The 144,179-nt window shown below is 39.2% G+C and overlaps 2 protein-coding genes across 2 annotated transcripts in view; one reads left to right on the plus strand and one right to left on the minus strand.

Moving 5' to 3' along the window:
• Positions 1–24,725: 24,725 nt before the first annotated feature.
• On the plus strand, positions 24,726–80,006 carry ATP6V0D2 (ATPase H+ transporting V0 subunit d2). The gene is made up of 8 exons (XM_009455597.5): positions 24,726–25,001; positions 39,610–39,781; positions 65,306–65,484; positions 67,300–67,379; positions 68,727–68,804; positions 75,888–76,064; positions 77,239–77,313; positions 78,583–80,006. The coding sequence occupies exons 1-8, from the start codon at positions 24,872–24,874 to the stop codon at positions 78,742–78,744; spliced, it is 1,053 nt and encodes a 350-aa protein (XP_009453872.1). The 5' UTR covers positions 24,726–24,871; the 3' UTR covers positions 78,745–80,006.
• Positions 80,007–135,283: 55,277 nt separating this feature from the next.
• SLC7A13 (solute carrier family 7 member 13) overlaps positions 135,284–144,179 on the minus strand; it is a 16,129-nt gene continuing 7,233 nt past the window's right edge. Inside the window, exons 2-4 of the mRNA XM_001135095.5 lie at positions 143,993–144,124; positions 138,689–139,050; positions 135,284–135,867 (exon numbers count right to left, since the gene is read on the minus strand). Coding sequence (XP_001135095.3) covers positions 135,634–135,867; positions 138,689–139,050; positions 143,993–144,124 — 728 coding nt within the window. The 3' untranslated portion in view covers positions 135,284–135,633. The remainder of the gene's footprint in view (positions 135,868–138,688; positions 139,051–143,992; positions 144,125–144,179) is intronic.

Genomic DNA, 144,179 nt, shown 5'->3' on the forward strand with positions numbered 1-144,179 from the left:
AGTTACAATATGTTGCAAGGTAAAAAAAAAAAAAAAGCCTACATGGCATGATCTCATTTTTAAAATCACAGATAAAATAAGTTCCTATGGTGAGGAATGGAGGCCTCCAGCTGACAGAGAGCAAAGAACTGAGGCCTGCGACAACTATAGGCGTGATCCTGGGAACCGATTCTCAACCTCATCTGAGCCTTGAGACGACTGCAGCTCTGGCCGACAGCCTGACGGCAACCTCCTGAGACAGCTCTGAGAGGAGACTTTCCAGATTCAAGTCCCGGTACACCACTTACCAGTTCTGTGACCTTAGGAAAGATATTTAACCTCTCTGTCTTCTCAGTTTTCTTATCTGTGAAATTGAAATAATAATAACACAAATGTTATAGGGTTGCTGGGAATCATTTAATTCTTTTACTTTTTATTTGTTATTTTTTACAGACTAGGTCTCTTTCTGTCAGCCAGGCTGGAGTGCAATGATATGATCACAGCTCACCACAGCCTGATCACAGCTCACCACAGCCTTGACCTCTGGGTTCAGGGCTCAAGCAATTCGCCCACCTCAGCCTCCTGAGTACCTGGGACTACAAGTGCACACCTCTACACCTAGCTAATTTTTTTTTTTTTTTTTTGTACAGACAATGTCTTGCTATGTTGCCCAGGCTGGAAATAATTTAATTCATGTGAAGCACTTACATCAGCACCTGGAATATTATAAATGCTCATAAATATTATCTTGTACAAGTGAATGGTCCTAGGTGTGGTGGCTCACACCTGTAATCCCAACACTTTAGGAGGCTGAGACAGGGGGATCAGTTGATACTAAGAGTTTGAGACCAGACTAAGCATATAGTGAGACTCTGTCTACACAAAAAATTATCCTGGCATGGTGGTGTGCACCTGTAGTCACAGCTTAAGCAAGAGGATCCCTCGAACCCAGGAATTTGAGGTAGCAGTGAGCTACGGATCACACCACTTCAGTCCAGCCTGGATGACACAGCAAGACCCTGTCTCAAAAATAAATAAATAAATGGTGTCAAGGGGTTGCATTAGTTATCTATTGCTGCATAACAAATTTCCCCAAAATTTTACAGTTTTAAAACAACAAGCATTTATTTTCTGAAGATTGAGTATCTGAGAGGGTAGATCTGGCTCAGGATTTGAGGAGGAAGGTTGCGGCCAAGCTGTCTGATGAGGCTACAGTCATCACAAGCCTTGACAGGAACTGAATCCCCTTCCAAGTGCATGCACATGACTGTCAGCAGGCCTCAGTTCCCAGCTGGCTGTTGGCAGAAGGCCTCCACTCCTCACCACGTGGGTTTCTCCATAGGCTGCCTGAGTGTCCTTGCAGCATGGCAGCTGGCATCCTCCACAGCCAGTGAGGAGTGTGAGTGTGCCTGAGCAGATGAGCAGGAGAACACACAAACAGAAGCTTCGGTCTCTCATAACTCAATCTCAGAAGTGGCATGCCATCACTTTTGCCACATGTTGTTAGTCATGCAGAGCAACTCTTGTCAATGTGGGAGGAAACTCCACAGGGATGTGGCTACCAGGAGGTGGGGATTTGGAGAAGCCATCATGGAGGCTGGCTTCTACTGTCATGGAACTGGGACTGATGAGTGAAATTTCACTACAAAGAGAATTTTTTTTTTGAGACAGGATCATACTACGTTGGTCAGGCTAGTCTCCAATTCCTGGGCTCAAGTGATCCTCCTGCCTCAGCCTCCCAAATTGCTGGGATTATAGGTGTGAGCCACCACACCCAAAGGGGAATTTTGAAACTCAAAGATAAATCTAGAGATGAACACTATGCTTAGGAAGTTACAGGCTGTCGATCACCAGAGCGGTTTAAGCAGCCTGGGCACCCCTTGGCCTTGCTGAGGAAAAGGATACTCAAGCACAGGAGTGATTGGACTTGAACCTTCAGATCCCTTCCAAGTCTGGGCTTCTGTGACTTTTTCTTTCATGTGGTCAACTCTAATCATAACTAGGTAGTAAACCTCTTGAAAACCTAAGTCTTTGTGTCCAGCCTAGTATTCTAAACAAAGAATGATCTCTATAAATTTTTTTATTATACTTTAAGTTCTGGGGTACATGAACAGAATGTGCAGTTTGTTACATAGGTATATACATGCCATGGTGGTTTGCTGTACCCATCAACCCATCACCTACGTTAGGTATTTCTCCTAATGTTTTCCCACTCCTAGCCTTCCAACCCATGACAGGTCCCAGTTCGTGATGTTCCCCTCCCTGTGCCCATATGTTTTCATTGTCCAACTCCCACTTGTGAGTGAGAACATGTGCTGTTTGGTTTTCTGTTCCTGTGTTAGTTTGCTGAAAATGATGGTTTCCACTTTCACCCATGTCCCTGCAAGGGACATGAACTCATCCTTTTTCCTGGCAGCATAGTATTCCATGGTGTATATGTGCCACATTTTCTTTATCCAGTCTATTATTGATGGACATTTGGGTTGGTTCCAAGTCTTTGTTATTGTGAATAGTGCCACAATAAACACATGTGTGCATGTGTCTTTATAGTAGCATGATTTATAATCCTTTGGGTATATACCCAGTAATGGGATGGCTGGGGTCAAATGGTATTTCTAGTTCTAGATCCTTGAGGAATCACCACACTATCTTCCACAATGGTTAAACTAATTTATACTCCCACCAACAATGTAAAAGTGTCCCTATTTCTCCACATCCTCTCCAGCATCTGTTGTTTCCTGACTTTTTAACAATCGCCATTCTAACTGGCGTGAGTTGGTATCTCATTGTGGTTTTGATTTGCATTTCTCTAATGACCAGTGATGATGAGCATTTTTTCTATGTCTGTTGCCTGCATAAATGTCTTCTTTTGAAAAGTGTCTGTTCATATCCTTTGCCCACTTTTTGATGGAGTTATTTGATTTTTTCTTGTAAATTCATTTAAGTTCCTTGTAGATTCTGGATATTAGCCCTTTGTCCAATGGATAGATTGAAAAAATTTTCTCCCATTCTGTAGGCTGCCTATTCACTCTGATGATAGTTTCTTTTACTGTGCAGAAGCTCTTTAGTTTAATTGGATCCCATTTGTCAATTTTGGCTTTTGTTGCCATTGCTTTTGGTGTTTTAGTCATGAAGACTTTGCCCATGCCTATGTCCTGAATGGTATTGCCCAGGTTTTCTTCTAGGACTTTTATGGTCCTAGGGCTTACGTTTAAGTCTTTGATCCATCTTGAGTTGATTTTTGTATAAGGTGTAAGGAAGGGGTCCAGTTTCAGTTTTCAGCATATGGCTAGCCACTTTTCCCAACACCATTTATTAAATAGGGAATCTTTTCCCCATTGCTTGTTTGTGTCAGGTTTGTCAAAGATCAGATGGTTGTAGATGTGTGGTGTTATTTCTGAGGCCTCTGTTCTGTTCCATTGGTCTATATATCTGTTTTGGTACCAGTACCATGCTGTTTTGGCTACTGTAGCCTTGTAGTATAGTTTGAAGGAAAATTTATAGCACTAAATGCCCATAAGAGAAAGCAGGAAAGATCTAAAATTTACACCCTAATATCAAAATTAAAATAACTAGAGAAGCAACAGCAAACAAATTCAAAATCTAGCAGAAGACAAGAAATAACTAAGATCAAGCAGAACTGAAGGAGGCAGAGATACGAAAAAAAACTCAAAAAATCAATGAATCCAGGAACTGGTTTTTTGAAAAGATCAACAAGTAGATAGACCACTAGAAAAGATCAACAAGTAGATAGACCACTAGCCAGACTAATAAAGAAGAAAAAGGAGAAGAATCAAATAGACACAATAAAAAATGATATAGGGGAGATCACCACTGATCCCACAGAAATACAAACTACCATCAGAGAATACTATAAAAACCTCTATGCAAATAAACTAGAAAATCTAGAAGAAATGGATAAATTCCTGGACACATACACCCTCCCAAGTCTAAACCAGGAAGAAGTCAAATCACTGAATAAACCAATAACAAGTTCTGAAACTGAGGCAGTAATTAATAGCCTACCAACCAAAGAAAGTCCAGGACCAGATGGACTCACAGCTGAATTCTACCAGAGGTACAAAGAGGAGCTGGTACCATTCCTTCTGAAACTATTCCAATCAATAGAAAAAGAGGGAATCCTCCCCAACTCATTTTATGAGGCCAGCATCATCCTGATACCAAAGCCTGGCAGAGACACACACACAAAAAAAGAAAATTTCAGGCCAATATCCCTGATGAACACTGATGCAAAAATCCTCAACAAAATACTGGCAAACCAAATCCAGCAGCACATCAAAAAGCTTATCCACCACGATCAAGTTGGCTTCATCCCTGGGATGCAAGGCTGATTCAACATATGCAAATCAATAAATGTCATCCATCACATAAACAGAACCAATGACAAAAACCACATGATTATCTCAATAGATGCAGAAAAGGCCTTCAACAAAATTCAACACCTCTTCATGCAAAAAACTCTCAATAAATTAGGTATCGATGGAACTTATCTCAAAATAATAAGAGATATTTATGACAAACCCACAGCCAATATCATACTGAATTGGCAAAAACTGGAAGCATTTCCTTCAAAAACCGACACAAGACAAGGATGCCCCCTCCCACCACTCCTATTCAAGATAGTATTGGAAGTTCTGGCCAGGGCAATCAGGCAAGAGAAAGAAATAAAGGATATTCAATTAGGAAGAGAAGAAGTCAAATTGTCTCTGTTTGCAGATGACATGATTGTATATTTAGAAAACCCCGTCATCTCAGCCCAAAATCTCCTTAAGCTGATAAGCAACCTCTCAGGAATTTGTAGCAAAGTCTCAGAATACAAAATCAATGTGCAAAAATCACAAGCATTCCTATATACCAATAACAGATAAACAGAGAGCCAAATCATGAGTGAACTCCCATTCACAATTGCTACAAAGAGAATAAAATACCTAGGAATACAACTTACAAGGGATGTGAAAGACCTCTTCAAGGAGAACTACAAACCACTGCTGAAGGAAATAAGGAGGACACAAACAAATGGAAAAACATTCCATGCTCATGGATAGGAAGAATTAATATCCTGAAAGTGGCCATAGTGCCCAAAGTAACTTATAGATTCAAAGCCATCCCAATCAAGCTATCACTGACTTTCTTCACAGATTTGGAAAAAACTACTGTAAGCTTCATGTGGAACCAAAAAAGAGCCCTCATAGCCAAAACAATCCTGGGCAAGAAGAACAAAGCTGGAGGCATCATGCTACCTGACTTCAATCTATACATTTTTATTAATTGTCTGTAGCCCATATGATATATAGATATATTTAGATATCTATAGACATAGATATATTTAGATATCTATAGACATAGATATATTTAGATATCTATAGATATAGATATCTAGATAGATAGATAGATGATAGATGATGGATAGATAGATAGATAGATATTTTTTAATTGAGAGGGAGTCTCGCTCTGTCTTCCAGGCTGGAATGCAGTGGTGCAATCTCAGATCACTGCAACCTCTGCCTCCCAGGTTCAGGGGATCCTCTCGCCTCAGCCTCCCGAGTAGCTGGGACTACAGGTGCATGCCACCACACCCAGCTAATTTTTGTATTTTTGGTAGAGTCAGGGTTTCCCCATGTTGGACAGGCTGGTCTTGAACTCCTGACCTCAAGTGACTGCCCTCCTCAGCTTCCCAAAGTGCTGGAATTACAGGAGCTAGCCACCACACCCAGCCCTCATATGACATTAAAACTATTATCAGACTTGCTGGGCATGGTGGCTCACACTTGTAATCCCAACAATTTGGGAGGTTGAAGCGAGAGGATCGCTTGAGCCCAGGAGTTTGAGACCAGCTTAGGCAACATAGAAAGACCCATTTCTAAAAATAAATTAATAATATTTAAATTTTAAAAGTTTAAAAAAACTATTATGAGACTGTATCTGTATGCTCATTTATTTTTAAATATATTTATATCTATGCTTTTTAAATCAAGTTCTTTGACTTTGCCATAATAAGTTATTTATATTTATTGGTTTCATTTCTTCAGGGATGTTCCCTCCACTTCATAAACTTTTTAAACGTCTAAGATAACTATTAATTCATGCAATTTCAAGTAAAACATCGTGAAAGGAAAACGTGCAGTTGCTAGGTGATAGAGAAATAAATATGAAAAGGAGGACCAAATCATCCAAAATATTTAGGAGGATAATGGAAATAAAAAGAAACCAAATAAATATCAGTGGCATGTCAGCAGTTAAACATTTTTAAACTTTCCATCACTGCACTCTAGATTCCAGTTTCACAGTCTTTTTTTTTTTTTACCAAAAACTGCATTTTTATTCCTGCACCTCAAATTCAACCACTGTAACCTCCAATCAGAATACAATTCTGAGGGAAGAAGCTACCAAAGAGATACTGTTATTCTAGATCTTCCAAGAAGCAGATGCCAAGACAGAACTAAATGTGCAAGGATTTTATTAGGTGTAATATCCATGTAAAAAAAATAAAGAGAGTGATGGGAAAGACTAGGAAAACCACTGAAGAGGGTTGAGAGAAAGTGTCTCAGAGTGATATGCAGGTCATCGGGGAGTCCTTGAGTCAAAGTCAACTGAGAAAGGAGTCCCCTGTCTGTCAGAAAATGATCACCTTTAGCATCCTCACCACACCACACTCAGTCAGCTGATGAGGAGCTGCTCATCGGCGGTGTGGCCGCTGTGCAAACTCAAAGATGGATTTCAAAGCTGGGACCCTGGGGCCCCCGATCAACTGTGTTCCCCATAGTAGGAGGTTTGCAAGACACAATTCTCATGGATGCCATAGATACAAAGCATTCAATGCAACTATTATTTTAAAAAGTAACACTGAATATCTAGATAAACTATTTTCAAATGAACATTTCAACAAATAAAAATCAATTCTGCATTTTTATTTGAAGAATTTTTGCATAGTTTTCACAAACATTTCAAAACTGATTTCTAATTTAAATAAATCAAAGTTTCTTAACTATTTACTGAAACATACTCTGGCTTTCCTTGCTGCAATGTTTAAGATAAACAAGGCTTTAAAAAGTTAATAGGGAAAAAGAACCTTGGTTCTTGTTTGATTTGTAGATTCTATGCATTTTCACAACCTATATAAGATACTTCTCATATATCTACAATTTCCACACAATTCTTTCTCTCCGGGGAAATAGCTTTTTCTTCCTAGAACACCATCAATTGCACCTTTGACCATACTTTTCTCCCCAGCTGTTAGTCTGTGACCAATTTTCTTTCTGCAACATTTTGGAGAACCCTGCTGTGGATTGAAATTGGAGGTCACAGTTTCCTTCCAAACATGAGTTCAGAATGCAGGACACAGCCCCACTGCCCAAGAGAAGACTGTGGTCAAGCTGAAGCCAATTGTGAAAGCTTTCAAGACCTAATTATCTTCACCCTACTATCAACTTGTTTGGTGTCCAAATTTCTCAGGAGTCATTTAGTTTCAGGAATACCAGAGGATGTTTAGTTCCAGAATTTGTTCCCCCATTATGTGAAGTGTTCTTTCTGAAATGCTATTTCGTGTTTTCTTTGTTTTGTTTAAGACATTGCTTCTTGGTTTATTTACTTCAGTTTCTAACTACATGTTGGATACCTTAATGAAACAGTAAATTCCTGAGAGAAAAAGAGCTCTCAGGTTATTAAAATTGCATCATTGATTGTCTCTATCTGTTTGGGCCTTTTAAAATGTTGATTATATAATCACGTGCTAGGAAAATAGCTCAGATAAGGAGTCAAATAAAATTCAGAATTTAAAAGCATTCACAGGTTGGGTGCCATGGCTCACGCCGATAATTCCAACATGTTCGGAGGCCAAAGCAGGAGGATCACTTGCATCCAGGAGTTCAAGACCAGCCTGGGAAACATAGCGAGACCCTGTCTCTACAAAAAATTTAAAAATTAGCTGGGCATGGTGGTTGATGCCTGTAGTCCCAGCTACTCGGGAGGCTGAGGTGGGAGGATCGTTTGAGCCCAGGAGGTCAAGGCTGCAGTGAGCCATGGTTGCACCAGTGCACTCCAGCCTGGGTGACAAAGCAAGACCCTGTCTCAAATAAATAAATAAATAAAATTTAAAAATAAAAGTATTCAGGGCCCGGACACAGTGGCTCATGCCTGTAATCCCAGTACTATGGGAGGCCGAAGCAGGACGATCACTTGAGCTCAGGAGTTTGAGGCCAGCCTGGGCAACATGGCGAAACCTCATCTCTATAAAAAATACAAAATAAAATTAGCCGGGCGTGGTGGCATGAGCCTGGAGTCCGAGCTACTCAGGAGGCTGCAGTGGGAGGATCACTTGAGCCCAGGATGGGGAGGACACAGTGAGCCAAGATTGCACCACTGCACTCCAGCCTGGGTGACAGTGCCAAATGCTGTTTCAAAAAAAAAAGCATTCACTAGTTCAATATGTATATTGTCATTTTTGTCACCCTTGATCCCAGCCATTATCAACAGTTCTCCAACTTTAATGTGCATAAATCAAGGTCTGGGCACAGTGTCTCATGCCTATAATCCCAGCACTTTGGCAGGCTAAAGTGGGAGGATTGCTTGAGCCCAGGAGTTCAAGACCAGCCTGGGCAACATAGTGAGACCCCATTTCTAAAAATAATAATAATCATAATTCATTTTAATGTAAAAATAACCCAGGGAGCTAGTTAAATGGAAATTCTAAGCCTGGGCAACATAAGGAGACCTCGTTTCTACAAAAAATAAATAAATAAATAAATAAATAAATAAATAGCCAGGCATGGTGGTGTACACCTATGGCTCCAGTGACTGGGAAGGCTGAAAGGCAGGAGGATGGTTTGAGCCCAGTAGGTCAAGGCTGTATTGATCTGTGATTGTACCACTGGACTCCAGCCTGGGCAACAGAGCAAGACCCTGTCTTAAAAAAAAAAAAAAAAAAAAAAAAAGCACAAATTCAAGAACACTGTTCTCAAAATACCAGCCTGCGAAAGCCAAAAAGCTGTGTTTTTCACAAGCACCCAATGAACTGAAAGTTCCACCCCTCTAATCACATGGTTGGTTCCCCTGGCAACAGCCCACGTCCTGAGGCTCTTGAGGAACCTCCAAGATTTGCCTCATTAGGACAAAAAAAGATCCTGTCACCCAGGAAATTTCAAGGGATTTAAGAGCTCTGTGTCAGAAACTGGGGTCAGAGACCAAATACTATTAGAACAAATATTAGAACAAAAAATACTTATAGCACCCCCATCTATGAGGGTTTTAGGAGGTCTATGCCAGGAACTGGGGGCAGGGACCAATATTTCTATATCTGTAAATATATCTATACAGATGTTCCTCAACTATAGCTATATCTATCTATATCTGTACATATAGACAGATATAGTTATAGATATAGACATATATAGTTGAGAAGCATATCTACATATCTGCCCCCAGTTCCTGGCAATAAATATATATAGTTATTCATATCAATAGATATAGATACATAGCAGATATAGACATAGATTGATATAGATAGATATAGATATAAATATAGATAGATATAGCTAGATAAAATCTGTATCTATTGATATAGATATAGATAGCAAAATAGATATAAAGAGATAGCAGATATAGATAAACTATAGATATACAGATAGATATTTCTTCTTATATCACTGTATCACAGATGACTAATAAAAGTGTGCAAATGTGAAACTTACATACATATTATTAAATTCCACAGTAATTTCAATTATTTTGACCTAAGACCAACAAAAGTTTGGAGAGAGAGTATTTTATCACTGACATTGTTTAGACTTGGTGGTGTATGGTGGTATTAAAAAGAAGGCCTACTTTGTAGGCAGTTCGTTATTGTTTTTAAATTCTCTACAGGCATCGCTCTTCTTTCTTACCTGCACCCAGAGGTGGCTGCTCCCACTGCCCCACCCTCTGTAAGCCCCTGGCTGGTTCCTCTTTGGGAATGCCTCAGCTAAAGAAAATTGCCTCGCCCAAGGTCATGCCTAAGCTCATGTCTAAGGACCAATATACAGAAGGTATAAAGGCCCAGCTCTTTGTTTCCAATCACTCTGAAGGTCATCACAACTCCAGAGCTCCCTGCGGGGTGGACTGAGGACTTCTTTGAGTCTGCATCAGAGCTCAAGTTCTCCCTCTGCCCAATCTTACTTCCACTCCTTTCCACAGGTATTGATTCCAGGACCCCTCCCTAATAAAAGTCCTACACACTAAAATTAAAGTTAAAAATTAACTAGAAATCCTGCTTCCTGAGGAACTCAACGGGTAATACGAATTTTTCAATTTTTTGAAGAATTCAATAAAACCTGATAGTTAGAATTTACATTTCTTTGATTATTAGAAAGTTTCAGTTTTGCTCCTGACATCTTTCGGCCACTTATACTTCTGTTTGTGAATTGTCTCTTTTTTGTCAATTTTTCTTTTGAATTGCTCTCCTCTCCACCCTCACAATAAAACTATCTGCCCTTTGTCAATTTTTCTTTCCTTTATTAATGGGCTCTTTATAAATTAAAGATATTAACTCTTTGGCATATTCAGTTCTGCCCAAGGGAATACTCCCTTCTTAGCAGATGGTTCAGTCTATGGGACTGAAAAATAAATGTCCGTCTTGTCTTTCAGTTTTGTTTATGATATTTTTAAACATATATATTTTTTAAATATTTATGCAGAAATTTTTCCATTTTTTTCCTTTGTCGTTTTGCCTTTTGCATATACCCAGAAAAGCCTTCTATATTGGATACATTATGACATTGAAATGCACTGTATGATCAATCTCAGTGCTTTTGATTAAATTTTCTCATTTTCTACTCACATGTGTGAGATCACCAAAGCAAGTTACATCTTAGGGTTCAGGAGACATTAGACCGGATCTCACTGCTTTAGCGGTAGAGTGGAGTGAGAAGGTGATGACCTCATTCTCCCCAAGTTAATTCCACTCACCCAAATCTTATAACCTCCTATCTTTGCTGACTTTGCAATTCACCACTCTTTTCATTGATACCTGTATCTGAGATCCTGTATTGTGTACTATTCAGTAGCCTGCCATCTCATGGTGGAAATAGAGAAGTAGAAGTTTTTCCCCAGAAGAATAACCCCATTTCAGAATAGAGCTCTAAGGTAAATTAATAGTTAACTAATAATTGTAAAAAATTATGTATCATTTATAAATCAATTTTAAAATAAAACATAAATGTATCATAAACCTGGTATTGTAATATCTTTGTTTTATCCCCAGTTCTGCCATTATTGATTTGTGATGTCTGTTTTTTTTAAAAAAATTCTTACACCATTCTGGAAGTTAGCCTTAAGGAAGAATTTATGACCAAGTCCTCAAAAGCAATTGCAACAAAAACAAAAATTTACAAGTGGAGCCTAATTAAAGAGCTTCCGTATGACAAAAGAAACTGTCAATAGAGTAAACAGACAACCTACAGAATGAGAGAAAATATTTACAAACTGTGCATCCAACAAAGGTCTAATATCCACAATCTATAAGGAACTAAGCAAATCAACAAGTGAAAAATAAGTAACCCCATTAAAAAGTAGGCAAAAGACATGAACTGGTACTTCTCAAAAGAAGACATATAAGCAGCCAACAAATATAAGAAAAAAAAATGCTCTTGATCACTAATCATCAGATAAATGAAAATCAAAACCACAACGAGATACTATCTCACACCTGTCAGAATGGCTATTATTAAAAAACAAACAAAAATAACAGATGTGAGTGAGGCTTCAGAGAAAAGAAAATGCTTATACACTGTTGATGACAACGTAAATTACTTCAGCCACTTTGGAAAACAATTTGGAGATTTCTCAAAGGACTTAAAACAGAACTACCATTCACCCCAGCAATCCCATTACTGGGTATATACCTGAAAGAAAATAAATTATTTTACCAAAAAGACACAGGGAGTCACATGTTTATCACAGCACTATTCACAAGAGCAAAGGCGCTGAATCAACCTAGGTGGGCATCAGCCCTGGGCAACGTAGGTGCCCATCAATGGTGGGTTAAATAAAGAAAATGTGGTACATATATACACCATGGAACACTATGCAGCCATCAAAATAATGAAATCATGTCATCTGCAACAATATGGATGCAGCTGGAGGTCGTTATCCTAAGCAACTTAACACAGGAACAGAAAACCAAATACCGCATGTTCCATTTGTAAGCGGAAGCTAAACATTGAGTACACATGGACATAAAGATGGGAACAATAGACACTGGGGACTGCTAGAGCAGAAAGAGAGGGAGGAGGGCATGGGCTGACAAACTGCTTATCAGGTATTATGCTCACTACTTGAGTGACAGGATCATCTGTACCCCAAACCTCAGCATCATGCAATAAACCTATGTAGCAAATCTGCACATGTACCCCCGAATCTAAAATAAAAGTTGAAATTATTTTTAAAAAAGATTTGAGACAGAAAAAAAAAGAAAGGAATATTATTTGGCAATAAAAAGGAGTAAAGTACTTGTATATGCTACAACACGGATGAATCTTGAAATCTTGCTGAGCAAAGGAAGCCAAACACAAAAGAACACAAATTATATTGTTCCGTGTATATGAAATGCCCAGAATAGGTAAATCTATAAAGACAGTAGATTAGTGGTTGTGTAGAGGTGGGGGAAAGTAGGAGGGAGAAAATGGGAAATGAGTAGTAATGGGTATGAGATTTCTCTTTTCAGTTATAAAAATGTTCTAAACTTAAATTTTGAGAGTGATTGCACAATTCTGAATATAAGAAACCACTGAATTGCACACTTTAAATGGTTGGCTTTTATGGCATTGAATCATATTTCAATAAAGATGTTTACAATTTTAAATTTAACTTAATTTAACATTTAAAAAATTTTCTTAATCTTTTAGAAGTTGAGTTTCTCTTTCTTTAAGGTAAGAAGGCTGTTGTTGTTGTCCTAAATTCTCTGTCATTGCCAATATGTCCTATTATTCTATTCCATGTGATCTTTGGAGAACTCTCACATCAAGAAATTTATTTTCCAGAAAATAAAAAAGTCATTTCAATAAAAGAAAACCTATATATTGCAGAAATAGGACCTGCAGATTAGTTTCATGGGAACACGTTTTGCTTTGCTAGGAAACAGATATTTCTACTACTTGAAGATATCTGAAAATTTAATGATCAGCCTCAAACAGTCATGAGTTCTTCCCAATTTCTGCAGGTGATATGACATTATATCAAATGATACTGAGGTCTCTTTGTACACTAAGATTGCAAGGTTTGTTAGTATAAAACCTTTTCTGATTACGAATCTTTCTTCTGTGACATTTTTGTGGCCTTATAATAATTTAAAATAATGACCTTTCTGCCTATAATTCACTTTTCTTTGTTCATTATTTCTCATGAAAATAGTATTCTCATCATAATAATGCCATTTACAAGTCCAGCTGGTAAATTTTCCATCATTAGTTTATGTAATTACTATACAAGTTACTGCTGTAGCAAGACAGCTCCTGGGATCATTGCCATCAAAATACAAAAAAAAAAAAAATTAAAAATAGGAAATATTTGGAAGACAGAAGAAAATACTGTCATGCTTTAAAAATACATATTTTAAAATACAAATTTTTAAATTCATGTGAATTCAAAATATATAATTTATTCAAGTTAAAAATGAAGTGGATATGTATAGAATACTGATATATGAGTTTTGTAACACTTTTAAAATAATTAATGTTATAAATCAGAATTTCCCAGATAATGGTCAAAAGAATATCACTTCTTCAGGTTGCTAAAGGTATTAAATAGTCATATGGTTTGGCTTTGTATCCCCACCCAAATCTCATGTTGAATTGTAATCCCCTGTGTGAAAAATGGGGCCTGGTGGGAAGTGATTGGATCATGGGGTTGGTTTCTAATGGTTTAGCACCATTCCCGTAGTACTGTCTCCTGATAGAGTTCTCACAAGATCTGGTTGTTTTTAAGTGTGTGTGTGGCATCTTCCTCCTCTCTCTCTTGCTCCTTCTCTGGCCATGTAAGACGTTTCTCCTTCCGCTACACCTTCTGCCATGATTGTAAGTTTCCTGAGGCCTCCCCAGCCATGCTTCCTGTATAATCTGTGGAACCATGAGCCAATTAAACCTCTTGTTTATAAATTACTCAGTCTCAGCTCTTGGGAGGCCAAGGCAAGAGGATCATTTGAGTCCAGGAGTTTGAGACCAGCCTATGCAGCATAGGGAGACCCTGTCTCTTTAAAATAAAACAAAATATAAAATAAAATAAAATAAAATAAAATATCAAATAAAATAAAATAAAATACCCAGGCTCAGGTAGTTATTTATACCAGTGTGAAAAAAGACTAATACAATTATCTAAACAAAGGAAGGCATTGTCCAATCAATTGTTTGGAAAGCACTGGGTTAAAGTTAAACACCTTTAATTACAAAGGGCTTCTCGGAGACTTTACTATGCTAATGCGCACGCTGACTGTCCAAGATGATACATTGATTATCAACTGCATTTCCCAAACCTGTTTGTTCACAGAGCTCTCTTTTTTTTTTTTTACAGAGCATCTCTCAGGGATTCTTAAAATAAAATAAGTCACTGTGAATACACAAAGGAAATGAAAACATATACAGAGTGTGAAATAACAGCCAAAAAGGTAAAAAGTCACTTACTGTTTAGGAAAGAGGAGAAGGGCTCGACATTTGTGATGAAGACAAACAGTGGTTTGGGGAGTGAGTAGGAGCTAGGGAGTAGCAGAACTTCTTGACACTTAGTGAGATGTCTAAAGAATCTCTTAACATAAACAACCCGAAGCCACCTGTTAAAACTTTGACATGACATATTTCAAATTAAAAATTTGCAGATGGGAGGAACCAAATGTAGACGCTTGCTATAATGTTATGGCGACCTCTTGTGGTTCAAAATCAAAATGACTTTGAAAAATTAATTCGGCCACCCGAAGCAAATACTTTGGTGCTTCAATAAGCAACTTTAGTGTTCCCCCAAATTGTTATCAGAGGTTCTCTTTAAGAGTGGTATTAAGTAGCTTTAATCTCATATATTTTTGTAATGGTTCAATTTTTATAAAAAGTATGCATTGCTCTGATAAGCAGAAAAGAAAATAAGGACAATAAAATATAGACAAAAATTATCATCTTTCCCAGGTAGTTACTCATTTCACTGCAATCAGAATATAGAATTTGGATTAAAGTACTAAGTAATTCTTTTAAGCATTTGAAATATATAGCTATTCCATGATTTTGAACTTCTTACTTTTGCTTTTAGTTATACCTACATTAAATATTTTATCCAAATATTAAAAAATGATGATTGATTTTCCCATTTTTCTAATTCAAACAAAAATTCTTGCCACTAGACAGATTTTGTAATAAGAGATGAAATAAGGTCCCTGAAGAACAGTGAGATACTATGAAGGAAGATGTACTAAATCAGGTCCAGGTTTAATTAATATATAATAGCAAAAATATTATTTTGTTAAAATACAAAAGGTAAACCATTTGGGCAAATAACACATTACAAATTACTGCCAAGGAAGATTTAATAGCCAACCAACACCTGAAATTCTTTTAGTCTTCTCTTCAGGAAGAAGAAAATATTAAAATACTCATAACTTTAAATTGCCAAAATCAACAAAGCATAAATGGCCCCACTTCCAACTCCAAATATAAGAGATCCTTCTAGGTGAAGTAGTCCAGAAAGTCAATGACTCTGGCGACAGTTCACAAATTCTTCTCTGTTTATCAAAAGCAAATTAAACCAGGAGTGTGCTCTGGCTGAGGAGCATAGTATCTGTTCAGAATCAGTCAAGTGAGCAATCAGGTTTGCCTGCAGTGTTCTGATACTGAAGACAGGCACATGCTAAGTTTTCTCACTGTAATCTGCCTTAGTCAAGTTAGAATTCTTGAAGAACGTACACAGGCATCAAGTTCATACGACCTTATAATTCACTTTTTCCAGGATAATGTTTTTCTTGGACTGATATGGAAGGTTTGTTTTGTTTTGACATGTTCTAATTAGAAAAACTTCAGTAGTGGAGGGAAAGTTAAGAAAAGGTAACCACATAGCCATCTACAAAAGCACTGTTCCCTACTGAGCACATCTGCTCTTAGAATCTGCCTCCTGGGCTCTCACTTTAGATTCCAGAGAGAAGTGTGGGGCCATCACACCACGTATTGTACCGTCCACGCACTGCAGGGGCTTTGCATTTTTCTGAACATGCATTAAGAATTGCAATCTTCCTGGATCTCAGCACTTTGGTAGGCCAAGGTAGGAGGATCACTTGAGCCCAGGTGAGCAGACTGGGCAACATAGTGAGATCCCATATCTTTTTTTTTAATTTCCTTTTTTTTAACAAAAGAACTGCCGTCTTCTCAAAGCTACTCAACGTTGCTGCAAATGGATTTACTTCTCTTTTAGGACTAAATAAATAATAATAAATAATACATACACCATTTTATATATATACACACAGACACACATATGTATATACACATATACATATAAATCCATTTGCTTTATCAATTTTCTTTATCCATTCATCCATTGAATGGACACTGTGTTTCCATGTCTTGGCTATCGTGAATAATGCTGCAATGAACATGGGAGTGTAAATATCTCTTTGAGATACTGACTTTGTTTCCTTTGGACATATGCCCAGAAGTGGGATTAAGAAGACAAAAACTGTATGATCTCACTTATATGAGGCATCTGAAAAAGCTGAACTCACAGAAACAGAGAACAGAAGTAGAATGCTGATTGCCAGGGGCTGGAGGACGGGGGAAATTGGGAGATGTTTGTCCAGGAGTACTAATGTTCAGTTACAAGGTGAGTAAATCTGGGGACCTAATGTGCAGCATGGCGAGTACAGGTGACAATACTGTATGGTACACTTAAAATTTAAGAGACTAGATCTTAAATTTTTTTCTTTATACACATACAAAAAAGATAATCATTTCACAATGTATACATGTATCAAAAATTCACATTCTATACAATAAATATATTCAAATTTTGTCAATTATATTTTAATAAAGCAGCAGGAATAAGAACTGCAATGTTAAACCAGAGCTTCTCAGAGAACAGCTCATTCCAGGTCTGGGCAAAAAATTGTACAAAATGAGCTTGGAAGATCCAGTCATTACAGAAAGCAAGGAAGCTATCAAAAACAGTCCCAGTTGGCTGGGTGTGGTGGCTCATGCCTGTAATCCCAGCACTTTGGGAGGCTGAGGTGGGTGGATCATTAGTGGTCAGGAGTTCGAGACGAGCCTGGCCAACATGGTGAAACCCTATCGCTACTAAAAATACAAAAATTAGCTGGGTGCAGTGGCGGGCACCTGTAATCCTAGCTACTCAGGAGGCTGAGGCAGGAGAATCACTTGAACCCGGGAGGTGGAGGTTGCAGTGAGCCGAGGTTGCAGTGAGCCAAGGTTGCACCACTGTAATCCAGCCTGGGCAACAGAGCAAGACTCTGTATGAAAAAGAAAGAAAGAAGGAAGGAAGGAAGGAAGGAAGGAAGGAAGGAAGGAAGGAAGGAAGGAAGGAAGGAAGGAAGGAGAAAGAAAGAAAGAAGGAAGGAAGGAAGGAAGGAAAGAAAGAAAGAGAGAGAGAAAGAAAGGAAGGAAGGAAGGAAAGTAGGAAGGAAGGAAGGAAAGGGGAGGGAGGGAGGGAAGGAAGGAAGGAAGGAAACACAAAAAAATCCTGCCAGAGTTATATCAAAAGAACATGTTAATCATGTTTAAATATGTACCATAATAATATCTTTATTTGTTAGAAACCCTGGCCTTTATCCTGCCTGTTCTTTTTTTTTTTTTTTTTTTGAGACAAAGTCTTGCTCTGTCACCCAGGCTGGAGTGCAGTGGTGTGATCTCGGCTCACTGCAAACTCTGCCTCCTTGTTCAAGCGATTCTCCTGCCTCAGCCTCAGCTGGGACCACAGGCACCCGCCACCACACCCGGCTAATTTTTGTATTTTTAGTAGACACAGGGTTTCACCATCTAGGCCAGGCTGGTCTTGAACTCCTGACCTCATGATCCATCTGCCTTGGCCTCCCAAAGTGCTGGGATTACAAGCATGAGCCACTGCCCCTGGCCTATCCTGCCTTTTCTGTACAAACTATATACTAGGGTAACCAATAGTTGATGTAGTTTCTTTTTTAGAGTATTTCAGCTAATGAGTGGAGTAATAAACTAAAAATATAATTATTTTGTTATTCCTAATGAAATAGTGGATCTAGGTGGTGATCATAAATGGGCGGCTTTGAAAAAAAAAAGTGAGAGACAAATGTTACATGCATTCTGATGCAAGTATTCGGTACTGTTGTGAGTGTTCTTGCAAAAGAAAAATCTAACATAAGTGTGATCTAGCCTCCAGATCTAACTACCAATTTATAGGAATTACAGGGGACACCACAACATGTTAAATGACACCACACGATGCAATCAGCAAATTCCAAATGTGCAAAACTCTACAGGGTACATGACCCACCAGTTTCTTAAAAAGAAGGGTTAGAGGAGGGAAGGCATATCTAAAAGAATATAAAAACACATAAACCAATTGTAGTGTCTCCTATTCAAATAAACCAACGGCAAAAAAAAAATAAAATAAAAATTATAAAACAATTGGGAAAATTTGAACATTGACTAGATTTTGGGTTTTTGTTGTTGTTTGTTTGTTTGTTTGTTTGTTTGAAACAGTCTCACCCTGTCTCCCAGGCTGGAGTGCAGTGGAGTGATCTCGGCTCACTGTAAACTCTGCCTCCTGGGTTCAAGCTATTCTCCTGCCTCAGCCTTAGCTGGGACAACAGGCACCCACCACCATGCCCGGCTAATTTTTTTATTTTTAGTAAAGATGGGGTTTTGCCATGTTGGCCAGGTTAGTCTCAAACTCCTGACCTCAGGTAAGCCACCTGCCTTGGCCTTCCAAAGTGTTGGGATTACAGGCGTAAGCCACCGTGTCCAGCCTAGATTTTGTTGATATTAAGGAATAACTTTAAGTATGCTAATAGAATTGTGATTATATTGCAAAAGGATCTTTATCTTTTAGAGATATTGAAATGTTTATGGATAAAATAATACATCTTGGTTTTACTTGAAAATAATTCAGGGTGGGAAGAAAGCAAGCAAGGTTATATATAGATCAGGGTTTGGCAAATTATACCCTAGAAGTCAAATCTGACCCACGAACTGTTTTTGTAAATAAAGTTTTACCGGAACACAGTCACATTTGTTCATTTATGTGTGATATGCGGCTGCTTCTCCACTACGATAGCAAAGTTGAGTCGTTTCAATAGAGATGAAATGGCCCACAATTCCTAAAATATTTACTATTTGACCTATATAAAAAATACTTTACTGATCCTTTGTATAACTGACACAAGGTTGCCCATGAGTCCATAATTATTGAAGGTAGGTGATGGATACGTGGGGGTTAATTATAGTAGTGTTTCTTTCCTGTATGTTTAAAATTTCCCATCATAAAAAGCTTAAAAGTTTGGTTTGGTTTTGGTTTGTTTGTTTGTTTGGGGATTTTTTTGGGGGTTTTGTTTCTGTTTTTTTGAGACAGGTTCTCATTCTGTTGCCCAGGCTGGATTGCAGTGGCGTGATCAAGGTTCACTGAAGCCTCAACCTCTGGGGGCTCAATTGATTCTTCCACCTCAGCCTCCCAAGTAGCTGAGACTACAGGCACGTGCCCACCAAGCCCGGTCAATTTTTGTTTGTTTGTATTTTTTGTAAGGACGTGATTTTTTCATGTTGCCCAGGCTGGTCTTGGACTCCTAGGCTCAAGTGATCCACCTGCCTCCGCCTCGCAAAGTGCTGGGATCACAGGCATGAGCCACTGTACCCAACCTAAAAAGTTTAAAAGTTTTGTTTTGTTTTTTTAAAGTGCTGATAGTCCTAGGAGAGAGCTTTGACCTGGCCTTTGATTGGCTATTAACGATGGCATCATAGGTCTGCTCTGAGGGGCAATGTGTACCACACACTTCCTCTAAAGATGCTTTCAGGGGCTGAGGGTGAATACAACTCTCCACCCTGACAACTACTTTAGAGTTGGCAAAGCCTTGGGCTGCCTTAGCTGCATTGAAGACATCAGAGGACTGTGTGCTGTGTGGGAAGCAGCCTTCTTCTCCTTTGCTTTTGCATTGTGCTTTGAAGAACCTACTACATCTAGAAAGAAACTTTTTATGCTCAGAATAACAGACACTTTACCTCTTCAAGGAATATCTCCTTTCCTTGCAGAATAAATTGATCCTCTAATGCTATGAAGATAATGACTCTTGGGAGCTCCAGAAGTTGACAAAAAGTCACAATAATTCCTATACATCCTATACAGGTATACACGCATCCACAATTATATATGTATGTGCGTTATGCTACAAAACCACAAAATACCCTCAATCTTCAGATACACTTGCCAAGTATAGTGTTTCCTAGAGAAACAGGGAATTAAAGATTCTGTAAAAGTAATTTTAGTCATTTTAAAACTCTGACTCTGGTTAATTCACGAAATGAGTATTGAATTCTCTGCCCCCACAAGGCATGCTACTAAGCACTGGAGAGATGGAAAAATGAGCCAGGACTGTTGGTGTGCATCTGTAGTATCAGCTGCTCAGGAGCCTGAGGTGGGAAGATGGCTTGAACCCAAGAGTTCAAGACTGCAGTGAGCCATGATCACACCACTGCACTCCAGCCTGGGTGACAGTGAGTCCCTGTCTCTTTAAAAAAAAAAAGAAAATAAAAAGAAAAGAAAAATGAAAAATGAATAAGGCACTGTTCCTGGATTTAAGAAATTCAATCTAAAAGTGATTACAGGCCAGCCTCAGTGACTCACGCCTGTAATCCCAGCACTTTGGGAAGCCGGGGTGGGCAGATCACTTGAGGCCAGGAGTTTGAGACTAGCCTGGCCAACATGGTGAAATCCCGTCTCTACTAAAAATACAAAAATTAGCTGGGCATGGTGGCACGTGCCTATAATCCCAGCTACACAGGAGGCTGAGGCAGGAGAATCGCTTGAACCCGGGAGTGAGAGGTTGCAGTGAGCTGAGATCGCACCACTGCACTCCAGCCTAGGGGACAGAGTGAGACTCCTTCTTAAATAAATAAATAAATAAATAAATGTGATTACAGTGGTTTTTGTACAATAGTCCCTCCTAATCCACCCCAACGGATGCCAAACTCTTTATATACTATGTTTTTTTCCTGTACATACATACCAGTGTAATTTAAAGTTTATCTATAAATTAGATGCACTACTCTTGCACGTTGGGTCCATTATTAAGTAAAATAAATGTTATTTGAACACAAAACAACTGCCTTGACAGTTGGTTTGATAATTGAGATGGCTACTAAGTGACTCACAAGCAGGGGGTGCCTACAGCCTGGAGGACAAAGGGAGGATTCATGTTCTGGCTGGGGCATAGGGGGCTGGCGAGAGGAAGATTTCATCACACTATTCAGAATGACACAAAATTTAAAGTGTATGAATTATTTATTTCTAGAATTTTCCATTTAATATTTTCAGACTGTCATTGACCATAGATAACTAAAACTGTAGCTTCCTTTCACCAAGTACTTAGCACACACGCCCACCTGTGCTAAGCATGTTAAAGATCTTATCTTATTTAATTTTTGCAACAACCTATGAGGCAGGTGTTATTATTTCTATTTTATGCTTGAAAACACTGGCCATTAGAGAGATGGAGCCACAAACCCATGCCTGCCACATTCCAAAGCCCACTCTCCTGAACATCATTGGTAGTTTAAACACTGGAATGACAATTTTATTATGTTTTCACCATAAGGACCCATTTATAAAGAAACTCCAGATCTTGTCATTCTATTGGGTTTCCTCTCATCTCTTGTGAGCTTGATGGCATTTATGACAAGTACCTTTAGCAGGAGTGAGACATTTTTGCTTCTGCCAGGCGAGAAGGACAATGTGAAGGGAAGGGGAACACTTTGCTGCCTTACCCATCAATTTCATAATAACAAAAGATGTGGGTGACTATTATTTTAAAGATGCATTGAAATTGTCTCTACATATAAATGTAAAATATGGCAAATTGGAAAGTTGTTTTGCACACACAACAACAAAATTCCTTTTGTTTTTTTTGTTTTTTTTTGAGCATGTTGACCTCCAGGACTGGCTCTAGGCAAGACTGTGAAGAAGCTATGGTGTGCACATTTAACAACTGGCTGTCCATAAAAATGTATGGCATGTTCATTTTAAATTTTACTGATGCAAAGAATGTGTCTCAACCAATTTATAAGCAACAGTAAAATAATACTTTTTTTTGAGATGTGCTTTCACTGTGTCACCCAGGCTGGAATGCAATGGTGTGATCTCGACTCACTGCAAGGTGTGCCTAGCCAGCTCAAGTGATACTCCCACCTCAGCCTCCCAAGTAGCTGGGACCACAAGTGCACACCGTTATGCCTGGTTAATTTTTAAAAATTTTTTGTGGACACTGGGTCTCACTATGTTGCCTAGGCTGGTCTCAAACTCCTGGCCTTAAGCAATCCACCTGCCTCAGTCTCCCAAAGTGATGAGATTACAGGCGTGAGCCAGCCAAAAAAATACTCATTATTGTAAATTCCAATTCAATAGTCAATTGATTTTCACAGAATGCTTTCATTGATTTTTTTGTTTGTTCAATTCTTCTATCTGTACCCAACCTATACTTGGAATTGACAAATAAGTGAATATCCAACATAAATGTTGGCTAATATTTCTATTTACATTAATGAATAATATGAAAGTGAAACAACGAAGACATATGTAAAACTTCTCTTGATCTTCATAAAGGGAGTGGCTTCCTTGCTGAATCAGATAACAGTTTTTAAATACTGAAAGAACATTTCTTCAAATTTTTTTGCAATTTACAATATAATGGCTATAAACATTACATACTTTTACTTTGTTTTATTAACATTTTCTCCATCTTTTTCTCAAGTCCAGACAATTAACCAAACAGTGAATCAAGCCCTGATTTGTAGCATTTGCCCATTTTCATGGTATAAATACTTCATTCCTGCCATGGTCTGCTGCAAGCTACCATCATTATGTCATTAAACCCGGAGTTGAGAAGAGATGCATGACAGCATGTCATTATATAGAATATCTACCTTACAAATACGGTAGACATAATAACCTCAAGTGCATAAATAATAGTAAAGCATAGTAAAATAATTAGGAAAAGATAAGTGTGGTGTTTATAATTTATTTAAGTTGTATTAGTTTGAACTCTATAAAACTGTGGGTATGTAACCATCTTTAGACTACAGAAGTGATAAATAAGTGACTGATTCAACATAAAACACACTCAGGATGTTTAAGGATTGTGGTGGGTGGATAGAGAATGATAACAATAATGGCAGCCTCTACTATTTATTGAATACTTTCAAAGTCTGGGCACTGTGAAAAGCTAGGTTTGATTCTCTGTGATTTTCAACAATCAAAGCAGAATTTACATTGATTCCTTTTTATCTAGCTTCTCCCAAACAGTTTGGAAAAACCCTGATAGAGACTGGAGAATTTCTGGGACTTTAGTTCCGATTAAAGATTTGACACAATATATATGAAACACTCTATATGCAAATAGCATTCATGATATTTTACATAATTTTTTAACTAAATACAATATATAGCAGAACAAGCACTCCTTTTGGAGTATGAAACTCAACACAAGTCCCAGCTTCATTAAATACTTACTGTATTGCCAGCTGTGCATTTTGAGCTGCCTCACAGCTTCTGAGGGCTGGTTCCTTATTTGTGATTTTAGTAATAATACTGTCTGTGCAGATTCACACTGCAGAATAAACAGGAGATTCAAGTAGGAAAAAGAAAATAGAGTGCCTTCTAAACAGTCCAATTTTGCAGAGGTAGTGGCTTATTATTATAGAATCATAGCCTTCTGTATCTGTTTCCAAGATTGTTTCCTGGGCTATGCCCTTCGACTGGCTGGGAAGCAACTACCAGCCTTCGGCAATTTTAGGACATTTCTGACCATTTGTCTTACAAATGAACTGTGTGGTAGAATTAGGTTCTCATGACTCTTCAAACTGCCTAGTCACATTTGATTTACTTATATTATAATAATAATGATAATAATAATTATCATTATTATTTTGAGACAGAGTCTCACTCTGTCCTCCAGGCTGGAGTGCAGTGGCACAATCTTAGCTTACTGCAACTTCCGCCTTCCACGTTTAATCGATTGTCGTGCCTCAGCCTCCCGAGCAGCTGGGATTACAGGCATGCACCACAAAGCCTGGCTAATTTTTGTATTTTTGGTAGAGACGAGGTTTCACCGTGCTGGCCAAGCTGGTCTCCACCTCAGGTGATCTGCCCCACTAAGCCTCCCAAAGTGCTGGGATTACAGGTAAGCCATCATGCCAGCCTAAATTAAATTATTTTTATTAAAAACCCTCTCTTTGTTCATATCGATAGTCCTCAAAGAATTTTGGATTAGTGTAAATTACAGTTGAAAGCTCAGCTGCTGGTAGGAATGTTTACAAAACATTCAGGAGTTTGAAGCCTCCCAATAGTAAAGCTGGGAAGGGTCCCATCTGTGGGAGAGTAAGAATTGAGCCTGGATCCTCCCCTGACTCTCATATCTCTTTTTCCCAATCGTGGTTTGTTGCCTGGGTTTACTTGGGTCATCTGGCTGATTCATTGTTGCTGTATAAACAGGGCTGAGTGTGCTGTGTTGAAAGCCACTGAAACCGGAGGAAACTAGTCACAAAAACCCTGACTATCACCTGATAGATTGCTTGTGCTGCCTGATAATTACTCGCACTTTTCCCAGGCTAGTGCAAATCTTCAGGGGCCGTCCAGGACTACAGAGCTGTTTCACCCTACCTTGGCTTCGATCTCTTCCCCCATGCTCGAAGGTGCAGAGCTGTACTTCAACGTGGACCATGGCTACCTGGAGGGCCTGGTTCGAGGATGCAAGGCCAGCCTCCTGACCCAGCAAGACTATATCAACCTGGTCCAGTGTGAGACCCTAGAAGGTAAGTGTAGCTCTTCTCACCCTTTAAAAAGAAAAAAAAAAATGAAATGAAATGATGTCACTCTCCAGAAGCGTGGAGAAAAAAAGCCCATAATCGTATGGTTTGAGAGTTCTGAGCAGATCCTTATTCCTGCAGTCCAGATTTCTGGGGTCCATAAACTTGAATGAGGAAAAAAAAATACATCTCTATTTTTAATCTCTAAGTGAAATATAACATCTTTCATTAATAATGTAGGCAACAAATCACAGTAGTTGAGATAAGTAGTATCTGTGACACTGTCACCAACAAAAATTCAATGTTTTCATATCCCTTTAAAGTTCTTGCAGATACCTTGAAATGTCATGTATGTTTTCTCTATTTTGAAGTAAGATATCACACTCATCCTTTATTATTTATTTATTTATTGAGATGGAGTTTCACTCTTGTTGCATAGGCTGAAGTATAGTGGCGTGATCTTGGCTCACCACAACCTCCGCCTCCCGGGTTCAAGCAATTCTCCTGCCTCAGCCTCCCGAGTAACTGGAATTACAAGTGCCCACCACCTGGCCCGACTAATTTTTGTACTTTTTGGAGAGACGGGTTTTCACCATGTTGGCCAGGCTGGTCTTGAACTCCTGACCTCAGGTGATCCGACTGCCTTGGCCTCCCAAAGTGCTGGAATTACAGGCGTGAGCCATCATGCCCGCCAGATTCTTATACATTTTAAAGACATTTTGACAACTATATCTAAAAATATTTGGTTTCCTTTATAATCCTGTGTATTTTCATTCTACATATTTATAAACATTTGGAGAAGGGCTTCACCAAACTGCCAAGGGATCTATGACAAAGAAAAAATATATATATTTAAAACCTTGTTCTACAGAATTTTATTCTATCACATTTCTCAGTATCTATTGATTTGAGAGTTTGAAGTTTACCTTTAACTGAAGTTAAAAAAAAAAAAATCAAGAGCTGTTACTGCTGGGGCCAGCCCTGGATTCAAAAGTCCTGGATTTGACTTCTGTCATGTCACCAGTAGGTGACCTGTGGCTCCAAGCCTCTGAGTCTCAGTGTTCTCAGTTATAATAAACAAATACTCAACAGGTGGAAATTGTCTCTAAACCACATTTTTTTTTCAAAACCTTACCAAAGATTCCACGTCTGTAACAGTATTTTTATTATTAAAAACAGCTACACTCACTGATTTTGAGACATACTTATAAAACCCATATAGGTCAATAATAAGGTGGTTTAAAGCTTCCAGATTATTCTAGAAAAGGCAAGAAAGCACTAAGAATAAAGCCTCCTAGGAAGGTATTAAAAGGCAAAAACGAACCAATGAACCTTCTAAAGGTGACTTTGCAGTCTCCTCAATTAGGGCTGAAGGGTCCTGAGGCCACTTGTTTATAGTTCTGACCAGTTAAAGCCAGAGTTCAGACAGAACCACCCAAGTTACGATAAACCCTGCACTTCCATTAGCATTGGAAACAGCAAGAACCTTTCAGATAACTAATTCTGTTGGCTACAAATAATTACAGTAAAACCCCAAATCCTAAGTCACTTCAGCATATTAAAATAAGAGTTTGGTGACTGGAGAACGTTGGTCACGTATAGAAAATCTACATAAAATAAAGAGCACAGGGCTGACTAAGTGTTTCTGAGAGGAGACATTTTAATGAATTCTATTTAGTTTTCAGCCAAGCTCTTAAATGAGCTAAGGAATGCAAATTTAAATGCAAGGAATACATAAAATATCTTTGTGATACCAAAAAAAAAAAAAAAAAAAAAGAAGGAAAGAAAAAAAGAATTCAGAGATAAATCAAGGGAAGCCATATCTAAAGCCATATAAAGAATTCTAGGCCTGGAGAGGTGGCTCATGCCTGTAAAACCCCGTGTCTACTAGAAATAGAAAAAGTTAGTTGGGTGTGGTGGCAGACACCTGTAATCCCAGCTACTCAGGAGGTTGAGGCAGGAGAATTTCTCAAACCTGGGAGGCAGAGGTTGCAGTGAGCTGAGATCATGCCACTGCACTCCAGCCTGGGTGACACAGTGAAATTCTGTCTCAAAAAAAAAAAAAAGAATTCTAGAAAATAGGTCGGGTGCAGTGGCTCATGCCTGTGATCCTAGCATTTTGAAAGGCCTAGGTGTGAGGACTGCTTGAGGCCAGGAGTTCAAGACCAGCCTGAGCAACATAGCAAGACCTCGTCTCTACTAAAAATTTTGAAAATTGGCTGGGCATGGTGGTGCATGCCTGTAGTCCCAGCTACTTGGGAGGCTGTGGCAGGAGGATGGCTTGAGCCCAAAAGGTTGAACCTGCAGTGAGCTGTAACTGCACCTCTGTGCTCCAGCCTGGGCGACAGAGTGAGACCCTGTCTCAGGAAAAAAAAAAAAAAAAAGAATTCTAGAAAGTAAAAAGATAAAAATCAGGAATTTAAAAATTGCACCCTATATTTTCTGCCAAGGTCCCTTTTAATCAAAAGACTTGTCGAGGGAAGGGGATAGATAGAAGGAGGAAGAAATGAGATTAACAGATCTATCCTCTACATAGACAGTTAGCTGAATCTGGTATCTTCATTTTCAGTTTGGGAGAGAAGAAAAGGTTTCAAACCTTCTCAAAGACCTCAAGAATAAAGCTTGTGTTTAGAAAAACATACATAAGCAGGCATATGCAGAATTTTCCATACAACATCAGGGGATGAGAAACCACCTGAAGCCACCCCACCTGTGCTCTACTGCTTTATTGTCATTGTGTCTCATGATTTCTAACTCTCTCTCTTCCCAGTTCTTAACTACATTTGAATCTGTGTGCCAATCTACTGTTCAGAGACTCCCAGAAATATCAAGCATGAATCATCAAACCATGTTTAGGTTATCATGACTGCTGAGAAAACAAATCTAAACAAGAATTTCATGTCCTCTGTTAGTTGAGGACACTGGGGCTTAGAATGGTTGTGACCACCTAACAGGCTGTCGGTGATGGAGGATGGATAGAGCTATCTGTGTCTCCTTTTCCACAAAAATATGCCATTGCCTCCTGAGTATAAATTGAAGATATATGAATAGGTCTGTGTGGAGTTGATGTCCACTCCATTTTGAAACAGAAAATAATGACTGCTCTACCTGATTATTTTATAGGATGTTGAGAAATAAATAGTGTGTAAACAGCAGTTCAACTGTTGCATCTGTGAATGTACTTAGGGAGACTCAGTCTGCCCCAAGCTAGATTCAGAGCTGAGAAGAAATCAAGGGCACTTGTTGGAATAGAATCCTAAAGGCTTAAGGATTTTAGTTTACTTTTGCACAAAATATACACCATACAAACTATGGATAAACAACAGGTTACACTGTGCCATTCCAATACTATATGTTGAAGCAGGGACTTTCTGTAAAAGAAAAACTAACTTGGCCAAGATTAAATTTGCTTTCAGTCTTTTTAAGTCATCTGGTCTTTAAAAGGAAAGTGTTCTGATAGCAACAAATTGTTTTAGAACAACTTGCAAGGAACATAATAAGGTTTTGGGTAAATTTAGAAGAGAGAAAATAAAGATCATCCAGCAAAGCTTTGAAAAGTGTTAGTATTCATAATTGTGCTTAATTGTGTGCATAATTGGGTTAAGTGTAGTAAGAAATACCCATGTATTCTGAGGCCTGCCCCTGACTAATTGTGACTTGATTCAGATCTCTGGATCCACTGTGACTCAGTCTTTCCTAGGTACAGAAGAAGGAAATTAGTTCCCATTGCCTTTGTCACGGGTATTGCTTTAAAGTCGTATCCATAAAGAAACTTTAGGGTCTTTAAAAGTGACTTTGAACCAAAACAATAACTTTAAAAGAGCGTATTTTAAAAAATAACACTACTGCTTGTATCAGAATTTTTAAAAATTACAAATAAGACTTTTGGAAATATTCTTCCCTCCTCAAAAAAGACAAAATAGTAAATCAATAAAGTTTAGTAGTAAATAATCTTTTCTAAAACATATGATAACAGTGTCCACTGGCTCTCAAGATGTGGGAGGTCATTCTGGATTAAGTCTTTTTTTTTCCTTTTTGAGACGGAGTTTACCTCCTGTCACCCAGGCTGGTGTCCAATGGCACGATCTTGGCTCACTGCAACCTCTGCCTCCCAAGTTCAAGAGATTCTCCTGCCTCAGCCTCTCAAGTAGCTAGAATTACAGGCATGTGCCACCATGCCTGGCTAGTTTTGTATTTTTTTTTTTTTTTTTAGTAGAGAGGGGATTTCACCATGTTGGCCAGGCTGGTCTCAAACTCCTGACCCCAGGTGATCCGCCTGCCTTGGCCTCCTAAAGTGCTGGGATTACAGACATGAACTGCTGGCCTGGATTAAGTCTTTACTTTGTCCTTGACACAGTTTGTTTAGAAGGGAATTAGGGAAGCTGATTATATCTCACTAACAATGGTGCCCCCCTGTCAAGGGGCTTGAGCTTCAGAGCTTCTCCAGCAGTGTCTTCAGGTAGGAATTAATTCAACACCATCTAGTAAGTACTTTCTAGCTAGGGCCAAGAAAGTAAAGATGAACAAGATAGAGTCCCTGCCCTAAAAAGGATCCTACCTGGAGAATAAAAATATTAGAAAAATGAGAACCCCTTAAGGATGGCAATTGGGTAGTACCTACTGAAATTCCAAATGCTTATACACTTTGTCCAGGAATTCCAAGTCTCATAGACAAACTTACACACATGTGAGATGACAGCTATACAAGGCTCTTTATGTGGCATAGTTTTTTGTTGTTGTTTTTGAGACAGAGTCTCACTCTGTCACCCTGGCTGGCGTGTAATGGCACAATCTCGGCTCACTGCAACCTCTGCCTCCTGGGTTCAAGTGATTCTTGTGCCTCTGTCTCCCGAGTAGCTGGGACTACAGGCGTGCACCACCATGCCTGGCTAATTTTTTGTATTTTTAGTAGAGATGGGGTCTCACCATGTTGGCCATGACAGGTCTCAAACACCTAACCTCAAGTGATCCACCCATCTCAGCCTCCCAAAGTGCTGGGATTACAGGCATGACCCACCGCGGCTGGCGTTTTATGTGGCATAGTTTGGAGTAGCAAAAGATGGAAACAAATCAAGTGTCCCTCTGCAGGAAATAAGTTTTCATTTTTTAAAATTTATTTTTTTAATAGAGACAGGGTCTTATGTTGCCCAGGCTACTCTCAAACTCCTGGGCTCAAGCAATCCTCCCACCTTGGCCTTCCAACATTCTGGGATTACAGGCCTGAGCCATCACAACCAGCCAGGAATAAGTTAAATAAGTTATGGAACATTCACATAATGGAATATTCTGCATTTAAAAGGAAAAACACATGAGGAAGCACTCTAAAAGGAGAAATATGGAAAGATTACCAAGATACATTAAGTCAGAAAAGCAAGGGGAAGAACCAGGTGTGGCATGGCACTCTTTAGTAAAAAGCGGGATAAATTTTAAAAATATACTTCCTATATGATTGCCTAGCTACAAAGAAACTGTGAAAGGATTAAAAAGAAACTAAAAATAGAGGTTACATGAAGCTAGGAACGAGTGGCAGGGGGTGATGGGTAGGTGAGTAACAAGCATAAGGACCTGTCACTGTTTACCCGTATATATACCTATTACTTATTTTTAATTTCAAAATAACATATGGGAGGATGACTGATTTCAAAGAGCTTTCTCTTTGCTTCCTTAGACATTATTTGTACCTCTAATTATAGCACTTTTTCTGCCTTATATTAAAAAGACATATCCAATTCTCTCTTTCCTGTTTAAAACACATACACACACACACACACACACACACACACACACACACACACACATCAAGAGCTTCCATCAGGCAAGATAAATGACACTATGCTTAAAAGGCTGATCTACCTTGTAAGCCCTTCGTCAGAATGTTTTGCCTTTTCTAGAGCTGCACCTTCAATCACAAATTCCATCCCTTATCCCATGTTCCTGGAAAGCGACTATCTCCCTGTAAAGTCTTCATTTAAGTCACTTCCTCTGTAAGCCCCTTCCTACAGAATCTATCATGGGATGGAATTGACAAGCTTCAACTTTATGCTCCATGGTACCTTGTAATGAACCTAATCCTGTATAACATCTGTGACATTTGCATAGATGTGTCATCCTGAGGCAGAACATTTGCCTCGTTTGTCTATCTAGCTCCAGAGGCTGCTGCAGTTACAGGCTTAACTGATAAATAAATATATAGCTCTATCTGCTTTATTGCAAGCTTTTTTATTTTTATTTTTTTAAGACAGGGTCTGGCTCTGACACCCAGGCTGGAGTGCAGTGGCATGATCTCAGTTACTGCAACCTCTACCTCTCCCGGACTTAAGCGACCCTCCCACCTCAGCCTCCTGAGTAGCTGGAACTACAGGCCTAGGCCACTGTTCCTGACTAATTTTTGTATTTTTGTAGAGACAGGGTTTCTTCATGTTGCACAAGCTGGTCTTGAACTCCTGAGCTCAAGTGATCTGCCCACCTCAGCCTCCCAAAGTACTGAGATTACAGGTGTAAGCCAGCGAGTGCCCAGCCTGTAAACTTCTTTTTTCTTTTTTTTTTTTTTTGAGATGGATTCTCTGTTGCCCAGGCTGGAGTGCAGTGGCGCGATCTCGGCTCACTGCAAGCTCCGCCTCCCAGGTTCATGCCATTCTCCTGCCTCAGTCTCCCGAGTAGCTGGGACTACAGTCACCCACCACCACGCCTGGCTAATTTTTTATATTTTTAGTAGAGATGGGGTTTCACCATGTTAGCTTGGATAGTCTCGATCTCCTGACCTCGTGATCCGCCCATCTCGGCCTCCCAAAGTGCTGGGATTATAGACGTGAGCCACTGTGCCCAGCTGCCTGTAAACTTCTTGAAGGTAGAAACTACACCTTAAATTTTCTCTCTCCTACCTCCCTAAGCCTAAGAGTGTATTTTGCATGTAGTAAGAATCTGAAAATACACGCTGGAAATATCTGCATATTGGGTTCAAGTCCTGGATCTTCTGCTTTATGGTTCTGGGATTCTAAGCAAGCTGCTTAACCTTTAACATGGTGCTTTTATTTTTATTTTTATTTTTTTATTTTGAGACAGGGTCTCATTCTGTTGTCCAAGCCAGGGAATGCAGTAGTGGGTAGCGTGATCATGGCTCAATGCAGCCTCAATCTCCTAGGCTCAAGTGATCCTCCCACCTTAGCCTTTCAAGTACCTGGGACCACAGGTGCATGTCACCAAGCCTGGCTAACTTTTTTGTCATTTGCAAAGACAAGGTCTCACTTTGTTGCCCAGGCTGGTCTTGAACTCCTGGCCTCAAGCAATCCTCCTGCTTCAGCCTCCCAAAATGCTGGGATTACAAGCGTGAGCACTGATAAGTGCTTTCTTATCTCATCTTTAGATGGTATCTCCCTGGCCTAACTCCCAGTTCACTGGGAGGATCCAAAATATCTGAAGATGTTTTGTAAATTGTAAATCTTAACAATACACCCCTGCACTGTAGTTTACATACAACAAGAATTTGTTTTCCCTCTTCTGCTAGACTTTGGAATTCCTGAAATAGTTCTTTCCATTTTATGGTTTTGGATAGTGGCATTTGGATATGAATCCATTTAGTTTATTCTGTTCTTCAGAGAGCACCAGTTTTGAAAATATTTATTTTGGTAAGTAAAAATTAAAATGAAGATTTTCAACCCTAGTAAGATTTACTGGACTGTATAATGAAGTTCTGTGGGGCCACTGCTACATGGATCTTAAGTTTTCATCACAAATTAATATTTGAGGCTCATTTATGTGGCAAAAAAATGCATTTGGAGCCATGGAGAGTACAAAAAAGAACAGGCTGGATGCAGTGGCTCATGTTTGTAATCCTAGCATTTTGGGAGGCCGAGGCAAGAGGATTGCTAGAGGCCAGGAGTTCAAGGTTGCAGTGAGCTATGATTATGCCACTGTACTTTAGCCTGGGTGACACAGCAAGAATCTGTCTAAAAAAAAAAAAAATGACACCATTTACTACCTAGACAACTGTGTAGTTGATAGGATGTCACAAATAAGTAAAATGAGATAAAAATTCAGAATCCAAAAATGGTTCAAACCTATTGATAGCAGATATACTTGAAGGTGATCCAAATCTTGAATAATAGGTTGATAAAAGGCCATGAAATGGGGTTTCAGGAGGAGAAGAATTGAGATGTCAGGACATTCTAGCAAGCAGATAAAACAAATGAATTTAAAAAGGGAAAAAATAAAAGCCTGTGGATGGGGAGTAAATCAGTTAGGCTGCAATACTAGAATACTTGTAGAGAAGGCTGGAATTCAGGCTGGGAAAACTCTGAAAAACCTTGAAGGTTTGATTTGAAGTTTCAAGATCCTGACGCTAACACTGAATGAGGACAAGAGTCAGGTATGATTCTCAGTTAACTACTTGCCAGCGTGGAAAACAGGAATAAGTTACTTCTCTGAGCCTCAGTTTCTTCATCTATGAAATAGGATTATTGTTAAAGTTAAGAGATTATGTATACTAAAACGATTCTGGCAATGGTAAAACGCTCTACAAATTTTATAAAAGTTGTTTTTAATCTGCCTAAAACTTTTCAGTGGCTCCAAGCTATTTTTAGGATCATTACAGTACCAAAACAATTCTTAGGAAAGATTAAACTTGAGGCGGGGAGCACATGAGGAGAAATGAGCCTGGGAAAATCGATTCAAAGATCGCTGCAGTAATCGAAGTGCCAGATGTCATTCAAAACGGGAGTAAGCAGCAGAAATCAGGGAAGAAATGCAGGGCATTTGGAGTAATAAAGCACCAAAGAGGACTTTGAAGTTTCAACACCCTGAGAACGGCAATATATTAGCAAAAATGGAGAAAGAAGTGTCTGGTCGTACATCTTCCGGTGTTCTGAGTAATTACCAGATTTGATGGTTGATTCCAATATGTTAGTTGGAAAAATTCTGGTTTAGAGGATAAAAGCTGAATTCCTTAGCAATTTATTTTGGAGATAGGTGGGTACAATTGAAAAAACAATATTTTGTGGTGGATTCTCTATGCTGGCTCTTTACCTACCTGAATCATCTTTTTTTGTTTGTTTGTTTCTTTTCTTTTTTGAGACAGGATCTCACTCTATTGCCTGAGCCAGAGTGCAGTAGCTTGAACACGGCTCACTCCAGCCTCCACCTCCCAGGCTCAAGCAATTCTCCCACCTCAGCTTCCTGAGTACGGGGACCACAGGCATGTGCCACCACACCCAGCTAACTTTTTTTTTTCTTTTGTAGAGTTGGGGTTTTGCCATGTTGCCCAGTCTAGTCTGAAACTCCTGGCCTCAAGCAATCCTCCCACCTTGGCCTCCCAAACCCCTGGGATTAGAGGCGTGAGCCACTGTACCAGACAACCTTGTTTAATCCCCAAAACAACCTGAAAGCTAGACTATATCCATTTTGTAGAGGAGGAAACTGAGTTCAGAAAATTCAGATAATTTCCCTAAGTTCAGCAGCAGCAGAGTGTGGGGAAAGGCAGGGGGCTGCTTGGATAGAACAGTAGATAGTCACTTCTCTTTATTTTTAGTAGAGACGGGGTCTCCCTATGTTACCCAGACTGGTCTCAAACTCCTGGGCTCAGCAACCCTCCCACCTCGGCCTCCAGAGTAGCTGGGGTTACAAGCATCAGCCACCACACCCAGCCAGAAAGGAATTTTCTAAAAATAGTCTGCCAACAAATTAGTAGACAATAACCATGAAGTCTAACTTCCCTATAGCCAAGTGATCTCAGATAATTCCCTTCATGCAGTGACCACAACCCACAGAAAACGCATGTTTATATTATGACTCAGTGCATACATGCAGGCACACATTCACACAATGTGATAGACTCTATTTGTTAAAATGGTGTAATCTATTTTTTTTATTCTATTGCTGTGTGGCACCTATTAAAGTGATTTAGTTGGTAGTGATCCTACAGTTTGGAATATATTCTATTTTCCTTATTTTAATAAAAAGGAAAAAACACCATTTGCCACTCTACCTTTCTAGATAAAAAGTAGTGTAATTTTCCCAAGTGTGCTCTGTGGACGGCCCATTGTTTTTTAGTGGCTTGGGAGGTTCTGTCCCTTACTGTTTTCAAAGAAATCACTTTCATGTAGTAAAGGCTTTTAATTCCTACAGTAAAGAAGCTGTGCCTTCCAAATTTATTTTACCATAAAGTCTTATTACTCACACACCTATTTAGATAAGCATTTAGGGAAATGTAGGAAAAAAAATTCAGTGAACTCATTTTGAAAGGTATAAAACTATGAGTACTGTTGTTATTATTGACAGTCTATCATCATCCCAGAGTGCATTTCAGACCCTCAGATTCTCTTGGAATCTGAAAGCAAGCATCCCTTGGATCATTTTAGTGCTGGGGAAGAGAGGTTCCTTCTATTCCACTTTTCACTGATTACAGTATTATAAGATTCCTACAGGGTATGAAACACTGAGACATTTAATTTCAGGATGTCCCTGGCAGCTGAAAGGTTTGAAAGTTATTTAGCTTGAAAGAAACATATGTCACATGAGCAAAATATCATGGTTTTGAAAGAAATACCATTTGTGTCACTTCTGTTGGCAAATATTCCTTGGTGCTGAGAATTCAAACTGTCAAGTTGCATAAAAATCTGAAATGCCAAAATGAAAGCTAAATAAGGCATGGCAACAAAGTAGAATTGTTTTAAGTTAATTAAATAGGTAATTGAGCAAATAAATTCTGCTGTCAGATGAACAGCATTTACGATGCAAAATCTACTCCAGACACTGAGGAAGACTGCAAGAACCACATTGTCCCTAATTGCAGGTGCACCCTCCCCCAGCTACCAGAGCAATCCATTCATAGCTCACAGTGGCTTCCTGTTATCTCAGGATAAACATGGCATACCAAACCCTCCCTAGGACAGTTCTGCTTATTTCTTTGCCTTCAATTCTCACCTCCCCTTCTCTACCACTCCTTTAAAATTGACACATAAAAATTGCATATATTTATCATATGCAACATGATGTTTTATTTTATTTTATATTTTATTTTTTGAGACAGAGTCTGTCATTCCTTTGCCCAGGCTGGGGTGCAGTGGTGCATTCTCAGCTCACTGCAACTTCTGCCTCCCAGCTTCAAGCAATTCTCATGCCTCAGCCTTCTGAGTAGCTGGGATTACAGGCGCACACCACCACACCCAGCTAATTTTTGTCTTTTTAGTAGAGACGGGGTTTCACCATGTTGGCCAGGTTGGTCTTGAACTCCTTACCTCAGGTGATCCACCCGCCTCAGCCTTCCAAAGTGCTGGGATTACAGGCGTGGGCCACCACGCCCAGCCTATGGTGTTTTAATATATGTATTAATTGTGGTATCAACCAAAATTAAGTTTGTTGAGGCAGAAATAGTTCAGTAAAGGTTTATTGGAAGCCAAATGTGAGGACTGATCAAGGAAGACACAGCAACAAAGCTGCGTGTGTCCCAGAGTCTGCTGCGAGTTGGAAGGCTTTTAAGGGAAAGTTTGGAAGAACAGAGGAGGACTCTTCATACTAGAGTTGTCCTTTTCATTGCAGGTCACAATACAGAGGTTACAATCACTGGCTACAGATGATATACAGGCTAAAATGTCTACGTGCAAGACAATCAGTAAACTTCATGATGCAGAAACCAATCACCAAAACTTGATGATTTGGAAACAAATCAGTGTCCTTTTCAGTGCCAGTAGGTTATGTATTAATCAGTACATTAACAATTTGAGGGACTCACGGTAAGATTCTTTACTCTGGGATAGGACAGGACAGGACAGGACAGGCATCATAAGACCTCCGCCAGGCAGGTAAATTTGGAAGCCTGCCCAATGTGACCTGCATGTTATCAATCAAGTGAATTAACAAGTATGTGAATTCACATACTTATTTTTTGTGGGGAGAACACAAAATCTACTCTTTACATGATTTTAAAAATACAATACATTGTTATTTACTATAGTCACCATTTTGTACCATAGGTATCTTGAAGTTATTCCTCCTATCTAACTGAATCTAACTGAGTTTTGTATCCTTTGACATCTTTCCAACCCCTCACCCTCTCACTTGTCCCCCACTAAGTCGTTTTTTTCTTTTTCTTTCTTTCTTTTTTTTTTTAAATGTAGAGACAAGGTCTTGCTTTGTCACCCAGGCTAGAGTACAGTGGCGAGATCATAGCTCACTGAAGCCTCGAGCCCCTGGGTTCAAGGGATCTTCCCACCTCTGCCTCCCAAAGTGTTGGGATTACAGGCATGAGCCACCACTGCTGGCCCACTCCTTGCCCTTTGATGACCACTACTTTACTCTCTACTTCTGAGTTATCAAAATGAAAGATTTCTTTCTTTTTGAAGGCCGAGCAGTATCCTATGGTATATTTATACCACCTTTCCTTTGTCCATTCATCCATCGATGGGCACTTAGCTTGATTCTATGTCTTAGCTATTGTGAGCAATGTTATAATGAATGTAGGAGTACAGCTATCTCTTCAACATACTGATTTCATTTCCTTTGGATATATACCCAGTAGTGAGATTGCTAGATCATATGGGAGTTCTATTTTTAATTTATTTCTCTCCCACTTAATACTTCGGCAACACTGAACTGCTTTGAGCTCCTTGCACACAGCATACCTGTACTAAGTCATCGAATGCCTGCCTCTGTTCTTACTCTTTCTCCCCTCTTCCTCCACTCTTACATAATATTCTAAGGCTCATCTCCTTCAAGACACTTTCCTAGGCTTCTTGCTCCTATCTTTATGGATCTGGGTCTCATTTTCTATGTTCCCATAAATCAAGGACCTTATCTTTATCACTAAATTAACACATTGTTTGAATCATTTGTGACTGCCTCTTTCTTTACCAAACAGTGGGTTTCCTTGGGAATGAGGAATATTTCTGGTCTATCTTTGGGTCTCCTGTAGTTGGCAGCACATAATAGATGCTTAATAAATGTTTGAATGGAAGATCCAATAAGCTCCATATGTGTGCTGGATGTTGCCAAGGACATTTTAGATACTCAGATATGCAATAACACTTACATGTTGGGTTCTGCATAAGGAGTCACAGGTAAAAGATATAACTAAGATAGTGTAACTGCCTTCTGGGTTAACATGCTTAAGACTATATAATATCCTATAATAGGTGTTATGCTAGAGGTTTTATCAGAGTACTTTCAAATTCAGATGCATGAAGTGAATAATTCTGCCTGAGATAATTAAATCTTTACAGAACAAGTGATAATCTAATTGAATTAGTTGGCAATAAAATAAAGTTTTAAGTGACTTTGAAGTCAGGAATACCTGGCTTGGAATCACAGTTTATCTACGTGAGATTTTTAAATTTTTTAATCTATGTGATCTTGAACAAGTTACTAACCTCTCTGAGCTTCAGTGTTCTTATCTGTACAAAGGCATAGAAATCATTTTTACCTCATAAAATTGCCATGAGTATTAAATGAGATAATACAAGTTCAGTACAATACCTGGTACCTAATAAGCACTCAATCACTGGTAACTATTATTTTAATGTTACCAGTAGGGTAACATTGAAGTGTAGATTATAATAAGCCAATCTGAAAAGGGGTGGGGGAAGAAATTCTAGAGTGGGGTTGGGTCAGCATTTACTGAAGTATGGATGCTAGAAAATACATGGTTTGTTCAGGAGGAAGTGACAATCAACAAAGCTGAAATTCAGTTCAATCCAATTACCTGGCAACCAAAATGGATGACATTTAAAGGATGCATGGCATGGTCTGGTGGAAACGATGCTGGGTTATAAGAATAAGGGGACTAATCTCCTACTTCAGTCTCATTAGATAACTCCACCATTTAGTCCCACTGAACTTCAATTTCTTCGTCTGTAATAAAAGGATACTGAAACAGAGCACCGATGGCTGCACGTGCCACCTGCCCCCACACCCATGGTAGCTACTACTAATACATTTATCTTTTCCATCAAGTTGGGATGGAGCATTTGTATCCTCAACAGTTTCCCAGGTAGCTATCTCCAAAAGACTAAAACCTGTTTGCCATCTGTGGATTAGGTGTTTGTTAGGTTTTTTTTTTTTTCAGACCTGCTAAATAATACCAGATTTCTTAGGTAATTGAAATATTTTGTGAGGGCCAGGCACAGTGGCTCCTGCCTGTAATCCCAGCACTTTGGGAGCCTGAGGTGGACAGATCACTTGAGGTCAGGAGTTCGAGACCAGCCTGGCCAACATGGTGAAACCCTGTCTCTACTTAAAAAAATACAAAAATTAGCCAGGTATAGTGGCACGTGCCTGTGGCCCCAGTTACTTCGGAGGCTGAAGCAGGAAAATTGCGTGAACCCAAGAGGCAGAGGTTGCCGTGAGCTGAGATCGCACCACGGCACTCCTGCCTGGGCTACAGAGGGAGACTCCCTCTCAAAACAAAAGAAAAACACATTTTGTGGTGTGCTGGATTATCCATATTCACATTACATTTTTGTTGCTTTACAGATCAAGTCTAAATCATATTTAGACCTTATATTAAAATCTAATAAGATAATACATATGTATGTAACACAAAATTAGCCTGAATTCAACTAATGTTGAAAAAGCTATTTGTGTATGTTCAAAATTTAACCTGAATTGGGGTTTCATTTAATTTCAGACCTGAAAATTCATCTCCAGACTACTGATTATGGTAACTTTTTGGCTAATCACACAAATCCTCTTACTGTTTCCAAAATTGACACTGAGATGAGGAAAAGACTATGTGGAGAATTTGAGTATTTCCGGAATCATTCCCTGGAGCCCCTCAGCACATTTCTCACCTATATGACGTAAGTGATGACAGAAAGCCCTAATAAGCCCCAATGTACTCGTGCGGATGACCCCTAACAATTACAGGGTGGGTATCAAGCCAGAGTGAGACTTAAGACCTTTTCCATTGTTTGTAAGTTTAAATTCATTCACATTTTAGCAACTGATAAGCTCATAGAGCCACATTTTTGCATTAGAAAATGGATTTCATTGATTTATAAACATGATTATATCAGCGGTGGTGGCCTCCATCTAAAGGAATCTTTTCAGTTTTCATTAAAAAAAAAAAGTGTTGCCAGTGTTTAAGGTGTTAGTACTGAAGGTAAATGTTATGTGACATTCTTGGATCACTTTTCAGGGTGGGGTTGACAATATCTCAAAGTATTCATAAGGTCACATAAACCACTCCTAATTCCCTTTGTAACAGTATAAGTAGCAGTTGTGAAAGTTATATATGTTTTATTTTTATCCATCATCTGTGGTTCCAATTGTGCAACACATGAGCTCCTCATTCTAAAAAATATTTGGGGCCGGGAGCTGCGGCTCATGCCTGTAATCCCAGCACTTTGGGAGGCCAAGGTGGGTGGATCACGAGGTCAGGAGTTCGAGACCAGCCTGACCAATATGGCGAAACCCCATCTCTACTAAAAATACAAAAATTAGCCAGGCATGGTGGCACTCCCCTGTAGTCCCAGCTACTCGGGAGGTTGAGGCAGAAGAATCGCTTAAAGCCGGGAGGCAGAGGTTGCAGTGAGGTGAGATTGTGCCACTGCACTCCAGCGAGGGCGACAGAATGAGACTCCATCTCAAAAATAAAATAAATTAAATTTAAAAAAATTGAACTCCCACATAATAGTGAACTGCACTTTTATGACACCAATTAATAAATTTTACTTAGTGTTCAAATGGACCATTTGAAATAAGCTTATGCCCTTCCAGTTCTCCTAGCTGAAAAACTGGGAACAAAGACACACAAATAAATGAGCTGTGTGTTATGTAGATAAAATGTAGATGTAAAGCACAAAGTTCTGAAGACTAGGTCCAAGCCCAGGTCTGGTGCCCGGCACTCAGGCATCAATATATTTGTGGAAAGAAAATATCAATGAAAAAATGCTGCATAGTATAAGCCAAAGATTACTCAAAGGGGAACAAAAGAACAGGACTTCATGTCAAACACTGTGCTCAGTACTAGAAGTAGGAAATTAGAGACATGTTATACGAATACAGGAAACTGGGCGTTGGCTGTATGAAAGCATGGCTTTGGGAGACAACCTAAGATTTTTAGAGGCAGATTCCAAGAAAATATAATAAGAGAAAGCCTGGAAAAATAGAGGGCAGAGACTCCTTCTGAAAGAGCAGAGCAGTTTCAGCCTCTGTCTGGTTGAACGATAAAATGATGGCGCTGCCTCAAGGAGCAGGGAATGAAAAGAATCCGCTTATCTGACCAGGAAGATGATACTCCCTCTATCCTTCTATTCTTTCCTTGTCCTTCCGTATCATCCATCTTTTTTTTTTTTTTTGAGACTGAGTCTCATTCTGTCGTTCAGGCTGGAGTACAATGGCGTGATCTCGGCTCACTGCAACCTTCGCCTCCGTGGTTCAAGAGATTTTCCTGCCTCAGCCTCCTAAGTAGCTGGGATTGCAGGCATGTGCTGCCATGCCCGGCTAATTTTTGTATTTTTAGTAGAGATGGGGGTTTCACCGTGTTGTCTGGGCTGGTCTCGAGCTTCCAACCGCAGGTAATCCTCCCGCCTCAGCCTCCCAAAGTGCTGGGATTACAGGTGTGAGCCACCATGCCTGGCCTCCATCATATATTCTTCCACTTTACAAATGACAGTATCTCTGCCCTTCAGTCCAGTGAACAAGAAAATGGAACTAAGAATATCCAAATATACTTGCTGAGCTGAACAAAGTTAAGTGGACCTTAACTTCTACACATGCCTTTAATTTCAGGGGAAAATAATATGTCAGTCAGAAAGATTTCTCACACTATAGCAGATATTCCTTGGCATCTAAATATGGCAAACAGAAAATATTCCATGAAAACAGACCTGCATTCCTAGGCCTTTGGCACAAAGGAAAACCAATGCAAATTTCCTATTATTGACAGTGGGCAAGAGCAGAAGTAAAGGAAGGCTCTTCTGTTTGGAATTTCACATCGCATCATACAATCTGAGGATCAATTTTACTTAATGAATAATATCTTTAAGAAAAAAAGAAAAGTAATTAAGGGACATGATTACAATCTTTCAAGAGTTCAGAAAAGCATAAAATAAAAATATCAGTCTGTGTCTACATGTCCTCTTCTTCCCCACTCAGTTTCTCTTCCAAAAGTAACCACTTCTCAGTTTCTTATGTGTTATTCCAGAAAAATACTTACATGTACGTGTGTCTATTGCTACACACTCTCCCACCCACACATTTCAAATTTATACAAATGGAATCATATTCCTTCTGTACTTTTTTCCCACTTAATATTTCTTAGAAATATGCTTGTGACTGTCATTCTTTTTATTTTATTATTTATTTCTGTTTTTACAGACAGAGTCTCACTTATTGCCCCGGCTGGTCTCAAGCCATCCCCTCAACTTGGCCTCCCAAAGTGCTGGGATTATAGACGTGCACCATCATGCCTGGAAAACATCATACTTTTTAAATAACTGCATAGAATTGGCTATATGTGTCATGACTCCATTTACCAATCATTTATTGACAAGTAGCTAAATTATTTTTATTTTTTCCGCTTACAAAACATTTGCAATTAGCTTATTTCCTCCGAGATTAGACGAGATCTGGCACGTTCAGGGTGGTATGGCCGTAGATCAATTAGCTTATTTCTATGCAGGTCTTGAACTTATTTCTAAGCTCAGTTTTTAGCAGTGGAAGTAGTGAGTCAAAGGAATGTGCATCTTTATATTTTAGTAAATATTTCTAAGTTCTCAGCAAAGGTAGCACCAATTTTAACCCCCTACAACAACCTGTGGAAAGACCTGTGTCCTTTTACCATTACCAGCATTGGATATTTTCTTTTTAATTTTTGCCAGTCCAATAGGTTAAAAAAATAGTATCTCTTTGCTTCAATTTATATTTCTTCAGGAGTGAAATTGATCATTTCATATTTATTATTTATGTGGATTTGATACAGGACCTAATTGTCTATTTTTGTTAGAGTTTTCAGCAGTTTTTAATGACATATAACAGCTCTTTGTAAATTAAGAAAGTTTAGCCCTTCATAATATATGTTGCAAAACTATTTTCTTTGTGTTATATATTTTAATTTTTATAATGTTTGTGGTTTTTTGCTGTGGAAACATTGAACACTTTTAATTAGCTATACTCATCAATGTTTTCATTCATTGCCTTCTGGGTATTTTATTGTACCCTGTTTAGAAAGGCCTTCACTCCAAATTCATAAATAAACCCACTTGTCTTTTCTTCTATTTATTTGTTGTTACACATGTTGCTTCATTTTTTACATTTAAAACTTTGGTCCATTTTAGAATTTATTTTCGTGTAAAGAATTAGACTACAGATCTAGCTCAAATTGTTTTCCCAAATAGCTCTCCCTTTCTACTCCATTTCTGTAAGTAAGCAACTAGAAGAAAAGACCATAGGTCAAGGAAGGAAGGAATTGTGGATATACCTGAGGCATGACTTTAGTGCGGATGTTTCTTGTTTGCCATACTCAGTCCTCCTATCAGCGCTATGGGTTAGGATAATTCCTTCCATGTTACTTACAGGCAAGACACAGATGCTGATGTTTTCTAAGAATTCACAAATATGCATACAGCTAGTCAGGAGTAGAGATTAGATATGGACTTACATAGGACTCAGTTCAGGGATTCTGGAAAACCTTCCCAGAAGGGCTGATGTTACTGAGCCTGGAAATACGGTAGAATTTGGCAATACGGGAGAAGCCTTAGCATCCGGGTCTGAAACATGTAGATGGGAAGGTTGTTCCATGCGTGAGGAACAGTTCAGTTTTGGCTGGAGTGGGTGTGCCAAATAGGAAGGAGGAAGTGGTGAAACGAGGCTGGAGACGCAAACTCCAGTCAGATTATGGAAAATCTTTGATGCCAGGCTAAGGAAGTTGAGCCTTATCACATCAGAGTGTTTTTCTTTTCTTTCTCTTTGTTTTCTTTCTTTCTTTCTTTCTTTCTTTCTTTCTTTCTTTTCTTTCTTTCTTCTTTCTTTTTCTTTCCTTCCTTCCTTCTTTCTTTCTTTTTTTTTTTTTTTGACGGAGTTTCACCCTTGTTGTGTTGCCCAGACTTGAACCTCCGCCTCCCGGGTTCAAGTGATTCTCATGCCTCAGCCTCAGGAGTAGTTGGAATTACAGGCGCACGCCACCACGCCCAGCTAATTTTCTTTTTTTTTTTTTTTTTTTTTTTTTTAGTAGAGATAGGGTTTCCCCATGTTGGTCAGGCTGGTCTTGAACTCCTGACCTCAAGTGATCCACCCGCCTCAGCCTTTCAAAGTGCTGGGATTACAGGCGTGAGCCACCGCGCCTGTCCGCAGAGTATTTTTCAAGGTTGTGTGTATATGTGGTGTATTTTGTTGGTATCTGCAAGGCCCTTCCTAAAAAGTAAAAACCTTAAGGAGAAACCCAAAATGTAAAAGAGATGAAAGAAGATGCCAGGATTACTCACAGAGCGTATTCCTCCTCCCAGTGATGGTTGGGAGGAAGTAGAAAGTGCTTAGGCTTTGGGCTGAGTCAGATCCAAATTCATACCTAATCTTCAATAGCTGGCATGAGAGAGGCTCTGCAAGCAGTGGTGCCTCCTGCAAAAATACCTGGCATGGATAATTATGGAAACAGTAAAGATTCCTGAGCTGAAGGACAAAATGGCCCTAGTTGTGTGGAAGGAAAAATAATAATCAATATACTAGACAACATTTACAGAATATTACAATATGCCGGGGACTTTATTAGGTTGGAAAGCTAAGTGCTTTACAAATATTACCTCATTTAACCCTCCTGACAAGTCTTACTCAATTCTTACCATCACCATTCTAAGGATGAGGAACCTAGAACTTAAGTGCAATAATCTGCCCTGATCACAGATCTAACGAGTGGTGGAGTCATGATTTGAAATAGTTGTTAGCAGTAGGCTTCATAAAATTATTTTGCTCAGATTTTAGTTGAGTTCAGAAAATCTGACCATGACAGTGACAGAGGGCAGCCCAATTTTATCTGAGTCAGAAAGCTGCCAGGGTTTGTACTTTGGGATTGGGAAACAAATCTCATATAAAGGCAATGTGCCCAGAATACACTGGGAAATGCTCTAGTTCTAAAAACAGCTGTGAGTCCTTTGGTCAAAGGTTCCGCTCACTGATGATCCCACAGATTTCTTGTTTCCTAATCATAGGATCTTTTTTTTTTTTTTTTTTTTGAGATGGAGTCACTCTCACCCAGGCTGTAGTGCAGTGGCGCAATCTCGGCTTACTGCAAGCTCCACCCCCAGGTTCAAGTAATTCTCCTGCTTCAGCCTCCCAAGTAGCTGGGTCTACAGGTGCACACCACCGTACCCAGCTAATTTTTGTATTTTTAGTAGAGATGAGGTTTCACCATGTTAGCCTGGCTGGTCTCAAACTCCTGACCTCAAGTGATCTACCCACCTCGGTCTCCCAAAGTGCTGGGATTACAGGCAGGAGCCACTGCCCCTGGCCCTAATCATAGAATCTTAGACATGGAAGGAAACTTAGCATTCATTAATTAAGCAAGCATCCTTATTTCACAACAAACTACTATGTTAAAAATATACTGTTTCTAAAACAAAAATAATTACTTAAAATTTTAAATATTTCTAGTTATAAGCAGTATTTTTAAAAATTATGTACAAAAATACAGATAATCACAAAGTCCAGGGTGGAATGCTAATGCAAAATTAGAATTGGAAAGGTGGTTTTGGTAGTATCAGTATTGTTACTAAAGGATATATTTTAATTTATCTACTCTTCCTATTGGCTATACATGCTTTGAATTAGAGCTTTTAGTATCTCTGTCTGGACTCCCTATTACCTAATGGGCATTGAATATTTGTTGAATCAATATAGAATCCTGCATTCAGCAGTACTTTACACGGAGCTAGAAAAATATATCCAGATAACTCAGCAGTTTATATTTTATACAGCACTTGAAAATTGGTTTTTTATTGACCATTATGTTAGGGGTAAAACTGGATGTCATGCCTGCAGATACATTTTGTGAGGCCAGCTCAGTGTTTTAAAAAATAACTTTTAAAAAATACACTTTGAGCCAGGCACAGTAGCTCATGTCTGTAATCCCAGCACTTTGGGAGGCCAAGGTGGAAGGATCACTTGAGGCCAGGAGTTTGAAAAGCCTGGCGAACATAGTGAGACCCTGTCTCCGCAAAAGAAAAAATTAAAAAATTAGCCCAGTGTGGTGGTACATACCTGTAGTCCCAGTTACTGGGGAGTCTGAGGCAGGAGGATTGCTTGAGTCTAGGAGATTGAGGCTGCAGAGCCATGGTCATACAACTGTACCTCAGCTTGAGTGACAGAGTGAGACCCTGTCTCAAAAAAAACCAAAAACAAACATACAAAAAATACTTTGAAGTCAGGTGTGGTGGCTTGCACCTGTAGTCCCAGTTTCTCAGGAGGCTGAGGCAGGAGGATCACTTAAGTGCAGGAGTATGATTCACCAGCCTGGGCAACACAGCAAGACCCTGTCTCTTTAAATAAATAAATTTTAAAAAATTTTTGTCAAGGCTGCATTCTTCCATTAGCCACAGTCTCCAACACTCTTGTATTTAAGCTACTTATCAGACCCCTGAACATATTTACTCTGACTTAGATGTTTTACCTTCACCTCTACACAAGAACCCTGCAAAACAGGTGTTTATATCTCCATTTTTAAAATTACAGAAATGGAGTGTCAATGAATTAATGCATTTTCCAAAGTTACAAAGGTAAGAGACATGGAAGGGATTCCATTCCAGGTCTATCAGTCTAGCAAGATAATGATCTCACCACTGTCCTCCTAGTTTATAATAAGGCAAGCAAATCAGAAATATCTGTCGGTCTTCAAAAACCACTCATATTCTTGACCCCTACTTCAGTAGATTCTGATCTAGTTGGCCTTGGAATGGAGCCCATGTGTATTTTTGAAGGCACCCAGGTTATACTGAGGTGCACATCTGATTTAAAATGTTTAATCAGGGGGCCTCAGCTTGATTACTTGAAGGTGACTTTCACAAATACTTCCATGAGTTTCTGTTGACAGTTACCTATACAGATAGCATTATCTCCCTGTCAGAGACTAGATAGCACCAAAGCCTAGGTCTTCTGAATCTCCATCCATGATCTGTCCCATCATGTCATGTGACGTCTTGTGACTGGCAACCCTGGCAGCATTCAGCTGCTGTCTGTAGACCTTAGAGATTTATTACAATAAGAAATGATATATGGCCAGACACAGTGGCTCATGCCTGTAATCCCAGTACTTTGGGAGGCCGAGGTGGGCAGATCACTTGAGGTCAGGAGTTTGAGACCAGCCTAGCCAACATGGTGAAACTCTGTCTTTGCTAAAAATACAAAAATTAGCCAGGTGTGGGGGCACAGGCCTGTAGTCCTAGCTACTTAGGAGGCTGAGGCGTGAGAATTGCTTGAACCTGGGAAGCGGAGGTTGCAGTGAGCTGAGATCGTGCCACTGCACTCCAGCCTGGGTGACAGAGCAAGACTCCACCATTTCAAAAGAAGGAGGAGGAGGAGGAGGAGGAGGAAGGAAAAGGAGAAGGAAAAGGAGAAGGAGGAAAGAAAAAAGAATATACAAATGGTGGAAAGGTATCCCACAGTTCTGAAACCCTTTCTCTTATCTCTCTTCCAGTATATCTTGCAAATTCAAGGGTCTCTCTAGCACCCATGAAATTCCATCAAATGAAGTAACTTCCTGTCCTATTAGAAAATGCCCGAGACAATGTTATACAAATGATTAAATCTATTTTATTAGAGACAGTCTAAATTTAAGTTGGTATAATAAATACAATCTTAAGCATTGCACATTTTATGAGATATAATTACTGTACATGTGAAACTTATTTTGAAAATCTGGAATGGATATTTTTAAATACTTAATAGCAGGAAGATCTGCTGGAGGGTTTGTATACTATAATTATACACAGTTGTGTGAAACAAAGGAATGAATGCAATAACATTTTAACGAAGAGACCATTTAATATAGGCCTTGGTTGTTTTATTTTTCCTCCTTCCTATTGAACATTTTCCATCAGCATTTCAACTTCTCATCTCTTTTGAAACCAGGCATCTTTTTAAAAATAATCTCTCAAGCATTCAAAGTATCCCACCTCAGAGGCTGTAAAATTTCTGAGTAGAGGATGACCAAGGAAATGTCATCTTTGGTACTTAAACAGTAATGAGTAATCCTAGGTTAAAGTCCTAATTCTCAGTTTACTAAGAATCTGAGGTTAAGGACCACACACTGAAGAAATCTTTAAAGATTCATTCCTAAAGGCTAATTAAAGTTTTAAAATATCCCAATGACACATAATAAACCATCTACAGCCTTTGTGGTGTGCTGTACATTAGGGTACTGAACACCTTAGTTTACCCAAAGTGTTTCCCAGGACTCAGAACTTGTAGTGTTGATACCAGGAAAGTCCTTGGAAAACCAGATCAGTTGATCACACTATCACCAGATAGTCAAAAAATGAACAACATAACTCTAGCTCACTAAGGGCTTACATTCTGATGCAGCAAGCAAGTCCACAAATGGTGTAAAAGTAAGACAGAATTAAACCACAGCTATAATAGAAGCTTGAACATTCAATGAGAGGAACCTAGAGGACTGAAACAATGAATTTTGACTTTAAATGATTCCGTAGAGAAAGTAGAATTTTGGCCATTGTTTAAAATTGGCATAGATTGAAAGAATAAGTGAGGCATGCAAGGATTTTGTGTTTGGAGATGACATGGCATCTCTGATATTGCTGGAAACTAGACATGAGTAGGGAGAACAGAGACTTGGGCAAGAGAGTAAAGAGGTTGACCAGGTGAAGGGCTTTGTCACTAAGTCTCTAAATAAAAGTCACTACAGAAAGGCTTTCAGAAAATACTATCAATTCCATGTTTCTTGTGTGCTGCAGATGATACCCCCTCACTTAATGGTCACCACCCTGTAAGGGGAGAAGTATTTTCCCCCTGGGTGGCCATGTGATAGAGTGGTTGAACACTTCCGCTACCTCTGACTGTGTGGCCAAAGGCAGTTTGACATCTAAGCATTAGTTTCTCATCTAGCCAATGGGAGAGTACCTGTCCTTAGGATTATTGTGCACGTAGTACTTGTTCAATAACTGGCGATTGCTATTATTATGCTGCTTTCCTGGGGCATACTTAAAAATAAAGTGTCCAAGTCCTTGTAGCTGCTAAGTAAAAAGCCTAAGATGTGATATCAAGTCACTCCAAATAGCATTCCAAAAGTGATCATTTTTTTCTTTTTTGCTTATTTGTATGTTTTTACTTTTTAACTCCTGCTTCGCAAAGTGAGGGAGCTGATCTGATGTATACCTTAGGAAGATGATTTTGTTAGTATTATAAAAGATGCATGGAGGGGATGGAACTTAAAGCAGAGAAACAATAGAGGAAGCTATTTTAAAAGCTTAGACTGGAACTTTGAATGACAGAGACAGGAAGGCGGGGAATATGATTAGATTCATTTGAGAGATAGATTTAACAGGATTTAGTATCTTGATTTATGAGGCATGAGGGAAAGCAGACAATAATTCCTGGGAATTCTAAGTTAAGGAAAGAAAGGATTTGCAAGTAAGATAAGTGGATTTTATTTTTAGTTCTTATCAAAGAGACCAGGAAGACCATGGTAAATTAGAGGAAATTATAGAAGTAAATATATCACCCTAAATCTCACCATCAATTGACATATGCCTATACTCTTTTTCTATATATTTTTAAAGAACTAACATTATCATCACTTTAATTTTGAATCTTGGTTTTTCTCTGTATATTATCAGCATTTTCCCCACATCTTTAAATGAGTAAATAGCCTTCCATCTGGTCATGAACATAGATGTGTTGAGTTTTGTGTCTTTCTTTCCCCAAACTTTGCATAATATTTAATTTGTTGAATTCTAACTTCAACAATCAAATTTCCAATAGTATGAAATTGGCTTTTTGACACCACCATGCCCTTGTGATCCTGAGTCTCTGGTCGGAAAAGTTCTTCTGTGGTCTTATAGATTGCACTGTCTTAAAGGCTTTGCACTCAGAGATTCAATGGGAATAGTCAAAGGGGAGCAAGTGCAGGGCAAACACGTCCCTACTGTAGTTGCTGATAAGACCTTCAGTGCTTAAAACTCTCAAGCATTTTGTGAATTGAAAAACACTGGCGCTATTCTGCCAAAGCTATACTTTGTCTCCCTGTAACTGAATGATATTCATTTAGTCAGCATAACAGTAAGTGACTACTATGAGTAAAGGCTTATGCGAGACTCTAAGATTAGAAACGAATTGAATATAGACTTTGTTCATTAACCAATGGAAGAGTTACTTAAGATGCAGATTCTAAGATCATGCTTTTAAAAATCATGATTTACTAGGTTCTGGAATGCAGTCAATGAATTTGCTCTTCTAAAAGCCCTCCAGGCGACCCTGATACAGGTGAGAAATTCTTATAACCAGTAGGTAGACTCTAAACTGGGTCTACAGTATACCAACTGTAGGACCCCGAAAATGTCCCTTAGTCACTCAAAGCCTTGGTTTCCTCATCTGTAGTACAGGGATCGTAATTATATACAATATAGAGTTGTGAGTTTAATTTAAAAACAGAACAAGCTACATAGTTTGTGAGGCCCGGTGCAAAATATAAAGCTCCTTGTTTAAAATATGTTCAGTGATTTCAAGAGAACAGCAGCAGAGAATTAAACCAAGCATGGAGTCCTCTGTGACTACATAGATCACACTCCCCTGAAACTGGCTGATTGAAAAAAATGTATACTTATACAATATATAAATATACCCACACATCCATACACATGCTCAAAAAATGTAGCTAATTTTATTTGTGTATTTGAGTATAATGTTCACCTGTGTGAGTGAGAAAAGGTGGCATGAAGGAGGTGATGCCCAAGCTAAGGCTTGAAAGGCTAAGCGTTTGTAGGTGGACATGGCTGGAGAGAGGCAAACAGCAGAGAGAACAGAAAACACAGGCCCCACCACTACTGTTGTTGGGTTGCTGATGCCACATGTCAGCAAAATCAGCGTCTGAGGTTGAGGATGTTAAGGTAATGGATGTGAAAGAGCTTAGGATGCCATCGCTACAACAACAGTTTTGAGTGGGATACAAATCAGTACCAAGGTGGGCTTGGGCAACTGTATGGCAAAGCATCAATCAACCACCAGGAGGCGATATTGATCCCAATAACCTGTTTTCCAAAACACTACTCCTTCCCCAGTTGTTTAGTTTAAGAGATTTGAGACTGTCCCATAACCTTCATTTTCAGGATGGAGACTGAAATCCACACTTATCCATTGTCCTAGTTTTATTTTACCTTGTTTATTTTTTAATTGAAAATAAGCACGTGTGTTTAAAAAATGAAAGAGGTTTTTTACTAAAATGTATTTTGTGCTCACTACACAAGTTAGTACCTTTATAATCACTTTCCTGTATTAAATTTAATCAATTTTCACAGCAACCCTATGGAGTGGTACTAGTATTGTTGGTTTTTTAGAAATAAGACAATGGATTGAGTAAAGACTATACTTCAGAATTCATGTCACAGAGCCCAGAGGTAACCACTCAAAACTTTCATGCATATCTTTCTAAACTTTTTCCCTGTGAAAAATGTTTTTTTATATGTGCATGTGTTTATATTTAAACACAAATATAAATATGCATAGTTGGGCTTATTGTTTGTTTTAGAACAGTGAGATCATATATGTATTGTCCACAATTTGTCCTTTTAAAATGTAATCTATTATAATTTTTGCATAAATATATAAAGATATATTTTATTTAATATATTTTTAATTTATGTATTATTTACTTAATTTAATTCATTAACTTATTTGTTTTTCTGAGACAGAGTCTCACTCTGTCACCCAGGCTAGAGTGCAGGTATGTGATCTTGGCTCACTGCAACCTCCACCTCCTGAGTTTTAGTGATTCTCCTGCCTCAGCCTCCTGAGTAGCTGGGATTACAGGCATGCACCATCATGACCAGCTAATTTTTGTATTTTTATAGAGACTGGGTTTTGCCATGTTGGCAAGGCTGGTCTCGAACTCCTGACCTCAAGTGATCCACCTGCCTCAGCCTCCCAAAGTGCTGGGATTATAGGCGTGAACCACCGTGCTCAGCCTATATATATATATATATATCTTTTTGTATATAGTATAAAGTTCAGGTGTACATGTGCAGGATGTGCAGGTTTGTTACTTAAGTAAACGTGTGCCTTGGTGGTTTGCTGCACAGATCATCCCATCACCTAGGTATTAAGCCCAGCATCCGTTGGCTAGTCTTCCTGATGCTCTCCCTCTCCCACTCCCCTATAGTTATTTATTATCTGTAAATAACTATGTTTGAAATGAACATGTAAAACGACTTACTCAAAAGCACACAGCTCTACAGTGGCAGAATTAGTACTGGAATCCAAGCCTTATGTCACACTAAATAGTATTAAATATTTGTGAATGAATGAGCTAACTAGTCCTTATGTTCATCACTGCTACTGCCAATGTATATAGAAAATTTATTTCACCCCAGGATAAATATAAATACAGAAATTTAGAAAGAAAAAAGATATCACCTCTAGCTGGAGACATTTGAAAAGCTTCATGAAAAATATGATACTAGAATATGGCCTTAGAGGATTGGTAAGGAAGGGAAACTTTATACATCTGGAGAAGGGTAGGAACCAAGACATTAATGTAGAAAAGGACAAGTTAAGTTTGAAGAATTTTTAATCTAAACAGTGGGGTTAGACCAAGATTGTAGAGAATCTTAAATACTGAAGAGGTTTCTTAAAATTCCAGAGCAACCAAGGGCTTGGGAAATGCAAAGTTATCAGCATTCTTGTTCGAAAATATGCTATTGTGGCAATGCTGACTTGTAAGTAACTTTTCAGTATTTTATTTTGCTACAAGGAAAAACAAGTGTGACAGCAAAATTGTTTGCTTTTTCAAATTATTTTAATTTTCACTTCCTCTATTTAAAAAAGGGAAGCTTCAGAAAAGGAAGAAATGTTACCAAAAATGTGAAATTTTAAGAGAGAGAAGAATGTTTATGGGGATATTCTAAATTCAGCTGACTAGGAAATCACGTGATATGACAGGGTTGCCGCATGTAAGCATATGTGGTTAGTGCTGGATTGAACAAATCCACAGTATAACAAAAAATGTTTACCAATGTAATCAAGGAAAACTTTCATTTGAAAATTCATACATTGAAAAAGTGTGAAATATATTTGGTGTACTTTTATAAATTATTTAATTCCTCAATGAAACTCATAAATGAAAGGTGCCTTTCACACACACACACCGATCCTTTCCATGAACAATGACCCCTGAAATGCTTTTTTTTTTTTTAATTGAGACAGGGTCTTATTCTGTCACCCAGGCTGCAGTGCAGTGGTGTGATCATGGCTCACTGCAACCTCAGCCTCCTGAGTAGCTGGAACTACAAGCACTCACCACCACACCCAGCTAATTTCTGTCTTTTTTGTAGAGAGGCAGCTTTGCCATGTTGCCCAGGCTGGTCTGAAACTCCTGAGCTCAAGCGATCCTCCTGCCTTGGCTTCCCAAAGTGCTAAGATTACAGGAATGAGCCACAGCTCCCAGCCTGAACATGCATTATATGTCCCTATCCTTGTACATTCTGTATGTATAATTGTTACCTAGCCAACATCTCACATAGTTCTGGTCACCTAAAACAAAATGGTTGTCATTAAGAATTAGATTACATGTTGCAGATGAAGGATGTGGATCTGGCCTCCTAGGTAGAAAGGAAGCCTGTAGCAATCAAGGCCTGATACAAGGATGTGGCTTTCTGGGCCAGGCACAGTGGCTCATGCCTGTAATCTCAGCACTTTGGAAGGCCATGGTGGAAAGATCACTTGAGCCCAGCAATTAGAGGTTGTGGTGAGCTATGATTGCGCCACTTGGGTTTAGATGACAAAGACCCTGTCTCTAAAAAAATAAAATAAAGCTGGGCAGTGGCTCATGCCTGTAATCCCAGCTCTTTGGGAGGCTGAGGCGGGCAGAGACCAGCCTGGCCAACATGGTGAAACCCTCATCTCTACGAAAAATACAAAAAATTAGCCGGGCATGGTGGTGGGTGCCTGTAATCCCAGCTACTCAGGAGGCTGAGGCAGGAGAATCACTTGAACCTGGGAGGTGGAGGTTGCAGTGAGCCAAGATCACATCATTGCACTCCGGCCTGGGCAACAAGAGTGAAACTCCATCTCAAAATAAATAAATAAACAAACAAACAAACAATAAAAGGGATGTGGCTCCTGTGATCAAGCCAAATATTAGTCACAATGTGTGTAGACAGTGAAGCTGTTGTCATCACCAAGTTAAATGTTCTCTCAGGCCCAAAGGACAAAGTTCAGACTGAGTATTGAGGTGCCTCCCTCTAGCAAAGGGGCTCAGGTCTCTTTATAGGAAAGCTGTCATCAGTTTTGACAAACAGTTGGCAAGCAATGTTTTGAGATTACTGATTACATTTCCAAAGAAGTAATATTGAACTTTTTGAGGTTCGGATAACTTAAAGGAAACATCATATAAAATAATGACCACACAAAGACAACTCTGGGGTTACAAGATACAAAACAAGATGGTAATAGGTTTTATGAAATAGGTGTAAATCAGACTTGAGGGCTAGTATCCTAACACTATTGAGTAATACGATTTATGGTCTTCTTTTTTGGTGTCCCAGCCTTCCAAATGACTGTATCACTCAGCTTCTTGTCTTCACACCACAACTGACATGATAATCTCCTATTATCTAAGAGCAATAGGTAAATTTAGAAAGAACTCTCTTAGCTAAAACTAAATCCAAAACTACAGAGATGAAGAAAGCTCAGGCTTACCTCAACTAAACTTTTCAAATGTTTTACATTAAAGATGATGTGGCTTATAATTTCCTGCAAAGTCCAGTTTACAGGAAAATATCTTCTTCTAACAGTGTATGGCCTCCTTTATCCAAGGCACTCTACGAGTGCTTTCATATGTGTTACTAAGCCTGATGCCAACCATTCAAAGTTGAATGAATATTTTCATTTCAAAACTGAAGAAATTGAACTCTTAGGGTTTTTAAGTTGCAGAGCTGGGCTTAAATCAGGTTTATCTGTTTCAAAGCCTGGGCTCCTACTGTGACAACTTCTTTATGATTTACAAACTGCTTTCCTATGTGTAATTTGATTTAGTGTGCACAGCGACCCTGTGAAGACAGTAATTGTCTACTTCTTCTCACCCTGTGATGCCAAGTTTGTTGAAAAGAATAATCTGGCCAGGCATGGTGGCTCATGCCTGTAATCCCAGCACTTTGGGAGGCTGAGGTGGGAGGACTGCCTGAGCCCAGGAGTTTGAGACCAGCCTAGGCAACGCAGGGAGACCCTGTCTCTATAAAAAAGGAAAAAAATTGGCCGGGCACAGTGTCTCATGCCTGTAATCCCTGCACTTTGGGAGGCCGAGGCCTGCAGATCATCTGAGGTCAGGAATTCAAGACCAGTCTGGTCAACATGGTGAAACCCCGTCTCTACAAAAATTAGCTGGGCGTGGTGGTACGTGCCTATAATCCCAGCTACTCAGGAGGCTGAGGCAGGAGAATTGCTTGAACCCAGGAGGCAGAGGTTGCAGTGAGCCGAGATCGTGCCACTGCACTCCAGCCTGGGCGACAGAGTGAGCCTCTGTCTCAGGAAAAAAAAAAAGGGAAAAAAATTGACCAGGCATGATGGTGCATGCCTGTAGCCGCAGTTACTCTGGAGGCTGAGGTGGGAGGATTGCTTGAGCCCAGGAGGTCGAGGCTGCAGTGATCTGTGATTGTACCACAGCACTCCAGCCTGGGTCACAAAGAGAGACCCTGTCTCGAAAAGAAAAAAAAAAAAAAAAGAAAAGAAAAGAAAAAAATAATCTATACTTCTCTATTTTCTCACTTATTTCCTCATCCCACTTCGGTCTTATTTCCTTCCCCATCAGGTCACCAAAAGCCGTTCTAATAGCTAAGTCCAATGGATATTTTTTCAGCTGTTTCCTAATTCACCATGGCATTTACTGTTGTTGCCTTGTCCCATTCACTTTGTGACAATTCTTTGTGCTCTTTTTTACCATTTTCACTCTTTCTCCTTCTTCCTTGCAAAAATCTCCTTTCTATCCCTTAAGAACCAAGGAAATAACACAGTATGGACTTTAATTAATAACAATATGTTAATATCGATTCATTAATTATAACAAATGTACCATACTATTTTAAGATGTTAATGAGAAGAAACTGGGTATGGGGTATATGGAAACTCTCTGTACCATCATCTCAATTTTTTCTGTGAATCTAAAATTATTCTAAAAATTAAATTATGTTAAAAATAATTTTACAAAACAGAGTTTTTCTAATCTCAGTGTCTGCAATGCTTAAGAGACAGACAGGAAAAACAAAATAAAGAATGAGCTAAGTAGAAAAAGAAAACGACAGGCCTGGGAGATAGGGCAACGATAAGACAAATTATCACAGAATTCAAGTTCCAGGAAGGAGGAGGAAGGTGTCCTGGAGGGGTGTTTACACTCATCAAATACCATTGCAAATCCTGGCAGACGCACCCTGAGAAGCACTCCCTCCCCAGAGTGAAGCCCTCCTTCTTTCTGCTACTTGAGAGGAAGAATAATATGCCCAGCTGCCTGCCTCTGTCCTCTTCCCCATGTGCCCTATGGGGAAGCCTCGGAGCATGTCTGCTGGCCATAACGACCCCCCACCCCAGTTCTTCCCCTTTCAATTCTGTTCTCAAGGTCTGGGTTTATCTCCGTCTCTGCTCACTCTGACTCAGTACTCGTAAGCACATGAGAAATCTTAACTCTCCCCTTCTCTACCTCAGAGACCCTTTTGGATTTTATCTTAGAGATAAATAACAGTGTGGCCAGAGGTTCTTTGTCATATAGTGTCCAATGTCCCTTCTGTCCCCTTAGATCAGTGATCACCATCCTTTAATCATATACCTATCATTAACACACAAGCCCAAAATAATATGATAACATATTTAATTATATATTATATGCATTTTTCTAATATATTATGTCAATTTTATATTTATTTATTTATTTTGTGTGGGGGGTGGGGGGAACAAAGTCTCACTCTGTCTCCAGGCTGGAGTTTAGTGGTGCAATCTCGGCTCACTGCAACCTCTGCCTCCTGATTTCAAGCGATTCTCCTGCCTCAGCCTCCCCAGTAGCTGGGACTACAGGCGCACACCAACAAGCTCAGCTAATTTTTGTATTTTTTAGTAGAGACAGGGTTTCACCATGTTGACCAGGATGGTCTCGATCTCTTGACCTCAAGATCTGCCCACCTCAGCCTCCCAAAATGATGGGATTACAGGTGTGAGCCACCACATCCAGCCATTTTTATTTATTTATTTTTGAGATGGTGTTTCACTTTGTTGCCCAGGCTGGAGTGCAGTGATGCGATCTCAGCTCACTGCAACTTCTGCCTCCCGGGTTCAAGTGATTCTCTTGCCTCAGCCTCCCGAGTAGCTGGGATTACAGGCACCTGTCACCACGCCCAGTTAATTCTTGTATTTTTAGTACAGATGGGGTTTTACCATGTTGGCCAGGCTGGTCTCGAACTCCTGACCTCAGGTGATTTGCCCACCTCAGCCTCCCAAAGTGCTGGGATTACAGCTGGGAGCCACTGCACCCAGCCTTATGTCCATTTAAAAACATATGCAAAAATTGAAATTTAAAAAAGAAAGAAATTAAAACCTATCTTAGTGAATAATTTTGAACATTCTATAGGACAGCAAACTTTCCACTTTTATACATGTCCCCCTAGGTCTACAGGATGCTTTCCAAGGGTTATGGAGACAGGAGTGATTATAAGATGACCACTTTCCAGATCCTGAGTGCCTATATGTATATATACTAAAACTACCTAAGAGTACTTGAAGTCAGAACACTGTGCTGGGTTCCCCTTATCACCTCCTTATCACAACTGTTCTTTTTCCACCATCCTTTTACACCATACTATGATGTATAGCCCTGAGGTATAAAAAGCTTTAGGGCACTAAACAAACCACAGGACCATTTGAAGTGTTAGTGTGTTGTTTTTTTAATTGATACATAACATTTTCCATATTTATGGGGTCCATGCAATTTTTTTTTACAGTTATAGAATGTGTAATGATCAGGTCAGGGTATTTGAGGAGTCTATGACTTTGAGTATTTGTCATTCTGTGTTGGGAACCATCAGTCTATTTTGTAATATGTCATACATTGTTGTTAACTATAGTCACCCTGCTCTTACGTCTAACTATAGAACTTATACCTTTTATCTAACTGTATATTTATACCTCTTAATCTACTTCTCCTCCTCTCCCCCTCCCTACCACCCACCATTCCTAGCCTCTATTATCTGTCATTCTACTCATTACCTTTATGAGATCAACTTTTTTTAGTTCCCACATATGAGTGAGTGCATATGATATTTGGCTTTCTGTGCCTGGTTTATTTTACTTAACATATTGACCTGCAATTCCATCCATGTTGCTGCAAATGACATATTATTCTTTTTATGGCAGAATAGTATTCTATTGTGTATCTGTACCATACTTTCTTTACCCATTCATCTGTTGATGGATGCTTAGGTTAATTCCATATCTTTGTTATCGTGAATAGTGCTGCAATAAACATGTGAGTGCAGGTATCCCTTTGACATACTGATTTATTTTCTTTAGTATAGATACCCAGTAGTGGCATTGCTGGATTGTATGGTGTTTCTGTTTTTAGTTTTTTGAGGTATCTTCCTACTGTTTTCCACAGTACTTGTACTAATTGAAATTTCTACCAATGGTGTATAAGAATCTCTTTTTTTCCACATCCTCTCTCCAGCATATTTTATTGTTTGTCTTTTTAATACTGTCCATTCTAAATGGGGTAAGATGCTATCTTATTGTGGTTGAAGTATTGGCGTCTTGGAGGACACTAATAACTAAAAGATAGAGAGAAGAAGACTGATTGGCTAAGAAACTTGAGACCCAGGGAATGACCTGGTTTTGAGTTTCTCGGATTTTCCTTCGGGTTGCCTCATACACTCCTAACTGGATGCTAGAGAATCTTACAGCCCAGAAAGCCAATGGGCACATACAAAAACGCCCCCAAGGAAAGGCTGTTCTCTCTAGCCAAAGGACCAGGAAAGGGGCAGCTTCACAAACAGAAAGTCTTTTTTTGTTTTTTTTTTTTGAGATGGAGTCTCACTCTGTTGCCCAGGCTGGAGTGCAGTGGCGCAATCTCGGCTCACTGCAACCTCCGCCTCCTGGGTTCAAGCTATTCTCCTGCCTCAGCCTCCCGAGTAGCTAGGACTACAGGGGCCCACCACCACACCCTGCTAATTTTTGTATTTTTAGTAGAGACGAGGTTTCACCATATTGGCCAAGCTGGTCTTGAACTCCTGACCTTGTGATCCGCCCACCTCAGCCTCCCAAAGTGCTGGGATTACAGGCGTGATTCACCGTGCCTGGCCACAAGCAGAAAATCTTCAGATAATAATGGCTCTACTCTAACCAAGTGCCATGGGAAAAACTGCAACCCCACCCCTGTCAGCAAATGCTCAATGGGGACCCAGATGTCTACCCTTACCTGGCTGTAAGTGGGGTCAGAGAGGGCTGAGCGGGAAGCTGGGCCTTTGACCACCTCCCAGCAGTAATGAGCCCTCTTTTTAGCCTTGGTGTCAATAGAGGCCACACACAGAGTAGTAATAAATCCCAGAAGGAAAGGAGAAAAAAAGAAAGGTTGAAAAAGTATTCAAAGAAATAATGGCTGAAAATTCCCCCCATTTGGCAAAAGACACACACCGACTGATTCAAGAAGCTAAGTGAAACCCCAAACAGGAAAAATCCAATGAAATCCAGGCCAAGACATGTCATAATCAAACTTCTGAAAGAAAAAAAGACAAAACAAATCTTGAAAGCTATGGGAAATGACACCTTACCAATAAGAGAGAAGCAATTTGAACCATAGCAGATTTCTCATTAGGCACCTCATGGAGCCAGAAGCAAGCGGTGTAGTATTTTTCAAGCACTAAAGACAAGAAAAAAAAATAGCATTTTGTATTCAGTGAAAATCCTTCAGGAATGAAGGGGAAATCAAGACATTCTAAGATGAAGGAAAGCTAGGAGATTTTGTCACCAGCAGACCTACTCTAAAAGAATGGCTAAACGAAGCTTTTAAAACACAAAGGAAATGATAAAAAGAGTAATCTTGAAACAACAGGAAAAAAGAAAGGACAACAGAAAGGAGAAAAATATGGGTAAATACAATATACTCTTTCTCCTCTTGAGTTTTCTAAATTGTATTTCACAGTTGAAGCAAAAATCATTACTCTGTCTGATGTGGTTCTCGATACACATAGAGGAAATATAAGTTATAAACAGGGAAGGAAAAGACACTTAAAAAGAAGTAAAGTTTTTAAAACTGCACTAAAATTAGGCCAGCTACTCTGAAAAATAGTCTTGCAGTTTCTTAAAAAACTAAACATATTCTTACTATGCCACTCAGCAACTGCACTTCAGGGCATTTATCCAAGAATAATAAAACTTATTTTAATATAAAAATCAGCACACAGATGTTCTTAGCAGTTGTTATTCGTAATAGCCAAAAACTAGAAAAAAACCACAAATGTCCATCAATAGGTGAATGGTTAAATACACTGTGGTATATCAATACCATGGAATACTACTCACCAATAAAAAGGAACAAACTGTTTACATGCAACAGCTTGAATGTATTACATGTATCTCAAGAACACTGAGCAGAGTTAAAATAGCCAGTCTCAAAATGTCACATATTATCTGCTGCCAGTTATATATTATTCAGAAAATGGCAAAATTATAGAGTGGGAGAACCGATTCGCATTTTCTAGACATTGGGGGTGGTGGGTGGGAAAGGGTGGGTGTGACAATGAAGAGGTAATACCCTGGAGAGCTTCTTCACTGAACTGTGTTTTTCTTAGAAGGTGTTTCTCTTTTTCTATCTCATGCCAGAGTGCTTAGTGAATGACAGTCATTTCTCAGCTATTGCTAATGACACTGAAGTACTAAAATTTTTATTCAGAGAAGAGCAATTCCTCTAACTTACCAAATTATGGCTCTATATTATTTGACCTCTTAGCAACTGTTATAGCAGCAGAATGTGGTAGTTATCATACAGAAAATATATTATAGTTATCTTGGAGATCCTTAAATAAGCTAGGGAGCAGGAGGAGAAAGAATAGCTCTAAGATCAAATGGAAATGTTAAAATATCATCTGGCTTGAGCTCTTTTATCTGAACCTACTAGGGAGCCAGCACTTCGATTTTAGGGACCCAACTCTGCTGCTTGCCAGCACTGTGATCTTGGGTAAGATATTTAGTACTGCTAAGCCTCAGTTTTCCTTAATAATGGTTCTTACAGCATTGAGTTGTGAAGCTTGAGTGAGAGTGTGCATATAATTACTGCCACATAGTAAAAACTTCAAAAAGAATTAGCATTTAAAGATTTTTTAATATCCTAAAATTTTTGAAATTAAGTAATTTGCTCATCACAGTTTTAGGTGACTATGATTTTTACAGGTGTCAAAGGACATTTGTCTAGACCATGAGTAGGAGAAAAATTAACCTAACTGAATGGGTGGCTCTGTCACTACTTATGAGGATAATTATTTAAAACAGAGGTTTGAACTAGGTAAACACCCTGGTGTCTTTTTGTTCAAAAATTACTCAGGCAATGTCAGCAATTATTTGCTTCCCAACCACTGCATGCATGACCCCCTGGAGATCTACAAAGATTATAGTCTGGAGAAAGTAAACTGTCTTCTGGTTACATTATGTCCCTGTCACCCCAACAGCCAATGATAATTATATACCTGGTACCTATGTGTGATGGAGATGAGAGAGGGGACAGGAAAGAGACACCCCTGCCCCTCATTGTGGGCCAAGCCCTGGGTTCTCCATGTTTCTGAGGAACACTGCAAGAACTGGTATTATTGTTCCATTTTAGAAACAAGGCCACTCAGTAAGAGTTGAAATAAAATTGAACCCCATCTATAAAGCCCTTGCTCATTGCAATATGGAGCTTAGCCTGTCTATTAGTAAAAAAGTAAAAATAAAAATCCTGAATACACACACATGCACACACTGCAGAGGCAGGTCTGGGTGTTATATGCAGGCTGCATCCTGCTCACACCATTGACGCTGGTCGCCCGTCAACGTTGCTCTAATAGTCCTCTGCTAATTAGGAATGTTCGCAGCTCAGATGCTTTTACATTGCAGGGGGGGTTGTGGGGAACAATTAAATGTCTGGAGTCTGCTAAGCATTATTAAGTACTAGCAATTGCCCTCTGAGGTAATTGCTTTTGAGCCATAAAGGGACAGTTAAATAAGCACTTCCATTTTAATATCATTTTGAAGAGATAAAAAGGATTCTAAAATTCCATAATGTCTAAATTTGGTACTGCTGTTCAGGAGGTGAAGAAACTTTATAGTCATGTGCTTTTTATAAAGGGATAATTGCCTGCTTCAAAATCTTCTTTAGTTAGAATTTTTGGGGGTAAGCTCTAGAAGCTCCACAATGAAGGAGACCCCCTTTTCCAGCTAGAAATGAATTCCCTGCCCAGGAAGTCTGTCCCCCATGCAGCCAGACTCTGGTGACAATGTTTCTAAGTGTTCAAGTACATTTTCATCCAGTAAAAAGGTATCATTTTTCAAGTGTATCTCACAAAGGTGGCTAAGCTTCCCATCACTGTGAAACCTCGAGGACTAGGTTTGCATTGTCCCTTCCTCCTTCTGATCTGCGACCTCGCCTTGTCAACTGCCTCCTCCCCCTCAGCACTTAAATATCTTTACTTCTCTTCCTCCCACCCTAAAAGGACACATATTAAAACTAAAAATCGAAAGTGTCCTTGGCCCCCGTATCTCCATATATCTGGTTTTCTCTTCCTTCAAGGTCAGCTTGCAGCATGAACTCCATTCTTTAAGCCTCCATGTCCCGTTAATTTCAGACACACAATGGCCAGTCTTCCGCCATCCTCTTCTCCCTTTCCCTTGCACAGACACACTCCACTGAAGGCGTTTTCATTGCATTCTCTGATGACCCCTTAGTTGCTGTACCCTACAGATGCCTACTTCCAGGTCTCAACTTACATGTGGACTTTGACTCTCCAATCACTTCTTAGAACTCTCTAGAACTTCCTAAAATTATCTCCCCTGATTCTCCTTCCCCCATCTAGTCATCCCTCTGAATTTCCTTCAAGGTCCTTAAAAGCTGGGGTTCCCCAGAGTTCCCAAGAAAGAACTCTCTACATGCACTCTACGATGTGATCCTACTTACTCCCAAGACTTCGGCTTCCACCTTTAAACTAACCCCTCCTGACCCGCTCGCCCAAATGTCTCGAATCGGCAGCTGTCTTCAGGGCACACACTTCTTAGGCTTACTTGACATCTCCTCTTGGTTACCTCCTGGTTACCTTGAACTCATTCCATCTAAAACATCTGCACCCACTGCAACCTCCTCTTCCCCTAATGCTCTCATCTCAATAAATGGCTCTATAGCCTAACTGTCAAGCCCAGAAACCTACACATCACCCCAACAACTAAAAGCACATAATGTGAGGGTTCAGAGGAAGATTTCAGAAGCAGACTGCCTGAGTCTGAGTCTCAGCTCTCCTACCTGTCAGTTATGTGTGTCATCATGGGTTGTATTTTCACCTCTCTGGGCCTCTGGTTTCTCGTCTATAAAATGGAGATAATAATACGACATACCTCACAGTGTTGCAGCTATGGTTTGAAAAGATAACTTTTTGTAAAGCACCTCATTGTATAGGTGTTTGTTTACCTTTTCTCCTGTTTTAACATTTACATAGGTCATAATATTCCCTCCAGTGTAAGGGCAGTCAGTATCATCCGTTGCCCTTAACATTCAAGTTCCTCATCTTGTCTTTCGGGACCCAACATGCTCAGCCCCAGCCCCAGTTCCAGTGCTCCTCCCAGGCAAAGGGAACACCCTGAGTATCCTTGTGTTCCCATCTCTGGGGCTTTTCAAATGTTCTCCCTTCTGCCTTGAAACGTGCTTTTCCACAGTTCCCATCCCCTTTTGGCTGGCCAGCTCCTACTAATTCTTCAAGTTTCTACTTGACTGTCATTTCTCTAGAAAGTCTAATTCCAGGACTGGTTTAGTGTCCAGTTATGATTCTCCACACCACCCTATAATTTATTTTGCATAGCATGTATGCCCTATTGTGATTTGTTGTAAATGATTCTTTGTCCATTTCCTCACTTAAGCTATATTCTCTGTAAAGGAAGGCCCTAGGTCTCATTTACTTCTCAACCTCATTGCTTGGAATATCTTAGGTGCTGACTACATGAGTGAACCAGGACATGCACCCAGGGTATCCCAAGCAGAGCTTATACCAAATAAAGTAATCACATAAAAATCATTAAAATATGAATTAATATGAATTAATAAACTCGGGGATGTGAGGAAGGTGGCCTAGAAAATTCACAATGTGATCTCATGTGAGGACAGAATTACACAGTATTTTTTAGAATTAAATTTTGAATCCTCAGTGACAGGCTTCATTGCAGTTTCAAATATAGTAGTCAGTTTTTAAAGTAGAGTAAGATGCTCCAGGTCTGTGTTTTTCAACTTTTCAAGCCCTTTGTCCATTCTGATAAACCAAACAAGTTCACACCCTCACCCCCCACCATCACATTTGAGAATGACTGTGGAGGGGCTTCTTCCGCATATTCCCACCAGCCAAGGTTTTATTTAGTTAGTTGTTAGAATATTGAATATGCTTTTTCATGGCCAGGTGCAGGCACCGTGGCTCATGCCTATAATTCCAGAATTTTGGGAGGCCAAGGCAGGCAGATCACTTGATGTTAAGAGTTTGAGACCAGCCTGGCCAACACGGTGAAACCCTGTATCTACTAAAAATACAAAAATTAGCTGGGTATGGTGGTGAGAGCTTGTAATCCCAGCTACTCAGGAAGCTGAGGCAGGAGAATCACTTGAACCCAGGAGGCGGAGGTTGCAGTAAGCCAAGATTGGGCCACTGCACTCCAGTCAGGGTGACAGAGAGAGACTTGGTCTCAAAAAAAAAAAAAAAAGAATATTGAATATGCTTTTTCAATTTATGACAGTCTCAGAGGTCATATATTTTTCTCCACATCTCCTAAACCCCAGTGTTTAAAATAAAAAGAGACTCATGTATTTTCTGAATGAAACAGTGTATACCTAAACAGTATGTGTTTTTTACTTGTGGGATGCTTCTTATCCTTTTGCAGCTGTCCTCTAATGATTGAGTTGTCTTCTAAACCAGGTGCAGTTATATGATAGACAATGTGATTCTGCTGATGAATGGTGCATTGCAGAAAAAATCTGTGAAAGAAATTCTGGGGAAGTGCCACCCCTTGGGCCGTTTCACAGAAATGGAAGCTGTCAACATTGCAGAGACACCTTCAGATCTCTTTAATGCCATTCTGATCGAAACACCATTAGGTAGGAACACTTATGTAATTTTGTAGCTGCTTGTGTATGTTATCACAGTCATTAGAAAATGTACTATTTTTTTCTTCCCTGTGGTCCAAAAGAAAATGTACTTTGATTTCACAATTTTTTTTCCATGAATACAGTAGCATACCATGCAGATTCCTGGAAGTGGCAGAGACATTAAGGAATTATCTAGTTCAGCTCCCTCATTTTTCAGATCAGGACAAATGAAGCAACCTGCTCAGATCACATGTGAACCATTTGTAGTAGAGAAGGAACTGGAGCTCATCTCTCAACCTTCAAACCTTTCACTTTATACCAGGTCATAGCAAATAAATAATAGAACTTGTCATTCTTCAAAAAAAATGTAATTTTCTAGCTTGGTTTTATAGAATTAGTTTCTTGTCCTTCCATTTAAATTTTTGTCTAGATAAGGCTGCATATAGGAAGCATTTTCTTTCAGGAAGTTTAAAAATGTCATTTTTCTGAGATGCTCAAGAGTATCTGTCAAGTCATCAGAAGCAATGATGAAATGATTGTTAATTTCATTATAATTTGGCACTAACAAGAGTTGTGTTCAAAATGCTAAAGAGATAATTGTATAAGCATCATTATCTAATATTGTCAGGAAATCTGGATAGTAGCAACTCACTATTGATCGTTTGTCAAAATAGTTGCTGTTTAAGATAGATATTTTAAAAAGCAAAAAAAAAATATTTGTGTCATCATTAAGCACCCGATACTGAGATAGCATAGGCTGATCGAGAGAGGTTGAGACTGCAATCAGACAACCATGAGCATGAAACCAGGCTCTGCCCGGTCCCAGCAAGGTGACTAGGAGCAATTCAATTCACCCCAGTTTCCTCATTTTGGAAATAATCGTATGTTTTTATAACAGAGTTTTAAAAATAAAACACACTTTTAAGTACAACTCAATGCTTGGCACATACTAAAGTTGCAAATAATAAATATTATTATTAGATAGTGAAGGAGGAGGGACTTCAAGAAAAAGCCTTAAGTGAATAGCTCCAAGGTGTTGTGAAGATTAAATGAAAGTATATTCAGTGTGTAGTGTAGTGAGTGAGGTTTAGGGCAGCAGTCCCCAACCTTTAGGGCAACAGGGACTGGTTTCATGGAAGACAACTTTTCCACGACGGGAGAGAGGGGATGGTTTCGGGATGATTCAAACACATTACATTTATTGCGCACATTATTTCTGTAATTATTACACTGTAATATATAATGAAATAATGATACAACTCACCATAATGTAAAACCAGTGAGAGCCCTGAGCTTGTTTTCCTGCAACTAGACAGTCCCATCTGTGGGTGATGGGAGACAGTGACAGATCATCAGGCATTAGACTCTCATAAGTAGCACGCAACCTAGATCCCTCAGATGCACAGTTCATAATAGGGTTTGCTCTCCTATGAGAACCTAATGCTGCCGTTGATCTGACAGGAGGGGGAGCTCAGGTGGTAATGCAAGCAGTGGGGAGCAGTTGTAATTACAGTTGAAGCCACTCTCTGGCCCACTGTTCACCTCAGCTGTGTGGCTCAGTTACTAACAGGCCACGGACTGGTGTTGGTCTGTGGCCTGGGGGTTGGGGACCCCTGGTTTAGGGCTTACACATGATAAATGCTTAAAAAGTAATAACTGCTTTCACCCTCATTACTATTAGCCCTATTTAGTGGAGTGTATGGATTGCAACTCTGCAGTGTTCTTGTCAGGAGTGAGCAGAGGGTGGTGTGTTCAGGATACATTTTCTACAGTTTATAATCTTGCTTAAGATTCATTTTTTGGTATGGCAATCTCTGCTTTCAGCTCCATTCTTCCAAGACTGCATGTCTGAAAATGCTCTAGATGAACTGAATATTGAATTGCTACGCAATAAACTATACAAGGTAATGGTTTTCCCAAATATTGTCTTTTTCTTGATTACACAATGTATTGTGACTAGAGTTCTCTATTAAAACTTACTTTACTCATTAACCAACTTCTGCAATTATGAAACTGTGCATATTTGGAATATAGCTTTTATAGTTCTGGCCTGTCCTCTAGTTAAATGCATGCATGTCAGCTTCCCCTAGCCAGCAAGATATTTGAAAGGAAATAACATGCCCTATTCTTCCATATTCCTAGCTCCTTGCATGGTACCTGGAACATAAAAGGTGTTTGGATGATGGTAGGTGAAGAAATGGGGTGAACAATATCAATCCATTTAAAGCAACCAGCATACATAGCAAACCTTCTGCTATGTAGTGTTCATCTCTGTCCTCAATCCTGTTAGTATCCCTGAATCTCACAGCTAATCTGCCCACACAATTTTAATCTACAGTGTGCAGCATACCAGAATGAACAATTTGTGTACACTGCATCATAGGTACCACTTTGCATAATCTGACTGTCTGGACTGTGCTGCCACCATTTGAGTAGCTGTATATACTTTAGGCTGAGCAAAATCTGTCCATTTTTAGTCAAATAACCATAGCCTCTTTGGACACTCACACACAGTAACTGAACATATATGGCATGCTGTGTTCAAACATGTGGTCCTTTCAAAAGCATTGTATTGCAGGCAGTGTTCCTTTTGGTAAAGTGACTTATGGGCCTAGAGGAGGCATCCTTGAGATATAACTAACAGAAGGCACCGTTCTAAGCAATTTATAGGCCTTAACTCACTAATCCACCTGGCAAAAATATGATGTTTATGCTATCTCCATTCCTCAGAGGAGAAAACTGAGACTTGGAGAGCCAAGGTTTCTTTGGAAGAAGTCAGTTAGCTAAAACATATTAGAGTTGGGATCCAAACTCAGGCAGTCTGACCCTACAGCCTTTCCCATATAGCTCCATGCTCAAAGCCATCCCAAATGTGCCTCTACAAGAGACTAAATGTCAGCATAGGGCTAAATCTAAAATTATTCACTGATCTCAGAAAAGAACTTGGCACTCTTGTTAAAATAGCAAGAATTAACCATATGAAATAATCCAAAACCATGCAAAAAAAGTGCTTGTTAAGTAATTATAAGTTATGATAAATGCAGTTTTGTCCTTTTCTGGAATTCTTTTTTAGACTGTGCAACATGCTGCAATGTGAAAGCTTCTACCAAATTTATTATAAAATTTCTTCCTATGGGAGATGTAATTCAGATTCCATTAAAGCATTTAATAAACCATGAAAAGCTGATCTAGACATTTTCAAAAGGAATATATATTCATTATATCACTTTATGATCTTTTTTCTTTTTAAGTCTTACCTTGAGGCATTCTATAAATTCTGTAAGAATCATGGTGATGTCACAGCAGAAGTTATGTGTCCCATTCTTGAGGTAAGAAAGAGTCCTTGAATTTTGTTATGCTAAATAAGGTGCTTACATATTTTTATTGTTTTAACCTTACTTATATTGCCTTATCTTTGAATTTTTTTAATCTAGAAGTAAGACAAGCAATACATTTTATTATACATATGATTTGATATATTTGGTTAAGAGTTGTATTTTCCAACTCTTAAGTTGGAATATGGAAGTTTTCTACATGGAAAAGTTAGCTTGGAATTAGAAAATAATAATGTTTACACAGATTTGGTTATGATTCATTTTAATGTAGTATGTAAAAAATAGATTGTAAACAATAACAAATTTAGTATACTGTTGTTACTGGAAAAGGGTCCCAATCCAGACCCCAAGAAAGGGTTCTTGGATCTCAACAAGAAAGAATTTGGGTCCATAGAGTAAAGTGAAAGCAAGTTTATTAAGAAAGTAAAGGAGTAAAAGCATGGCTACTCCATAGGCAGAGCAGCCCCAAGGGCTGCTGGTTACCTATTTTTATGGTTATTTCTTGATTATATGCTGAACAAGGGGTGGATTATTCATGTCTCCCCTTTTTAGACCACATAGGGTAACTTCCTGACATTGCCATGGCATTTGTAAACTGTCATGGTGCTGGTGGGAGTGTAGCAGTGAGGACAACCATGGTCACTCTCAGTGCCATCTTGGTTTTGGTGGGGTTTAGCCAGCTTCTTTACTGCAACCTGTTTTATCAGCAAAGTGTTTATGACCTGTATCTTGTGCTAACCTCCTATCTCATCCTGTGACTTAGAATGCCTAACCATCTAGGAATGCAGCCCAGTAGGTCTCAGCCTTATTTTACCCAGCCCCTATTCAAGATGGAGTTGCTCTGGTTCAAATGCCTCTGACACTATGAGAAATGGATGGACTATAGACACTCCATAATCACCCAAATTCCCTCCGGTGAGGGAACACTGGGCAGCTGGGAACCCCCACAACTTGGCACCAAAAGTCCACTATAGCTTCATCCACAGGGACATTGTGCCTTACAAATCCTAAAATAAAGGCTGCCCCAAGCAACCCATGAGCATTCCAGCTTTTGGCAGGAAGACTCATTGGTTATGTGATTCACAGTTGGTAAGCTCATTTAATTACATGTCAAACACCACCATCGGTATCTACCTCTCTAGTTGATGTTATAACTTAATTCCTCTTAAGGACCACAGATTTCATCTATGCTTAGGAGTCCTCTTGCATAGGAATGTCGACCTGCAAATGCATGGGAGATTCAGGGCAGAGATCAGAAGGATTTGTGGGGCATCCTGCACATAATTTGCACTGAGTATTTTACCTCCATTCCTCTTGCTAGTAAATAATTTTCTAATTCACTTAAAAAGAAAAAATATCACTTTGGGCTTTTATAAGCCCTTACTTTGCCCTGTGAAACTAAATTTTATCTAAAGAATATTTTTCATCATTACATTATCTGGTACAGTGACTTCACTGGTGGGTGGAATTCTGATTTCAAGAAAAGCCTAATAAGCATTACCCTTCAGGTAAAAAGAAAAAAATTTACTTCACTTGCAAATATTTCAACCTAATGCTCTGAAACCACATATGATAAAACTAGCTCCCCTCAAAACATCTAATCATTAAAATTTTACTTGGTTGATGACTTCTGATATAGAAAAAGGAAACAAAAAAGTTTTATAGTTGAAGATATTTTGCTATTCCTTATTGAGATTTTGTTTGTTTGTTTTGATTTTTGAGACAGGGTCTCACTCTGTTGCCCAAACTGGAGGAGTGCAGTGGCATGATCATAGCTCACTGCAGCCTCGACCTCTTGGGCTCAAATGATCCTCGCACCTCAGCCTCCTGAGTAGCTGGAACCACATGCACATGCCACCATGCCCAGCTAAGTGTTTTATTTTTTTGAAAAGTTTGAAAAGACCAGGTCTTGGCTGGGCGTGGTGGCTCACACCTATAATCCCAGCACTTTGGGAAGCCAAGGTGGGTGAGCACCTGAGGTTGGGAGTTCGAGACCAGCCTGGCTAACATGGTGAAACCCTGTCTCTACTAACAATACAAAAAAAAAAATTAGCTGGATGTGGTGGTGCACGTCTGTAATCCCAGCTTCTTGCGAGGCTGAGGCACAGGAGGTGTGAAGGTTGAACCTGGGAGGTGGAGGTTGCAGTGAGCCGAGATCATGCCACTGCTCTCCAGCTGGGCAACAGAGTGAGACTCAGAAAGAAAGAAAGAGAGAAAGAAAGAAAGAAAGAAAGAAAGAAAGAAAGAAAGAAAGAAAGAAAGAAAGAAAGAAAGAAGAAAGAAAAGGAAAGGAAAGAAGGAAAGAAGGGAGGAAGGAAGGAAGGAAGGAAGGAAGGAAGGAAGGAAGGAAGGAAAGAAAAGAAAAGAAAAGACGAGGTCTCTCCATGTTGTCCGAGCCCGAAATTCTTAAAATAAAGCCTAAATAGTTGTGAAGTGAAAGTCTTATCACTAAAGATCTCCAAAAAATATTCTTGTCCTTATCTATATTATACAGAAAGTGGATATCGAATAAATAAATAACATTTTGAGGCATAGTAAATGACAGAATGAAAAATAATCTCTCTCAGTCATGCTAATCATGCAACATGATTAACTGGTGACCCTATGAAGCCCTATCCTTTCTTTTCATAAATTCAACTACTAGCCACACTATAAGAATCCATGTTATCTATGGCTCAAAAGTAGAATTTCTACTCAGCATAATTCTTGTGGTTTAGAAATGGTTTGCTTACTTTATACCCATGAAATATGTGAAATAAAAGTTATATCAAGACTCATAACCTTATCAAAGGTATACAATAGCACTATTAATAGCTAACACTTACTACGTGCTAGATGCTATCTTGAGTGCTTTATATACATGAATTCACTTAGACTTCAAAACCACACAGAATAGGTAGTCTCATATCTATTTTTCAGGAGGAGCAACTGAGGCACAGAGAAGGCTAATAACTTACCCGACGTCTCACAGCTAGTAAGTCAGGATTGGAATGCAGGCAGTTGGCTCACGTACTTATGTGCTTATCCACTCTGCCATAGTGCCTCTGCATTAAATTCACCATTCACAATTCTTTTATATAAACGTGAGTGCTAATTCATAAGCAAGATCATATACTGTGTACTATAAAAATTGGTAAATAGGTAAGGTAAGAATTATGTCTTTGAATAGGTAAGAAATAGGTAAGAATTATGGCTTTGTAATCCTTGGTAATGTAAAAAAAGGATAGTATCAGAAAAATGCTTATCACTGGGATGATGTGATCAAACTACGATATGCCCAGTGTTCTCATTGTACTTTTCCAATCTTCATGATATCAGATGAGATTAGTGTTTGTTTGTTTGTTTGTTTGTTTCAAACAGCATTAAAAAAAATCCAGCTAGGCATGGTAGTTTATGCCTCTAATCCCAGCACTTTGGGAGACCTATGCAGAAGAATCGCTTGAAGCCAGGAGTTTGAGACCAGCCTGGGCAACATAGCAAAATCCTACCTCTACGAAAAATACACAAATTAACCGGGCATGGTGGAACACACCTATAGTCCTGGCTACTCAGGAGGCTGAGGTGGGAAGATCGCCTCAGCCCAGAAATTCCAGGTTACAGTGAGCCATAAGCCACCTCACTCCAGGCTGGGTGACGGAGTGAGATCCTGTCTCTAAGAAATAAAAATAAAAATCCATTGAACAATTTTTATTTATATAGAAATATCAGCTACACAGGGCATGAGGTTATAACATTTATAATTATATGATCAAAGGGTGTTTGTCAGCTTTACGTAAATACTTTCGATCATGTAATTACCTCCCTTTTATTTTTGTAACTATAAAGCACTTACTGTTTATAGGTTCCATGTATATTCTCAATTACTCTCATTTGGCCAGAGACTTCAAGAGACTTAATATGGTAGAAGAGACCATTAACCTCAGCTTACATGTGAAAATTTGACCTAATTACAAGATTATAACTTCATATGAAAAAAAAAAGAAATTGACTTATGTTCAAGGCAAATGCACTGTAGTATAATATTTGCCTTTTACTCCTACTCTTCAATCTTATGGTTAATAGGGCAGTGAAAAACAAGCATAAAATATGTTTGTTTGATCTCTACTGGTCAGTGCATGTGCTGATAAGGCTGGGCTCCATTCCAGTTCACTTCACTCTTTTCCATTGCCACTGACATCTCCGCCCACTGCCTCCCGCCAGGTGCGCCCTTCTTCCCATGAGGAACTGGAGAGAATGTGTGACCCCATCGGTCTGAGTTTATGATGTGCAACCGATAGTGATTTTGAGCAAGTAAACAGTTCATTGCTATCTCTTGAAATAACAAAAAAAATAAGGTCTAGTTTTAACATGAGTAAGTTTTTATAGGGAAAAGTAAAAGGAAAGTCATGGGACTGCCAACATATACCATACCACACAGCGTGCCAACTCTCTGCAAGAAACAGGAACTAAGTCACACTAACACCAGCCCATTCAGTCTCCTCTAATCAAATGCGTGTCAAACTCTGCTTAGGGATGGTCAAAGAACAGTCCTTTTCCAATTCTAAAACGATGGGTGTTTTCACCATAGGATAACACACACACTTACCCAAAAGAGCCTCTAGACTAGAAGAGTAAGGTAGATATATAGTCAGTTACGATAAAAGGAAAATGGAAAGTAATCAGGGTTCAAAGGGAATCATATCCAATTAGAGAAGAAATGGAAGGGCTTGTTATGAAAAAGATGACATTTGATGGGACAGGAGCGCAGGGAGGATTTCAGCATGCAGAGTTATGGAACAGAGCACATGCACGGTAGGCTAAGGGAAGAAGTGGTTACAAGGACAAGGAGGTAGCGAGAAGATGGAGGGCTCAGATAACCTACTGTATCAGCCAAAGCCCTTTCTTCTTATATTCATATTCTCTCCCCAGCCAGCTGTCCTTCCCACTTCTCCAATTGCTTTCCCAATGATTGAGCCATGACAATTCCTCCAAATCATCCTGCTTTATCTCCTGCAGCTCCCTCTTCTGGCCTGGACTCTGCTGTTTGCACGTCTGCAATGCTGCCTACATTGCCCTAATTCTCTTTGTAAGATCATGACATTTTAGAATCAGAGAGCACATTAAAGAACATCTGTGACAATTACCTCCATTGTTGCTCTAGTTGCCCTAATTTTTGTTTTAAGTTTTCTTATTGCCACGAAATCTTCTTCTTCCATTTCTTCTCTTATCCCTAGAAGGTCTAAAATTACTGACAGGACTGGTTATATTCAGTAGTCAGAGACAGCTGCCCTTGCTTCCAAATAAAGCCACTCCCTACTTTTCAGCTCACCCATAATCTCCATGAGAGCAATCAACAGGGTCAGATGGAACTAACTCTCACTCTCCTGATAGAAAACACCTGTTCTTACATAAGATTTCCAGTGAAATCTGTTGCAAGTTGGGTTTTGTTATAGGTTAACCAGTCAAAAGCTGATTAGAGGATAGCATACAGCAATTCTTTTCAGCTTTCACGTGCATACAGATAGCCTGGGAATCCTATGAAAATGCAGATTCTGGTTGAGTAGGGTTGGACTGCGGCCTGAGACTCTGCACTTCTAATGAGTTTCCAGGTGACGTCAAATCTACTGAGCCATAAAATATTGCTTTGAATAGCAACATCATGGAGAATGTTGGAGAATTTCAAAGTAGTAGGATCACACATCACTCTGTTGGATACAGTAAATACTTAAGACTTTCTTATGTGTCAGGCACTGGCTATTCAAAAATGAACAAAAGGCTGGGCGTGGTGGCTCATGCCTATAATCCTAACCCTTAGAAGGCCCAGGACAGAGGCTTTCTTGAGCCTAGGAGTTCAAGACCAGCCTGGGCATTATGGCGAAATCCCGTCTCTACAAGAAAAATTACCCGGGCATGGTGTCACGTGCCTGTAGTCCCTGCCACTTGGGAGGCTGAGGTGGGAGGTTGAGGCTGCAGTGAGTCCTGACCCCACCACTGCACTCCAGCCTGGATGACAGAGTGAGACCCAATCTCCAAAGGAAAAAAAAAAAAGAAGAAAACAATGAACAAGAAAGACATGGTTCTTCAAAGATTTTAGAGTGTAGTGGGGAGAAACGCAGGCACAGATTTCAAAATGAAGTGGTAAGTACTGGGCATTTGGAGTACCTAAAGAAGAGCTGCGTAGCCCAAGGAAACCATGGCAAGCCCCCACAATAGGCAGAGGAGCCCCTAAAGGAGAGACTGAGATGGAATGGCCAGAGTTGGTAGGAGGAGAACCAAGAGACTGTAGAAACACGGAGCTCAAAGGAATAGAAACGAAATTTCAAGAAAGACTTCAGTGGTCAGATGAAACAGGAATGATGAAGGGATGCGAGCCCAGGTGCCTAGTAGTATTCAGCACAGAGAAGACAGGCCGTGAGTATGTGTTGACCTACCTGGAAGATCATGTAGCCACACTCCAGCATCTTACAAAGAAGAAAACTTCTTGCGAGAAAGATGATTTGCCCTAACCCACATAGTTCTTAGCTACAGTCTTAGATTTATTGATACCTCACCTAGGACACTAACAAAGAAAACCAAAGCCATAAAAGTGTAAACAAATGGTAGGTAGCACAACATTTCATTATGTAAAAAGTTATGCTGACATTGACAACTAGGAAGGGATATTAACATGTATGGCATGCACTTTTTGTTCCAAACATCACGCTAAGCACTTCCACTTATGTTACCTGGTTCTGCCCCTGAATGAACCCTAAGAAATAGGTATTCTCCTTTTTATAGAAGAGACACTTGTGACGCTTGTGGCCTAATGTGACAGAGACACATGAGGAATTCATCGCAAGGTGCCCGGGAAATAAATCTTACTGGGGTTTCAGGAGTCATAGGTTATCATTGCTGCTGTGTGATCCTTCTCTGGCAAGCAGACTTACTCCATTACAAGAAAAGACTAAGGGAACACTAATAACACATGTCTGGAGTATAATTAGACATAGATCCAGAAAGGAAAGCGAATCATTTCAGAAATGAATGTGTGCACTTTAGAGTCTGTTTATAGCATTTAGCAGTTTATTAGATTTTACTGGTTTTGTCTTGCAAATTCAGTTTGAGGCCGACAGACGTGCTTTTATCATCACTCTTAACTCCTTTGGCACTGAATTGAGCAAAGAAGACCGAGAGACCCTCTATCCAACCTTCGGCAAACTCTATCCTGAGGGGTTGCGGCTGTTGGCTCAAGCAGAAGACTTTGACCAGATGAAGAACGTAGCGGATCATTACGGAGTATGTGATGACACTGGCTTCCCTAAGTCCTTTGTGTTCATTCATTTCCATGTGCTTTAGAAGCTCACACATCAAATTTCCGCTTATACTCAAAAGAAGTGATAATATTTGTAAGGTAGCAATCAGTGTTTCTTGCTGAAGCAATCTCTCTCTAAGAAACACGTTAAGTTTCTAGCCCAAGCTGCTAATTTTTAAAGTTCCTGCCAAGCAAGTACTTGTTTAAATCTCCAAGGAATGGTCATCTGAGCACTCCTTTTGAAGTGTTTGATAAAGCAAGTTCCCCCAGGAGACTGGTTCAGTGTTCTGGAAATGTGAGCTCGTATCAACGTTATGTAAAATAGTCTGACCCAGCAGCCCTTTCAGGTACCCACTAGGGAAACAAGGTTAGCCACAGAACGTCTAGGTGGACGGCAAGGAACAATATGGATGTATTAGTTTTTCCACTCACTTTGCTGAGTGGCCAGAAATCAGGAGAGGAAACAGCTGCTTGTGTCCTTCCCCCACTCCAGCATCCAGTTGCTCTTGGAGCGCCTGAAGCTCCTCAGCTTAAGGTTGTACACTTCGGCTCAGCTTCCATTCCCTCTGACTTGCACACATTTACATAACCTCCAGGTAACTTTTCCAGGGCTAGAATGACACTCATCTTTTCCTCCAGATTTCTGAAGCACTCCAGGAAAGATGAAAGTCAGCAAATGTGTAAACCTTGTGACATCTCATATGTAATTGCGTGAGACTCTTTAGCACAATATTAAATTTTGAATTTCTCCCAAATTCCACGCCTTCCACACTGGAAACTACATGTGAATTTTATCAATTTTCATCTCAAACAACCATGAACCCTTACTGATCAAATCATGAACATTCACTGAGCTTCTATAATGTACCTAGCTAGCCCTAAGACCCTGAGTGAGAAAATGAGCTCAAACACTGTATACTGAGAGTTGAATTGCCTTGTAGCCCTGAACAAGCCAATAGGCTAGAATTTCATCCACACTCTTGTTATTTGGATTTTTTTATTGTTTCTTCGGGAGGCCAAAATCCTATAAAAAACATTCAGTCCTCCTGGTATTTTTTTTTAAATAAGTACACAATTTCTATAATGCTAGGAAAAATATATTTATATACATTTATAAGAAATGAAAATGTCTTTAAAATTAATGTCTTTGTTTTTAAGGTATACAAACCTTTATTTGAAGCTGTAGGTGGCAGTGGGGGAAAGACATTGGAGGACGTGTTTTACGAGCGTGAGGTATGATATAAGTGGAAATACTATTAGCTTATTTTTCTCTTACTGTGGATTTTATATATTTTCTTACTTTGGGTTTTCTTTTTACAGCTGATCATGCCAATTGATTAAGCACATTCATAGCTTGATAGTCAGTGGTGTATTATTACTACAAAGTTACACACAGACCTAGGAATCTTTGTGCTAGCAGTGCTGCTAAAGTTTGTAGCTTTTCTTTTTTTTTTTTTTTTTTTACCCTTCTAAAAGAGTTTACTTAAAAACTGCGAGAAGTAATGGAAGTACATTCAATTCCTCATGGAATTTGCTGAAGAACATTATTACAAATGCTACAAATTTTAGTGTAAAATTTTGGTTAATCATATGAGATAATGTTTCTTTTTTAAAAAAAAATTGTGTTATACTTTAAGTTCTGAGACACATGTGCAGAATGTGCAGGTTTTGTTATGTAGGTATACATGTGCCATGGGGGGTTGCTGCACCCCTCGACCCATCATCTACTTTAGGTATTTCTTCTAATGCTATCCCTCCCTTATGCCCCCCACCGACAGGCCCCAGTGTGTGATGTTCCCCTCCCTGTGCTCATATGTTTTCATTGTTCAACTCCCCCTTATGAGTGAGAACATGTGGTGTTTGGTTTTTCTGTTCCTGTGTTAGTTTGCTGAGAATGATGGTCTCCAGCTTTATCCATGTCCCTGCAAAGGACATGAACTCATCCTTTTTTATGGCTGCATAGTATTCCATGGTATATATGTGCCACATTTTCTTTATCCAGTCTATCACTGATGGGCATTTGGGTTGGTTCCAAGTCTTTGCTATTGGGAAAAGTGCTGCAATAAACATATGTGTGCAGGTGTCTTTATAGTAGAATGATTTATAATCCTTTAGGTATATACCCAGTAATGAGATCGCTGGGTCAAATGTTATTTCTGGTTCTAGATCCTTGAAGAATTACCACACTATCTTCCACAATGGTTGAACTAATTTACACTCCCACTAACAGTGTGAAAGCATTCCTATTTCAATTTGGAGCTTTTCTTGTGATTCTACAAACTTACTTTAATAACTTCCGTTGTCTACATTTATCTGCAGAGTGACACTCTCTCTTTAGAACTTTCTGAGTTGTCACCATACTCCTCTATTTGGCCCAGTTTAGAGATTGCCTGTTTAAACACAAATAAGCACTGCACAAGTTCAAGCCAGTCAGTAGCTTAATATTATTCCATAATGTTCCAAATAAGTTGATGATCTATGTTACTTTTTTTCTTTCCTCAGGTACAAATGAATGTGCTGGCATTCAACAGACAGTTCCACTACGGTGTGTTTTATGCATATGTAAAGCTGAAGGAACAGGAAATTAGAAATATTGTGTGGATAGCAGAATGTATTTCACAGAGGCATCGAACTAAAATCAACAGTTACATTCCAATTTTATAACCCAAGTAAGGTTCTCAAATGCAGAAAATTATAAATGTTAAAAGGAAGTTATTGAAGAAAATAAAAGAAATTATGTTATATTATCTAGACTACACAAAAGTAAGCCACACTATATCTTCATGAGTTGCAAATCCATGGAAACACAGTAAACCAGCCCTGAAACAAAGCATTTCCTTGTTTTCAGTGGTATTAGATCTTGTTTCCACATGTCTGTCTCATTCTTCACTGGGCCTTACAGGTTAGTTTTAATGAACTCTATGGTATTTTTCTTATTCTTGTTTGATCATGTTAAAAATTGGACCTAATAAAAGTATTTTATTCTTGCTTTTCCATGCTTCTCTACAGGTCCAAATACTGAATGTCTCCTTTACTTTTTCTCTTTCAAATTTTTTTCTAGACAGGGTCTCACTCTGTCACCTAGGCTACAGTGCAGTGGTGTAATCACAGCTCACTGCAGCCTCGACTTCCCAGGCTCAAGTGATCCTCCCAGCTCTCAGCCTCCAAAGTAGCTGGCACTACAAGTGCACACCCCCACACAAGGCTAAGTTTTGTATTTTTTGTAGAGACAGGGTTTCAACATATTATCCAGGCTGGTGTCGAATTCCTGGGCTCAAGGGATCCACGGTCCCCCTTGGCCTCCCAAAGTGTTGGGATTACGTGCATGAGCCACTGTGCTTGGCTTCATTTACATTTTAACTGTCTGTTCCTTGCCTAGATTCATAGCAATCCAAAGCTGTATGTAGTCAACATGGTTCACAATTGTTGGAAAATGTGTTTTTTGTTTTGTTTTGCTTTTTTTTTTTTTTTTTTTTTTTTTTTTTGGAGACAGAGTTTTGCTCTGTTGCCCAGGCTAGAGTGCAGTGGCGCGATCTCAGCTCACTGCAACCTCCGCCTCCCGGATTCAAGCAACTCTCTGCCTCAGCCTCCCGAGTAGCTGGGATTACAAGCACCCACCACCACACTCGGCTAATTTTTTGTATTTTTAGTAGAGCCAGGGTTTCACCATCTTGGCCAGGCTGATCTTGAACTCCTGACCTCATGATCCACCCGCCTCGGCCTCTCAAAGTGCTGGGATTACAGGCCCCTTGTTCAGCCACTGCACCTGGCCCCTTATTTTGTTTTTGTTTTCTAATATACTTTGATCTAATCAGCTTGAGAAAGCAACACAATTTCAAATCCTATCTTCTAGATGCAAGCAGTGTTAAATTTGTTAATAAATTTGCTTTTCACACCTTTCTTTAAATAAAAGGTATATCTCTCTTCTTGTGGTTTCTTCCTTCTTTACATGAGAAGAAAATGACCTCCTTAATTGTAGTTTACTCATTCAAAAATCTCAGGATCAGTTTGCAGGGTATGGATTCTCTATTAAAATCTCAGTAGAAATGGTGCATAGAGCTACCAGGAAAAAAAAGGCAACAAAGCACTGCTCAAGTCCTTCCTTTAAATATAAAACACATTAACATATTCCTAAATGTAAAATCTATATTTGCCATGTTTTAAAAAAATAAACCCATATATATTTGAAAATTCTTCAAATCAGAATATTTACAGAGAGTATACAAATACTGATATCTAGAATTAGATGCATAGACCAAGGAGTAAATCAAATTTTCTGCAAAAATCTACCTTTTTTAGTTAAATATTTTAGTAATTTTAGTGATAGGAATTTTTTGTTGTTGTTGAAACAGGGTCTTGCTCCATCACCCAGGCTGGAATGCAGTGGTTACTGGAGCCTCCACCTCCCAGGCTCAAGTGATCCTCCTACCTCTCAGCCTCCCAAGTAGCTGGAACCAGAGGTGTGTGCCACCACAACTGGCTAATTTTTTTTTTCTTTTTTAAGGTAGAGACAGTGTCTCTACATGTTGCCCAGGCTGATCTCAAACTCAGGCAATCCTCCCACCTCGACCTCCCAAAGTGCTAGGATTACAGCCACAACGCCCAGCCAAGAGGAACTTTTAAGCATACAGTAAAATAGTGGCTCATAGAACCAGGAAGAAAGCCAAGTGCCTAGCCTCACATCTATGCAGGAGGCCCAGCCCACACCAGGGTCCTGATAGTACTTTAGGTGCCCCCTGGAGGGCTCCAGTGCAGACCCATCAGCTGAAGCCAAAGCAGCCACTGACCAAGTGTGGCCCCTGGTCTGGAAAGCATCTTCCCTGCCTTGCTCAGGATGCTGTCCTTCACGGGGGGGGGGGGTGGGAGGTTGGACCCAGAGATACCTCTATTGTACATTTTAACTTGTGGTTTCTGGTGATGGGTTTAAGGCTTAGGGCTCCCTTAAAGGTCGGGAGGAAAAGACACTGATGGGAAAGGGATAGCTTAAAGAAAGGCACCAAGGTTATTCTCAGACTATCCCCTTCCCACCCCACCTCTACATGATATGGGTAGGGCCCTTAATGTGCCACAAGGCTGCAGGCTGAAGTTAAATTCCCTTTCTCTGCATATAAACAGATGATTCCAATCCTTCCAACCCCTTCCTCAGCCACCCAAGAGTCCAACCATTATGTGAATATAGAAGAGAGGAACTTCCCTAATCCCTTGAGGCAAGTAGAAAGTGCACCTAGCATGGATAAGGATATATACATTGCGATTTGAAGAATTTGCCTTGAAGTTTCATAGCTTTTCAGTGGCTGAGCCGGGATCTGACTGCTTCATCATGCCTCAGGGAACTGGGCTGCAATGGAAAACATGAACCTTTGAAAAACATCTTACAAAATGAGGCCCAAAAGTTCAGATACTATACATGGAACACAGAAAACAGTGAGGCAAAGACTAATTTCTTGGGCAGGGTGCAGTGGCTCACACCTGTACTCCCAGCATTTTGGGAGGCCAAGGCAGGTGAATCACTTGAGGTCAGGCATTTGAGACCAGCCTGACCAACATGGTAAAACCCCGTCTCCACTAAAAACACAAAAATTAGCCAGGTGTGGTGACAAAGGCCTGTAGTCCCAGCTACTCGGGAGGCTGAGGTGGGAGGATTGCTTGAGCCTGAGAGGCGGAGGTTGCAGTACGTCAAGATTGGACCACTACAGTCCAGCCTGGGCCACACAGCAAGAGTCCGTCTCAAAAAATAAAAAAAAAATTAATTTCTTGTTCTAAGTAACTGAAGCTGAGGCTCCTCACCATCCCTTCTCCACCCTCCTCCTGAACATTTCATCAGTCCCTCAAATTCCCTCCTCTATCGGCTGCAGTTGGTGTCAGAACATTATATTCCAATTAAACTCTAGACAGAATTCTTGGTGGTCTGCAGCCAGTCCTGCCTGTACTCAGGGTCTCTAGCCTTCTGCTCCCATCCATGGCTCTCAAGGGTTCACAGGTCCTCTATCAGCCTATCTGTGGGCAGAATTTGTTAGTTGTCTAATGAGATTTTGCAGTTGCAGAATTGTGTTTCTCTATGGGATACAAATGCAGCAGCTGCAATTCTCAGGACATTTGGAGAACATTTCAGAAGAAATGCAGTCGTTTTGTTTGTTCAGATGCTTTAGGAAAGAGGAACACTGACTGAGGGCTGGTGGAGATACTGAATTTGAGTTTGGCCCAAAAGCTAAGTATTACTGAACATTGACAGAATTCTGTTAAGTACCCTGGAGAGCCCCCCATGCCCTCCACAGCATGGTAACAGCGTAATAGGGCATTGGGAGGCTAAAAGAAATATTTGTAGGCCTGGCTTATGCCTGTACTACCAGCACTTTGGGAGGCTGAGGCAGGAAGATCACTTGAGGTCAGGAATTTGAGACCAGCCTGGCCAACATGGCAAAACCCCGTTTCTACTAAAAATACAAAAATTAGCCAGGGCTGGTGGCACATGCCTGTAGTCCAAGCTACTCAGGAGGTTGAGGCAGGAGAACCGCTTGAACCCGGGGGGGTGGAGGTTGCAGTGAGCCGAGATCACGGTGTTGCACTCCAGCCTGGGCGACAGAGCAAGACTCCAACTCAAAAACAACAACAACAACAAAATTGTAGAGTGAAGAAAGTCGTGGTGATAATCAGATCTGAGGGGCTTCATTAATAGTAATTTTTGAGTCTACCACTTAAAAATGCGTTAATAATGTCTTAGATCTCACAGACAAGACACAGGAAATATGCAATTACAGTTTCACTCTGTTTTGTCTTAGTTACTCTCAGGAGCGGACAAAATTCTCCCTGTTGTATGATTCATTTTATTCATTTTGAGTCATTTTGTCTTCACCTCAGCAAACGGAAACACTAGTACTTATATATACTGAATAAGAATTGCTGGGGAATATATGTGGCATTATCAGAGGGCATCATTTTCAGTGATTTCATCCCTTATGTCTCACAATAGCTGAGCCCAAGAGTTTTGATGTCGTCTTGGATGACTGCATAGTTGTAAGATGTATAAGTTTTATATATACACAAACATAGGATATGGAAACTATAATAATGCCCAAACTACTTTCCCTAAGTAATCCCTCTCTCTGGCATCTTCATTATTCCATCTGGCCTTCCATTAGTGGCTTTTCCACTGACTCCCCCTTTCTCCTCAGTTATCCGTGCTGCAGTTTTCGGCTTCCACCACTTGCTGAACGTTTGGTCAGTAATTGAAATCCAACTCATCACAGCCCTACTCAACATCAATGACATCTGGCTCCTTATGTAAGGGAGGCCAGGTTAGAGTTATCTTTGGAATGAAAGCAGAATAAGGAAAGAAGATGCACATACAGACCATTGTGAATATCAATATATTAGAAAGGAATTGTCCCCAGAGAATTACCATTCTAACTAGATCTACAAACGCCATTCCAAAGCTAGGCTTACTGACAAAATATAAACGTACATCAGTAGCTCTATTGCAGTAGCAGACTGCTGTACTCCCAGCACTTTGGGAGGCTAAGGCGGGCAGATCACTTGAGGTCAGGAATTTGAGACCAGCCTGGCCAACATGACGAAACCCCGTTTCTACTAAAAATACAAAAATTAGCCAGGCATGGTGGCACATGCCTGTAATCCCTGAGACTGGCGGTACTTGCTAGTGGGACAGATTTCTTACTGATGGTCAAATAGCAGCACCAGATTCGCTGACACTGAGTCAAGCTCTTCAGTGGTGAATGTCATTATTACCGTTATCTTTTAAACAAATCGAAATTCTAGATTTTAAATAATTTATACATTTTCTTATTCTACTTTTGTAGGTTTTAAAAAATTAAAGCATCTATTTAGCCGCTCAGTTGTTAATGCTGAGATGTACATTTCATTGTGTAAGATGCTCACTGTTTCACATTTTGGATTTATTTCAACTTGGGTTTTAAACAACTTTGTTTTTCATATAGATGTAATAGTGGATACCAATATACTTCAGGTTATTTCTACAACACCAGGAATTTTTAAAAATTAAAAGATTATTCTGAAAATAAAAAACAAACTTAGAACTCAGATTTAATACCTTCATGATTCGATTTTTAAAAATTCAGTAATATATTTATTAAGATCAGCTTGGATGGGTGGGTGACCAGGAATCCCAGCTCCCAGTGTCCAGTCATTTATTTGTACACAAGGATTCACCATGGTTGTACAATGACAGTTGTATATGCTGATTAAATTCTTCAGAGCCTCAAATGCTTTTCAGAAAGTAGATCATAAGAAAGTTCTGCAGGATCCAGATATGCAAATACATAAGCAAACATAAATTATGTCATAGGGAATTAACACTTCACAGTTTGTGTCTTATACTGGATGTAACTCCATGAAACATGAGGATTATTTTAGCTATAGAATTTAATATGAGTCCTTAACAGTGACTTTAATCCATGGATATCTTTCTTCAGAATAATAGACATTTGCACATCCTCCCAAAATTTTGCATAACGCATGAAAGGACTATGGATGCTCTAAAATCCACTGAGCAACCTAGAGGTCTATAGACTCCAGGTTAGACACCTCCATTGCATAAGCTGAGGAAGAAATGACAGGTTAGACAGCAATAAATGGAAAAGAATTTTAATTTGAAAAATGAAATATATGTATACACGTACCTTTCCCATATCTTAAAAGGACATCCTGTTGTGCTGAGCAAGTAGCTTCAGGATGGAGGCAACCTTTTAGGTGGAGAAGGGCTCCCTACCTGCCCAATCAATCATGTCAATCACAGAGATGGTGAAGAGACCAAGGTCACAAGTAGTTTGCTTACATAACAAATTGAAATTATAATCCAAAGCATCCATATTCTACTTCTTAAAAATATTAATGTTCCCATCCATTAAATGCATTACTCAATGCTATTGGTTTTTGCAAGAACAGTAGGTGAAAATTTGTGGGTTGTTTTTAAAAAAAATAATTGTGCGGAGATTATGTTGTAGGAAAATAAAAAATAAAATAAAATAAAAGCAAATGCTGACCAGCTGATGTTTCTTGAAGCACACTCCAGGATTGAATGATCAAATGGAAAAAAATAACTTTTAAGCCTTTACCTTTGGTGAAATAGAAGGAAATTGCACTCTCACATTTCCTCGTGTCACCTAGAAATGAATCATTTCTATCTTTTTAGTCAACTTTTATTGCTTAAAGTCAAATAAAAGTAAGCCAAGTGGAAGAGTAAAGAGTGAGCAGGACAGACGCATAACCTCCTCAGTAAATACCATAAATCCCAGAAGAGCAGGTGGAAATTTAAATCAGTATATTTCCCAGGGGGAAGCATATATATTTATGTTGAGGAAGCAGCCTCTGCTATCCTGCATTGATGAGGCCATTTTCAGGGAAGACTATGGAGAGAATGAGTGTGTATAAATCAAAAACAGCCAGGGACACTGCTCACCCCTCCAAAGCCACATGGAAAACATAAATTGACTCAAGACAGGAGTAATTTTAAAATATGGGAAGGCAGCAGTAAGGAGAAATGGAATGCCTCTGTAAAAATAATAATAATAATAATAATAATAATAAAGCCTAAATCAGCAGTCAATGCAGAAGAAACCTCAACAGGGAGTAGAACTTTTTTCAAAAGTCACTCTGGGCTGGAGCCGTGAGAGTAACCTGCTTTGAGGGATAACTAATCTGAGGAAAACGAAGTAAAAGCATATGAATGAGAAGCATATTCTTTCTAGGTCAAGCTAATGCTTTAACATTTTTCCACCTAAGTTCTTTAGGTTTTCCCTATGTATTTGACCAATTTTAACTATTGTAAACACTAAATTTATAAAGAATAGACTCAGAACAAGAAAACAAATGCTAGCTTTAAACTCATAGACACTGTGGAAGCAAAGCGCTTAAATTCTCACAGACCAAGAGAAGGCAGCAGGGCAGCTTTTGCAGGACAGCAAAAGGACCCACCTGCACAGCTACCAAAGTGCTCTATGTATATTTTAAGAAGGCTCGTCTCAAATTCAACAAATGCTTAATAGAGAGTGATCCCTCATCTCAGGCATTCTGTAAATGTGGTTGTTGCAGATACAAAGGAAAAGCTCCCTTTTTATTAAACAGGAATTATAAAGTAGTCTTTATACTTTATAAAGTATAGGAATTATAAAGAAAGATCAGTAGTCTTTCTTTTCAAGCTTATAAAAGGGCTAGCACCCCTGTTATAGTAAGTTTTAGGGACTAAATGACACGGCCAACTGACGTAAATCCAAGGCCAGAATTTAAGGAAGGGATGTTTTGTTCGTTTGTTTGTTTGTTTTTTGAGATGGAGTCTCACTCTGTTGCCTAGGCTGGAGTGTAGTGGCACAATCTCGGCTCATTGCAACCTCCACCTCCCGGGTTCAAACGATTCTCCTGCCTCAGCCTTCCGAGTAGCCGGGATTATAGGCATCCACCACCACGTCCAGCTAATTTTTGTATTTTTAGTGGCGACGGGGTTTCACTATGTTGGCCAGGCTGGTCTCAAACTCCTGACCTCGTGATCCACCCGCCTCAACCTCCCAAAGTGTTAGGATTACAAACGTGAGCCACCGCGCTTGGCCAGGAAGGGAGTTTTTGAGCATTCATCTGGAGAAAAAAAAACAAATTAATGGGAACATCTATGTCACCTTTACTTTTTTAAGCCAGAGTTTCTCAGCCAGTATGTCAAAGCACACATGCACCTCGTGTGAATTACAAGGCTGTACAAACGTTCATTCCCACAGTCTCAGAACGTCTGTGGCTTCCAGTATTCTTGGACCAACATCAGTTTTCTCTTCCAAAGGGAGGCATACAACTGTTTCCTTTTTTTTTTTTTTTTTTTGAGACGGAGTCTCACTCTGTCGCCCAGGCTAGAGTGCAGTGGCGCGATCTATCTTGGCTCACTGCAAGCTCTGCCTCCCGGGTTCACGCCATTCTCCTGCCTCAGCCCCCCAAGTAGCTGGAACTACAGGCGCCCGCGACCACGCCCGGCTAATTTTTGTATTTTTAGTAGAGACGGTGTTTCACCGTGTTAGCCAGGATGGTCTCGATCTCCTGACCTCATGATCCACCCTCCTCGGCCTCCCAAAGTGCTGGGATTACAGGCGTGAGCCACCACGCCTGGCCTTTCATTTATTTTTTTAATTTTTATCTAATGTCTATCTATCTATCTATCCATCTATCTATCTATCTATCTATTTATTTTAGAGACAGAATCTCACTCTGTCCCCCAGGCTGGGGTGTAGCGGTGTGATCATAGTTCACTGCAGCCTTGAACTCCTGGGCTCAAATAATCCTCCCACCTCAGCCTCCTCAGTAGCTAGGACTACAGGTGCACCATGCCTGGCTAATTTTATATATATATATTTATTTATTTATATAAATAAATATATTTATAAATATATATATTTATAATTATATATATTTATAATTATATATATTTATAAATATATATTTATTTATAAATATATATTTATAATTATATATATTTATATATATGAATTATATATATAAATTATATATATTTATAATTATATATATTTATATATATGAATTATATATATTTATAATTATATACATTATATATATGAATTATATATATAATTTTTTTTTATATATTTTATATATTTATATATAAGAGCAGAAAGTTTCTCAGATGGGCTACTATTAAGCTAGAACAATAAGATTTTCTGAAAAAATATATATATAAAATTTCTGGTAGAGAGAGGGTCTTGCTTTGTTTGTCTTGAGATCCTGGCCTCAAACAATCCTCCTGCCTTGGCCTCCCAAAGTGCTGGGATTACAGGTTTGGGCCACCGTACCAAGTCTCTGTTATCATTTTGTAGGCACTCAGCGATGTGGAAAATAAAGGAAACAGTTTTAACCAAGCCAGAGAACAGATGAATAACGCATGATTTCTCCAAAGAGATACAAGCCAATACTAGGAGAGCCCATTTTTATATTTTTATGATACCTTTTATGGACCTCAAAACACCTGGTCAGCACAATTTGTTTTGTATGTTGCTAAGAGATTAGCATTCTCTACATTATCTATAGCTAGGTCTTTATCTTACAAAAAAAATTCAAGCTAAATGTCAACATAATATCTCCATTAATAAATGTACATACATGTATGACCCATTAATTTTTCTACAGTAAATCAATCTACTTTTATGGTCATATCTTGATCTGACAACTTTAGTACATTAAGCTGAATACTCCTTGGTTTTCGTATTCGATTTAGCCTTCTAAGAAACACATCTTTATTTCCTTACAGCTCTATCTTTCCTAAACAGACAAAAAAAAGAAAAAAGATGTATGATTTAAGTAAGATACTAAAATATAGACATAAAATAGATCCTTAGAAATATAGAATTTCAGGGCTAGAACGAATACTAGTTTTCCAAATAAGAAAACTAAAGTCAGAAAACCTAAGAGTAGAAGAGTCAAAATTAGATGTCAACTGTCCTGATTCTTCCACATACACATATATCCTTCTTATTCTTGGCTTCATTTTTTCCCTTCTCCTTAAGTTATAGCCTCTAGTTTAAGACAAAGATCCTTGCTTGCTCAGAATACATTCTGTAAAGAAATGACAGAAATCCTATCACACTAGTTTAAAATACAAAAAGTAAATTTATTACATCACATCATTGGAAAGTTGAAGAGCTCACGGAACCGTACCCAGGGCTTCAAAAATGTCATGAAGAACTGTCTATCTGTCTTTCCCCATGCAGTGTCACAAGGAGCTCAGGCTCCCATCTCACCAACTACCCAGTCCAGCAGAAAGAGTTCCTCTTGTCCAATAGCAACAAAAATGTTCTGGGTTTGCCAGTGACTGGTCTGCCAAGGCACTTCAGGTAAACCTTTTCAGTCATAATATTTATTATTTCACTAATATTTGAGAAATCAGGAAAGATGATAAAAATAATATATTGTTAATTTACTTTCATAAGTTGTTAGAATAGGCAAAATGTTACCTACTTTACCAAGTTATTTGTTAAATATATATTTGCTCATTTACTGAGTATGTCATGCTCAGTGTAATTTGAGACTTATATTTGGAAGTAATGTTGTCATTGTTCAACCTTAAAATTATTTAAAATGCTAGTTATCAAAGTTTTGGTTTATTAAGATTTAAAATTTGAAATTTCAATAATGAAGTCATATTATGAGATCTTAATCTTTTTCACCTATTATATGCAACCCATCAGTAAATTCTCCCAATTATATTCCTTTAACCCATCTCCTAAATCCAATCCTTATCATCTTTTGTCAAGATTAGGGCTATAAACCTCTAACTTGTCTCAATTCTGTCTCTTTCAACCTATCACTCCCTCTACAACTGAGAGAGCTTTTGAAAATCTAAGACCATGTCACTCTTTTATTTAAGACTCTCCATTGTGTCTCATTAGATTTGAAGCAAACTCAAAAACTTTACCATGACTTACAGGGCCCATAATGGTCAGGTCTTTGCCTACCTTTCCATTATCTTCTCTTATTGGCTTCTTGCTGTCTGCTACCCTATTCTCACTGGCCTTTTTTGAGGTTGCCAATACACCTAGTTTTGATACTCATTTTGGGGCCATCATACATGTTCTCTCTACATAGAGACTTTTCCCTCTGGATTGTCACATGGCTGGCTCTTTCTTCCCTTCAGGTTTCAGTGTCACCACATTGCCAGGTTGCCCAACTCCAGTGACCACCTCCCACAACTTTGGAATTGTGCAAACCACCAGTACATGACAAAATCTCGTATCACCTCCTAAAAGAGATCATCCAATCATAAGGAGGTTCCTTGCATTATTCACTCTCAAAGCACCCTGTTTGATTGCTTGTTTTTAGAGGCAGAGTCTCACTCTGTCACCCAGGTTGGAGTCCAGGAGCATGACCATAGCTCACTGCAGCCCCAAACTTCTGGGCTCAAGTGACTCTCCTGCCTCAGCCTCCCTATGGGGTATGTACCTGTAGTATCACTTGCTGTCTCACTACAGGTGCATACCTGTAGCACACTTAGCTGTTTTTTTTTTTTCTTTTTGGAGATGGGGTCTCACTGTGTTGCCTGGGGTGTCTAAAACTCCTGTGCTCAAGCAATCCTCCTGCCTCAGCTTCTTAGTGTTGGGATTACAAGCATGAGCCACCCCTCCCAGCAAAGCACCCTGTTTTTTAAGCTCATAATTCTTATCACAATTTTTAATCATAAATGTGTTTCTTTCTTTGTTTTGTAATGTTAGTCTTCCCATCCAAATATACTCTGTGAAAGTAAGGAACTTCTCTTTTTGATCACTGCTGTTTACTCAATGCTTGGCATAGAGTCTGGCATGTGGCAGTACTAAATATATAATTGTTTAGTGAATAAATGAACAAATTCTTCTACCTGCAAATTCTGATTCAAATTACAGAAAGAAATGTCAAAACATAAGTAGGCCAATGGATTCATAGATTTTCACTGATGGCAGACATTTTGGTGCCCAGAGATGGAAAAGGCCAAGATACTGAATTTGAAAAGGTGTCACTGCCTCACTCAGAAAGCATAGAGCAACACTTTAGAAAGGACCCCTGCTGTCCCTTCACTGATGCATCACTGGAGCATACTGCAATGTTCAGCACATAGTAGGCAACCAACATATTTGTTGGATGAATAAATCTATAGCTGGGGCAAGTACTGCATCAGCACCCACACCTGATCCCTACAACAAACAAGGATCTGCACCAAGCACAGCATCCACTGAGAGTGGGAGCAGCCACAGCGCCATTCTTTGCCTGCAGTAACATTGGGCACAGCATCGCCAGGCAGCAGGCAAGCCAGTTCACAGAAATATACCCCTTAACTAAATAGAGCCTACTTCCCATAGTCTACAAATACAGATGTCTATGAGGGACAAACCTTAGGAACAGGTAAATTCACAGATTGCTCCATGCTGTCCCCTAAACACTAACACAAACCTGGGCAATGATTCTCAATCCAATTTGCCTTTCTGTTCAAATACTTAATATCTATCTTGAAATTCACAGAAACCTAGAATACATAAAGAACTGGTTAATTTCCTCAAGTATGGAGTGCATTAAAGGAGGAAAAATCAGACTGAATTGTCAAGGGAGATTTACTCTGCCATGTACTGTCTGTTTATTCAACTAATTATCTTACCTCTCCTTCAAAGTGTTGAAGGCAAGATAAAAGCAGAAGCATAGAATATTCCATCTCAGTGATAAAAATTAATGGGTGTATTAAGGGAAAGAAGATAAATAAAATAAGAAAAAGAAGAAGAATAGAAATGATTTCAAACAACTGCAAATGGCATTTAAGGTTAATTCCAAAGTCCTCGACATTTTACTGAACCTAGTGTCTGTATATCAGGCACCATGCCACAAACCATTCATCCTATTAAGAGCAGAAAGTTTCTCAGATGGGCTACTATTAAGCTAGAACCATAAGATTTTCTGAAAAAACTTTGTTTTAGGGATTTCACATTTTAGCATACTCATAATATGCTCTTCCAATTATTAGGTAGCATTTAAGCATCTGTTCAATTTCCAACATCTGTTCAAACAATGATTTTTTACTTAAATGTGGAACTTTTGGGGATGTGGGGAGGAACATTTCATAATGGGCTTCTTCAGGGATAGGTTAAGAATAAGAAACAAACCATGTCCAAACACAGACCAAAAGCCACGTGAATGCACAGTTTTATGAAACGTCTGTAGTTGTGCAATTTTCTTTTGAGGTGAAGAATGGTGAAAATGCATTCACTGTGGACTAGCATTGTTTCCTCAGTGACACTTGCTCCTCCTAGACATGTAAACAATAAATCTAATCTTGTTAAATGTTTCTCAAATGCATCTTTCCAAAATAGAAGCACTTCAAGGAGACACCGCCTTGTTAAACCAGTTCAATAGTCCTAATACTGTAATATGTATAAAGTTAGGAAGACCTATGAAATACGGGCCTAGGTTAAAGAAAGTCAGAAAAGATAAAGATATTTTGCACATACTGGTGATTATTTGTAGCTCTTCTGATCTGTGCTGAAGTCCTTTGACTAGAACCAACTTCACAGTCATGGAGAAATATTTTAAAACAGGGCTACCTCAAAGACTATTAGTTGCTTTGGTAATACATGGGCATGAGAGTTTAAAAGGTCAAAATGCTAAATTCAGAAGTGAGCTCCATTCTACATATTCATTCTCTGGGATAATGAAAAGGTTTCCAACCTCCAAGTAGATCTTCCCCTCTTAATCTATTCTTGCTCCACCCTCCAATCTCCTTTACTCTGCTAGGCTGTGCCCAGCTTATGAGGGTCTTAGAAATAAATGCTTTGACTCTTATTGAGCATGAAACAAATAAAATCGTCTTTCAGAAATCAACTGGGGACCGGGCTGCAGTGGCTCATGCCTGTAATCCCAGCACTTTGGGAGGCCCAGGTGGGCGATCACTTGGGGTCAGGAGTTTGAGACCAGCCTGGCCAACGTGGTGAAATCTCGTCTCTACTAAAAATATGTGGTGGCTCATGCCTGTAATCCCAGCTACCCAGGAGGCTGAGGCGGGAGAATTGCTTAAACCCAGGAGACAGAGGTTGCAGTGAGTCGAGATCACGCCACTGCACTCCAGCCTGGGCGACAGAGTGAGACTTTGTCTAAAAATGATAATAATTAGCCAGACAAAGTGTAGCATGCCTGTAATCCCAGTTACTCAGGAAGCTGAGTCATGAGAATCTCTTGAACCTGGGCGTCAATGGTTGCAATCAGCCGAGATCATGACACTGCACTCCAGCCTGGGCAACAGAGGGAGACTATGAAAAAGAAAGGGGAGGGGAGGGGAGGGGAAGGGGAAGGGGAAGGGGAAGAGGAAGGGGAAGGGGAAGAGGAAGGGGAAGGGGAAGGGGAAGGGAAGAGGAATGAGAAGGAAGGGAAGGAAGGGAAGGAAAGGAAGGAAAGGAAGAAACTGGATGGAGCAGAAAAGGAAACAAGTCTAAGAGAAGAGTCAGAGGAATCTGAATCTATCTTCTTTAATATCCAGAACTTTGTGGCCTGAGGCAAGTTACTGAACTTTTAAGATTCAGTTTCCCCACCTGTGAAAGTGAGATACTTGCATCTATTCCTTGAAATTTCTATAGGATTGAAATTATATAGTATGTTTAATATGTTAACTATATTTACTATGTTTAATACATTAATATGTTTAAATGCACAGGCAGTACACAGCCTAGCACAAAGTGCTCAGTAAATGTTCTATTCATATCCTCTTCAGACAGACTTGCATTAGAATGACTTGCATGTATGACTATCCCATCCACTGGATTGAATGCGTCTGGAAATTGGACACCATCTTTTCAATGTCTTTTTTTAAAAAAATTTGTATTTTTATTATTATTATTATTATATTTTAAGTTATAGGGTACATGTGCACAACGTGCAGTTTCGTTACATAGGTATACGTATGCCATGTTGGTTTGCTGCATCCATTAACTCATCACTTACATTAGGTATTTCTCCTAATGCCATCCCTCCCTCTGTCTCCCACCCCAAGACAGGTCCCAGGGTGTGATGTTCCCCACCCTGTGTTCAAGCGTTCTCATTGTTCAATTCCCACCTATGAGTGAGAACATGCAGTGTTTGGTATTCTGTCCTTGTGACAGTTTGCTCAGAATGGTGGTTTCCAGCTGCATCCATGTCCTTGCAAAGGACGTGAACACATCCTTTTTTATGGCTGCATAGTATTCCATGGTGTATATGTGCCACATTTTCTTAATCCATTCTATCATTGACGGACATTTGGGTTGGTTCCAAGTCTTTGCTATTGTGAATAGTACCACAATAAACATACATGTGCATGTGACTTTATAGTAGCATGATTTATAATCCTTTGGGTATATACTCAGTAATGGGATCGCTGGGTCAAACAGTATTTCTAGTTCTAGATCCTTGAGGAATCGCCACACTGCCTTCCACAATGGTTGAACTAGTTTAAACTCCCACCAACGATGTAAAAGCTTTCCTATTTCTCCACATCCTCTCCAGCATCTGTTGTCTCCTGACTTTTTAATGATCCCCATTCTAACTGGTGTGAGATGGTATCTCATTGTGGTTTTGATTTGCATTTCTCTGATGACCAGTGATGATGAGCATTTTTTCATGCATCTGTTGGCTGCATAAATATCTTCTTTTGAGAAGTGTCTGTTCATATCCTTTGCCCATTTTTTGATGGGGTTGCTTGTTTTTTTCTTGTAAATTTGTTTAAGTTCTTTGTAGATTCTGGATATTAGCCCTTTGTCAGATGGGTAGATTGCAAAAATTTTCTCCCATTCTATAGGTTGCCTGTTCACTCTGATGGTCATTTCTTTTGCTGTGTAGAAGTTCTTTACTTTAATTAGATCCCATTTGTCTCTTTTGGCTTTTCTTGCCATTGCTTTTGGTGTTTTAGACATGAAGTCCTTGCTCATGCCTACGTCCTGAATGGTATTGCCTAGGTTTTCTTCTAGGGTTTTTATGGTTTTAGGTCTAACATGTAAGTCTTTCATCCATCTTGAATTAATTTTTGTATAAGGTGTAAGGAAGGGATCCAGTTTCCGCTTTCTGCATATGGCTAGCCAGTTTTCCCAGCACCATTTATTAAATAAGGAATCCTTTCCCCATTTCTTGTTTTTGTCAGGTTTGTCAAAGATCAGATGGTTGTAGATGTGCGTTGTTATTTCTGAGGCCTCTGTTCTGTTCCATTGGCCTAGATCTCTGTTTTGGTACCAGTACCATGCTGTTTTGGTTACTATAGCCTTGTAGTATATTTTGAAGTCAGGTAGCATGATGCCTCCAGCTTTGTTATTTTTGCTTAGGATTGTCTTGGCAATGTGGGCTATTTTCTAATTTGGTTCCATATGAACTTTAAAGCAGTTTTTTCCAATTCTGTGAAGAAACTCATGGTAGCTTGATGGGGATGGCATCGAATCTATAAATTACCTTGGGCAGTACGGCCATTTTCACAATATTGATTTTTCCTATCCATGAGCATGGAATGTTCTTCAATTTGTTTGTGTCCTCTTTTACTGTATTGAGCAGTGTCTGTAGTTCACCTTGAAGAGGTCCTTCACATCCCTTGTAAGTTGGATTCCTAGGTATTTTATTCTCTTTGAAGCAATTGTGAATGGGAGTTCACTCATGATTTGGCTCCCTGATTGTCTGTTATTAGTGTATAGGAATGCTTGTGAGTTTTCCACATTGATTTTGTATCTAGAGACTTTGCTGAGCTTGCTTATCAGCTTAAGGAGATTTTGGGCTGAGACGATGGGGTTTTCTAAATATACAATAATGTCACCTGCAAACAGGGACAGTTTGACTTCCTCTCTTCCTAATTGAATACCCTTTATTTCTTTCTCTTGCCTGATTGCACTGGCCAGAACTTCCAACACTATGTTGAATAGGAGTGGTGAGAGAGGGCATTCCTCTCTTGTGCAGTTTTCAAAGGGAATGCTTCCAGTTTTTGCCTATTCAGTATTATATTGGCTATGGGTTTGTCATAAATAGCTCTTATAGTTTTGAGATATGTTCCATCAATACCTAGTTTATTGAGAGTTTTTAGCATGAAGGGCTGTTGAATTTTGTTGAAGGACTTTTCTGCATCTACTGAGATAATCATGTGGTTTTTGTCAGTTCTGTTTATGTGGTGGATTATGTTTATTGATTTGTGTATGTTGAACCAGGCTTGCATCTCAGGGAGGAAGCCGACTTTATCATGGTGGATAAGCTTTTTGATGTGCTGCAGGATTCAGTTTGCCAGTATTTTATTGAGGATTTTCGCATCGATGTTCATCAGGGATATTGGTCTAAAATTCTCTTTTTTTGTTGTGTCTTTGCCAGGCTTTGGTATCAGGATGATGCTGACCTCATAAAATGAGTTGGGGAAGATTGCCTCTTTTTCTATTGATTGGAATAGTTTCAGAAGGAATGGTACCAGCTCCTCTTTATACCTCTGGTAGAATTCGGCTGTGAATCCATCTGGTCCTGGACTTTTTTTGGTTGGTAGGCTATTAATTATTGCCTCAGTTTCAGAGCCTATTATTGGTCTATTCACAGATTCAACTTTTTCCTGGTTTAGTCTTGGGAGGGTGTATGTGTTGAGGAATTTATCCATTTCTTCTGGATTTTCTAGTTTATTTGTGTAGAGGTGTTTATAATATTCTCTGATTGTAGTTTTTGTATTTATGTGGGATCAGTGGTAATATCCCTTTTATCATTTTTATTGCATCTATTTTGATTCTTCTCTCTTTTATTCTTTATTAGTCTTGCTAGCAGTCTATCAATTTTGTTGATCTTTTCAAAAAACCAGCTCCTGGATTCATTGATTTTTTTGAAGGGGTTTGTGTCTCTATCTCCTTCAGTTCTGCTCTAATCTTGGTTATTTCTTGCCTTCTGCTAGCTTTTGAATGTGTTTGCTCTGGCTTCTCTAGTTCTTTTAATTGTGATGTGAGGGTTTCAATCTTAGATCTTTCCGGCTTTCTCTTGTGAGCATTTACTGCTATAAATTTCCCCATACACACTACTTTAAATGTGTCCCAGAGCTTGTGGTACATTGTGTCTTTGTTCTCATTGGTTTCAAAGAACATCTGTATTTCTGCCTTCATTTCATTATTTACCCAGTAGTCATTCAGGAGCAGGTTGGTCAGTTTCCATGTAGTTGTGTGGTTTTAAATGAGTTTCTTAATCCTGAGTTCTAATTTGGTTGCACTGTGGTCTGAGAGACAGTTTGTTATAATTTCTGTTATTTTACATTTGCTGAGGAGTGCTTTACTTCCAATTATGTGGTCAGTTTTGGAATAAGTGCTATGTGGTGCTGAGAAGAATATATATTCTGTTTATTTGGGGTGGAGAGTTCTGTAGATGTCTATTAGGTCTGCTTGGTGCACAGCTGAGTTCAATTCCTGGATATCCTTGTCAACCTTCTGTCTTGATCTGTCTAATGTTGACAGTGGGGTGTTCAAGTCTCCCATTATTATTGTGTGGGAGTCTAAGTCTCTGTCAGTTTCTAAGGACTTGCTTTATGAATCTGGGTGCTCCTGTATTGGGTGCATATATATTTAGGATAGTTAACACTTCTTGTTGAATTGATCCCTTTACCATTATGTAGTGGCCTTCTTTATCTCTTTGATCTTTGTTGGTTTAAAGTCTGTTTTATCAGAGACTAGGATTGCAACCCCTGCTTTTTTTTTGCTTTCCATTTGCTTGGTAGATCTTCCTCCATCCCTTTATTTTGAGCCTATATATGTCTCTGCATGTGAGATGGGTCTCCTGAATACAGCACACTGACGGGTCTTGACTCTTTATCCAATTTGCCAGTCTGTGTCTTTTAATTGGGGCATTTAGCCCATTTACATTTAAGGTTAATATTGTTATGTGTGAATTTGATCCTGTCATTATGACGTTAGCTGGTTATTTTGGCCATTAATTGATGCAGTTTCTTCCTAGCATCGATGGTCTTTACAATTTGGCATGTTTTTGCAGTGGCTGGTACCGGTTGTTCCTTTCCATGTTTAGTGCTTCCTTCAGGAGCTCTTGTAAGGCAGGCCTGGTGGTGACAAAATCTCTCAGCATTTCCTTGTCTGTAAGGGATTTTATTTCTCCTTCACTTATCAAGCTTAGTTTGGCTGGATATGAAATTCTGGGTTGAAAATTCTTTTCTTTAAGAATGTTGACTATTGGCCCCCACTGTCTTCTGGCTTGTAGAGTTTCTGCTGAGAGATCTGCTGTTAGTCTGATGGGCTTCTGTTTGTGGGTAACTCGACCTTTCTCTCTGGCTGCCCTTAGCATTTTCTCCTTCATTTCAACCTTGGTGAATCTGAAAATTATGTGTCTTGGGGTTGCTCTTCTCAAGGAGTATCTTTGTGGTGTTCTCTGTATTTCCTGAATTTGAATGTTGGCCTGCCTTGCTAGGTTAGGGAAGTTCTCCTGGATAATATCCTGCAGAGTGTTTTTCCAACTTGGTTCCTTTCTCTCCGTCACTTTCAGGTATTCCAATCAAATACAAATTTGGTCTTTTCACATAGTCACATATTTCTTGGAGGCTTTGTTCATTTCTTTTTTAACTTTTTTCTGTAAACTTCTCTTGCTTTATTTCATTGATTTGATCTTCAGTCACTGATAACTCTTCTTCCACTTGATCGAATTGGCTTTTGAAGCTTATGCATGCGCTGCGTAGTTCTCATGCCATAGTTTTCAGCTCCATCAGGTCATTTAAGGTCTTCTCTACACCGTTTATTCTAGTTAGCCATTCATCTAATCTTTTTTCATGTTTTTTAGCTTCCTTGCAATGGGTTCGAACATCCTCCTTTAGCTCAGAGAAGTTTGTTATTTCTGACCTTCTGAAGCCTACTTCTATCAGCTAGTCAAAGTCATTCTGCATCCAGCTTTGTTCTGTTGCTGGCGAGGGGCTGCGATCCTTCAGAGGAGAAGAGGCGCTCTGATTTTTAGAATTTTCAGCTTTTCTGCTCTGGTTTCTCCCCATCTTTGTGGTTTTATCTACCTTTGGTCAGATGGGGTTTTGGTGTGGATGTCCTTTTTGTTGATGTTGACGGTATTCTTTTCTGTTTGTTAGTTTTCCTTCTAACAGTCAGGTCCCTCAGCAGATATTGCTGCCTGATCCTTCCTCTGGAAGCTTTTTACCAGAGGGGCACCTCCCTGTATGAGGTGTCAGTCAGCCCCTACTGGGAAGTGTCTCCCAGTTAGGCTACACGGGGGTCAGGGACCCACTTGAGGAGGCAGTCTGTCCATTCTCTGAGCTCAAACACCATGCTGAAAGAACCACTGTTCTCTTCAGAGCTGTCAGGCAAGGACGTTTACGTCTGCAGAAGTTTCTGCTGCCTTTTGTTCAGCTATGCCCTGTTCCCAGAGGTGGAGTCTACAGAGGCAGCAGGCCTGGCTGAGCTGCAGTGGGCTCCACCCAGTTCGAGGTTCCCCAGCTGCTTTGTTTACCTACTCAAGCCTCAGCAATGGCGAATGCCCCTCCCCCTGCCAGGCTGCTGCCTCACAGGTCGATCTCAGACTGCTGCACTAGCAGTGAACAAGGCTCTGTGGGCGTGGGACCCACTGAGCCAGGCATGGGATATAATCTCCTGGTATGCCATTTGCTAAGACAGTTGGAAAAGTGCAGTACTTGGCCAGGAGAGTCCCGTTTTTCCAGGTACCATCTGTCACAGCATCCCTTGGCTAGGAAAGGGAAATCCCCCCACCCCTTCTGCTTCCCAGGTGAGGCGACGCCCCGCCCTGCTTCGGCTTGCCCTTCATGGGCTGCACCAACTGTCCAACTAGTCCCAATGAAATGAACCAGTTACCTCAGTTGGAAATGCAGAAATCACCTGTCTTCTAGTGTCAATCACACTGGGAGCTGCAGACTAGAGCTGTTCCTATTTGGCCATCTTGGAAGAATCTCTTTATTATCTTTTATGCCTTCACTAATTCACAGCATGATGCTTGCTCAAAATAAAGCAAACATGCTTTTCAAATAAAATAAAACATTTGGTATTAGATATCAAAGTACCTGTTTATAGATGCATGACTAAAATAATTTTACTTTATTCCCAAATTACACCTGGCTGCAGATGAATTCTAAGCAATGAGGCCTGTCACCTTCCACAGCAACCTGCACTACACTGTATGGGTCTCTTTTGTACAGTGATTTCTTCTGTTACCATCTCAAGGCCTCTCTTCCCCAAGACCCTAGAGCAGTTTATGTGCTTGTCTTGCAATTCCAGTTACTCCTCCTAGCCCTCCTTTCTGTTTCCCCTCCCAAGTCTTTCATGGTAAGGTCTGCTGCAACAACTGAGCCCTTAGTCGCATCTATTTTGTTCTTGGTTCCTGGGACTCATTGCTGTTCCTCTTCCTTCAGTATCCTCCCCTTGCCCCTGCCTCAATTCAGTCTTACAATAAAGTCTTCTTGAAATTTAAATAAGTTTCTGCTTTCTTTTTTTTTTTTCCTTAAACAGCTCCATCGCCCAGGCACCCAGGCTGGAGTGCAGTGGCATGATCTCAGCTCGCTGCAACCTCGGCCTCCCGCATTCAAGCAATTCCTCTCCTGCCTCAGCCTCCTGAGTAGCTGGGATTACAGGCATGCACCACCATGCCTGGCTAGTTTTTGTATATTTTTTTTTTTTTTAGTAGAGACAAGGTTTCACCATGTTGGCCAGGATGGCCTTGAACTCCTGGCTTCAAGTGATCAGCCTGCCTCAGCCCCACAAAGCGCTGGGATTACAGGCATAAGCCACCCCACCCAGCTGCTTTCTTCATAACTAGAGGCCACCACACAGAATTTACCAAACTCTTCTTGATAGTTCAGGATGCCCATCCTTCCAATAATAATACAGAGTTGCCGCTGGGGCTACTAAGCTAAATTGGGCTATTTGTGCTTTTTCTTTCTTTCTTTTATTTCTTCACCAAGACTCTTCCTTACACCAATATTTGTCCTTCTTTGAAGTGACTCCAGACAAGTACACATTTTGTAGTTTTATTCTTGCTTTTTCTATAATGTTCTTTCCCTTCTTTCACTGTCAGTGTAATAGAAGTCACTTGTCTCTATCTTCTGATTTGCTGCTTATTTTTTGGGAGCCATAAAACTAAATTTTTACACTGGTTAGAATTAAGTCTAACATAAGAGAAAATACAGATCAGATCAGCTTTAGCACCTGGACTTTGAGATGCTGCTTTGAATTCTTGGTAAGTTTTTTAGCTTGATGGATTATTTTCTATTTCCTGAGAGCTGAGATTACTTTGTTAAATAACCACTGGGTACATGAGAGTAATATTATCACTATTGTTGACAGGAAGTAGTGGAGCTGAATCAGCAGGCTGATGTGTCCTCTAAATCAGTATTAAATAATGTGTTGTGATGATATGTGCAGACCTCGGGTACTGGAGATGCCAGTTGCCAAACTGCATTACAAAACCAAGCCTTAAATTCCTTCTGATTATTAAGTATTCCACTGAGTGTGTGTGTGATAACAAAACAGTAGAGGATATTTTCTTCCCAGTGTTCTGCCAAATCTCAGCTTGAATTTAACACTTTGGCTGAGCACATTTCCCCTTTCTGTTTCATCTGGATAAATTTTGATTTTTTGGCTTCCTGTCATAGAAGGTTATATTTACACAAAGGCCATATCTTATAACATCTCATCTTTGGATCGAAGGAATTTCACATTGTACCATCAAGCTAATTAGGAAGTAAAGCTGCTTAGTGTTAGCTGCTATGGAAACATCAGATACACATACATCAGACTATGTCATTTTAATTGGCATTGAGGAGAAGTGGACCTAACATCTAGGAACAATTGAAGCCAAAATTCTATGCTAACTTAACATGGCATTTTAAATTTGAAGTGAAAAGACTATTTCTAGAAGGTGAAACATGTTCTTTTATGAAAAAACATGAAAAAAGGACACCTGAAATGAAAACAATATTTAAATTGAGTTCATGTGGTTTTGTGGAAAAATACCATGAATTTGCCTACCTTTGTTTCTGCTAAATCTAACCTCTTAGAAAGCTATAAAATCTGTATGCTCAAAGAGCTTCACTGTGTGCATTTATAAGAACTTAGTCATTAACCCACAGAATAGTGAATCAGCCAATAGTGTTTGCAGTCCTTCAGTATTTTTATAATTGGTGTTTTGGTTAAGATTATTTCATTTATAAGAAAAGAAACACTCTAGCTCATCCCAGTGAAATAAGGGAGTGTGTGAAAAGGGCTGCTCACAAAATCAAAGGAAGAGCAGTGTACATAGTCTTTGGAGAGGACAGAAATGGGAGCAGATCCAGGGAAATCATCAGGGCTGGCTGCTCACAAATCCTCTCTGTAAGTCACTCACATTGGATGACTCAGCTCTCAGAAACTTGCATTTCTGACAAACCTCAAGTCATTTTCAAATGCCTGTGGGGGGAATATCCTGTTGGCCCAGGTGGACTTAGAATTTCTGCTTTTGGATTAATAGCCAATGCAAAGGATATGGGGGAAGCATAAAAGGAAGAGTGATACTGACAGGGCCACTCAGAGAATCAATCATGTACTGAGTAGCAACCTGATTTGGGAATGCTATTTTTGATGAGCTCATAATCAGGTTCAAGATGAATTTAGTAATAAACAGAACTTTAGTTTTTCCCATATTTTTATCTTTATAAATTAATAATTTTAACACTTTATTAAATACCTACAGTGTACCAGGAAGAAGACGACACTCCAGATATAAAAAAATAAGCTCTACCTCAAGTCAAAAATGCAGATGTGTAACTAAAGTGATTAGCAACGTAGCAGATGTAATGCAGGCTTGCACCTATTTAGGTAGTTATTAGAAGCATTGAAGAAAAGCATCAATCTACATAGACCTGATGATATCAGGGAAAACTTTATAGAGGAAAGAATCTTTGGGTTGAGTTTCAAAGGATAAGTGGGAATTTGCTATGAAATGAGAGGAGAGAAAAACTGTACAAAAACTGTATTTCAAAGCATCCCGCATCTACAAAGAGCATGGCTCAGGTGGGAGCTGCAAATGGTTCAGTGTTTTTGGAAGTTTGGAATCTGAAGACGTTACTGAAAATGAGTCTGGAGAGAGAAGCAGTACCTGAAATTTCTGTTATGCACATTAAGACATTGGACAATGGAGAGTTATTAAAAGATTTTTTATTTGGAAAAGTATCATGATTGGAGTTGGTTTTAGAAAGGCAACTTTGGCCAGGCATAGTGGTTCATGTCTATAATCCAGCAATTTAGGAGGCTGAAGCATGTGGATCTCTTGAGCCTAGGAGTTTGAGACCAGCCTGGGCGAGGTGGCAAAATCTTGTCCACAAAGCATAAAAATTATCCATGCATTGTGGTGCATGCCCGTAATCCCAGCTACTCTGGCAGCTGAAGTGGGAAGATCACCTGAACCCAGGGGATTGAATCTGAAGTGAGCCATGATCTCACTATTGCACTCCAGTCTGGGCAACAGAATGAGACCCTGACAAAAGAAAAAAACAAATAGACAACTTTGGCAGCAATGTGGAAAAGAATTTAAATAAGAGAAGACCAGCTATAAGACTGCTGCAATAGACCATTTAGGGAGGTCGAGAGAAATTCAGTCTTCTTTCTCAGGCAGCAGTTAAGATAGGGGGGTCACTAACTGATGTAAGCAACTTAAGGAATGTTAAAAAGTTAAAATCATTCAGAGGCTGAGGCATACTTGGGTCTGCAGTCGGAAGAGGAGGGAAAGACTAGAAACTTGTATTTCTGAGTCAACAACATAATATAGCAATTTTAAGTGTATTGATGAGCAATACACTTAATATATATATAGCAATACACTTAACATAATATAGCAATTTTGAGTATTGATGAGGTTTCACATATAAAATATTAGAATATTCAGAGATCACCAGACAGAACCCTGGAGACAAGGGATGGATCAAGGAAAATAAGTCTGAGTTAGAAAATCTAAAATAGTAGGAAGAAGGCCAGTAGGGAGCAGAGTTACAGAGAGTAAACAGAGGAAAGGGAAGGGAGTTTCAAGAAAAAAGTATGTATCTGTTAGGATTATACTTAGTTGCAGGTTACAGTCCTTTCTCACATAGACTAGATGTATAGTTAGGCAGCCTACACTAGTGTGGGGCCTCTATTATCATCCAGTTCTTTCTACATTCTACTCTGCATCTTAATCGTCCAAGATGGTTGCTCAAGATTCATCCCAGAAGGAAAAAGGACAGGCCGAAGAAGAGCGCATCACTACCTTGAAAGACACTTACTCTACATTTTATACAACATTTCTAATTCCAATCCATTGGCAGAATTTAGCCACATGGCCATATCTGACTTCAAAGGAGGCTGGGAAAAATAAATCTTATTCTAGACAGCCATAATTCCAGGTGAGCAATGGGTTCCATTTAATAAGAAAAAAGGGGAAAAAGGATCCTGGGACGCAATTGGAAGCCTTTGTCACATAGGAGTTAGTGAACAATGACATAAATTGAAGAGAGTTGTTGTAAGAAAAAGACTGAAGAGTGTTTATTGAACTAACTAGTGACAATCTTGGCAAAAGTAGTTTCTTGGAGTAGAGAGAATGTAGGTCAAACTGCAGTAGATGAAGAATTGACTTTAAGATAAAGAAAATGAATATGAGTTGAAAATAAGCTGGGCTGCAAAAAGGAAGGTGAGAAGGAAGACTGTAGTTAGCTCAGCACCTTCATGAGAATAGAGCTCATGGATAAGACTTTGATGGGCCATGTGCAAACTGAAGCAGAGGAAACCAGCCATCATGAAGTTGAGAATGGAGCAACCTGCTTCTCCTGGAAACTTCTTCCAATGTCCTCCCAAAGCAGTTCCACCAACATGGGATAGAAGAATGAGAGATATCATATTTCTTGTTTTTGTTTTTGTTTTGAGATGGAGTCTTGCTCTGTTGCCCAGGCTGAAGTGAAGTGGCACAATCTCAGCTCACTGCAACCTCTGCCTCCCAGGTTCAAGCAATTCTCCTATCTCAGCCTCCTGAGTAGCTGGGACTACAGGTGCCTGCCATCACGCTGGGATAATGTTTGTATTTTTTAGTAGAGAGAGACGGGGTTTCACCATGTTGGCCAGGCTGGTCTCGAGCTCCTGATCTCAAGTGATCCACCTGCCTCACCCTCCCAAAGGGCTGGGATTACAGGCGTGAGCCACTGCGTCCAGCCAAGATATATCATGTTTCTTATATGATCCATTTCCTTGTCAGAATTAATTGGTAGTTAATCTAATCCAAATTGGTCTAAAGAATCCATACCAATGAACCACCTGAATGAATGAGGAGTGGCTAATGTACTCAAATGAGCCAGTTTCCCCACCATGGGATTTTTAGATTTTATACTGGAGAAATACCAAATCAATTTCATTTCAGTGATTGAAACTATAAACTGTAAAATTCGTTGGCAATCATGTTTTCCATCATGTTTTGAAAAGCAACCTGCAATGAGGAAGACAAATAAAAATATAGAGAAATGCGAAGATGAAAGACTAACAGAAAGAAAGATGAGTGCTAGCAACATTTCGATCCTTACTTACTTCCGATTGTTCCTGAGACCCAGAAACATTATTTCTCTCAAGATCTGAGATAATCAGTATTTCTATAATAAAATTTCTCTTTCTGCTTAAATAAATTGTAACTGAGTTTCTGTCATTTACCATTAAAAATGTCTGATTAAAACTGAGAGGAACATGTTTATATGTTTAGAAAAAAGTCAGAAGAAAGGTTGAAGAAACAAAAAGACTGAGAATTTGAGAGTATGTATATCCAAGATAGCAATCCTGTTTCTGCTTCCCTCTGAGGTAACAGTCCCTGCCCCAAATCACTATTCTCTTTATGACCTCAATCCCTAGACATAGCTGTTTGAATCATGAGAGGGCACCTGCCTTCCTTCTACATCCTAGATGAACTGGTCTGAGCACGTTCTTCTGTGAAGTTTATAATTGAGATGTGTGGACACTAAGCTCATAAAGAATCAGGGCTAAGACTATGATGGGTCATATGCAAGCTGATGCTGAGGAAGCCCACCATAAGAACGGAGAATGGAGCATTCTGCAGAGAGCAGAGGTGACTGGGCCTCTAAAGGGGGTGGGGGTGATCGAGGGAGTAGACACTTTTTGTTTTTTTAATAGAGACAGGGTCTCACTCTGTCACCTAGGCTGGAGTACAGTGGTATGGTATCATAGCTCACTGCAGCCTTGAGCTCCTAGGATCAAGTGATCCTCCCATCTGAGCCTCCCAAGTAGCTAGGACCACAGGCATGTACCATCATGCCCAGATAACTTATTTTATTTTATTTTTGTTTTAGAGACACGGTTTTGCTATGTTGCCCAGGCTAGTCTTGAACTCCTGGCCTTAAATGATCCTCCTGCCTTGGCCTCCCAAAACACTAGGATTACAGGTGTGAGGCCATCATGCCTGGCTCCTGGGAATAGATGCCTTGATTCATGCCAATCTGTACATTGTTCAAGGGTAGGAGCTTTGGAATCACTTAAATCTATCTCTGAGCCCTGGCTCCCCTATCAACTTGTGTGACCTTGAACAAGTTACTTAACCTCTTTAAAACTCATTTTTCTCATCTGTAAAATGAAGCTAATAGTAGTATCGTTCTCACAGGATTGTTAGAATCAAAAGAAAGATGCATGTGAAGTGCAGAGCAGTGTCTCACAGTAAACTCACAGTTAATGCTAATAACATAGCATAATCATATCCAATGCTACATGTAATAATTATAATCAAATACAATGACATAAAAGGTAAACTCTTTCCAGTTCCAATTCTCATTAATCTCAGATACTGTCTTCATTTCTCAATGAAATCTGCGTATCCTTGAAATATCTTTTCTTTCTATTTGCTCTGGTTAGACTAAGAATTTGTTCTTGACAAACACAGTGAGAATGTTTGCATCCCAATCCCCAGGGTGAGCTTGGACAAGTTACTTCCTTACCTGACATTCAGCAACATTGCCCCCTCCATCCATCCTGAACGCTCTCTTCTCTTGGCTTCCGTGACCAAGAGAAGCCAAGGAGTCTCCTGGCTTTCCTCCTACCCACTGGCCATGGTGTCCCTCTTATCCTGGCTCAGCCTCTTCTGCTTGTCTTTAAATGCTGCATATTCTCAATAATCATTCCTAAGTGTCCTCATTTTTCTCACTTTGTATTTTCTCCCTAGGCTATAATATCGGTGCATGGTATCAATTATCATGTAATTGAAACTTTGACTCCCAAAAGGTTATCTTCAGCCCAAACCTCTCCTAATCTCCAAATCTGCATATCTCACTACCCACTCAACATTTTACCTGGAGATCTGAACGAAAGATTCATCAAAATCTACAAATTCAAAACTGATCTCATGATCTTTTCCTCTAAAACTATTTCTCCCGACCCAAGGGTTTTCTATCTTGATACCACCACCCATCCACTCTTCCAGTTTTGCAAGCCAGAGACCTGTAGACATCATCTTCTGCCTTGCGTCTTAGTCCATCAAGACTTGTTGATTTTACCATCAAATTGTTTCTTGACTTTGTCAACTGCTTATTCTCTATTGCCATCACTCTTATTCTAGCCATCATCATCTTTCTCTTGGACCCTCACACTGTACTCAGAAATTGTCTCATTGCATCCCATTTTAATCCATGCTATAGTCAAAGTTTTATTTTAAAAATAAAAATATGTTCAATGCAATAGCTTTCCATTGCTCTTTAAGATAATAATCAAACTCCTTATGGCATACAAGGATCCTCTGTGATCTAGCCTCTCGGGAAGAAAAGGAGTGCGTTGGATCTGGCTCATACTGGCTGGCACCTGCATGCAGATGGTTAAATATTTTGGAAATTTGCAAGCTGATTGCTGAATCATGGGATGTGGGGAGAGTATGTATCCTGTGGAAACTGGCAAATGCTACAAAGGGTTTTCCCCACACCTCCCCTCTCTCCTCCATGCAGGAGAACCAGTTTAACAGCACTCGGTTCTCTCTCCAGGCTTAACCGTTCTTTCATTCCGTACTTTAACCACATTGACCAACTTTAAGTTTCTCTAACATGTCATAGTTCCTTATATTTAAGAACTATCAAATATATTGGCTGCCTTTCCCGGAAACTATAAACTCCAAGAAGTCAGTGACTCTCTGTTTGCCAAACATTAAATCCTCAGTGCTTTTCAGTGCCTGGCGCATAGTTGGTGCTAGGTAGGTACCTATTGAATAAGTGCCTGCCCTCACATGGATTTTACAGATCTCAAAACAATGTGATGTCTGTGATAATGCCCTAAAAATGATGAAATAATACATAGATATGATTATGGATATTAAAATGTTTCCTGAACAAATAGATTTTTTCTATTTTTATTAGTTTTTTCTATTTTCCACTTAAGATGGTATCACAATTTATTTTCTAAATGATGAAATGTTTGTTTCTCTAAAGCAGTCATAATTGAATCATGATATTAACATGTATTTAACTTGAATTAGATATGACTTTTGTTATAATAAAATTATGTTCCCTAGCAAGAAGACTCAGGCAAAAAAAATGTTTTTAATTATGTCAGAGTAAATGAGGGTGATATTTTCAATGGAGTCTTTAAAAATTCTTCTTTCCTATTTTAAAATTAGCTTTCCAGAAATGCACACTCTATTCTTTATATGCTGATACAGCTAAAACATAATAGTAAACTATTTTCTCACGAAGAGATTTGTTTAAATTATCAGAACTCTCTTGGAAAACACTTCCAGTAACTTATTTAACTTGAATTCTAATGAAGTGAAAATTGCATCATCATCATAATTATTAAGATTATATCCACTGGCAAAATTTTTCATTTATATGGAAAAAATATGTTCATTGTTATATTGGTATTTTTAACCATTCATACATTTTTCATTCTTCTCTCTTCTCCTCCAGTGAATATTTTTTTGGTCTCTACGGTACTCAAGGCAAATTATATTTAGTTTAACATGTGAACTAATTAGTAAAGGCAATACTTTTTGCAAATATCATATTTTACTTGGTATATCTATTTCTCCCACATTATTGCATCTTAATTTGGGGATACTAAAATTCTCCACCATGGGATAATATGGGCTAAGAGTTGCTACTATTTTCCATAATTAGTGGTTGTTGTTTTTTAATTTTTATACAAGGTGTGATTTAGTAGATATGTTTTAGATTGACTTTGAGGATCTAGTCAATCTCCCATGGTTTCAAGTCCAAATTATCTCCATATTAGGCATAACAGAAACAAAGATGCTACATAGAATAATCAGACTAAGTGGTCAACTCTCAGTTCATAAGTTGGCCTCTCCCACTGGTTTTCTTATTCTTGTATCTGGATGTCATCCAGTGATGCAATGTTCCTTGCTTGTAAAATTGCACATTTATGCATCACCTTATTAAATTTGCTTGTGTGTCTATCATTCTGAAAGTGCTTCTTGTTCTTTAGTGAAGCATTGTTCTAGTTATGTGTTGTCTTTTCCTGTCAGTACACACTATTTGTTGTAATTAGTCTCTGGCTTCAAGTCTATACAAAATGAGCAGACATTTGCACAGTCTTTCAGTTGCATCTGATCATTGTGGACAATAAGCCAATGATTTAGACAAAAAATAACCTCATTCTTTTCCTTAATAAAAGAAATAGTTTGTACTTTTTGCTTGGATCTTATTTGTACTTCATCTGTCCTCATGTTTGTCTAGATAGATTTACCTTATATAAACATTTTTCTCTTTTATTTATTTATTTATTTTGAGACAGGGTCTCACTCTGTCACCCAGGCTGGAGTGCAGTGGCACAATCTCGGCTCACTGAAACCTCTGCCTCCTGGGTTCAAGCAATCCTCCTGCGTTAGCCTCCCGAGTAGCTGGGATTACAGGCATGCACCACCATGCCCAGCTAATTTTTGTATTTTCAGTAGAACAGGGTTTCACCATGTTGTCCAGGCTGGTCTCGAACTCCTGATCTCAGGTGATTCACTTGCCTCAGCCTCCCAAACTTCTGGGATTACAGGTGTGAGCCACTGTGCCTGGCCTCCACCTTTTATTTTTAAACCAAGCATTATAATATAAATACCAGTAATGTTGTTCTGTTCAAAATTTAGTATTTTTCCTTTTTATGTGACTTACAACTTGTACATCTTATTAGACTTTCTCCCTCAAGCTCATGCACTACATCAGGCAGAGAAATTCATGAAGATAAGCATTTAGGTAATGGCCCTCAAAAAACAAAACTGGCTTAATGTAAAATCGTTGTTGTTGTTTTTTTTCTTTAATCTTCCCCAATTTAAATCTTTTAATTTAAAAGTAAACTTTACTGTCGAAAACGCAAACTTGGGGAGGGCAGAAAGATCACACACAAGGCTGCCACTTCACACCTGGAGGGTTGCACGGCAGCCAGGCAGAGGCGCTCCTCACTTCCCAGTTGGTGCAGCAGCTGGGCAGAGGTGCTCCTCACAATGATTTTTTTTTTTAATTATCATTAGGTACATGGTTCATGTTTGTAATCCCAGCACTTTGGGAAACTGAGGCAGGAGTATCACTTGAGCCCAGGATTTCAAGAACAGCCTGGGAAACACGACAAGACCTTGTCTTTACAAAAATTAAAAAATTAGCCAGGCATGATGACACGCACCTGTAGTCCTAGCTGCTCAGGAGGCTGAGGGGAGAGGATTGCTTGAACCTAGGAGGTTGAGGCTTCAGAGAGCCATGATTGCACCACTGCACTCCAGCCTGGGTGATAGAGTGAGACCCTCATCTCTAAAAAAATTTAAAAATAAATAAATAAATAATACATTTTCAAATACTATGTCCAACACACCTCTGGCATTTACTCCACTCTTGCTTTCTCCAATATTCCCTAAGCCCCTCAGATTAGGCCAAATCTCTTCGTTAAATGCTCTTATAATACAATTTTCTTTTCTTCTTTTTTGAGACGGAGTCTCACCCTGTCACACAGGTTAGAGTGCAGTGGCATGATCTTGACTCACTGCAACCTCCACCTCCCAGGTTCATGTGATTCTCCTGCCTCAGCCTCCTGAGTAGCTGAGATTACAGGTATGCACCACCATACCCGGCTACATTTTGTATCTTTAGTAGAGATGGGATTTCATCATGTTGGCCAGGCTGGTCTTGAACTCCTGGCCTCAAGCAGTCCACCCGCCTCAGCCTCCTAAAGTGTGGGCTCATGTCAGCATGAGCCACTGCGCCTGGCCCTTACATATGTAACTTTTAACTCAGTTTGTAATTATATATTTATTTTGAGATCAGTTGATTACTAAGTTTCCCTGTAGACTGTAAGCTCAAGGAAGGCAAAGCTTGCATTAATTAAGGTACAGGCTAAAATGCTTTAACAAATAGAACTCCAAATAATGTCACTTATACAAGCTGCACATATATAATTTTTTCATATAACCTTCTAGCACTGATGGGATTGCTCTGCTGCCCTCAATATGTAGCTTCCATCTCTCAGTCAAGCTGCCAAGTTCTTGCTACCTCTTTGTCAATAAGAAGAGGAAAAGGATGAGAGGTGCATAAGTTGAATACTTTAAAAGCTGAGCTCTCTAAAGTAGCAAACACTGCTTCCACTCATTACATTAGCCACAACTTGGTCACATGAGTACACCTAATAGCAAAAGAACCTGCACACTGTAGGCTTTAGCTGGCAATTATCAATACTAGGGAAGGAGAGGAAATTAAATATAGGGAGACAGGCCAAACACGGTGGTTCATGCTTGTAATACCAGCATTTTGGGAGGCTGAGCCAGGCAAATCACCTGAGGTCAGGAGTTCGAGACCAGCCTGGCCAACATGGTGGAGGTTGCAGTGAGCCGAGATTGCACCACTGCACTCCAGCCTGGGTGACAGGGCGAGACCCTGTCTCAAAAAATAAACACATAATATAAATATAGGGAGACAACTAGCTGTCTGCCACAGATCTGTGTCTTATTCATGAACACAGTGTCTCTGGAGCCTACCACAGTGCCTGCTCCAGAGCACCTGCTCAACAAATACTCATAAGATGGATTGATGAATGGACCTCACATCTTCATGCCATCACTGACATCACCCATACCTTATTCTCACCCCTTCCCTCTCCTCTACCCAAGGCAGCTGTGGATCCAGGAGACCAGGAGACCCAGGAGATTTCCAGAAGCATGAGAGTAACTGTATGTACAGGTTACAAAGTGGCTTTCTTGCAAGGGTGAAGCTGGTGAGGTTGACTGGTATCTGTGCTATGAGAATCTTTATGGGTTTTTTTTGTTTTTGTTTCTGTTTTTTATTTTTTTTTATTTTTTTGAGATGGAATTTTGCACTTATTGCCCAGGCTGGAGTGCAATGGTGCGATCTCGGCTCACTGCAACCTCCACCTCCAGGGTTCAAGCGATTCTCCTGCCTCAGCCACCCAAGTAGCTGGGATTACAGGCATGCACCACCATGCCCGGCTAATTTTGTATTTTTAGTAGAGACGGGGTTTCTCCATGTTGGTCAGGCTGGTCTCGAACTCCCAACCTCAGGTAATCCACCTGCCTCAGCCTCCCAAAGTGCTGGGATTACAGGCGTGAGCCACCGTGTCCGGCTGAGAATCTTTAATTCCTGAAATGAAGTGAAGACTTTTCAGAAGATATCCAGGTGGGTGGGTTTTCCAGGTCCAGTCATCTTTGCCACATCATCCACCAATCTAAGTTGAAAGTGTGGCAGTTTCCTCTTCTAGTTGAACAGAGAGGTTGTTGAAATGAAAACACACACATACCACACACATCTCCAAAAACCCAACATTAATTCTGAGTGATGGTCCTGTGCAAATTCAGAAAAAGAGAAAAAAATTTCGTTTTTCACAACTGAGCTACACTTCTCATTATCAATGAAAACAGATGGGAAATAGGACAATGACTCTTCAAGGAAAATGTAATTGCGACTGTCTCTATGCCCACCTAGCACTTTCCATAGCACTTTTCATGTGGTATTATAGTTAATGACATTGTGAGATATTTGTGAACTGAAAGCATATCTTGTTTTTATTTATATTTTCCCAAGCATTGAGTAGCACATATTAGTACTCAACAAAAGTCTGTTGAATGAATCAGTGAATGAATGGAGAATTAATGAATAAGTTAATGAATCTCCTGGGTTATTGTGTTAAAAATGTAACTGCAGGAATAAGAGGTAACTAGAAGAATAAAACTTCCGCCTCCCTCCTCTTGAAAGAAACTGATCTCAGCAACTTGGCAGGGCCTTTGGGAAGAAAAGGCGTTGGCCATTGTAAGAAATATTTGGAAACAAGGGAAGAAGACAAAACTATTTTTTTGCTTAGCCTAAAAAATGTGAAATAGTAATTCAGTTATGGAAGAAAAAGACATTTCCCAACTTCCTTTTAGAACTGGAATTCACTGTCTCTCAGGATTAACATATAGCTTTGGAAGGTGGTGTGTGTGTGTTTTGTGTGTGTGTATGTGTGTGTGTATGTGTATGTTTTGTCTGTGTGTATTGTGTGTGTTTTGTTTGTATGTGTGTGTGTTTTGTGTGGTGTGTGTGTGTGTTTTGTGTGTTCCTCACTGCACAGTTGGAGGAATAAAGTGCCCTTCCTTCCACTTACAGTGTTCTCACAGGTTTACTTCTCCTGGGGAACTCATGCCCACCCTGGATATTGCCAAGCTATCTGGGGAGTGTCAGCACAGGTTATGGACTGCCCTGTTGACAGGGTCTTTGGCTCTGTCACTGCCCCCCACCCCAAGAACATTACTTCAAAAGCAAGGACTCTGAGTTAGGAAAATATACTTCTGTGGAAGAGAATAGCATGGAAACAGATCAATCTCTCTGGCTAAGAGGCATCATCTCTGTCTTAGCCCACGTGGGCTGCTTATAACAAAATACCATAGACTGGGTGGCTTATAAACAACAGAAATGCATTTCTCACAGTTCTGGAGGCTGGGAAATCTGAGATCAAAGCACCAGCAATTCAGTGCCTTGTGAGGGCCTGTTTCTCATTGTATCCTCACATGGTGGAAGTGGCAAGGGGTCTCTCTTGGGCCTCTTTTATAAGGGCACTAATCCTATTTACGAGGGCTCTGTCCTCATGATGTGATCACCCCTCAAAGTCCTTGCCCCCCAGTGCCATCACCTTGTATGCATAGACATCAACATATGAATTTGGGAATGGGGAACATAAACATGCAGAACATAATGTTTCCCAAAACAGTTTCCCAAAAGGAGGGTAGAAATCTGCAGAGCAGAAGTCAGAAACATGACACATGGGGTGGAAGAAGCCAGGTTAGGAACAAGAATGAGCTCAAGAGGAGTTCCTTTATGAATGTTGTAGCTTCTTGGGTGCTGTCCCTATGGCAGAGGTCCCCCATCTTTTGGGCACCAGGGATTGGTTTTGTGGAAGACAATTTTTTCAGGGACTAGGGGCGGGGTTGATAGTTTCAGGATGATTCAAGTGCATTATGTTTATTGTGCACTTTATTTCTATTATTATTACATTGTAATATATAATGAAATAATTATACAACTCACCATAATGTGGAATCAATGGGAGCCTTGAGCTTGTTTTCCTGCAACTAGATGGTCCCATATGTGGGTGAGGGTAGACAGTGACTGTGCTAGTCCATTCTCATGCTGCTAAGAAGAAATACCCAAGACTGGGCAATTTATTAAGAAAAGAGTTTAATTAACTCACAGTTCCACAGGGCTGGGGAGGCATCAGGAAACTTACAATCATGGTGGAAGGGGAAGCAAACACATCCTTCTTCACGTGGGCAGGAAGGAAAAGTGCCAGGCAGAGGGGAAAAAGCCCCTTATAAAACCATCAGATCTCATGAGAACTCACTCACTGTTACAAGAACAGCATGGGGGTAACCACTGCTATGATTCAATTGCCTTCCACTTGATCCCTCCCACAACACGTGGGGATTACGGGAACTACAGTTCAAGATGAGATTTGGGTGGGGACATAGCCAAATCATATCGTTCTGCCCGTGGCCTCTCCCAAATCACATGTTCTCACATTTCAAAACAGAATCATGCCTTTCCAACAGTCCTCCAAAGTCTTAGCTCATTCAAGCATTAACCCAAAAGTCCAAGTCCAAAGTCTCATCTAAAACAAGGCAAGTCCCTTCTGCCTATGAGCCTGTAAAATCAAAAGCAAGTTAGTTACTTTCTAGATACAATGGGGTTACAGGCATTGGGTAAATACATTTCAGATGGGAGAAATTGTCCAAACAAAGGGTCTACAGGCCCCATGCAAGTCTGAAATCCAATAGAGCAGCCATTAAACCTTTCAAAATGCTCCTTTGACTCTATATCTTACATGCAAGTCACACTGATGGAATAGGAAGGCTCTGAAAGCCTTGGGCAGCTCTGCTCCTGTGGGTTTGCAGGGTACAGCCCTGCTCCTGGCTGCTTTCACAGGCTGGTATTGCGTGTCTGCAGCTTTTCCAGTGCAAGCTTGCACAATGCAAGCTGCTAGTGGATCTATCATTCTGGGGTCTGGAGGATGGTGGCCCTCTTGTCACAGCTCCACTAGGCAGTGCCCCAGTGGGGACTCTGTGTGGGGGCTCCAACTCCACATTTCCTTTCTACATTGCTCTAGCGGAGGTTCTCCATGAGGGCTCTGCTCCTTTGGCAAACTTCTGCCTGGACATCCAGGCATTTCCATACATCCTCTGAAATCTAGGTGGCGGTTCCACAACCTCAATTCTTGACTTCTGTGCACCTACAGGCCCAACACCAGGTGTAAGTCCCCAAGGACTGGGGCTTGCATCCTCTGAAGCAACAGCCTGAACTGTACCTTGGCCCCTTTTAGCCACAGCTGGAGGTGAAGTAGCTGGGATGCAGGACACTATGTTCCAAGGCTGCATAGATTGGGGTGCCTTGGGCTCAGCCCATGAAACAATTTTTTTCTCCTAGGCCTCCAGGCGTGTAATGGAAGGGGCTGCCGTGAAGGTCTCTGACATTTTCCCTGTCATCTTGGTGATTAACATCCCACTCCTTACTACTTATGCAAATTTCTGCAGCAGGCTTGAATTTCTTCCCAGAAAATTGGTTTTTCTTTTCTATCACATCGTCAGGCTGCAAATTTTCAAAACTTTTATGCTTTTCTTCCTCTTGAATGATTTGCCACTTAGAAATTTAGGGTATCTCCACCAGATACCCTAAATCATCTCCCTCAAGTTCAAAGTTCCACAGATGTCTGGTGCAGGGGCAAAATGCCACCAGTCTCTTTGCTAAAGCATAGCAAGAATCACTTTTGCTCCAATTCCCAACAGGTTCCTCATCTCCATCTGAGACCACCTCAACCTGGACTTTATTGTCCATATCACCATCAGTATTTTGGTCAAACAAAGTCAACAAGTCTCTAGGAAGTTCCAAACTTTCCCACATCTTGTCTTCTGAGCCCTCCAAGTCTCTAGCAAGTTCCAAACTTTCCTACATTTTTTATCTTCTTCTGAGCCCTCCAAACTGTTCCAACCTTTTCCTGTTACACAACTTCAAAGTCGTTTCCACATTTTTGGGTATCTTTATAGCAGCACCTCATTCTCTGAGGTACCAATTTACTGTATTACTCTGTTCTCACATTGCTATGAAGAAATACCTGAGACTGGATAATTTATAAAGAAAAGAGGTTTAATTGACTCACAGTTCCTCATGGCTGGGGAGGTCTTAGGAAACTTACAATCATGGCAGAAGGGCAAGCAAACACGTCCTTCTTCATATGGTGGAATGAAGGAGAAGTGCCAAGCAAAGGGGAAAAGGTCTTTTATAAAACTATCAGATCTCATGAGAACTCACTCACTATCATGAGAACAGCAAGGAGGTAGTCACCCCCATCATTCAGTTACCTCCTACAGGATCCCTGTAGGATCCTGGAGATTATGGGAACTACAATTCAAGATGATATTTGGGTGGGGACGCAGGCAAACCATATCAGTGACAGATCATCAAGCATTATATTCTCATAAGGAGCACACAACCTAGATCCCTTGTGTGCAAAATTTACAACAGGGTTCACGCTCCTATGAGAATCTAATGCTGCCATTGATCTGACAGGAGGTGAAACTCAGGCAGTAATGCAAGCCACAGGGAGCAACCATAAATACAGATGAATCTTCACTCTCTTACCTGCTGCTTACCTCCTGCTGTGTTGCCCAGTTCCTAACAGGCCACAGATCTGTACCTGTGGACCCCTGCCCTATGAACTTGGGAACAGTCACATTTGAAGTATATTTGATATCACTCTTGAATTACACTGAACAATGTAATAAAGTTTGAGGAAACTGTTCTGTATACTGCAATGGCGGGTGGCGGTACAGGAGAGTGGGCCTTTACTTCATTAACCTTGTCTACCTTGGTGCCCCTGGATAGGAGCTTATAGCTTTTTACCAGGCTTACAATTGAGCCAGAGTAGGGCAGGTGTGCTCTGAGGGGACCACTCTCACACAGAGGGGAGTCAAGATTTCAAATGGAAAATAGCAGCTCCCTTCCCCAAAAGGCAGATAATTTTTTTCTGACCTACTCCTTAGTTGAATCTCTTTGGGTTAACTTGACAAAGAGTTAATAGACACCAGAATCCTTAAAAGAATCATATCTGTAGTTAATCTTGTCTTTCATATTCCCATTTATAAAGAGTTTGCCTATAAGTAAGAGGCCAGAAAGCCTACAGATATTATGTAACTTAAGTCTGTCATTGTTATCTGAGTGGTTCCAGTGATTCATGGGACCATTGGTGGGAATGAAGGTGGCATAATGACTGTATTTAAAGAACATAGTACCTTAAGTACATGAAACAGTTTTATAACTGAGTCCTTATTAAATAGCATTTATCTCATAAGCTTAATGTTAGTTAGGTAACTATTGAAAAAGTGTATACAATGCTTTTATAACATATTGTTTCCAATATAAACAGATTATAACCTGTTCTCAATTTGAATGTATCATCTCCAATCTGAACACACTAACTCAAAGCTAAAATAGCCATTCAGCTGTTTATATGGACATGCTTTTATATATAATTTTTATGTTTAATATGTGACTGCTGATTTCTCTGTTAAATCTTCCAGAAATTATCCACCCTTTTCCATGGTTTACAATAATTCCAGATTTCCTATTTAAATAGCATCCACCCAGCAAGCACTCAAGAATTACATATTAATGACAGCCATGCTAGCAGTAATGTAGAATGTAAGGTGGACTAAATTAAACATTTTTTAAAACCATCCATCATGCATTAGATTTTTTTTCCCATGACAGAATTTCAGTGGCAATGATGAAATCTCAGGGTTTTCACAGGGAAATTTGCCCCTGATTTTGTCTGCATCCCCCTTCCTTTTGCACCACATCTTCTCCCAGGGATTCCTCCAGTAAGCATCAATATTTGGCCCTAGCACCCTGCCTGCCACTCCTCAGCTGCTGTTGGGAGTGGAACAGCCACCTACAGCAGTCGCCTCAGGACTCCTCTTCCTCTCAACAGACCCTGTGCGGGAGTGCCTCTCCAATCTCCTCCAACATCCATGAGAAACAGCTTCCAAGACTCTTGCTGTAGAGGTGACATGTGGCCCTAGCTCTTTGGAATGTTCTCTGGCCCTTGAAGTGATTAGGAAGATAAATTAATGCAGTGCCAACACTGATTACAATGAGAGGAATGCAAACCAAGTTGCCCACGGAAATTGCCATTTTAATACCTGACCTGGTCTGCACGTCTGTCAATCATTTGGCAAAAAGTCAGTTGTGAGAAGTTTCCTGGACCAGAAACCAGTTAATCTGAATTTTCCTCTGCAAGCCTAAAGTCAGTAACCTTGGACTGTCTTTTAATGAATTAATTAAGAATATTCATTAATTAAGTAATTTTAGCTGGACTAATTATAGAGATTAGTTTGGTCCTACATAGGCACAAAACTGACCTGGTTTCTTTAGTGTCTTTAAGCTCAACTGAAACTGCATCATGTAAATTCTACGTTGATTCATAGCCTTTCCTTCAGGTACCAGGAAAGCATCTGTGTAGAGATGATTTATCACGGTAAATGGGCCATGATGCTGTAGCTTCCTACTTATTAGATTATTTTCCATTTCCACTCTCAGAATACATTTCAAGTCCTGAAAAGTTTTTCCTGGCAGATAGTAGGCATATAAATATTCCTTGAATGAAAAAATAATCTTAGTTTCCTTTTCAATTTATAAGACAAAAATTTTCAATAAACTTCTCATGTATTATTTTATGTGTCCGTTTTCCAAAACGTGTACTATTTGTTAATGAAATCCCTATAATAGTACTACCTGTCAAAACAAATAATACACAATTTGGAAAACCTACACATAGTACTACCTATCAATATGTATACACATACATATATACATATTACATATATATATATATAACATGTAATATATATATATATATTACAATTTTTACTAAAGAGACAGGTCTCATTACATTGCCCAGGCTACTCTCAAATTCCTGGGCTCAAGTGATCCTCCCACAATGGCCTCCCAAATTGCTGGGATACAGGTGTGAGCCACCATACCCAGCCTATTAAAGGATTTCTATTGTCAAATGCTTTTTAGAAGGTTTAGATAAAATATAATTAAGATTAGTTTACTCCCATTCTGTAGGTTGCCTGTTCACTCTGATGGTAGTTTCTTCTGCTAGGCAGGAGCTTTTTAGTTTAATTAGATCCCATTTGTCTATTTTGGCTTTTGTTGCCATTGCTTTTGGTGTTTTAGTCATGAAGTCCTTGCCCATGCCTATGTCCTGAATGGTAATGCCTAGGTTTTCTTCTAGGGTTTTTATGGTTTCAAGTCTAACATTTAAGTCTTTAATCCATCTTGAATCAATTTTTGTATAAGGTGTAGGGAAGGGATCCAGTTTCAGCTTTCTACATATGGCTAGCCAGTTTTCCCAGCACCATTTATTAAATAGGGAATCCTTTCACCATTTCTTGTTTTTGTCAGGTTTGTCAAAGATCAGATGGTTGTAGATGTGTGGTATTATTTCCGAGGGCTCTATTCTGTTCCATTGGTCTATATCTGTTTTGGTACCAGTACCATGCTGTTTTGGTTACTGTAGCCTTGTAGTACAGTTTGAAGTTAGGTAGCGTGATGCCTCCAGCTTTGTTCTTTTGGCTTAGGACTGTCTTGGCAATGTGGGCTCTTTTTTGGTTCCATATGAACTTTAAAGTAGTTTTTTCCAACACACCAGGGCTTGTCGTGGGGTGGGGGGAGCAGGGAGGGATAGCATTAAGAGAAGATATACCTAATGTAAATGACGAGTTAACAGGTGCAGCACACCAACATGGCACATGTATACATATGTAACAAGCCTGCACGTTGTGCACATGTACCCTAGAATTTAAAGTATAATAAAAAAAAGATTAGTTTACTTACTGAATCATTTGGGAGAACTAAGTTGTTTGAGGTACTAACAATCAAAATAACATATTTTGGGAATGCCCAGAGCATAATTTATTTCATTCCCTAAAAATTGGTGTTATGTTTTATTAATCATTAAAATTAAATATGTCTTGGGTAAACTAATTAAAATTAGGTGAGTTGGGTTTGCCTACTCCCCGGAACTAGAAGAGTTCCTAAATAGTAATACTAAAATTGCTCTTAAGTTAAAGACCTGACAAGCTTAGAATTCATTAAATGGCCTAAAATTTAGTCGAAAATGTAACAAATGTACTTGTAGGAGTTACCTAATTGTGACTTTTTTTCATATTTCTAGTTTGTTTTATATTTTCTAAATAACAGTAATAATACTTATTCAGTGGTATATTGTTTTTCCAGTATAAGATTCACATTCTTGGCATTTTATGATAAATGAAGATGGTTAATATAAGGAAAATTTGTCACTGACTTGGAGATGGCCAGCAGAGACTACTTGGCATCCTTTCAGTGAATCCTGGGAGTTAGCAGAAAGATCCTCTGGAATTATGTAATTCTATAGGGATGTGACCTTTGATACTTTCAGGCTGTCTATGCTTTTGGCAAATCTTTGAGGATAGAAGTTAAGTTGTAGAAAACTGATAACAATGTAAATCATTCCTGTTCATGATGATGTAAATTAATTTTGTCCCATAAGGAAAATAAATCTCTATAAGTCACATTTGAACCTGTTTTAGCATCATACTAGTTCTCTCACTAATTAATGACATAATCTTTGATAAAAGTTTATTTTACATTTGTATAAGAGTCATGATTTTACCATTTTGAAACTTACACTTTAACAATAAAATATGTTCCTGCCTCTTAGAAGTCTGTAATCTGAAATGAGGAAATACATATGCATCATATCTATAATACATATCAAAATTTGTTAAATTCTCTGTAGGAACTTGAGAGTTCATTAGAGAGAAGACTCCTACTGTTTAGAGAACAGAGATTTCAAGGAAGGATTAAGGCTGGCATCCCGATAGCAAAGGTGGAGACAAAGGAAAGCATTCCAGGTGATAATATTATACACAAATAGACTGAAATGAAGAAGTGAATTGAATGTTGACGGAACAATTAATCAGTTTAGTTAGTTTAGTCAGAACGTATACCGGGAAGTTGTAAACTTTAAGGCCAGAAATGAGGAGATGGCTGTTTATCAGAAGAAGAGATAGGAAAAGGAGGAGCAATTATTTCTCTTGGGCACTTCCTCTAAAACCGTTATTTTAGTTTTGAAGTTAACATGGCCACATGATGATTTTTAAGGCTATAATAAAAATATATTAGAGAAAGAAATATGAAGCAGCAGCTTGAGACACTTAAAAGTCAATGATCAGTGCCGTTTTTATACACAACATGCCCCTACCACCGCTCTTGATTCCTCCCCACGGACAGTGCATCTCTCCCTCCATCTGGCCCAGGCAGTCTCTACCTGATGGGAGACTTTGACTATCTCTAGGTGAAAGGTAATGGGATGGTGGAAATAGTATGAGTGTTGATCCAGACAGATTTGGGTTCAACTCTTGGCGCTGCCACTTACTAACTCAGACTTACCTAGGCGACATCCCACACAGTCAGAATAGGCATGTCTCAGCCATGACTTACATGAAAGACTTAGGAAATTTAAGTGCATAGTGGTGCCAAAACAGTAAACAAAACTAGAATATTTAGAACAAGGGAAGTGATAGTTCTGCTCTGCCCTGCCATAGTCTGGAAAGACTGCATTGTTTATAACATTAAAAATTAAGAAACTTTTGCATTAAAATGGGCCTGGCCAAGGGTGGAGGGTCTTCTTATGGAAGGTAGTTGTATCTAGGTCATATGGCCCTGACATTGGCTTTGGGGGTGGGAAGGTTTGGGTATAAGGTGGCTGGGGAAGGAGAAGATGGGTAGGGAATTCAGTGTTCTTACAGAAAAAAAAAAAAAAAAAAAAAAAAAAAGAGTCTCAGGTACCTATTATTGCATTGGCCCCTGGAGATGGTAAGGAGTTTGTATGACTTCACACAGGAAATTTCAAGCAAAGTTCGAGACTCCCTATCAAGATCTCAGTGATAATCCAAATAACACAGACTTAGGGAGGAGGGGAGCATTTTAACCTCTATTCTAGTTATATGAGAATATGGAGTTGGCCAAGTATTTGTCACAGAAGAATAGATAAACAAAATGTGATATATACACACAATAGAATATTATTCAGTCTTAAAAAGGAAGGAAATGTAGATACAAGCTACAACATGGATGAACCTTGAAGACATTATGCTAAATAAAATAAGCCAGTCACAAAAGAACAGATGTTATGATCCCACTTATTTGAGGTACCTGGAGTAGTCAAATTCATAGAGACACAAATTAGAATGGTGGTTGCCAGGAAACAGCAGCAAGGGGGGATGGGAATTAAGTGTTTAAAGAGTACAGAGTTTCACTGGGGGAAAATGAATAAATTCTGGAGATGGATGGAGGTGATGGTTGCACAACAATGTGAAATATACTTAATGCAGCCGGGCACGGTGGCTCATGCCTGTAATCCCAGCACTTTGGGAGGCCAAGGCGGGCAGATCACTTGAGGTCAGGAGTTCAAGACTGGCCTGGCCAATATGGTGAAACTCCGTCTCTACTAAAAATACAAAAATTAGCCAGGCGAGATGGAGTCTCGCTCTGTTGCCCAGGTTGGTGTGCAGTGGTGCAATCACAGCTCCCTGCAACCTTGACTGCCTGGACTCAAGAAATCCTCCCACTTCAACCTCCTGAGTACCTGGGATCACAGGTGTACACCATTACCCGTCGCTAAAAATGATGGACATTTTAAAGATTAGAATGATATGTGAATATTGTGGAAGAACTTTAAATGCTGCTCTAATCTTAGTGAGATAACACATTGTAGTATTTTGAACAGGAGAATGACATGTTCGTAGCTCTTAGCCAGGAGCCTGTAATCCCAGCTACTCGGGAGGCTGAGGCAGGAGAATCTCTTGAACCCGGAAGGTGGCAGTTGCAGTGAGCCAAGATTGCGCCACTGCACTCCAGCCTGGGTGACAGAGTAAGACTCTGTCTCAAAAAAAAAAAAAAAAGAAAAAAAGAAAAAAATGAAATATATTCAATGCTACAGAACTGTATACTTAAAAATTGTTAAAATGTTAAATTTTATGTTATGTGTATTTCATCACAATTAAAATTATATACACGCAATTTAACTACCCAGGTCTTCCGGGTATCTTCAAATGAATATTTCTTATGTCAACAGATTGTCCTGCATTGACCCTCTCTTATGTTCCTTATCCTCTTATCACCTCTCCGGAAAGTTTCAACTTTCCCCATCATGTTTTCCTCATCCCTTCCCCAATCTGGACACTTCCATTCCCCCAGCAGCTAGAATTCTTAAGCTTTCTTTAGTATCTGAAATATTGCTTGCTCCTAGCATAAGGTTTGGTGTTTTGCTCCCAGCATAAGGTTTGGTGGGTTTTTTTTGTTGTTGTTGCTTATTTGTATTGTTTTGTTTTGTTGGTTTTTTTGATGGAGTCTCACTCTCACCCAGGCTGGAGTGCAGTGGCACGATTTCGGCTCACTGCAACCTCCACCTCCCGGGTTCAAGTGATTCTCAGCCTCAGCCTCCTGAGTAGCTGGGATTACACACATGTGCAACCACGCCCAGCTAGTTTTTGTAGTTTTAGTAGAGACGGGGTTTCACCATGTTGGCCAAGCTGGTCTCGAACTCCTGACCTCAAGGATCCACCCACCTCAGCCTCCCAAAGTGCTGGGATTACAGGCGTGAGCCACCATGCCCCACCTCCTAGCATAAGTTTTGAATCATAGTCTTTCTCCCCTTTCCCTGTGTTCACTGAAGGGTGAGAAAGAAGAAGAAGATTCAAGTCTCAGGGAGGAGAAGAGGAAGATCATTTTCCAATGGGGTTGGAGTTTGGGTGTTTAGTTTGTTTTTCTTTGGTTATCCTTAAGAATATAAAACCAGTCAGATAGCCTCCCTCCATGAGTCTACATAAGAGATTCATATCTCCACTAGTAGCATAACTTCGGGTACTTAAGTAAAATAATAGTTATCTTCTTCTCTCCTTGGTTGTATTTCAAAACCCTCTTCCACTGAGTTAGCATGGGAGGGCTCCATGACCACCAGCACCTTCTCAATAGCTAGAATGCACCCACCGTCCACCCCTGTCCCACCCTGTCTCAAGGTGTGAGAAACAGCTGATAGAGTCTTACCACATTGGTCTAGTAATGAGAAATAAAGCTAATACAGGTGAAGCCTCTAACAGTTCCTAACACAGATGCTTAAAAAATGATGGACATTTTAATTTTTTTTTAATAGAGATGGAGTCTGGCTCTGTTGCCCAGGTTGGTGTGCAGTGGTGCTATCACAGCTCCCTGCAACCTTGACTTCCTGGACTCAAGAAATCCTCCCACTTCAACCTCCTGAGTAGCTGGGATCACAGGTGTATGCCATGATCCGTGGCTAAAAATGATGGACATTTTAAAAATTAGAATGATATGTGAATATTGTGGAAGAACTTTAAATGCTGCTCTAATCTTAGTGAGATAACACATTGTAAGATTTTGAACAGAAGAATGACATGTTCATAGCTATGGTTCAGGAAGATGAAACTAGCACCAATGAGAAAGATGGATTGGAAAAGAATGCAATTAAATGCAGGATGAATAATTAGGAAGATATTGCAGTAACTGCTAGAAAAAGATATTAAGGACTTTTCTAGAAAAGCAAATGTGGCAATAGAAAGGAGAGGATCAGTGCAAGAAACCTGTCAAGGTAGAACAAATGGAATTTAGATCACCAACTGACTAAGGGAGAGGGAAGAAGAGAAAGCTCAAACGTGACTGTCACCTATGAGTCTACACTGCTAGGAATATATTGGCCACTAGCTGAGAGGTGAAAGTCTACACTGCTAGGAATATATTGGCCACCAGCTGAGAGGTGAAAGTAGAGGAGATTTGGTAGAAAAGATGTTCAATTTTGTACATGCTGAGTTTGAAATTCCAGTGAAACACTTCAGTGCACCATCTCAAGCAGGCAGGTGAAAATGTCAGGGTTCAGTTCGGTAACAATTTTATACTGTATTGAAAGAATCACTTCATGGAGATTAGATCAACCAACATAAAACTTAGGGACATGTTGACATTTTATTCTCTCCATCAGATAACTTTCAAAAGAAACTCAAACATTCGGAAATCATTTTCACTACCAAGAAAGCAAGTTAAGAAAAATAGTTATTTCCAAGGTAAGAGGAAAATATAAATTATAAATAAATCCCTGAAGGTCTTGCCTTTAGAAACTGTATAGAAAATGTGCTTTTACTGACCTCTAAGCCAGAAAATGCTTTTATCTGTGTAGTATGCTAATTATATTTCTGTGTCTGAAGATTGGTTTCTATTTCCTTTGCTTCTTCATATAGTTTTAAAAGGCTTTCTTTTCTTTCTGATTTTTCTATATTCTAAAATGTACCCTTTCAAAATACAACAATAATACGCAGCTTAGCAATTTCCTTTAATATGTACAATCAACTTTTTCACATGTAGCTGACTGTATCTTATCCTTGTTTGAAATATTGAAAAGATGTGATAGAAAATTGGCAAAAGACAGTGAGAGAGGGAAGAGGTTGTGAGACAGGCGAGGCAGGCAGGTTATTTCTGTACTGTCTCAGACACATAATTTGGCAAAAAGCTCTGATTCTAATAATCAGCATTATCATTTTCATTCAGGTTTACTGAAAATTTTCCAGTAATTTTTTGAGGAGCCTTGATACTTGTAGGATAAAAGATAATTCTCTCTTAAAACATCAGAAATTATTTCATCCATTCTATCTTGTTATAAAAATAAGAATCAGTAAGGCATGGATGTCTGAGATTGAATGGCTGACTTGCTCATTTTATAGTCACCTGATTAGGAGTAGCATCTGAGATAATCTATAGAGATATTGTCTCTGTGCAATAGCTATTTTGTACAGCACATATAATAATGATACCCACTAACATTTCCTGAGCCCTTACAATAGGCTAAACAATTGCTACATATAATTTTATTTGAGCCTCACAGCAATCCTAGGAGGATGACGGATTGTCACAGACAACTCCATCGTCACTGGGACCCTGCAAACGAAAGCTCCATCTCCAGTGCAGAGAGTGATAATTGTCATTCTCAAACTTTTCATATACCCAAATTTAGAAACACTTTGACTGGATATCCTCTCCGACTGGAGTTTGAGCCTTCATTTTACTACTGTCACCAGAACTGGAAATTTCTTCAATGCGGTCAGGTTCTACCCAAACCAGCCACCCTTTCTCTTCCATCATGACTGATTCATGAATTTGTGAATGAACGTGTGCCTTCGTCAAACCACAAGCTGAGTCTTCCACTGAACTTGAAGCCTACTCATCCCTTGGGACTCAACAAGAGCCATTTTTTCAGCTCAGATCCAAGGTAAAGAAAGCATATGGCACTGTCTCATTAGTGGCTTTTTTCTCTCAACCACATATGTGCCCATAATCTTTCAATAGCTTTCCAGAAGAACAACCAAAGAAAATGGAGCATTAATTCTTCGATGGCATTGGCTTTTTAAAACCATAGCTTTAAGATTCAGCCTTTGGGCTCATAAAGTATTTAGAAATAAATCATTTACTTCTTTCCAGAAAACTTTACACAAATTTAATAAATGGTTTAAGTCACTTTCTTTATATTGACCTGAGGTAACTTGGATTCTGTTGAATCAGCATCAAAAACACCACGAAATTTTAGCTCTTGCCTTTTAAATGCTGATTTCTACAGAACTTGGAATCAGGCTTTTAAAAAATTCCAAAACAAGAATGGGCTTTGAGTTCAGATGTGACGTCAAGAGGTATGTGAGCCAGAAGTTTTCAATAAAAAGCACAATGCATGTTTCCTGTGAACAACAGAAAATCGTATTATTTTTCAATGTTATGTATTTCTTTTAAAAATACAAACTGTTGTGATAAGATTGGGACCAACAGATGATGAAATTCTAGCTAGAATTCTGCTTGGTGCCCAGAATGAGCCCATCAGTTCAGAAAAGAAAGAGAATTATAGAGGCCACAGGCTTCTATGAGGAACACCTTGTTCTGTAGAAACCTCTCCAGCACATTTCATTTGTTTTATTGAGTCTTGTTTATGGCAAAATGCTATACATGTATTATATAAATTGAAACTTGATGCTACACAGGCATGTGAGATTCCCAGATAAAATCCTAGAGAGAGTGAGAGACAAGGTCTGCCTTTAATACAACTCAGAGAGATTTCCCATGAGGGGCTCCAGGATAATTTTCCACAGTACAATGCACTACTTTATCAGTAGTAAGTGACACTACACAATGCCCTACGCAGGGTTTATATTTTGCTACTTTTCATGCTATCCTGTCTTCCAGAGGAACTGTATCTATTATGTTTTCCACAGAATTTATTTGGATACCATGCTACTGTTTCTTCAAGCTATTTAAAGTAATCAAGTTACTTGAAACTGTTGACACTTATTAGTTCATTCACTTACCCATCTATTCTTTTATGTATTTGTTTAGTAAAAATGTATTGCATAGCTACTATGTTTACTTGTTTTTAAAATTTTATGGAGTACTTACTATGTGCCAGATTGGGCATGAAAAATAAGCTGTGTATGTATCTAATTTGCATACACTCATTAGGCCAAATCATGGGTGTTATGAAGACAGTTATTAAAATCTTAAAAATAGAAGTCTTAATTTAAAATAATTGTTAACTACCATTTCTTTAGCGTGCCAGACACTGAGAAAAACACTTTTTCTCTCCTTTTTAAATGTTTCCTTTTTTAAGCCAGAGTCTTGCTTTGTTACCCAGGCTGCAGTCACAGCTTACTGCAGCCTTGACCTCCCAGGCTCAAGTGATCCTCCTGCCTCAGCCTCCTGAGTAGCTAGGACTACCAGCATGTGCAACCATACCTAGTTTTTTTTTTTTTTTTTTAGAGACGGGGTTTCCCAAGTTGCCCAGGCTGGTCGTGAGCTCAAACAATCCGCCCACCTCAGCCAAAGTGCTGGGGTTACAGGTGTGAGCCACTGCACCCCACCCCTTTTTTCATTTTTAACATGTTATCTCATTTAGTTTTCATTTTTAAAAAACCCTAAGTGCTAGGTATTAACTCTAATTCGTAGAGGATAAAACAGGTTTAAAGACATTGACTAGCTGGGTGTGGTAGTGCTTGCCTATAGTCCCAGTCACTCAGTAGGCTGAGGCCATCAGAGTTCGAGTCCGGCCTGGGCAACATAGCAAGATCCCATTGCAAAAACAAACAAATAAACAAACACAAAACTATTTTTGGCTTGAAATAGAAAAGTTGAGCAACGGTGTCTTAAACCATAGCCATATTTAATTAAGTTACATAATAAAAAGTCTGGAAGCAGGCAGTTTCAGAATTGGTTAAGTTTGCAGCAAAACAATATGTTGGCCCTGTCTGTTTGTCCCTGGTTCTCCTAACTTTCACCTCAGGGTCACGAGGTGGCCAGCATGGCTTCAAGTATCACATCTTTACATGACAAAATCCAAGAAAGGAAAGAATAGAGAACTTTTTTGGATTTTTGTCTTTTAAAGGTAGGGGAGGACAGTCTTTCTTATAAACTCACATTAGACTCCTCTTTACATTTTACTGGCAAAAACTGGGTCCCATGCCTACACCAATCACAGGCAAGGAGCCTAGGGTTACAGTGATTGGCTAAGATCATTTATGATACATCTCCTTAAGATAGGAGTGATTTTGCCTTTTATTTGTATAAAATCAATTTTCTCTTCTCAAAGGAGAAAGAGGCAAACAATAGGGTCTCCCTCATCCACTAAAGTGCTCGTAGCTGCCATGTGATAAAGAATTTTCTTGCTTGCTATGGACAGCCTTCTTCCATAATACTTTAACTCAGAAATTATTATATTTTTGTTTTAGAACAATTTGGATCACTGAGACAGAGATTTATAAATCAAGTCTCTTTCAACATTTTTCCTTTAAACTTTATTGAGAGTAGTTAGTATTATCAATCCAGATTTCTTGACTGGCATTTTATTTGTTAAAAAAAATTTGCAACATTTTAAACATTCTTAAATTATTCAAACTCTTTAAACATCCACATTAAGACAGTAGATTGAAGAAACATCTATTTTAGCCACCCTTCTGGAATCCCACAAAAATGGTAATAAAGGAACTTTTAAAATAAATAACCCCACAAAGAAGAGAGGAACAAAATATTGGAAACTAGAAAGTGAATGGATAAAAGGTAACTGATTAAGCAGTCTCAAGACAGTGGATCCTTAAACTAAAAATAAGACAAACTGAGAAACAGCTGATTTATACCACACAATGCTCAAATGCATTATACACCTCGATATTAAGCATACCTGGGGAAGGCAGAGAGGTTGCAATATTTAAGAAGGATTGGGGGCCAGGTACAGTGGCTAACGCGCCTGTAATCCCACAACTTTGGGAGGCCAAGGCAGGCAGATCACTTTGAGCTCAGGCTCAAGACCAGCCTGGGCAACATAGCAAACCCCGTCTCTACAGTGGTGGTTTGTGCCTGTAGCCCCAGCTACATGGGAGCTTATGTGTACTGATTGCTAAATGCCAAGACTGCCCTCTCTAGCCCCATTCCTCAGCCCAGCTCCCAGCAGCCAGCAGTCAGAGCCTTGTCCTTCAGGGAGAAGATTAGAAAGCTTCTCTGGGCAGCATGACCAGCCAAGATAAAAGATTTACAGATACTGACTTTGGAGGTTCCTTAGCAATCGGCCCACCCAGATTGCCATAGAGTCCGTTTTAAAGTCCATAAGCCTAATGCATACATTCAGAGTTTCTCATCAACTTTTTAGTCCCTTACTAGTACTCATGAGTGGATCACTAAGGATTACAAAACAGCTGAGGAAAGCCTCTAATCCAACATGGAAAATAGAAGCACAGCAGTTTAAAAGCACATTGGCAGAAACAGAGACCATGCATTTTTAAACACTGAAAAAAAAATTTTTCTCCTCAAAGAAAAGAGAAGATATTGTATCCAAGAGCCAAAAATAACATGCTGTTACAAAGTAATACAAACAAGACCTTGGAAATTAAAAGTATAATTAAAATGGGAGAGAAGGGAGCCATGAGGAAATCTCCAGACAGTAAGAGAAAAAGGAAAGAAGGAAGGAAGGGAGGGAGGGAGGGAGGGAGGGAGGGAGGGAGGGAGGGAGGGAGGGAGGGAGGGAGGGAGGGAGATGGTTTGGATGTTTTGTCCCCTTCAAATCTCAGGTTAAAATGTGATTCCTAATGTGGAGGTGGGGGCCTGGTGGGAGGTGTTAGGGTCAGGGGGGCAAATACCTCATGAATGCTTGATAGTGTCCTCGCAGTAATGAGTTCTCTCTCTGTGAGTTCTCGTGAGATCTGGTTGTTTAAAAGAGCCTGACGTTTCCTCCTCAAGCTCTTGCAATGTGATGCTCTTATTTCCCTTTCACCTTCTACCACGATTGGAAGCTTCCTGAAGCCCTCACCAGAAGCAGATGCTGACATCACACTTTCTATACAGCCTGCTGCACCATAAGCCAAAATACAACTCTTTTCTTATAAATTATTCAGCCTCAGGTATTCCTGTATAGCAATGCAAATTGACTAATACAGGAAGGAAGGAAGGAGGGGAGGGAAGGGAAAGGAGAGGGGAGGAGGGGGGGGAGGGGAGGGGAGTGGGGGAGGAAGGAAGGGAGGGAAATTAAAAAGAAGAGAAGAAAGATAAGAAAATCAGAAGACCAGTCCAGGAGGTCCAACATAAAAGTAATACAAATTTTAGAAAAAGAGAGCAACACAAATAAAGAGGAGGAATTTATCAAGGAAATGACTCAAGAAAATTTTCCCAAACCAAAAGAGAATATTTTCCATTTTGAAAGGGCCCACTGAAGGTCCAACACAATAGGTGAAAGTAGAGTCACAGAAAGTTGCAGTATTATGAAATTTCAAAATACTGAAGACAATAAAGTTTTAACCCTGAAATTTTAAGACCAGATGGAAAAAAGAAATTACAGGCCATCTACAAAAGATTAGGAATCAGAATGTACTAAAAGGTCTAACTAGAGCAATTAGACAAGAAAAGTAAACTTAAAAATTAGAATAATTTTGATTTTCTCAAAAAAAGTTAGATGTCAGTGGAGAAATGCCTTTAAAATTTTGAAGAAAAAATATTTCCAAAGAATTGTATATGTTGCTCAAGTAGCAAGATAAAATAGATACTTTTTTATATATGGACTATCTCATAAAATTTGCCTCTCATTACCTTTTTTATGACGTCACAAAAGAATAAGCTTTTTCAAAACAAAAGAGTAAAGCAAAAAGAGAAATACTTGGGACAAAGGAAACAGGAGAAGGAAAGGGAATTCAGAGAATCCTGGCCAAGGAAGAATCCAGGATAATTGCTGTGCTTGAAGCATAGAGAGTAATCAATTCAGATTTGATTATGTTAGAAAAAAAAATTTTTTTTTGAGACAAGGTCTCACTCTATCACCCAGGCTGGAATGCAGTGGCGTGATCACAGCTTACTGCAGCCTTGACCTCCCAGGTTCAGGTGATCCTCCAGCCTCAGCCTCCCAAGTAGCAGGATTATGGGTGCATGCCATCACACCAGGCTAGTTTTTCTATTTTCTGTAGAGATGGGGTTTTGCCATGTTGTCCAGGCTGGTCTTGAACTTCTGACCTCAAGTGATCCACCTGCCTCAGCCTCCCAAAGTGCTAGGATTACAGGCATGAGCACTGTAATCCTGGCCTACCTTATTTTTTAAAAAGATAACAATAAGTTTGAGTGGTTCACCTTGGACCTACTAAATTATATTTTCCAGGGGCCTCAAATCTATGGTCTTCAAAGTCTTCCTTCATGATTCTAACAATAGGTTGGGTTCTGGAGTCACAGAGTTTGGAGACTGTTTCAGCAATACAGATGAGAAATGATGGTTGTCCAATCAATACTATGTCAGTAAAAAGGGAAATAAATGGGGAGATTAAAAAGGTATTTATTTTACAGAAGTGGAAAGAAGTGCTCATTAACACATCCATTAAGTAAACACTAACTTATTATCTAGTATCAATAATGAAGAGTATGAATGAGCATAATATCTGGCTCTTACATGGCCTATATGAACTACGCTCTTTTAATGTTGCACTTAGCAATCCAGGTTCAAGAACACAGAATGCTTGTCATTTGTTACACCTGCAATTCAGGATCAAGAATGCTTGTCTTCAAACTATACATAGGGCTATAATAACCTAAACAGCATGGTACTGGTACAAAAACAGACATGTAGACCGATGGAACAGAACAGAGAACCCAGAAATAAGTCTACATATGCACAACTATCTGATGGTCTTCAACAATGTTGACAAAAACAAGCAATAGGGAAAGAACTCCCTATTCAATAAATGGTGCTGGGATAACTGTCTAGCCATATGCAGAAGAATGAACCGGGCCCCTACTTCTCATCATGTATAAAAATTAACGTGAGGTGAATTGAAGATTTAAATGTAAGTCCTCAAAGTTTAAAAATCCTAGTAGAAAACCTAGGAAATATCCTTCACGACATCAGCTTTGGGAAAAAAACTTACAGCGAAATTCCCCAAAACGACTGAAACCCAAACAAAAATTGACAAATGGGACTTAATTACACTAAAGAGCTTCTGCACAGCAAAAGAAACTATCAATATAGTAAACAGACAATCTACATTATGGGAAAAAATATTGGCAAACTATGTATCTGACAAATGTCTAATATCCAGAATCCATAAATAAACCAATGAACCAGAAAAAAAAATCCAATTAAAAAATGGGCAGAGGACATGAACAGACACTTCTCAAAAGAATATGTATGGTCGGGCACAGTGGCTTACACCTGTAATCCCAGCACTTTGGGAGGCCCAGGCGAGTGGATCATCCAAGGTCAGGAGTTCGAGACCAGCCTGACCAACATGGCGAAAACCCATCTCTACTAAAAATACAAAAATCAGCCGGGTGCGGTGGCATATGCCTCTAATCCCAGCTATTTGGGAGTCTGAGGCAGGAGAATCGCTTGAACCCAGGAGGCGGAGGTTGCAGTGAGCCGAAATCATGCCATTGCGCTCCAGCCTGGACAACAAAAGTGAAACTCCGTCTCAAAAAAAAAGAAGAAGAAAAAAATGTACACTCAGCCAAGGAACATGGAAAAAAATGCTTAACAACGCTAATTATCAGAGAAATGCAAATCAAACCACAAGTACCATCTCACATTAAGCAGAATGGTGGTTATTAAAAAGTCAAAAAATAACAGATGCTGACAGGGCTGTGGAGAAAAGGGAACGCTTATATACTGTTGTTGGAAATGCAAACTAAGCCACTGGGGAAAGCAGTTTGGATATTTCTCAAAGAACTTAAAAGAGAACTGCCATTCAACTCAGCAATTCCACTATTTGGTATATACCCAAAGTAAAATAATTCATTCTATCAAAAAGACACAGGCATTCATATGCTCTTCACAGCACTATTCACAATAGCAAAGACATGGAATCAACCTAAATGCCCATCCATGATGGACTGGATAAAGAAAATGTGGTACATATACACCATGAAATACTATACAGTCCTTAAAAAGAATAAAATCATGTTCTTTGCAGCAACATAGATGAAGCTACAGGCCATTATCCTAAGCAAATTTATTCAGGAACAGAAAACCAAATGCTGCATGTTCTTACTTATAAGTGGGAACTAAACAATGAGTACACATAGACATAAAGATAGGAACAAGAGACAATGAGAACTACTAGATGGGGAGGGACAGAGGGGAGCATGGGCTGAAAAACCACCTGTTGGATACTATGCTCACTACCAGCATGATGGGATCATTTGCACCCCAAACCCCAGCATTATGCAATATACCCATGTAACAAACCTGCACATGTACCCCTTAATCTAAAATACAATTTGAAATTTTTTAAAACAAGAAGAATGCTTGTCATTTGTTACACCTGGGAAGGATCTGAGAAATTACCCACTTTTGCTTTACAGCTAAATAAAGGGACACTTATTTTTTTCTTCACCTTAAAGTAATAGAAGTCCATTACTTAGAAATACAATTCTGAAACTTTGCTCCCTATAAAGTTACTGTGACTTCTCTACATTCAGGTAGTTTGTTTCTCATGTTTGAAAATAAGCATATATACTGTATTCTGGGAAATACTCCAGTATTCCCAACCCTCTGGCACAGAGCTGACACTTAAGCAAAGTGACTTTTTTTCTTCCTACCAGCTTCATATACGAGATACTGAACAAGCAGCAACTCAGAAAAGTCATCTGAGAGAGGCCTGGGCCTAATGGAAAGATGTGAACCGATTCATTGCAGAACAGTTATTTCCTTCACAACCATATCATTAGTCAAGATAAGAAAACATGATGTAAAGAGCAACATCCAGGTTCTTGCTTGTCAAGAATTCCCAATACTCTCTCTTTGTTTGCTGGGATGCCCTGGCATCAGGATCAGAATAATCCAGCTCTGGAGATTACCTGGCTGTTTCTCAAGTCTAGTTTAAGGTTTCTTTTGAAATACTGATCCCATCTTTTTGGCAGACATTGCTAATAATGGAGGCTCATAGTACTACATCTTGGGATGAAGTTTGAGACTTTTCCAGATTTCGTATTTTAGTTCCAACTCCAACATGCAGATGAGTTACTACCTACAGAGAGAAGCAAAATCAGGGTGGCCTTCTTGAACCAGCCTCTATAGCTGGAAGAGGTCACCACACGAACTGGGAATGGAATTGGATAATGAGGAGGACCTAGCTTCATGGGTTGAATAATGGCCTTCTTAAAAACAGATCTACAGGGAACATCAGAATGTGACCTTACTTGGAATAAGGGTCTTTGCAGATGTAAGAAGTTCAGGATCTTGAGACAGGAACATCCTGGATTTGGAGTGGGCCCTAAATCCAATGACTGGTATCCTTATGAGAGAAAGGAGAGGGAGATTTTTTTATTTTAATTTTATCTTTTTCTTTTTCAACTTTTATTTTAGATTCAGGGGGTACATGTGCAGGTTGGTTACCTGGGTACATTGCATGATGCTGAGGTTTAAGGTACAAATGATACCATCGGCCAGGTATTGAGCATAGGACCCAGTAGTTAGTTTTTCGACCCTTGCCCTTCTCCCCGCTCCCTCATCTAATAGTCCCCAGTGTCAATTGTTGCCATCTTTCTGTCCACAAGTCAAATCAGCATCTTCCCCGGCCCCGCCCACCTCACACAAAAAGGACTCAGGAAAGATGAAGAGAAGGAATGCTTTTAAAATTTTTAGTCATTCACTTTTATTATAGGATCCCCACAAATTCAGTAGAAAAGGGGTGGGATACAGAAAAAAAAAGTGAGAGAATGGAAGTTGTATGATCACTCTATCAAACTACGCAAACCAGGACTTAAGTTTTTTACCATGCGAAGCAGAGCTTTTAGCAATTTCTTAGTGACTCTGAAGCCAGGTACTGTCTTAGGCACTTTTGTATACATTACTTATTTCATTTGAGAAAAAAATATTTACCATAGGAATTTCACCATGAATGTTCTATCATGTGTTTAACCTTGATTTGGAATCTGATATATGTTTTTTAGAAGGCCATTTTTTTAAGAGTTTGCACTTCCAACATCTATTCCTCAGACACATCAGGGAGGCAAATATTAAATAGTAATTGTAAATAGCAAGTCATCTTCTCAAACCAAGCCAATCTTATTTTAAAATGTATTAAAGGTATGTAAAATAGTAATCCGCTGAGAACTAACAGAAGCACGTAGACATAATGCACATTTGGAGACTTTACCAATGGTATCACAACCAAGCCCATGTCGATGACTATTGTTGCTAATGGAAATGGCAAAAACACCTGAAAAGAGCAAAGTTTGAAAAAATATTAGATATGAACATCCATGAATGATACCTGCATATTTATATAAATAAAAATGCAAAGATACAAGCTAATTAAAGAAAACAGGCTAAATTAGCTGTAAAGTTGAATAAATCTGGCTTAGAAGTCAGATAAATGCCTGAGTGAAAGGAGATGTTGAAGACTGTCATTGTCAGGTTGGAGGGAATGGGCATCTAGCATTTGACTGCTCATGAATGGAAATAACTAGAACCATTTGCTGGTAAGATCACTATCTACTGATCTGGGTACCATGAATCTGTTAAGAGGGAGTTTCTAAAGCCCAATGGAAGTAACAACAATCTTCTCTGGAAAATATCTCAAGGCAGTAAGAAATTCATGACAAAACAGAAAGACTATCCTCAGACTCTCTGTTACACAGGTAAATACTGACAGGTAAATGTTGTAACTTTATAGGCTCAGCATATTAAAAAAAAATCAAGACAAAAATTTTAGCTAAAACAATTTTCCCTGTTTTATGTTTTGTTTTTGCTTTGCCAAAAGCCCTAAAGACCAGTCCCTGGTACCTGCTTTGTGTTAGAATTGTAAGAGTTATCTACAACATTACCCAATCTAGGGAGAAAATCGATATAAGATATAACTGATATGAATCTATATTCCCCAAAGATATATATTACACAGCTAGTCATAATTTATGAAAAAAACCCTTTAATTAGAGGATCATTTGTTGGGATTTAATCATTAAGAATGTCTTCTTGGCCGGGCACAGTTGCTTATGCCTATAATCCCAGCACTTTGTGAGGTCAAGGTGGGTGGAACACGAGATCAGGAGATCGAGATCAGCCTGGGCAACATGGTGAAACACCGTCTCTACTAAAATTACAAAAATTAGCTGGGTGTGGTGGCAGGCACCTGTAATCCCAGCTACTTGGGAGGCTAAGGCAGGAGAATCTCTTGAACCCAGGAAGCAGAGGTTGCAGCAAGCCAAGATCATGCCACTTGCACTCCAGCTTCTCCAGCCTGGACGACAAGAGTGAGACTCTGTCTCAAAAAAAAGAAAAAACAAAGAATCTCTTCTTAGCTTATAAAGCGTCCCAGAAAAAATACTTTATCATCTCATGGCTCAGTATCAGTTATCAAATAACTGAGAGAAAAGAAAAGAGCACTCCTGGGGGCATACAAGACAAATTTCAGCCACTTGTACTTAAGGCTGCCCTTGCCTTCCTTTCTGATGCAAATGTAAGTTGAATAATAATATAAGCAATAATATCCATCAATGTCAGACCCTGGATTGTTTGCATGCCTTAGCTTACTTAATACCTCCAACGTTAATATGAGGTAGGTATTATTTTTTCCCATTTTAGATCTGAAGAAACTGAGGTTCAGAGGTTCAATAACAAGACTAAACTCAGCTACTAGCCAAGCAACTGGACTTGAGCCCAAAACTCTTAATGATTATCTTATACTGTTATTTGTATATAACAAATTTATCTTCCAGTTCATAACTTCTTTATAATTGTATCTATTAGGGTCAGTGATCTAACAAAATGTGGATCAGAAAACAGCAAAAGACATGTTAAAAAGATGCAGCATGTGAAACTATACAGAAAGCAGACATTAGGGAGGCACCTCCAAGGGGGGCTATGGCCATCAGCCCTGCTCTAGATTAGATCTCTCTCCTTATGTGCTCTCTGAGCATCCTCTGCAGACCACTAGGTAGCAATCGTCACACCGTGATTTTTGGTTTACATGACTGTCCAGATAGATTATAACCTGCCTAAAAGCAGGAGCCAAGTCTTAATTCTTTTTCTACTCAAAGTACCTAGCAAGGTGCTTAAAATATAGTTGCTTCTTGACAACTAATACTCAAACACACAACAATTAAGAGATGACTGGATGGAAGAAGTTGGAAAGAAGACTGGAAAGGAAGGACATAAATCAACCATAGTTGGTGATGAGAACATTGCTTTCTTTCTCTCAGCAGTTCTTCCTTATATTTTGTATTTAGCAAGAGTTAAACACTCCAAAGAGACTGCCTAGATTTGAATCTTGACTCTAATCCATGCTGTGTGAGCTTGAGCAAGTGACCTAACTTTTCTAAATCTGTTTTCTTACCTGTAAAATGGAAATAACAATTGAATCCACCTTTTTATTACTAAGAGGATTAAAGGTGATCACCCAAGCAAAGTTTTGAACATCCTACCTAGGCAACTAAGATTATTTTATTATTCTGATAATCAGACCGTCAGGGCCGTCTTTCTCCAATAACGTTCTTATGCTACCAAGTTTTGCTGCTTATTTCCTTTTCTACAATTAAGTGGTTGTCTCCTCTCCTGTGAAAAGTTTTTTCATCCAGACTGAAAGTCAGTTTAAAATAAGTAAAGTTGAAAAGATGTAATTTGCCAACAAAGTAAGTTGATGTTTCAGAACAGTAGATGTTATCACTTGTGACCTCACCTTGCCTCTTCTGTTTCCCATCTGCTAAATCTGGCCCTGACTGTGGAAGACATTCATATGCATGACTAGTTACATAAGTAGACAAAATAATATCTGGTCAAAAGACTCATAATGATCTGTCCAAACACCCAGAGAACTATTTTTCTCTCTAATAAACCGTTAAATGGAATCTAAGAGATTTTTATATTGAATAACCTAGCCAATAAAAATGAAAATTAAAACCAAGACTAGATTATTCTCATGTGTTTCACAGTAACTGAGTATTCAGAAGATCTACTTATAGATGCTCTGATTATAATCTTAAATACAGTTATACTCAATATCTGTTATTTCACACAGAAAAGAATTAGAAATCCAATTTTACCTTATAAGGTATAGATAGATTGGGTTCCCGGTATCTCCGCCTTAGTATTCCTATCATTAATAATATAGACCATAATGAACGCGTGAAAAAAATATAGTTTATCAAATCAATTAGACTTGTTAAGATAATTGCAAGGGATCCCAAAGTGACAAGTAGTAGCACAGCTGTAAATGGAGAGGAGTGACTATTAAGTGTATTAAATAGCAAAGGCAGCTGGCCCTCTTGGCTTGCAAGATATATTGGTCTCGATGATTTAAATATAGAAATCAGAAGGTTGCTGAATAATGAGGTAGAAATAGCAAAAGGCATAATCCATGCTAATGAGGGTAAAGCTCGATCAGCCCATGTGATAGCTACAGCATCTGCAGAAAAACAAAAATACACAAAAGAAAATGTGTTAAAAGAGAAATACTAATGATAAACCTTTTATTATTTCAAAATGAAAACAGAAACTTAAGTAATTAATAACATTTAGTTTGCTTAATTTTATCATTTATTTCCTTAGTTACACCTACATAACACCTTATAAAGGTGTCTATTTGACTCCATGACACTGTATTGTAAATGGTTATCATTTTATATGTCTTCCCCAATAGACCAAGAATGTTTTTGAGGGCAAGGATAATCCATTTATTTTCTATAAAACTAGTGGATCACTCTGTGACAGACATCCAGTAGGCTTTCAATAAACACTTGTGAAATAAATTGATTTTGTTGAATGGATGATTGAATCCATGGTTATTTTCTAAAACTAGTTTATAGAGTCTTGATAGTTACATTCAGAGTCCAAAAAGCACAGTGCAACACTACTGACACCAGAATGAGACTTTCCCACATCATGGTGCAATTTGAAATACTTAACAGAAAAAGGAACCATGTAGATGAAGAAAATAAGTTACACACCATTAAAAATATGTATGACATTTGGGACTTTTCTATAGACCAGTAGTTCTCAATTGGAGTTAAATTTACTCCTCAGGGTCATTTGGCAATATCTGGAGACTTTTTTGGCTGTTACAACCGGGGAGGTAGGAGGTTGCTGCTGGTATCTAGTGAGTAGAGGCCAAGGATGTTGCTAAACATCCTATAATGTACAGGACAATTCTCTACAACAAAAAATTATATAGTATAAAATGTTCATGGTACTAAGATTAAGAAACTAACCATTAGAGAATATTCTACTTTTTTTTTTTGCTTAAAGATAAAAGATCTTATGAGTACTAACTTAATAAAAGTCCACAGGAAAAAAACACAACTGTGAAGAAAAGCATCCATTGTTTGTGAGAACCCACTTGATTCAGTTCATATTATGTGGATATATGCTAGGACAGATCACTCAGTCAGAGAGAAACAAATTCTCAGTTTTTCAACGGAATGAGCACAATGGGGCCTGAGGTCCCTGGGGGTAGATATCCTTGGAGCCTTTGTTCTTGTGCCAAGGTTGGTTTCCAGGGGTACTTTTGGGACATCAACATACTGGCTTATAACACAAGGTAGGACTTCCCAAATGTGACAAAATTAAAATATCATTAATAGCTCTTGTTCTTAAAGATATTTATTTTTTGTAACCCTTTTTAAATAGCCTCAACTGCCATTTCACTTTTTTCCTTAGTGCTATTCTACAACTTTGGATCTTTCTTAAAAATATCTTGTCTCATTTATTGTTCTTCTCAGGAAGATATTGTTGGTTGTTTCTCCTGGACACCCATACCTCCACAAATTTCACATTTTCAGTCACATTTCCAAAATATTTCTTTCTGGTAAGGCAAAGGAAATTCCCCTTCAATTTCCCAGTGTGCATTCTACAAATGTGGTTAGTTATAACTTGAGGAGGATCAGGTGCAGCTCTGTCAGTGCTGGCTGGCAAAAACTATACATCTTTCTACATCATCTTTAGCTCTATGCCACAAGGGATGTTTTTTCTTTGTTACTGTTTCCACATGTTATTTCTTTTCTTTTAAAAATGATTTCATATATGTTTTAGGTGAAAAGTAAAATAAATGGCACTGAAGCACATGAAGTGAAAAGTAAATGTCCCTCTCCTCACCAGCCTCCCATTCATGCGGAGCAATGTAACTACCATTAACAGCTGTTTGGATCCTCTTCTAGAAATTTTGCATGAATGTATAAACATCTATTAGGGTTGTATATGAGTGTGCATGTATGTGTATGCTCACTTAGGCTTGCTTCTTCACGTTCATCTTGCTCTTATTAGTACATTTGCATGCATCTAATTATTCTAGCAAGTTCTCAGTATTCCATTATATAACTGTCATTGCGTTTATCTACCCATTTCATACTGTTTTATTTGTAGCTTATTTTCAATTTCTTGCTCATATAAAAGGGGCTTTAATGAAAACACTCATTCCTCCCATTCTTGATAGTTGTTCAAGTCTCCTTAGAGTAAATTCTTAGAAGTGGGACTTGTGAGCCCAGAGGTATATATATTTTAAAATAAGGATGATATTACAAAATTGCCCTCCAAAAATAATTGCATCAATTTACCAATAAGCGATTCTAAAATTCTCACTTTCTCTTCAAAATTCTTTTATTATTAATTAATTTATTTATTTATTTATTGTCTATCATTGGCTATCTTATCAAAATTTTTAACAACATCTGGGTACTTGGGACCAGCTACTTTTAGGCTGCATCTTGACAGGGAAACCTCAGTTTCTGCTTCCATAAAATGTATTTACCGTTTTAGATTATCTGATCCTATGCCAATTTTCTCTAGTTTTAAATATGGCATGGAACTCTCAAGAAAATCAAATGTGAGCACCCCTGTCAGCAGTGTGTGGCAGGACTTTAGGAACAATGAAATCCTCAGTTTTCAAAGCTGGGACAGGGCTGCTCACTAAGGCATTTCCATACACCTTTTTCTAGAAGAACACCCTTCCCTTCTCAGTTGTGAAACTTATTCATAATAAAGGCTATTTTATTTCCTAAGAGAAAAATAGGTGAAGAAACAAGTCAGAGCTCTGACACGGACACAGACAAAAACATTACATGATTAATACCATTCTTTCTTTTTCTATCTAAACCACAAATATTAGAATCTAATATTTATCACAGCCTGGTGTAATTCTTTCAATGTTCCTTAAATAAAATGTAGTATCCAATTCCTGCCACATCATGGATGCTCTATATTCATATGGAAACTTTTCATATTTTTTACATATGCTTGTTTGATTGAAAAAACGCATCCCTTAATCGTTAAAATTTCTTAATTTAAGAAACTATATTTGGGCCTAGTGGCTCACGTCTATAATCCCAGCACTTTGAGAGGCCAAGAGGGAGAATCACTTGAGGTCAGACCAGCCTGGCCAACATGACAAAACCCTATCTCTACTAAAAATACAAAAATTAGCCAGGTGTGGTGACCCATGCCTGTAATCCCAGCTGCTCAAAAGGCTGAGGCACAAGAAGCGCTTGAACCTGGGAGGTGGAGGTTGCAGTGAGCAAGATTGTGCCACTGCACTCCAGCCTAGGCAACAGAGCAAGACTCTGTCTCAAAAAAAAACACTATTTCTTTTGCTTGTAACTTTCCCCCTTATTACACAAATTTTGCACTTTAAAGAAAATTTGAAATATTCAGTGCAAACAATAAAGTAAAGATCACATACAATATCATTCCCATTGATCACCATTGTTAACTACCTATTTACTGTTTTATATCATTATATACATCCTGACTTTTTCCTCATTATTGTCCCTTTTCTTCAAGTATCCATCAACAATATCATCTTTTACAAATCACAGAATGTTCTATTATATAGATTTCCCATAAATTTTCTATTTGTTTCAAGCTTATTGGATATTTTTATGGTTTTTAATTTTTTGCTATCATACATAAAGCTATGATTACTATACCTATACATACATTTTTTCATGTATGACTCTGATTATTTTCTTAATTTAAATTTCTTGTACAATAAACATGCAGATATTTGGACTTAAAAAGATTAATTTAGAATTTAAACAAAAAGTCTAAAGATGATATGCCTAAAAAGGTAAGCATCGTAGCCAAATTACAAGTGATGATGGTCAAAACACTTCACGAGTCTTCCACACATGCCAGAACCATTGTGCCATCTACAAAATTGCTATAATCATTATTACATCAAAGGAGATATTCATGATTTTTTAACAACCCGTATGGACGGAGCACTGGTAGTCATAACAGACGCCAGCTTCAATGAACCGTAACAACGGTGCTAGCTGACCAGCAGCCCCAACCACACCCACAATTAACTTTGTAAATTTATTCTTTATATAATCAAGGTAGTTAATAAATCACTCCTTGTTCTGATCTGAATTTGCATTTGGTTTTTTCCCACAGACACTTAGAAGCTTGAATCCATCTAGTTTATAGGTCCCTAAGATAGCTAGACCATTATGAATCAGCACTGATACCATATGGCATCACCCTGCAGGGCAGTAACATAAGAATTGAGGGAAAGTTTACCAGAATTTTATATCAAAATCTCCCTTAGGTTTGCATCCATGCCTCAAAGATTCACCAAACCAATAATAGCTGCTCAAAAGAGATTAGTCCTAAAGGTACTGGGTGATAGGTTTATCTTGTGAGGTCGTTTAATGCTGGCTTGAGGAAATTACTAGTCTTCCACTTTCCCTGTTTCTCATTTCTTTCCAAATTTCCTTTTATTCCTTGATCTGTTACTCATTTTTCAATGTATATTTATTTAAAATTTTCTCATTCTTTTATTCTTTATTCTACAATTTGGTCTCTAAGATAGCTATTTTTTGGTCAGATTTCCAATATGTTCAGGACCCTTTGCCACCATAAATTTTAGAGTTGTTCATGGTAAACCATATTATTTTAACATCAATATTAATTATATGCATCAATTGAACATTAGCATCTACTCTTTTAACTGCCAATATTCTATACTTCAAATTGATCATTTTTTGTGACACCTAGAAAAACATTGAGACTCAAACATTTTGAAAGTTTTAAAATCGACGTAAACAGTGATTACTCAGTGTCACTCTGGTGAGATGAGATCATGAAAGGAATACTAATATTTTGAACCTGATCTACACCATATATCAACATTATATACATCTTTCCATATTATTAGAAAAGGCATAACCATGCTTAAAGATGAATCTCCTTTCTAAGATAAATCATTCCCTTTGGCCCTCTGTTATTTTAGAAAATTATAAGTTGATTCTATATATAGAATAATGAACAGTAAACAGTGGTCCTGACTGGTGAAATGATAGTTATGTTGAAAGGACCAGCACTTTATTTATTGCTTTAGCCATTTGCATACAAACCTGAAGAGAGAATTTCCCTGGGTGTCAGAACAGTCAGATAGGAAATGTTAACCAGTAAATAAACTACAGTCACCAGAGGTAACGCAGTAAATATGCATTTGGGAATTGTTGTTCTGGGCTTCTTCAGCTCCCCTATAACACAAAAGAGGACACAACCATAATTGGTAAACATTATTTCTAAAATTCA

Source organism: Pan troglodytes, chromosome 7 (assembly GCF_028858775.2).
Source record: "Pan troglodytes isolate AG18354 chromosome 7, NHGRI_mPanTro3-v2.0_pri, whole genome shotgun sequence".
Classification (NCBI taxonomy): Eukaryota; Metazoa; Chordata; class Mammalia; order Primates; family Hominidae; genus Pan; species Pan troglodytes.

Coding starts and splice junctions, on each gene's coding strand:
- ATP6V0D2 (XM_009455597.5), top strand. CDS start 24,872: ATGCTCGAAGGTGCAGAGCTGTACTTCAACGTGGACCATGGCTACCTG. Junction 68,805..75,887: donor TTATGTGTCCCATTCTTGAG/GTAAGAAAGAGT, acceptor TTGCAAATTCAG/TTTGAGGCCGACAGACGTGC. Junction 77,314..78,582: donor ACGTGTTTTACGAGCGTGAG/GTATGATATAAG, acceptor TTCTTTCCTCAG/GTACAAATGAATGTGCTGGC.